Genomic DNA, 144,179 nt, shown 5'->3' with positions numbered 1-144,179 from the left:
ACCAAAAACCCCTGGTATTCCCTGGTAACGCAAGCCAATTTATGGACGTGTTAAATCTAAGTTTTACGAAGCAATCTGCAACGGTAGCTTGACAAAACTTCGTTACCTGAATCACAAATGTCTAAAAGCTGGCATCTCTCATTCAGTGAGCACCCATCAATGTTCAGGCAGACTATTTATCGCTGCATCTGATTTTGGTACACCTGCTCATCTTCCTGTGTGTAGCCTATCGGCTAAATCACTCAAACCCAAATTTATGAAACGCACAAGTGCTTGGATTCCAAAATGGGGGATGTGAACAGAACAGCTCAGTACTCTTTTAATTGCCTCTGGCAACATATAAAAGCTACCTTTCATCTACAATTTCTTCCCATTACGTTTCCTCCACACATGTTGTAGATCCTGTTACATACTAAGGAGCTTTTTTTCCCTTTCCGTCACCTTCTCTGTTGTTTGAATGGTTATTTGCTAAGCTGTAAGAGAGTTGGGGGGAGCTATTCACGCAGACAAACATGCAGATGAGAAAAGTATTCTCAAAGCTTGGCTAGAGGGAAGCGACTTGACAGTATCAATTCTGCAACATGTGCTTTACCTGCAGGCATTCTGTTACTTTAAGCTTATTGTAGACCTTCCCAAAACCAGACAGCCTCCTAACAGGCTTGGCAGTGATCCATGTGAAAACACAAAATGGTGGGCAACTGCAGTTGTTGTCCGCAGCCCAATAAGTCCATTCAAACAGGCACATTGATCAATACGAAGAATATACCACTTATGCCAGAACACCTCTTCAAAGTGCTGTGAATGACATTGTCAAAGGACCCAACAGTATTGTGTGTTGACATACAGAAGTAGTTCTGTTCATGGCAGAAAATAATGTAACTGTAACTGTCTGTTACTGTGGAGAAATATTCTAAGAGAACTGTCTGATAAGCCAGAAGAAGTTGTTCTAAGAGAATAACAACAAAGGAGAGACCATGGGATCAGTCAACTCCCACCATGACTGAAATTGTTGTTGTTACTTTGTGGCATGTTCTTATTACCACATGGGTCGATTGAAAACAAAGGTTGATTGACTCTTGATTGAAATGTACTTCACACAAATGCATGACTAACAGCTGATGCCCACGCCTTAAGAAGACTTGGTTGATCTTCCCTTATCTTACTATGACTGCATCAGACTGAAGGATAGATTCAAATGAGCAAATACAACACCGGTCAGTAGTCTGTTTTGTTCTCGGCTTGTTCTTAACCACATAAAGCATGGTAGAGAAAAAAACTGTCCCTTTTGCTTTCTGCCACAGCCTTGTATAGCCTCAGACTCTTTGCTTAACACTACCTGACAACTCGGTTGACATCCCAAAGAGTTCCTTAATATATTCTTAAACCTTTCGGCATCTCTTTCCTGTCCCAAATCTCATGAATAAGGCATAGGGCCCAGTCAGCAAGTGAGCGGGAGGAGAGGTGGCGAGGTCCCATCCATCACTGTCACTGAGCTGCCTCTCTGGCGAGCTGTGCTCACTCAGCCAATGATCGCCACACACACACACACACACACACACACACACACACACACACACACACACACACACACACACACACACACACACACACACACACACACACACACACACACACACACACACACACACACACACACACACTCCTATCAGTAAACAGGTAGGAGAGTGGGTAGGGCTTGGGTTGCTCAAGCATTTAGTGGGCATAAATCTTGAGGAATCATTGAGGGATCCGAGGCAGCTGGGCCACCCCCTGTTATGCTCCAAGGCTGAGAGAGAGACAGACCTCACTGTGCATAGGGATATGGAGATAAAGACACTGCTTCTTCAGGTATCCTCCACTCCTCTCCTCTCTTCACCCTACTGATTAAATGGTAAATGGTGGATTGTAGTGAATAAGATGGTGTGTGTGTGTGTGTGTGTGTGTGTGTGTGTGTGTGTGTGTGTGTGTGTGTGTGTGTGTGTGTGTGTGTGTGTGTGTGTGTGTGTGTGTGTGTGTGTGTGTGTGTGTGTGTGTGTGTGTGTGTGTGTGTGTGTGTGTGTGTGTGTGTGGAAGACAGAGGGGGGAGGGTTTGATTGCTCAATTATGTTTTCTTTAAGGGCACATAAAATTAGATAGGAAAGGTAGGAAGAGAGAGAGGGAGGAATAAGGCACTCATTGTTTGGATGAGACGAGGTGGATATGAAGCTTTGTTTGTGTCTCAGTGTTGTGTAAGCAATCAAAATCAGGTTTCATCTTTGAAAACAAGCTAACAAGACACTGCCTTGGGAAGAAGTTCAAATGTTCCCTTCTTTCTTTTTTTCTGTGAGATGGCGAAGGCCTTGAATCGTGACTGCTGCAACACAGATAGCTACAGCAGTGACATGTCACACCTTTTACCCCTGCCTTCATTCTCTGTTCTCCCTCCACCGTTCTACCTCAACTCTCTATACGCCCTCATCTCCGCTGCCTGTCTCCTCTCCTCCTATGCCTCCAACTCCTCCCTTTCTCCTTGCCTGGCTCTCTCTCTCTCTCTCTCTCTCTCTCTCTCTCTCTCTCTCTCTCTCTCTCTCTCTCTCTCTCTCTCTCTCTCTCTCTCTCTCTCTCTCTCTCTCTCTCTCTCTCTCTCTCTCTCTCTCTCTCTCTCTCTCTCTCTCTCTCTCTCTCTCTCTCTCTCTCTCTCTCTCTCTCTCTCTCTCTCTCTCTCTCTCTGCCTGGTATTGCCCTGCCTCCCTGATCTCCCCTCTCTCCTGACCTCCTAAATCCTCCTAACACCTCCCTAGTCCTCCCTCCACCTCCCACTTCCCTCCCGTCAGGGTATCAGGCTGTTTTAAAGGTGCATTATGGGGGTGAGAGCTCTTGTTTCACAGAGGCTCTGCCTTAACAGCACCACCTCTCTTCATCAGGACTGAACCACCAGCCTCTGCTGCCCAGACAGGCCCACTGATGAGACAAGTACACAGACATTGCTGACAAATGAAAGAAAATGGCCAGGCGTGGTGTGTTCTATTAATTTTACACAGGTTCTGTTCTGTCCTTTTGCTTTCATTTACTCACGGTGTCTCTGAAATGCAGCAAAACACCACCTGGAGAAAGAACAATTAAACACAGTTTGGAGAAAGAACTACTGTTTTGGTTTTTCTTTAATTATTTGAATGTTTCTTCTGCAAAGAGAAAGATGATCACAAAAGTGATGTGTAGTCAAATATTGGTGGGAGATGGAGGGCTAACCATTGAGGGCTAACCATAACCACTAACCAAGAAACACAATGATGACAATCTACTTGTTGGTCTGTAAAGGCTTTCACTGTGACACCAGTGGTGTAGAGTACTTATGTACTGGGTATCTGTACTTTACTATATAGATTTTTACTTTACTACATTCCTAAAGAAAATAATGTACTTTTTACTCCATACAGTTTTCCTCCCACCCAAAAGTACTCGACTAATTGAACCATTTTCCTGGCAAGATGTAATGAGTACTTCTGGGTGGGAGGGAAAATGTATGGTGTAAAAAGAGAACATCCCTGGTCATCCATACTGCCTCTGATAGTGGATTCACTGAACATAAATGCTTTGTTTGTAAATTATGTCTAAGTGTTGGAGTGTGCCCCTGCTATCCATTATTTAAAAAAATGGTGCTATCTAGTTTGCTTAATATAAGGAATTTGACAAGATTTGTACTTTTGATACTTAGTATATTTTATCGATTACATAAAATGTTGATACTTAAGTAAACCAAATACTTTTACCAGACTTTTACTCAAGTAGTACTTTACTGGGTGACTTTCACTTTTACTTGAATCATTTTCTATTACGGTATCTTTACTTTTACTCAAGTATGGCAATTGAGTACTTTTTGCAAAACCGTGTGACACAATGGCAGGACATTCCATGGTGGATATGAGTTAACACTCAAGTAGCTTTGAATTGTATCCCTCATCCATTCCAAATTCTCACTCAAGTTCAGGCAACCCTTTCTATATTAATTCCATTAACAGGGAACTCATAGAGACACAATACAAAATCCAAGGCGAATCCATACTAATGATAATGTTCTCTTCTTTAATGTCTCCATTTGAGCCGTAATAAGTCCTCACTGCAGTGGTTTGGCTGTGAGTTGCTGGAGGTGATGCTGGAGGAGTCGTGGGGCTGTGAAAGCGAGCATGTTAACGGTGTGCTGCGCTCTGAGAGAACCACTGATGTCATTAGGGAGCGAGTGCTAGCGTCTGTGGGTGGCTAATGGATGGATGGATGGATGGATGAGAGGAGGCACAGCTCACAGCGTGTGCATCTAAATAGACAAAAGTGGCTTCCTCAACACCTTTTTTACTCCATCGGCTCAGATGTGATAGAACTGGAAAGTTGAAAGCAAATCCACAGTAGTTATCCACCATGCTGCTTTCACTTGTCCTGTGTTTTCACGTCATTGCAGTGGGGGGAGAGGAATACAGTTGAATAAGATGCCTATGACTGGTGTGATTTCACCTGTACTAGGTTGGCTGTAATGTTAGCGGTTGGCTGTAATGTTAGCATCATTGGTTGGAGGCGGGCAGGGATTTGTGTATTGAGAAGGACGAACAGAATGTAGCAGAAACCCTATAAAATTGTTACTACTATGCTACTGATAATGTTTTATTTATTTAACCTTTATTTAACCAGGCAAGTCAGTTAAGAACAAATTCTTATTTTCAATGACGGCCTAGGAACAGTGGGTTAACTGCCTGTTCAAGGGCAGAACGACAGATTTGTACCTTGTCAGCTCGGGGGTTTAAACTCACAACCTTCCGGTTACTAGTCACACGCTCTAACCACTAGGCTACCCTGCCGCCCCTAAAATGGGTTGCTTAATCACTTCCTCCACATAAAATAGGGGGTGAATGTAACTTGTTCTGTCATGAATAATAGTGAAGGGTATGTGAGTTTTGAGTTTTGCAAAGGGTGGCTACTTTGAAGAATCTCAAATAGAAATTATATTTTGATTTGTTTAACACTTTTTTGGTTAGTACATGATTCCATAAGTGTTATTTCATAGTTTTGGATGTCTTTCCTATTATTCTACAATGTAGAAAATAGTAAAAATAAAGAAAAAGCCTTGAATCAGTAGGCGTGTCCAAACTTTTGACTGGTACTCTATGTCAAACCAAAACCAATGACAGCAAAGTTAAACAGGACTATTTAAAAAACAAATCCACAGAACATTTTACAAAAACATATTTACTTGAAGAACAGTTCAAATGCAAAGTTTAGTACCAGAATGACGGTTTGTGCTCTTTGTGCCATCATTCTGTTACCAAACATTGCATAGCCAATGTGTTTTCGTAAAATCTTCTGTGTAAATTGTCAGTTGCATAACTTACGGGAGGACAGGGAATGGGGGATGGGGGACTGGGGTCATAACCACCCCACGTATTAGAAACAGGTCAATTTGACCCCACCAATAATATACCAACAATTATCACTGTAAAGCAACAGGCATACTGGCTTTATGTGGCTTTGCACCACAGTGACTCAGTTCCTAATTTTATGATTGGATTCCCCCCATCAAGAAAATACTCTTTTGGATGCACCCGGTTCCCAGAGGCAGCTGGCTTGTTCTGAGAAATTTCTCCGCTCTCTCTCTTTTCATTGGTCATATTGCTTTGGTCTGCAGTAACAGTTCAGCAACATGTACTACCCTGTCTCCCTTTCTATTTGTTGTTTTTTCTGAGGGGGAAGCATATCACGAATACAGGAATAAAGAACTCTCCAGGAAGAAGAAAGGCGGTGGTGTATGTTTCATGATTAACCACTCATGGTGTGATTGTCTTAACACACAGAAACTTAAGCCCTTTTGTTCACTCAATCTAGAATATCTCACAATCAAATGCCAACCATGTTACATCCCAAGAGAATTCTCTTCGGTTATACTCACAGCCGTGTATATTCCCCCTCAAGTCGTTACCACAACGGCCCTCAAAGAATTTCACTGGACTTTATGCAAACTGGAAACCACATATCCTGGGGCCTCATTTATTGTAGCTGGTGATTTTAACAACGCAAATTTGAGGAAAACGCTGACGAAGTTCTATCAACACACTTACTGTAGTACTCGCGCTGTTGAAACACTCGACCACTGCTATTCCAACTTCCGGGATGCCTACAAGGCCCTCACCCACCATCCCTTTGGCAAATCAGATCATGGCTCCATTTTGCTCCTCCCTTCCAATTGGCAGAAACTCAAACAGGAAGTACCCGTGCTAAGGACTATTCAATGCTGGTCTGACCAGTCGGAATCCATGCTTCAAGATTGTTTGATCATGCAGACTAGGATATGTTCACAGATACAGTGACTGAGTTTATTAGGAAGTGTATAGGAGATGTTGTACCCACAGTGACTATTAAAACCTACCCTAACCAGAACCAGAAACCGTGGCTCAATGGCAGCATTCGCTCAAAACTGATAGTGCGAACCACTGCATTTAATCATGGCAAGGTGACTGGGAATATGGCAGAGTACAAAAAGTGTAGTTATTAACTCCGTAAAGCAATCAACAGGCAAAACGTCAGTATAGAGACAAAGTGGAGTCACAATTCAACGGCTCAGATACGAGGCGTATGTGGCAGAGTCTACAGACAATCACGGACTACAAAAGGGGAAACCAGCAACATCTTGCTTCCAGACAAGCTAAACACCTGCTTCGCCCACTTTGAGGATAACACAGTGCCACGACATAGCATGTAACCAAGAAGCAAAAGTAACTGAACTAAATGACTATCGCCCCGCCCGTAGCACTCACTTCTGTCATCATGAAGTGCTTTGAGTGGCTAGTTAAGGATCACATCACCTCTACCTTACCTGACACCCTAGACCCACTTCAATTTAATTATCTCATCTGGACAAGAGGAATACCTATTTAAGAATGCTGTTCATTGACTATAGCTCAGCATTCAACACCATAGTACCCTCCAAGCTCACCATTAAGCTCGAGGCCCTGGGTCTGAATCTCGCCCTGTGCAACTGGGTCCCGGACTTCCTGACGGGTCGCCCCAAGTGGTGAAGGTAGGAAACAACATCTCCACTTCGCTGATCTTCAACACAGGGGCCCCACAAGGGTAAGTGCTCAGCCCCCTTCTGTAGTCCCTGTTCACCCATGACTGCGTGGCCAATCACGCCTCCAACTCAATCAACAAGTTTGCAGACAACACAACAGTAGTAGGCCTGGTAACCAACAATGACGAGACAGCCTACAGGGAGAATGTGAGGGGCCCGGGAGTGTGGTGCTAGAAAAATAGCCTCTGACTCAGTGTCGACATAACAACGGAGCTGACAGTGGAAACAGCAGAGAGAGCATGCCCCTATCCACAGACTGGACCGCAGTGGAGAAGGTGGAAAGCTTCAAGTTCCTCAGCATACACATCACAGACGATCTGAAATGGTCCACCCACACAGACAGTGTGGTAAAGAATGTGCAACAGCTTCTCTTCAACCTCAGGAGGCTGAAGAAATTTGGCTTGGCACCTAAAACCCTCACAAACGTTTACAGATGCACAATTGAGGGCATCCTGTCGGGCTGTATCACTGCCTGGTATGGCAACTGCAAAGCCCGTAACCGCAGGCCTCTTCAGAGGGTGGTGCTGTCTGCCCAATGCTTCACCAGGGGCAAACTATCTACTCTCCAGGACACATACAGCACCCGATATCACAGGAAGTCCAAACAGATCATCAAGGACAACAAGCACCCTAGCCACTGCCTGTTCACTCCGTTATCATCCATAAGGTGTGGTCAGTACAGGTGAATCAAAGCTGGGATTGAGAGACTGAAAAACAGCTTCTATCTCAAGGCTATCAGACTGTTAAATAGCCACCACTACCTGTTTATGACATACCATAAATACCAAAACTCTCTCTCCACTCTACAGAATTGACTTTTGGAAAGCCTTTGTTACCACAGAGAAATACTATACAGGATGGTAACATCAGAAAGTTGAACAATGAGACAATATTTCTGTAATGGAAGGGTCCGTTGGTACTTAAAGAATATGATGTCAGATCAGTCATTGTTTTGGTAGATTGTTATTGATGATAGGATGGAAGAATTGTATATTTGAAAGTCTACACATTCTAGTTATCATATTTACATCAAAATGTTGCAAAACTTAAGGTATTAAACATGAAACTATTTGTGAGAAGATGTGATTTTAGCTTCTAAATGAGAGAATTTGTTTCATAAGTAAACTTATGCTCAATCAGTAACCCCACCCACGGGAGCACAGACATTGATTAGAAGAATGAAATGCCCCTTCTCCTCCCTAGTATGAAAGCCCCTGTAACAATCATTAACTTTTAGTTCCAGAAATGTGAGGACTGCTGTCCGAACGTTTAGAAGGGCGCATTTCAACGTGGAGGTGACGATCACCAAGCAGGAATGGTGGATTTCGGCTTGACCAGCCAGAATAAAGCACACGCTGATTATGGCAATTTGGTATGAACTTTGAACTATTATTTACTAAAGCAGAAGTGATACATCCTAGACGTCAAGTTATCAGCTGCAACTGTAAACCTACGTAGCCTAGGAAAGGACAGACAATATCCAAAAAACGACAGGGTACAAGGGTCCGCTCTGCAAGATTACAACCAGAAAGATTCTTCAAAGGACAATGGCGATCTCTACTGGGCGAACCCGTCTTCCATCTTCGACCCGTCTATTGAAGCGCAGCTCAGAGTAATATATATCTTGTGTTTTCCTTTTCCGAATTGGCGGTTATTAGAATGCATAAGATTCTGTATTTACGGTAGCATGGCTTCTCAAGGTCCAATAGAGACCAAATTCCTTTGATGAAAGTTGTTCAGGTGAGTACCTTCTTCCATATGTTTGGGGAGTCTCCAGCATGCCTTTTGGTGAACACCAAACATGTTTGCTTATTTATTTCGTTAAGCAATGGCTTTTTGTTGGCAACTATTCCGTAAAGCGCAGCTCTGTGGAGTGTACGGCTTAAAGTGGCCCTATGCACAGATACTCCAATCTTCGCTGTGGAGCTTAGCAGCTCCTTCAGGGTTATCTTTGATCTCATTGTTGCCTCTCTGATGAATTCCCTCCTTGACTGGTCTGTGAGTTTTGGTGGGCGGCCCTCTCTTGGCAGGTTTGTTGTGGTGCCATATTCTTTCCCTTTTTTAAAAATGGATTTAATGGTGCTCTGTGGAATGTTCAAAGTTTTGGATATTGTTTTATAACCCAACCCTGATCTGTACTTCTCCACAACCTGTTTAGAGAGCTCCTTGGTCTTCATGGTGCCGCTTGCTTGGTGGTGCCCCTTGCTTAGTGGTGTTGCAGACTCTGGGTCCTTTTAGAACAGGTGTATATATACTGAGATCATGTGACAGATCATGTGACACTTCGATTGCACACTGGTGGATTTATTTAACTAATTATGTGACTTCTGAAGTTAATTGGTTGCACCAGATCTTATTTAGGAGCTTCATAGCAAAGGGGGTGAATACATATACATGCACCACTTTTCGTTTTATATTTTGAAGCATTTTTTGAAACAAGTATATATTTTTAATTTCACTTCACCATATTTGACTGACTATTTTGCGTTCAAGCCAGTGAATTCTATGCATTACAGCTGGATGAGTCAACAGACGAGGCGGGACTGGCACAGCTCCTGGTATATGTCCGTCACGTTTATGGGGGGGGGGGGGGTCAAATAAGGAAGACATCCTCTAATCCAAACCACTGGAAACAAGGACAACATGAGAGGATATTTTTTAAGTACTGGAAAGCTTTGTGGCATCAAATGGACTTTGGTGGTCAAGATGTGTTGGTATCTGTACTGATGGTGCAAAAGCCATGACAGTGAGTCATAATGGAGTGGTAACGCGCGTGCAAGCAGTTGCTCCCGACGCCACTTGGGTACACTGCAGCATCCACCGAGAGGCTCTTGCTGTCAAGGGAATGCCTGATAGCATGAAAGATGTTTTGGACACTACAGATTAAAGATGGTTAACATTGTTATAGCAAGGCCCCTGAATTCTCATGTATTTTCTGCATTATGCAATGATATGGGCAGTGACCATGTAACACTTTTACAAGATACAGAAGTGCGCTGGAAATCAAGGGGCAAAGTATTGACACATGTGTTTCTTAATTGAGAGACAAGCTTAAAGTTTTCTTTACTGATCATAATTTTCACTTGTCTGACCTCTTGCATGATGACAAGTTTCTCACACGACTGGCTTATCTGGATGATCTTTTTTCTCGCCTGAATGATCTGTATCTAGGATTACAGGGACTCTCCGCTACTATATTCAATGTGTGGGACAAAATTTAAGATATGATTAAGAAGTTGGAGCTCTTTTCTGTCTGCATTTACAAGGACAACACACCGGTCTTTCCATCAGTTTTTGTGTGCAAATGAACTCAAGCTTACAGCCAATGTCAAATGTGATATAGCGAAGCACCTGAGTGAGTTGGGTGCGCAATTACGCAGGTACTTTTCTGAAACCGATGGCAAACATCTAGATTCGTTATCCCTTTCATGCCCTGCTTCCAGTCCATTTACCGATGTCTGAACAAGAGAGCCTCATCGAAATTGCATGTGGTTCTGTGAAAATTGAATTTAGTCAGAAGCCACTGCCAGACTTCTGGATAGCGCTCAGAGTTTCTTGTCTTGACAAATCACACTGTTAAGACACTGATGCCCTTTGTAACCACATACCTATGTGAGAGTGAATTCTCGGCCCTCAATAGCATAAAAGCTAAATACAGGCACAGACTGTGTGACTCTCTCCAATACAACACAACATTGCTGAGTTATGTGCATCCGTTCAAGCACACCCTTCTCATTAGCCTGTGGCGAGTTATTCACCATTTTTGATGAACAAATAAGGTTTTATATGTAAGATGGCTAAATAAAGAGAAAAATGTATTATTATTATTTGTGCCCTGGTCCTATAAGAGCTCTTGTCACTTCCCATCAAATCAAATCAAATTTGATTTGTCACATACACATGGTTAGCAGATGTTAATGCGGGTGTAGCGAAATACTTGTGCTTCTAGTTCCGACAATGCAGTAATAACCAACAAGTAATCTAACAAACAATTCCAAAACAACTGTCTTATACACAATGTAAGGGGATAAAGAATATGTACATAAGATATATGAATGAGTGATGGTACAGAGCGGCATAGGCAAGATACAGTAGATGGTATCGAGTACAGTATATACATATGAGATGAGTATGTAAACAAAGTGGCATAGTTAAAGTGGCTAGTGATACATGTATTACATAAAGATGCAGCAGATGATATAGAGTACAGTATATACATATACATATGAGATGAATAATGTAGGGTATGTAAACATTATATTAGGTAGCATTGTTTAAAGTGGCTAGTGATATATTTTACATCATTTCCCATCAATTCCCATTATTAAAGTGGCTGGAGTTGAGTCAGTGTGTTGGCAGCAGCCACTCAATGTTTGTGGTGGCTGTTTAACAGTCTGATGGCCTTGAGATAGAAGCTGTTTTTCAGTCTCTCGGTCCCAGCTTTGATGCACCTGTACTGACCTTGCCTTCTGGATGATAGCGGGGTGAACAGGCAGTGGCTCGGGTGGTTGTTGTCCTTGATGATCTTTATGGCCTTCCTGTAACATCGGGTGGTGTAGGTGTCCTGGAGGGCAGGTAGTTTGCCCCCGGTGATGCGTTGTGCAGACCTCACTACCCTCTGGAGAGCCTTACGGTTGTGGGCGGAGCAGTTGCCGTACCAGGCGGTGATACAGCCCGCCAGGATGCTCTCGATTGTGCATCTGTAGAAGTTTGTGAGTGCTTTTGGTGACAAGCCGAATTTCTTCAGCCCCATGAGGTGAACAGGGAGTACAGAAGAGGGCTCAGAACGCACCCTTGTGGGGCCCCAGTGTTGAGGATCAGCGGGGTGGAGATGTTGGTGCCTACCCTCACCACCTGGGGGCGGCCTGTCAGGAAGTCCAGTACCCAGTTGCACAGGGCGGGGTCGAGACCCAGGGTCTCGAGCTTGATGACGAGCTTGGAGGGTACTATGATGTTAAATGCCGAGCTGTAGTCGATGAACAGCATTCTCACATAGGTATTCCTCTTGTCCAGATGGGTTAGGGCAGTGTGCATTGTGGTTGAGATTGCATCGTCTGTGGACCTATTTGGGCGGTAAGCAAATTGGAGTGGGTCTAGGGTGTCAGGTAGGGTGGAGGTGATATGGTCCTTGCCTAGTCTCTCAAAGCACTTCATGATGACGGAAGTGAGTGCTACGGGGCAGTAGTCATTTAGCTCAGTTACCTTAGCTTTCTTGGGAATAGGAACAATGGTGGCCCTCTTGAAGCATGTGGGAACAGCAGACTGGGATAGGGATTGATTGAATATGTCTGCGCATGCTCTGAGGGCGCGGCTGGGGATGCCGTCTGGGCCTGCAGCCTTGCGAGGGTTAACACGTTTAAATGTTTTACTCACCTCGGCTGCAGTGAAGGAGAGGCCGCATGTTTTGGTTGCAGGCCGTGTCAGTGGCACTGTATTGTCCTCAAAGCGGGCAAAAAGTTATTTAGTCTGCCTGGGAGCAAGACATCCTGGTCCGTGACGGGGCTGGTTTTCTTTTTGTAATCCGTGATTGACTGTAGACCCTGCCACATACCTCTTGTGTCTGAGCCGTTGAATTGAGATTCTACTTTGTCTCTATACTGACGCTTAGCTTGTTTGATTGCCTTGCGGAGGGAATAGCTGCACTGTTTGTATTCGGTCATGTTTCTGGTCACCTTGCCCTGATTAAAAGCAGTGGTTCGAGCTTTCAGTTTCACGCGAATGCTGCCATCAATCCACGGTTTCTGGTTTGGGAATGTTTTAATCGCTGCTATGGGAACGACATCTTCAACGCACGTTCTAATGAACTTGCACACCGAATCAGCGTATTCATCAATGTTGTTGTCTGACGCAATACGAAACATATCCCAGTCCACATGATGGAAGCAGTCTTGGAGTGTGGAATCAGATTGGTCGGACCAGCATTGGACAGACCTCAGCGTGGGAGCTTCTTGTTTTCGTTTCTGTCTGTAGGCAGGGATCAACAAAATGGAGTCGTGGTCAGCTTTTCCGAAAGGAGGGCGGGGCAGGGCCTTATATGCGTCAACGGAAGGTAGAATAGCAATGATCCAAGGTTTTGCCAGCCCTGGTTGCGCAATCGATGTGCTGATACAATTTAGGGAGTCTTATTTTCAGATTATCCTTGTTAAAATCCCCAGCTACAATGAATGCAGCCTCAGGATGTATGGATTCCAGTTTGCAAAGAGTCAAATAAAGTTCGTTCAGAGCCATCGATGTGTCTGCTTGGGGGGGAATATATACGGCTGTGATTATAATCAAAGAGAATTCCCTTGGTAGATAATGAGCCGGGTTGTGATAATAACTCACACTCATTCTTATGTTTCAGAAATAAAATATAAAACATGCCTTACCTTTGACGAGCTTCTTTTGTTGGCACTCAATTGGTCCTTTTGTTCGATTAATTCCATCCATATATCCAAAATGTATTGTATAGTGTGTGTGCAGGCTTACAATGGCAAAAAACATTTACAAGTGAACTGACTCTGGTGCTAGAGGGAGTACGCAGCTGGAGGTTGAATGTTGGAAGGGATACGGGACTATAAAAAGTTTACAGCTACCCTCTGGTTTTCCATTCAGGGTTTTAACCAAGCCCAGCTATGCTGTGTCGCATACTATTACAAATGTGCTTATTGTAAGAATGAATGTTCCCGAGATCTCCACTTAACTAAATAGATTCCCTGTTGCTATCGAAGTTATTCCAAAGGGTAGGTTTAACAGAGAAAATGAGAGCAAAGTCTTCAACAGCTTTTGTTTCAATTCATCACAGAATTCAACTAAAAATAAACAATGCAATTATCAGGGCCAAAGGCAAGACCCAAATGCAACACAGGAGGCAGATGGTTGAGCTCCGATATTTATTATAACAAAAGGGGTAGGCAAAAGGTGGGTCGGGGACAGGCGAGAGTTCATAAACCAGGTCAGAGACCAAACAGTACTAGGCGATAGGCAGGCTTTTGGTCAGGACAGGCAGGGGTTCAGTGAACAGGCATGAGTCCAAACAGTACAAGGGGATAGGCAGGCTCGAGGTCAGTACAGGCAGAGTGGTCAGACAGGCGGGTTCGGTGTCAGGACAGGCAAGGGTCAAAAGCAGGAGGGCTAGGAAAAACAGAGACTGGGAAAAATAGGAGTTATCAAAACCGCTGATTGACTTGGCAAAACAGGACGAACTGGCACAGAGAGAAAAGAAACACAGGGATAAATATACCTTGGATAATAAGCGACACCTGGAGGGGGGTGGAGACAAGAACAAGGTCAGGGTGTGACAACAATAGGCCTTGACAAATGTGGCATATGCAATCTATAGTCCTTTGAGATTTACTGCTGCTATATTCTGTAAGATTCTGTATCTCTGCATTTGTCCCTGGTGTATTCATTCGTTATTGTAAGGACCGACGTCAGGGATGAGAAGCAGGTACGGGGAGTCAAACATTTAATCAAGAACAGACATGAAACAAGACAGGAACAGCGTCAGCACACTGGTAAACAAGCAAGTACCCTTCCACAGATCTATGCCTTCACAAGCATTTCGCTACACTCGCATTAACATCTGCTACCCATCCGTATGTGACCGATTTGATTTGATAAGACGATCAATGCAGAAGCAGGGAACAGAGCGGGAACTAGACAGATATAGGGTAGGTATTGACAGAGTTGATTGAGTCCAGGCGAGTCCAATAATTGCTGATACGTGTGATGGGGGGAAGGCAAGTGTACGTAATGATGATGGCAGGAGTGCGCAATGCTGGGAATGCTGCCAGCACCATGCTTCACAGTAGGGATGGTGCCAGGTTTCCTCTAGATGTGATGCTTGGCATTGAAGCCAAAGAGTTCAAACTTGGTTTTGTTAGACAAGACAGTATTCAACATCCATCCATGTCTGAGGACGTTGGGAGATGATGTGGAAACTGGCTACTACGGCAACAGTGAGCACTGTTACCTTCAAGTAGGTTTCAGTTTTGTTAGGGCATTGTGGATAGGGATGGGGATGGGGATGGGGAATAGGGGATGGGGAATAGGGGATGGGGATGGGCATCTCCCTCTGATTCTAAAGGTTGCTAGTTTGAATCCAGCAATATTTTTTTGTTTTTGTTTTAAGCCTATCCCAAACCTTAATCCTTCCCTTAACCATTCGGAGTTAATGCCTATCCTTAAGATTTTGGAGTTAATGCCTGAACATAACTCTAACCTTAACAATTCGGAGTTAACACCTAAACTTAACCTTGAACACTTCAACATTTGATGTTTGCAAAACCTTTGAAATGTGATGTTTGAGAAACATGGATGAATGTCTAACTTTGACATGAGACTGTGAGAGCTAGTTGAGTGATGATCGAATGTTACAAAATGCAATTAGTGGGAACACACCATTCTAAAAACCCATTTTAGATGCAAGCCGTTTCATGTGACAGAGATGAAAATATCTGTTAGAAATTTAAAAGGGTAAATTTAAATATGCAACAACAAGCATAGGTTGCTAATATGACTAGGATTGTGTCTTTGGCTGCTGGACAATAAAGTTGATTTGAAAACCAATATAACGTGAGAGAAAGGGTTGGCTGGTTTCAATGGCATAAGGTAATGTTTATAAAAGAATTCCCTCAACATTTCTACTGAACTGTGCCTCGTGTATGTCAAGAGAATCAAGCCTTTAGACGTTAATTTGAATTATCTTACATTATATTTGCCAAACATTACTGGCGTTTGACCTATATTTATGTAATTAAAATTCTAATTAAAAGTTTAGCTCCATTTTCTGGGGCCTCCCTCATGTCAGCATCAGTGTGGCCATATCACCTAGGTTGCACTTTGAGATGCAGGCTAAATATTTTTTACCCAGGTAACTGCCAAAATAAAGTGTCTTAATAGGGCGATGAGCCAACACAAGCCACCTGAATGGCTTCAATGTGCCTTCTATAGATTGTGTATGGAACTCTACTGGAAGGATGTAACACCATTCTTCCATGAGAAATTCCATAATTTGGTGTTTTGTTGATGGTGGTGGAAAATGCTGTCTCAAGCGTCGCTCCAGGATCTCCCATAAGTGTTAAATTTGGTTGAGATCTATTGACTGAAAAACGCACGCACGCACACACTTTAAACCCCCAAAGTTCCTTTGAGCATCTGGGCATTTTTATACATGACCCAAAGCATGTCAATTAATGGCTTAATTAACTCAGGAACCACACCTGTGTGGAAGCAACTGCTTTCAATAAACTTTGTATCCATCATTTACTCAAGTGTTTCCATTATTTTGTCAGTTTGGTAGATACGTTGAGCAACGAGATTCCAACCTATTTTCATCCACTTAAAAAGACAGCCAAAGGTTTGTTGAATTCCCCATGTGATATCACTGTACTTTAAACCATTTAAAAGCACAACAATGTTAAAATGGGAATACAATGTCAGATATGTTATTTATTTAAACAATAAATTTATGTTTTTTTAACCTTTATTTAACTAGGCAAGTCAGTTAATAAATTCTTATTTACAATGATAGCCTACACCAGACGATGCTGGGCCGATCGTGCGATGCCCTGTGGGACTCCCAATCACCCCGGATGTGATGCAGCCTGGATTTGAACACATCAACCCTGTTCATGAGACCAAAAGGAAATGTATCCCATCAAAGGTTTCCTTCAAAGGTTTCATTCAGCACATGAATGTGATGCCTTTGTTTTGAAAAATCTCTCTGCTTCCTGAATTCAGATTGTCAGAGGCATAATAATACACAGTTTATTGTTTCCTAAACAGTAATGTTTTCATTCAAGGCACAATACATTACTCTGCCTCCCTCAGCTTCTCTTTTAAACCTGAAGGGTTGTGAAGCTGCTGACAACTCAGCTCAATTGCCCCATTTTAATTATAAAAAATGTAAGAGGACAACAAGGATTTGTGCTAAGGATGTGTGCGTGCACGCCTGTGTGCCTTTGCCTGCGTATCTGAGTGGGTTTGTGCCTGTGTTTGTGATTTGAAGGCCATGTGCACAAATCCATTTCCTCTACCAAATTAGCAGGTTATAACCCAGGCATTACAATAGCAACCAATTGCAGAAGGAAAGCAGACATACCTTCATGTAAATACGAGTCTGTTTATGGTACCTCCCATTCCTCTCATGACCCAGCAGAAATGACTGTAACACCTTGGGACAGCAGAGAGATGCTGATCCTCTTCGTTTCCAAGACAACAGAGTTGAAGGCATGGCAGATTGACACTTCCTCCTCTGTGTTCACTAATCTCCTCGGAGGAAATTTGTTTTTTGCGCTGCTTAATCAGACACCTTTAGAGATTAAGTCAAATACGTTATTTCAAATTCAGCCTGGTTGAATTATTTCTGCCAGGGATACGAGCCCTGGATATGAGCATTCAGAGCACATATGAAATGTTCTCAATAGCAGTCACAGAGAACAAATCACATTGTAGATTAGATTTACTGCTGAGTTCTCATGTCAACAGTACATTACAATAACCTATGCATCAGAGTATCCATGAACAGAGACAATAAAACACTGCAATGCCTCTCTGACCCCAATCAAACAGCATCAGAATCACCTTTATTCACCAAATACATTTTCATGTATAGGATATTTGACTTGGTGAAATGGTGCTGCCACATAAACAGAATATACAGAAACACGATAAACAGAATATACAGACACACGATACACAGGATATACAGGCAACATATGTAGATGCAAAGTTTACACAAATTAACATGTGGTATGTACACTATGTGCACTGCAAGCTAAGAACTATAAGCTTTACTATGAACACTAAGCTACATTATAAATGATGTATGTAGAGATGTATACATGAACAACTCTTTTACAGGATGATTTGCCATGGGGGAAATATATATAGTCAGGTCCATAATTATTTGCACCCTTGATAAAGATGAGCATAAAATAAATTATTAAAATACTGAGCTACATGTAAAAAAAGGGAAATTATATTATTTTATACTAATAGAATTGCTCAGATAATGACACAGAGCCTTTTTCTATAGTTTGACGAGATTGTTGAACACGTTGGGAGGGATCTTAGACCATTCCTCCATACAGAATCTTTACAGGTCCTTGATATCCTTCTTCTGCTCTCATGGACTGCCCTCTTTCATTCAAACCACAGGTTTTCAATGGGGTTCAAGTCCAAAGACTGAGATGGCCATTGCAACATTTTCATTTTGAGGTCAATTAACCATTTCTTTGTGGATTTTGATTTGTGGTTGGGGTTATTGTCTTGCTGGAAGATCCACTTGAGGCCAAGTGTCAGCCTCCAGGCAGAGGCAACCAGGTTTTTGGCTAAAATGTCCTGGTACTTGGTAAAGTTTATGATGCCCTTGACCTTAACACGGGCCCCAGGACCAGTGGAAGTTTTATCTCCATCTCTTCATTCAAAGACTCAATCATGGACACTTACTGACAGTTGTGACTGCTTCGTGTGATGTATTGTTGTCTCTACCTTCTTGCCCTTTGTGCTGTTGTCTGTGCTCAATAATGTTTGTACCATGTTTTGTGCTGCTACCATGTTGTGCTGCTGCCATGTTGTGTCACTACCATGCTGTGTTTTCATGTGTTGCTGCCATGCTATGTTGTTGTCTTTAGGTCTCTCTCTGTGTAGTGTTGTGGTGTCTCTCTTGTCGTGATGTGTGTTTGTCCTATATTTTTATTTTTAATCCCAACCCCTGTCCCAGCAGGAGGCCTTTTGGTAGGCCGTCATTGTAAATAAGAATTTGTTCTTCACTGACTTGCCGAAACAAATGCTAAATTGCCAAATAACATCAAAGATCCACCACAATATATTACTACAATATTTTAATAATGAGTTACTTTTCTGCATATGTTTCTGTTTTTCAACGCCAAACACACCACTGATGTGTGTGGCCAAAGAACTCTATCTTCATGTCATACGACCATAGCACTGGTTCCAATCCAAGTGGCAAAGCCATATATCAACCTCCAGGAGGGGGTGCTATGGTCAGATGACAGGCTCAGTGTCGTTGTCCTCGCAAGGAGTTGGTGCAAGAGTATTGAAAACAGGGTTGCAAATATTTTTTTATTTTTTCTTACTTGTTATTAAACATAATCTCTTTCTCAGTGCAATTGTATTAGTGGAAAATAATAGAATTTCCCCATGCTTTTCATCTACAAGTCCATGCTAGGTAAAGCTCCGCCTTATCTCAGTTCACTGGGCACGATGGCAACACCCATCCGTAGCACGCGCTCCAGCAGGTGTATCTCACTGATCATCCCTAAAGCCAACACCGCATTTGGCCGCCTTTCGTTCCAGTACTCTGCTGCCTGTGACTGGAACGAACTGCAAAAATCGCTGAAGTTGGAGACTTTTATCTCCCTCACCAACTTCAAACATCAGCTATCTGAGCAGCTAACCGATCGCTGCAGCTGTACATAGTCTATTGGTAAATAGCCCACCCATTTTCACCTACCTCATTCCCATACTGTTTTATACTGTTTTTATTTATTTACTTTTCTGCTATTTTGCACACCAATATCTCTACCTGTACATGACCATCTGATCAGTTATCACTCCAGTGCTAATCTGCAAAATTGTAATTATTCGCCTACCTCCTCATGCCTTTTGCACACATTGTATATAGACTCCCCCTTTTTTCTACTGTGTTATTGACTTGTTAATTGTTTACTCCATGTGTAACTCTGTGTTGTCTGTTCACACTGCTAAGCTTTATCTTGGCCAGGTCGCAGTTGCAAATGAGAACTTGTTCTCAACTAGCCTACCTGGTTAAATAAAAAATAAAATAAAAATGTTTTTGAGCATACAATATAGCTCAGAATTAATTAAGGTCTTTTTTTGCACATCTTTATCAAGGTTGCCAATAATTATGGACTTGACTCTCTATAAAAAAAGTCTCAGGTGCATATGAAAATGTGCAGAGAGTCACAGCCTGCTTGACCTTGCCCCAGTGAAACTGGTAGAGAGGGGGAATATGTGGCCTCTAACAGCATAACGCATAACCTTATAAGGCAGCTCATTGTGGAATTAAGTTAAGTTAAGTCAGTGGCTCATCTCTTTTTTTATCACAATGCCTATTCAAACATTCCGATATCTTCTCTAATTTGTCTTACATTTCAAAGAGCTATCCTCATTTAGCATGAAAGCTCCCCACTTTCCCTATGTGCTTTTGATAGTGACTGTACTTTTTACATGAAACACATCCTGAGAGCTGTTTAATGTGGAAATATTACAACGGATAGAAGTGTCTCTGTATTATTTAAAAGTCCATTTTAAAAACTAGATTGGCCTGAAGCATCCATGGATATTCTGGCACCCTTGAATATCTTTTCCATTTCATATTTTCAGACATAACTAGGTCACCTTTATTTAACACATCACCCCCCTTCCTTTCCAAAAAGGGTTAAAGAGCGACTGCCTTTAAAAAGCAACTTATCCCTTTAGAAATGGCCTATGTGGCATCGATATGAGTCAGAAACAGTTATTCTAGTGTCAAAATTGACTACAAGGAGTGTATAGGACAAATTTGGTCATAAAGTCAGTCTCGTCTAAAACAGAGTTTGGAACATCCGTGCAGCACAACGGGTAAATGAAGGTTGGGTTTTGATTTGAAAATCATGGCTCTCTCCGGATATACTGTCCCCGTCCATACAGCCAGCTGGGTTCTCAGTAAATCGTGCAGACAGAAATAAAGAACCCTCCTGGAAGAATTTAACTATTCATGGTGTGATTGTGATAACGTACAGAAACTCAAGTCCTTTTGTTCACCCAACTAGAATACCTCACAATCAAATGCCGACCGTATTACCTCGCAAGAGAATTCTCTTCGGTTATTGTCACTGCCGTGTATATTCCCCCTCAAGCCGATACTATGACGGCCCTCAAGGAACTACACTGGACTTTGTACAAACTGGAAATCAACTATATCCAGAGGCCACATTTATTGTAGCTGTGGATTTTAACAACACAAATTTGAGGAAAACGCTGCCGAAGTTCTATCAACACATTGACTGTAGTACTCATGCTGCTAAAACACTTTACCACTGCTACTCCAACTTCCGGGATGCCTACAAGGCCCTCCCCACGCCCTCCCTTCAGCAAATCAGATCATGACTCCCTTTTGCTCATCCCTTCCTATAGGCAGAAACTCAAACAGGAAGCACCCGTGCCGAGGTCTATTCAATGCTGGTCTGACCAATCTCAATCCATGCTTCAAGATTGTTTTGATCACGCAGACTGGGATATGTTCCGGGTAGCCTCTGAGAATAACATTGTCGTATACACTGACACAGTGACTGAGTTTCTCAGGAAGTGTATAGCAGATGTTGTTCCCACTGTGACTATTAAAACCTACCCAAATAAGAAACTGTGGATAGATTGCAGCATTTGCACAAAACTGAAAGTGCGAACAACCACATTTAACCATGGCAAGGTCTCTGGGAATATGTTTGAATACAAACAGTGTAGTTATTCCCTCTCTAAGGCAATCAAACAGGCAAAACTTCAGCACAGCACAGAGACAAAGTGGAGTCGCAATTCAACAGCTCGTAAGTGATGTAAGTGGCAGGGTCTACAGACAATCACAGATTACAAAGGGAAAACCAGCCACGTCGCGGACACCGATGTCTTGCTCCCGGACACGCTAAACACCTTCTTTGCCCGCTTTGAGGATAACACAGTGCCACCGACGTGGCCCGCTCCCAAGGACTGTGGGTTCTTGTTCTCCATGGCCGACATGAGTAAAACATTTAAACATGTTAACCCTCGCAATGCTGCCGGCCCACACAGCATCCCTAAACGCATCCTCAGAGCATGCGCAGACCAGCTGGCTGGAGTGTTTACGGACATATTCAATCTCTCCTGATCCCAGTCTGCTGTCCACCATTGTTCCTGTACCCCAAAAAGCATCTGCTAAATATGTGTATGTATAAAATTTTATTTGAAAAACAACTCCAAGACTGAAATATCATCAACCGATGTGTTCAGTGACTCTTTAAAAAAATAAAAAACACAAGGGGAAAAAGCTACATGCTTAGTAAGCCAAATGTGAGACATTCGTGCACGTCTATAGGGAAACAGATCAAATTAAATTGAAGAGTGCCGTCTGAATGTCTCTATAATCCCACCGCTCTTAACTTCAACCCTAACTGCTGGAAAGTTATTAACACCTTGTAATATAAATTGCCCGGCCTGCCATTCAGGGATTTTTTTTATTATTATATATCAACGTACACTACGGTGGAAACTGGAAAAAACCAGCAGCAATCACCACATTTCCTTATTCATACGTCCCACGGGTGTTTCCTACATTGAAAGCAGAACCAGGATATGATTTCTCCCCCATAATTTTTCCTAACCACATTACGCTTTCACACATTTCGATTCCTCGTCCCTCCAGACGCCCAGTTGTTGAATATTTTAGATGGTGAATGGTGGAGGTGTGGTGAAGCTGCAATCTCCCTGATTACTTTAGAGAAGAGGAAAAACCACACGGAACATTCTGTAATGTACTGTCTCCTTGTGAATGCCTGGAAAAAACACATTATGAGAAAGCTATTTCCTTCAACAGAATAGTATAGTCCCCACAGATGTTCTGGGGATCTTAATCTGGCCTGTCAGTTCCATTTAGTCAATTGTAACACGCAACATGCACAATTATAATCTGCTAATTGGCTGAGGATGTTGAATATAATTGTTGCATGTTGACAGAGTTGCCGTTGACACTACAGATCAATGTTACAGTTTGACAATAGTTTGAGCACTACAGATCATACTATGAAGGTTGAATATCTACAGTATCTAAATTCCCCTTAAAGGACCCCTCCAGAAGATGTTGCCACCCCTATTTCCATCTCATTCTAGTCCTAGAGAGGAAATGCGTGTTTAGTTCCACCCTCCAAACACCGACATATGACTCTTTATAAATATTGAGTAGTCAGGCGGCATCTCCACCTTCCTCCGTGTGCACAGCCCATATGGTAAACAAACCAAAGTCTGGACATGGGCACTTTGGGGACAGTCTCTCTGAAAGAGTAAAGGTAGCTAGCTGGCCCTAAACAGAAAAAGCTTTTTGTAGGGAGCCAAGAAAAGCAACTCTTTCCTGTATCAGTGATTGACACTATCTAGCTAGAATGTGCAACAATATACAGTATACTACTATTAGCAATATACCAATGCCAGTACAATAGGCCAACTTCATGCACATTGTTCTTGCACATTGTTCCCTTAGAATAAGGCTGTCACTTGGTGAAAGCATAATTAATATTCTGTACCAATAAACATCTTATGGTTGATGTGCATGGAGTACAAAATTACTATGGAGTAGAAAACACCAGCTTGCCAGAATGTGTATGTGCTGTAATATAGGTTATAGATAAGAGAGGAGGAAGTGGTGGCTTGTTAGAACACGAACATGGTTCTAATTTCAGTGGTGCGTATAAGGAACCCCATAACGCGTCTACTTTGAAAGCAAACTAGCTTATTTTAACATAACCCTCAAAAAGATTGCAACATTGAGAACTCAATATGTAATCAATATGTGATATAACCCTGAGCACAGGAGTAGACTATAATGAACATGTTGGCTTTCTATACATTTGTTATGATGTTGGCCTGTTGGGAATGTTTATGATCCCCATAAATACCATTCCCCCTTTCCCCTCTCTACTCTACAAATGTGACTCCTGGAAAGCCCTTTGTTAACAGAGTCTGTTAACATCAAAATGATATCAGATCAGTTTTCATCTGAGACATTATTACTGATGATAGGATGACATAAACTGTATCTTGGAAAGTCTACACATTATAGTTATCAGATTCACATGGAATTGTTGTGCAATTTAAATGTTTAAATATGAAACTATTTGTGAACATATGAAACGTAATTTTAGCCTCTAAATGAGAGAATTGGTATTCATAAGTGAACTGGGCTCAACTCAGTGGCCCCGCCCATGTGAACAGACATTGGTTGTGAACTATGAAACATGCCTTTCTCTCCCTACCTCATAAGCCCTTTACAAAAATGTAACATTTGTGTTCCCAAGGACGTGAGGACGACAGTCCATACATTAAAAGGGCTAATATCAAACTACAGAACTAAGACAACTTCTGAGTGAGCTTAAAACCTCTTGCGACGAGCAAACCCGTATCCGGGAGCGTAATCATAGCCTCAAATGCATTAGCATAACGCAACGGACATAAATACCCCTAGAAACTTTTCCTATTCATGAAAATCGCAAATGAAATTAAATAAATATATTCAAACTCAAGCTTAGCCGTTTGTTAACAACACTGTCATCTGAGATTTTCAAAATATGCATTACAGCCAACACTAGACAAGCATTTGTGTAAGTTTATCATGGCATAATGCTATGCTAGGCTCTGCTGGCAGCAGGCAACCTGGTCACGAAAATCAAAAAAGCAATCAAATTCAATCGTTTACCTTTGATGAGCTTCAGATGTTTTCACTCACAAGACTCCCAGTTAGATAGCAAATGTTCATTTTTTCCAAAAATATTATTTTTGTAGCCGAAATAACTCTGTTAGTTCTTCACGTTTGGCTGAGAATTCGACTGAAAATTGCGGTCACGAGAACACCGAAAAATATTCCAAATTAGCTCCATAATATCGACAGAAACATGCCAAACGTTGTTTATAATCAATCCTCAAGGTGTTTTTCAAATATCTATTCGATAATATATCAACCGGGACAGGTGACTTCTTAGTAGGAAAGAGAGAAACAATGGCCGCATTTGTCTTTTACGCACAAAACACTCTGAGAGACTCCAGCTGACCACTGACGCAATGTTGACGTTCAGGCTCATTTTTCAAAATAAAAGCCTGAAACTATGTATTGTGACACTAGACTCATTAGGGAAGCCATAGAAAACGGAATATGGTTGATATCTCATTCACTGCTCAATAGGGACGCATAGGAACGCAGAGCTTTCTAAATAAGAGTTCCTCCCTGATTGGATTTTTCTCAGGCTTTCACCTGCAATGTCAGTTATGTTATACTCACATACAATATTTTTTACAGTTTTGGAAACTTTAGAGTGTTTTCTATCCTAAGCTGTCAATTATATGCATATTCTAGCATCTTGTCCTGACAAAATAGCCCGTTTACTTTGGGAACGTTATCTTTCCAAAAATGAAAATAGTGCCCCCTAGATTCAACTAGTTAAAAACTTGGAAATCAATTCATCCACAATCATGATAATGACACAATAATCGAACTATTGAAATAGCATGGGCAAATGAGAAGAAAAAATAATTGGTACAATTTAAGGCAATGTGGCAAACAATAATGCAGGCGCTAGGGATGGGGGTCTGAGCATGCGGGTCAGGGCAGAGGACATGTAGTCATTGTTTGTGTGCATCTGTAAATTGTTTTTTTGTATGTGCATGTTTGTATTTGGTGTTGGGGGAAAAAGAAACAAATACACTTCCGTTCAAAAGTTTGGGCTCACTTAGAAATGTCCTTGCTTTTGAAAGAAAAGCACATTTTTTGTCCATTAAAATAACATCAAATTGATCAGAAATACAGTGTAGACATTGTTAATGTTGTAAATTACTATTGTAGCTCGAAATGGTAGATAAAAAAATGGAATATCTACATAGGCGTACAGAGGCCCATTATCAGCAACCATCACTCCTGTGTTCCAATGGCACGTTGTGTTAGCTAATCCAAGTTTATCTTTTTAAAAGGCTAATTAATTATTAGAAAACCCTTTTGCAGTTAGGTTAGCACAGCTGAAAACTGTTATCCTGATTAAAGAAGCAATAAAACTGGCCTTCTTTAGACTAGTTGAGTATCTGGAGCATCAGCATTTGTGGGTTCAATTACAGGCTAGAAATGGCCAGAAACAGATACCTTTCTCCTGAAACTCGTCAGTCTATTATTGTTCTGAGAAATTAAGGCTATTTCATGCGAGAAATTGCCAATAAACTGAAGATATCGTACAACGCTGTGTCCTACTCCCTTCATTGAACAGAGCAAACTGTCTCTGACCAGAATATAAAAAAAGAGTGGGAGGCCCCGGTGCACAACTGAGCAAGAGGACAAGTACATTGGTGTCTAGTTTGAGAAACAGACGCCTCACAAGTCCTCAACTGGTAGCTTCATTAAATAATACCCGCAAAACACCAGTCTCAACGTCAAAAGTGAAGAGGCGACTATGGGATACTGACCTTCTAGGCAGAGTTCCTCTGTCCAGTGTTTGTTATTTTGCCCATCTTCATCCTTTCTTTTTATTGGCCAGTCTGAGATACAGCTTTTTCTTTGCAACTCTGCCTAGAAGGCCAGCATCCCGGAGTCGCCTCCTCACAGTTGAAGTTGAGACTGGTGTTTTTCAGGTATTGTTTCATTATTTAAAAAAACAAAAACAGAGCCACTACAGCTTATGCATTTCACTTTGTACTTATTGTACTCAGATTGTTTTTATGCACTTGACAGATTTATTTAACTTGATTGTGATTTAGACTGAACTTTACTTCATGATGATCCTATTTAATTTCAGCTTTGACAGAATAAACAACAAATTAGTTTGTCCTGTGCTGGGTTTACTTTTGCCTGGCTACATATGGATACACTTGATCGCACAGTTAGGTATGCTATACAGTAGCTAGCCAAACCTGTATAGACAGCAAGCAAATGCTGCTTGCTAGCTAGCTACTCTCTTGCTGCTAATGTAGCACCATTATGCATAACATGTCTCCAGAAATGCTGAGGTGGCCCACTCCCAACTGTGTTGACATTTCACCTATTCATTTCACCCTCTCATCAGAATAATATAGCTTTTTTCTTTATTATTTATAGTTTCACCGTCTGCCCATCCAACATCTCCCAACAGGTCGAAGTGCATTGTAGATAGCAGTAAGCCACAGTAGCAAGAAGTTGTAAACAGGAAGCAAGAAGCTCACACGTGTTAGCTCTAACATTGTAGGTGGTTCCAAATCAACTAAAGCCTGCCCTAGTAACTAACATTTAGGACAGATATAACTTACACCAGAGGAGGCTGGTGGTACAGTCTAAAGGAGTATGGGCTCATTGTAATGGATGGAATGGAATCGATGGAACGGAGTCAAACATGTTGTTTCCATGTGTTTGATATGTTTGGAATGATTTCACTGATTCCTACCAGCCATTGCAATGAGTCTGTCCTCCTATAAATCATAACACCAGCCTCATCTGACTTAGATGTCATTTGATCTGGAAAAGACACAACAATGACACAAATTTCCATAATGTTCCCACTTCGGATTTCCCACTTCAAGCCCAAATACTGTATATCATACTTTTACTTAAACAATGACGTACAGTTAAATAAAGGTTAAATAAAAAATATATAGATATACAGTTGAAGTCAGAAGTTTACATACACTTAGGTTGGAGTCATTAAAACTCGTTTTTCAATCACTCCACAAATTTCTTGTTAGCAAACTATAATTTTGGCAAGTTGGTTAGGACATTCATTTTTCAAGTCATTTTTCTAACAATTGTTTACAGACAGATTATTTCACTTATAATTCACTGTATCACAATTCCAGTGAGTCAGAAGTTTACATACACTAAGTTGACTGTGCCTTTAAACAGCTTGGAAAATTCCAGAAAATTATGTCATGGCTTTAGAAGCTTCTGATAGGCTATTTGACATTATTTGAGTCAATTGGAGGTGTACCTGTGGATGTATTTCATGGCCTACCTTCAAACTCAGTCCCACTTTGCTTAATATCAAAATAAATCAGCCAAAAAAAAACAATTGTAGACCTCCACAAGTCTGGTTCATCCTTGGGAGCAATTTACAAATGACTGAAGGTTCCAGATTCATCTGTACAAACAATAGTACGCAAGTATAAACACATGGGACCATGCAGCCGTCATACGGCTCAGGAAGGAGACACGTTCTGTCTGCTAGAGATGAACATATTTTGGTGCAAAAAGTGCAAATCAATCCAAGAACAAGAGCACAGGACCTTGTGAAGATGCTGGAGGAAACAGCTACAAAAGTATCTATATCCACAGTAAAATGAGTCTTATATCGACATAACCTGAAAGGCCGCTCAGCAAGGAAGAAGCCACTGCTCCAAAACTGCCATAATAAGCCAGACTACAGTTTGCCACTGCACATGGGGACAAAGATCGTACTTTTTTGAGAAATGTCCTCTGGTCTGACGAAACAAAAATAGAACTGTTTGGCCATAATGACCATTGTTAAGTTTATAAGAAAATGGGGGGAGGCTTGCAAGAAAAAGAACACCATCCCAACCATGAAGCATGGGGGTGGCAGCATCATGTTGTGGGGGTGCTTTGCTGCAGGAGGGACTGGTGCAATAGATGGCATCATGAGGCTGGAAAATGATGTGGACCTATTGAAGCAACATTTCAAGTCAGGAAGTTAAAGCTTGGTCGCAAATGGGTCTTCCAAATAGACATTGACCCCAAGCAAACTTCCAAAGTTGTGGCAAAATGGCTTAATTAAGGACAACAAAGTCAAGGTATTGGAATGGCCATCGCAATGCCCTGGCCTCAATCCTAAAGAACATTTGTGGGCAGAACTGAAAAAGTGTGTGCGAGCAAGTAGGCCTACAAACCTGATTCAGGTACACAAGCTCTGTCAGGAGGAATGGGCCAATGGGAAGGGGAAGCTTGTGGAAGGTTACCTGAAATGTTTGACCCAAGTTAAACCATTTAAAGGTATTGCTACCAAATACTAATTGAGTGTATGTAAACTTATGAACCACTGGAAATGTGATGAAAGAAATAAAAGTTGAAATAAATCATTCTCTCTACTATTATTCAGACATTTCACTTTCTTAAAATAAAGTGGTGATCCTAACTAATCTATGACAGGGAATTCTTACTTGGATTAAATGTCAGGAATTGTGAAAAACCGAGTTTAAATGTATTTGGCTAAGGTGTATGTAAACTTCCAACTTCAACTGTATATACATATTTTTCTCACTTAAATGGTTGTGCGACTTCATGGTTAAGATATGGGCATCGTCTTTCAGCTGAACATTTTTTTATTTTCGCTGGTGTGGTACATTAAAGTAACACCAATGCATGTCCCCAATAACCAGTGTGGGTGCTAGACAAACAACTATAAGACATGATCCACCTGGCTGTTATCATATTTCCATCTTAATTTGAGATTGAAAACTCAAAAAATAAGAGAAGCCCCAAGCTGCAAATTGAAGCCTGACATGTACAGTGCATTTGGAAAGTATTCAGACCCCTTTACTTTTTCCACGTTTTGTTACGTTAGTCTTATTCAAAGATGTATTAAAACAAAAAATTTCCCCCCCTCATCAATCTACACACATTCCTCATAATGACAAAGAAAAAATGTGTTTGTCATTTTTGAAAATGTAAAATAAAACTGAAACGGAAATTCAAATCAAAAATCAAATCAAATTGTATTTGTCACATACACATGGTTAGCAGATGTTAGTGCGAGTGTAACGAAATGCTTGTGCTTCTAGTTCCGACAATGCAGTAATAACCAACAAGTAATCTAGCTAACAATTCCAAAACTACTACCTTATAGACACAAGTGTAAGGGGATAAAGAATATGTACATAAAGATATATGAATGAGTGATGGTACAGAGCGGCATAGGCAAGATACAGTAGATGGTATTGAGTGCAGTATATACATATGAGATGAGTATGTAAACAAAGTGGCATAGGTAAAGTGGCTAGTGATACATGCATTACATAAGGATGCAGTAGATGATATAGAGTACAGTATATACGTATGCATATGAGATGAATAATGTAGGGTATGTAAACATTATATTAGGTAGCATTGTTTAAAGTGGCTAGTGATATATTTTACATCATTTCCCATCAATTCCCATCATTAAAGTGACTGGAGTTGAGTCAGTGTGTTGGCAGCAGCCACTCAATGTTAGTGATGGCTGTTTAACAGTCTGATGGCCTTGAGATAGAAGCTGTTTTCAGTCTCTCGGTCCCAGCTTTGATGCACCTGTACTGACCTCGCCTTCTGGATGATAGCGGGGTGAACAGGCAGTGGCTCGGGTGGTTGTTGTCCTTGATGATCTTTATGGCCTTCCTGTGACATTCGGTGGTGTAGGTGTCCTGGAAGGCAGGTAGTTTGCCCCCGGTGATGCGTTGTGCAGACCTCACTACCCTCTGGAGAGCCTTACGGTTGTGGGCGGAGCAGTTGCCGTACCAGGCGGTGATACAGCCCGACAGGATGCTCTCAATTGTGCATCTGTAGAAGTTTGTGAGTGCTTTTGGTGACAAGCCAAATTTCTTCAGCCTCCTGAGGTTGAAGAGGCGCTGCTGCGCCTTCTTCACGATGCTGTCTGTGTGGGTGGACCAATAAAGTTTGTCTGTGATGTGTACGCAGAGGAACTTAAAACTTACTACCCTCTCCACTACTGTTCCATCGATGTGGATAGGGGGGGTGTTCCCTCTGCTGTTTCCTGAAGTCCACAATCATCTCCTTAGTTTTGTTGACGTTGAGTGTGAGGTTATTTTCCTGACACCACACTCCGAGGGCCCTCACCTCCTCCCTGTAGGCCGTCTCGTCGTTGTTGGTAATCAAGCCTACCACTGTTGTGTCGTCCGCAAACTTGATGATTGAGTTGGAGGCGTGCGTGGCCACGCAGTCGTGGGTGAACAGGGAGTACAGGAGAGGGCTCAGAACGCACCCTTGTGGGGCCCCAGTGTTGAGGATCAGCGGGGTGGAGATGTTGTTGCCTACCCTCACCACCTGGGGGTGGCCCGTCAGGAAGTCCAGTACCCAGTTGCACAGGGCGGGGTCGAGGCCCAGGGTCTCGAGCTTTCACATTTACATAAGTATTCAGACCCTTTACTCAGTACTTTGTTGAACCACCTTTGGCAGTGATTACAGCTTCAAGTCTTCTTGGGTATGACACCACAAGCTTGGCACACCTGTATTTGGGGACTTTGTCAGATTGCTCTGTTTGGCCGGGTGGGCAGCTATAGGAAGAGTCTTGGTGGTTCCAAACTTCTTTCATTTCACAATGATGTAGGCCACTTTGTTCTTGGGGACCTTCAATGCTGCAGAAATTGTTTGGTGCCCTTCTCCAGATCTGTTCAGCGACACAATCCTGTCTCGGAGCTCTATGGACAATTCCTTGGACAACCTCATGGCTTGGTTTTTGCTCAGGTATGTGCCTTTCCAAATCATGTTCAATCAATTTAATTTACCAAAGGTGGACTCTAATCAGGTTGTAAAAACATCTCAAGAGTGATCAATGGAAACAGGATGCACCGGAGCTCAATTTCAAGTCTCATAGCAGAGGGTCTGAATTGTTATGTAAATAAGGATTTTTGTTATTTTTTTATAAATGTGCAAAATGTGGAAAAGGTCAAGAGGTCTGAATACTTTCGGAATGCACTGTAGTTGTGTAGACATTAACATAAATATGTAATTGTGTTGATCAGAGCAGGGGGACCACATACTGTGCAGGAAATGGAATTATTGCATAAAATACATTTCTTGTGATGGATCTTCTTGTGTGGTGGAACATGAGTATTTTAATCGAGTGGTGTTCTGTATAAGTGAACTGAAAGAGGTGCTACTTATCATGAAGTGCAATAGGCCTTTATTTCCTCAAAGATGTGTAGAACTGGTGGGTGGTGAATTTAATCAAGAATAAGAGACTGTTACCATTTCTGAAACATTTTGTGGGATTAAAATGTGAATTATAATTAACATGCCTATGAACAAACTGTGATTAATTTCTCAAAGGAGCGGAGTTCCAAATTGGTAAACTTTGGAATTTTCCATTTAGATCAAGATCATTCCTTCAAACACTGAATACTTGCCTGACACCTTTGCACTTCATTAAGAGCCAAATTAAATGCTGAAAACATCCATCTCAATTGAACTGCTACACAGAGGGCAGCTACTGTACAGGGAGCACAAAGCACAATGCCAGGGGGAACAAATCTCCCATCAAATTGTTGTTTGAGTTTCTCTGCAAATTTCCTGTCGGCATACACTAAATGACCCGTGCAGAATACAATTTGTATCAGTACATGAAATTAAACCACTGAAGACAAAAGTGTTGTTAAAAGTTTTTTTTTTACCAGGTCCTAGTCTATTAAGAGCCACATACCAAGACCATATAAACTCTGGGATTACTTGGGTTTCACCTGGGTTTTGGGTTACTGTGTAGTTACAAGGTAAGATTTTGGTTTGAGTTATTAACATGGTAATTCACAGGTGACTTTCAAATGTGTAATTACAAAACATTAGTAACATAGTGGAACGTTTTTTTTAAATAACATTAATAATTACACATGCGGAACAGCCTTCAGCAAGTGTTTATGCAATTACAGACCCTGTTCTAATTGTGTAATAACTGATACCTCTAATCCCTATTACCATATAATAGCAAAACCTAACTACTGTGCTGTTATAAAAGAATTATCCCTATATTGTTACATAGTAATAGGGGAAACGTAATGTAAAGCGTTAGCCCTGAGGGTAGCTTCATGTCTCGTGGCTTCATATTCATGCAGAATTCATCTTTGTTTTCACCTCATTCCCTCTTACCTGGTTTTCTCATTCCGGAGGTGGTGGAAAAAATGTTCATGCACTTTGAGGGGAGATTCTGGAGATGACACAGCCGAAAATCTAGATTAATGACATGGATCAACCCGCGGTGTTGTCAGCGCCAGGCCACATCAATCACCACACGTTACCCAGGACTAATGATGGCACAGGAAAACATCTTGATAATGAACTTTATAGTGATGGATGGTGTCAAGGCGTGTAATGGAGACAACCTTGAGATCGTGTTTCTTTGCACAGACGTCCGTGTTGCAGGGCACACCAGAAGGAGATAAGGGTCTTCTGTAGAGGCCGTTTCTGCTTTTGTGAATAATCTTTTTCCTCATGTTTTTGTATGAAGTTTCATACTGGGTTGCTGTTGACTTTCCTCGTCATTGTGAATCATCATTTTCCTTGGCCTTTCTTTTCGCACAGTCAATAAAACTAATGTTCACTAGATCCTAAAAAAAATTGCAGATACCTCAGGCAATCTATTCTTCAGCCAATCATAAGCAACTGTCTACATTATCCTCAGCAGTTGTTTCTTATTATCCTCTCTTATGTACAGTTCATTTTGTTGGATGCACTGTGGAACCTGAAACACTTTGTCCTGAACAAAGATTTAGTCCAGACGGAGGTAGACACCATGGTGCATTACAGCCAACTCGCCCAAAATATCTCAGAGTTTCTAAAAAGTCTATGTTTTGATGCTTAGATTCACGTTGTGTATGTGGGAATGTGGGGCTTCCAGCTGACTGTAATTAATTGGTCAGAAATAATAGCCAGCTCTATGATCTGGTCAAGCTTGCTAGGTTGCTAAACTACAGGTTGAAATGTGCTTCCTGTTTTTGAGAACTGTCCGGATTCCCGCAAGACCGGGATCAATTATCGAAGAACTCGCGGGATCACAGTCAAAGGAAGAACCTAGCAAATGACCAATGCTAGATAAAACTTAGATATCTGCATTCAAGGATGGAGAAAAATACATGTACAGCTAGCTTGGGAGTTTGTAACCTATCATTTGCTAGCTATTGTTTTGCAATTTTGAGTTAGCTTTTTTGAACAATTGATGTGCTAGTATTAGTTTGTTTATTTTTCCATTCCTTCTCGGAATCAAGACTGCAAAGGTTTTTATGGATATGCAGAACAAATGCAGTGGGACATGGACTCAACTTTAGGACACTCTCAAGATATGAAAAGGTTGGACAAAGTTTGTTTCAAAGGAGGTTTGAATATACAACCTGTCAACCAGATAGTTAAAGGAAAACTCCACCCAAAAACGATATTTTGGTATTTGTTTCATTAGTCCATTGTTGATTTAGTCCCAAAATGCTTTGCAAGTCAGCAATCAAATTATATTACTTTCAAAATACAGAAATACAGCCGGTATGAAGTTATATATCGTGAAAACTTGATTTCTGACATACAAAACATTTTGGGACTATATCAACGATGGACTAATGAAACAAATACCAAAATACATTTTTGGGGTGGAATTTTCCTTGAATCCTAAGAAATCCTAAGAAGCTAAAAAAAAACTTCTAATTGTTTTAAAAGTTGCAAAGGAATCAGTGTATTGTTTACACTCTCCATTAATTAATTGATTAATTTCGGTCCCATTGTGGCTAAGAAAAAAACCTGTTTCTGTTTACGCTTAACTTCACTTGTCAAACTGTGTGCGTAACTGGTCAACTGGAGTCAGGTGCAGGAGAGCAGACATGAGTGAACAGACACACTTAAATTGGCATAATCAAAAGAGTCGGACGCAACAGCGTCACAATGCGCTGTCGACCCCGTAGTCTGAACACTACCTTTAACCCTCACAGTTCCACAGTGAGACTATTTCTTTTTTTGATTTTTCGTGCTGGTTTTGGGTCATCCCGTTGTCATAATCTTCTCAGCCTTGGGGACTACCCGGAGGGCGAGGTGCAGGGCGATCCGGAAGGAGACGGTGGAACTCCCGCAGCATTGAAGGGTCCAACACGTCCTCCACCGGACCCCAGCATCTCTCCTCCAGACCGTACCCCTCCCACTCCACGAGGTACTGAAGGCCCCTCGCCTGACGCCTCGAATCCAGTATAGAACGAACGGAGTACGCCAGGGGCCCCCCTCGATGTCCAGAGGGGGCGGAGGAACCTCCCGCACCTCAGACTCCTGAAGCGGGCCAGCCACCACCGGCCTGAGGAGAGACACATGGAACGAGGGGTTAATACAGTAATCGGGGGAAGTTGTAACCTGTAACTAACCTCGTTCAGTCTCCTCGGGACTTTAAATGGCCCCACAAACCATGGCCCCAGCTTCCGGCAGGGCAGGTGGAGGGACAGGTTTCAGGTCGAGAGCCAGACCCACATCGGGGCCTCACTGCGGTGACGGTCTGCGCTGGTTCTCTGGTGCAGCACAGCCTACTGAAGGTGAACATGAGTGGCGTCCTATGTCTCCTCCGCACGCCTGAACCAGTCGTCCACCACAGAATCCTCTGACTCTGATGCCAAGGCACCAGAACCGGCTGGCACCCCAGTACGCACTGGAAGGGGGGAGAGGTTAGTGGAGGAGTAGCGGAGCGAGCTCTGGGCCAGGGCACGAACGCTGCCCACTCCCCCGGCTGGTCCTGGCAGTAAGACCTCAGAATCCTACCCACATTCTGGTAAATTCTCTCCACCTGCCCGTTACTCTCGGGGTGGAAACCCGAGGTAAGGCTGATCGAGACCCCCAAACGTTCCATGAACGCCCTACAGACCCTCGACGTGAACTGGGGATCCCGATCAGACACTATGTCCTCAGGCACCCCGTAGTGCCGGAAGACGTGTGTAAACAAGGCCTCCGCAGTCTGTAGGGCTGTAGGGAGACCGGGCAGAGGAAGGAGGCGGCAGGACTTAGAGAAACAATTCACAACAACCAGGATCATGGTGTTTCCCTGTGATGGGGGGAGATCAGTCAGGAAATCGATCGACAGGTGCGACCATGGCCGTTGTGGAATGGATAAGGGGTGTAGCTTACCTCTGGGCAGGTGTCTAGGATCCTTACACTGGGCGCACACCGAGCAGGAGGAAACATAAACCCTCACGTCCTTTGCTAATGTGGGCCACATGTACTTCCCACTTTGGCTAAGGACGCATCGTCCAACCGATGCCTGGATGACCAGACGAGGGTGACGTGTGGGTCCAATAGATCAGCCGGTCACGGACAGCAGACAGAACGTACAGATGCCCAGCGGGACACTGGAGTGGAGCGGGCTCTGCATGCAACGCCTGTTCAATGTCCTCGTCCAGCTCCCACACTACCGTTAAATCAAATCAATGTTCGTTCAGGTGTTCAATCTCAGTCTAAAAACAGTTGATATTGAGAGACAAAGATACAGCAAATCAAATCAAATGTATTTATATAGCCCTTCGTACATCAGCTGATATCTCAAAGTGCTGCACAGAAACCCAGCCTAAAACCCAGCCTAAAACCCCAAAAAGTGAGCAGAGTGAGATCCAATCACTCATCGTTACTTATTGAACAAGGCCACAACCAAGGCTGTGCACTTTTGTTGATATACAGCATTTGTAGGGAGGACTGCACATAAAAAGAAATCCTTCAGATTGTATATGTTTTTTCTGATCATGTATAGGCTGTGCCATTCTGTAAAGTTTGTCTCTGCCATATGCACTATTTAAACAGTTTTACTGTTGTTCCAAAAGGCTTTCTACGAACACTAACCCCAGGAGCCCTCACAATTTATATTTCATTGCACTGTCAACACTTCACGACAGGAGCTGATACACTCTCGTTATACCCCTGAACAAATTGAACTCCTCAATACAGCAAATGCTGACAGCATTTCCCTTGTGAGAGTGAGTGCTAATGTAGCGTGGACCATACGCGTATGTAGAGTAGCATTATACAATGCTATTAGTGTTTCAAAAGTCATGCAAAGTTCAATCTATCAGGGAATACCCATAGGGAGTTTAAAACTAAATCAGCAGGTCATTCTTCGTCTCGCCTGTATCGGCAAGCAGCCCAAGTGATTTATTGTCTCATTCCATTGTGTTTTGACCAACCTTTTCCCAGAGTGGACTTGGGTCAAAATGTTCACACTAAATTCTGATTTTAATTTACAATCGGCAAGGAGACGAAATTGCTTTGTTGTTTTCCCCATATCTTATATAACTGGAGTTGTTATTTCCATTTACACTTCTGCTATTTCTGGTCAAGTGCAGACTTAGATGTTCGACAACTGACCCCAGTTTTTTTCTCTCTTTTTAGTCATCTATCCATCACTCATCAGTTTTTTGTTAGGGTAGCTACTTCAAACAGAACTTTCTTCTTCGAAAAACAGACGAGAGGCACTCAGTTTTAAACTAAGTTACCTCTCTGAAAGTCTGCTTTTATCTCTAAATAGGAGGTATTGACAAGCAAATGATACCAACTGCTATCCTAGTTCAGACTGTACGGTTATGCTGTACATTAGCAGCTGGTTTAACGGACCTCTAGGGTAATTGTAAATCATCCTCATATCTGTCTGGGAGAATGGCTATGGCCACCCACTAATGACCAGTTATCCTCCTAGGCTCTTCATCTTTATTGTCCTATTTCTAGCTACTGTGTTATTTTACCCTGTCAAGTGATATCCTGGATGATTACTCATGGTAACGGGGGGTGTGGGGGTTCAGGCACAGAGGTGTGGTATTATTACTATGATGATCATGTCTTTCCTGGCCTAAACAGAATACCATTAGCAGTATAAATAAATATTGTAATGCTGTGACTATTGATGCCTTATTTCATAGAGGGTTGTTATTACTGCCCACAACAATATGCCACCTCAATATTGGAAATAATTTCTAGTCATGTGTGAAGTAAAAACAGTTAATGACTAGCCAAGTTGTCTTCATTGTATGTTGCAGTTCATTTTCACATGATAAATTAAATATTTATTTGGTGTAATCAGGAAATAACTGCATTCATTGTGAAGGCCTGCCCCTGACCGCGAAGAGTGTGCTAATGCTTTCTGTCTGTCTCATCCCGACTCCGACACATTAATTACTATGCGACAGCTGGAGATCGAATTTGAGTATTGAAAAGATATTGCAAATGTCAGGGAGACAAAGGTTTATACAAATCTCCACTGTTGAAAACTAAATGATAGTCTGAAAGAAATTGAGATAATGTCGACACACTTTGTATAGTGGAGATCAAGTTTATAAATTGCCTTGCTGGGCTGATGAGACAGTGGATTGTGCAGTCAGATGGAACAGAGTGTAACGGTTTTCTTCCTGGGAAGGAGAGGAGGACCAAAATGCAGGTGGTTATTGTTAAGCATCTTTAATAAAGACGAAAACGTAAACGTAATCCGGCTCTGGCGGCTCCTGGCTGACTGGCGGATCCTGGCTGACTGGCGGCTCCTGGCTGATGGGAGACTCTAGCAGCTCTGGACAGGCGAAGCGCACTGTAGGCCTGATGCGTGGTGCCTGCACTGGTGGTACTGGGCCGAGGACATGCACAGGAAGCCTGGTGCGGGGAGCTGCCACCGGAGGGCTGGTGTGTGGAGGTGGCACTGGATGGACCGGACCGTGCAGGCGCACTGGAGCTCTTGAGCACCGAGCCTGCCCAACCTTACCTGGTTGAATGCTCCCGGTTGCCCTGCCAGTGCGGCGAGGTGGAATAGCCCGCACTGGGCTGTCCAGGTGAACCGGGGACACCATGCGCAAGGTTGGTGCCATGTACGCCAGCCCAAGGAGACCAGATGCGTAGAGCCGGCTTCATGGCACTAGGATCGATGCCCACTCTAGCCCGGCCGATACGAGGAGCTGGTATGTACCGCACCGAGCTATGCACCCACACTGGGGACACCGTGTGCTCCACAGCATAACACGGTGCCTGCCTGGTCTCTCTCGCCCTCCGGTAAGCACAGGAAGTTGGCGCAGGTCTCCTACCTGGCTTCGCCATACTCCCTGTGTGACCCCCCACCAAGAAAGTTTTGGGGCTGACTCTCGGGATTCCATCCATGCCGCCGTGCTGCCTCCTCATACCAGCGCCTCTCCGCCTTCTCTGCCTCCTGCTCTTCTTTGGTGCGGCGATATTCTCCTGGCTGTGCCCAGGGTCCTTTACCGTCCAATTCGTCCTCCCATGTCCATTCCTCTTTGTGCTGCTCCTGCTGCCGCTTCTCCTGCTGCACCTTGGGGCGGCTACACTCGTCGAGGATTTCCTCCCATGTCCAAGAGTCCTGTGTCTTTGGCCGCTGTTGCCTGTCACCATGCTGCTTGGTACTGTTTTGGTGGGTGATTCTGTAACGGTTTTCTTCCTGGGAAGGAGAGGAGGACCAAAATGCAGCGAAGCATCTTTAATAAAGACGAAAACGTAAACACTATACAAATACAAAATAAGAAAACGTGGCAAAACTGAAACAGTCCTAACTGGTGCAGAGAACACGGAGACTGGAAACAATCACCCACAAAATACCTAATAAAGAATATTGCTGCCTAAATATGGTTCCCAATCAGAGACAACGATAAACACCTGCCTCTGATTGAGAACCACTCCAGGCAACCATAGACTTACCTAGAACACTCAACTGAACACAACCCCATAGACTACAAAACCCCTAGACAAATAAAAGACACATAAAATCACCCATGTCACACCCTGGCCTAACAAACATAAAAAAGAAAACACAGAATACTAAGGCCAGGGCGTGACACAGAGTAAATAGGAATTTTAACGTCATAGATTTAGCCGGTGGCAAATTGTGGAATAGACACTTGCTGGAATGCTGTTTTAACCCATCAGCATTCTGAATTATACCCACTTGTATAAATAATATTAATTTCTTCTGCTTATTTGACAATGTTATGGTAAGTGTGTATGTTTGCACCACAGCCTAACACAGCAGGTAAACTGGGGAACTGACCATCTGCTCCAGGTCCTCAGCTTTAAACCACTACTGGATTAATAATGAATAGCTACTAAGAGTCCTGCTAGTTTGTTTTGCCCATTGATTGATCTGTTTTTTTCCTGTCCCCTTCTGCTGTGAGAGAGTTAAGTTGAGCTTGAATCCAGGTTAATTGCAGCGTCACTTTTCCTAAGGCGAGTCAATTAGTTGTCTATAGCCTACGGCAATCGTGGGCTATTGAGGTGCCAATAAACCCTGTTCTAGTGTGGAGGGAAATCTGATTTCTCTTGTCTATGAAGCTGCCAGGTGAGATGAATCATCCTGAAGTAAATATAATATGCATCATGCATATAAATACATCCTAATGGCACCCTTGGATAAGAGAAAGGTCTAGCGGTGAATATAATGCTCTGTTTTTCATTTTTAATGTGTTTTCTGTAGTCTCTCAGGGTGGATTTAATACAGCATATTCTACATACCCAGCTGCTTGTCCTGTGTTGATTAGCAATGGAGTTTCATGGGGGAAAGTGACTGATAGAGTGGAATATGAATCGCTCCATACAGACATCAACATGAAACAAACAAAGTAAAACAGAAGTGAAGCCAGGGCAGAGCCAGGCCAGGCAGAGGCCAGGCAGAGGCCAGGCCAGGCAGAGGCCATGCCAGATTGCATGAGGAAGTTAGCATGGCTAATGCTTCAACTTCCACAACCCAGCTAGCTCACCATCGCCAAGGTCCGGCTCATCGCGGTGAGCTTGTCATCACGGTGAGTCCACCTGCGGATTTGTCTGCAGTTGATGAACCACCCACACTACCAAAAATGCCAGTGTTTCCCATTACAGTGATTCGTGGAAAATGGTGGTGTTTGTCATGGAAGTGAATCGGACAGTTTTACTGTCTGGAATACAGTTGGACAAGGAATGCCCTTTTCTGTAAAATGTGTAGACATTTCCCCGAGGCCACTATGGAAGGCTCATTTCTTAGAGACAGATATAAGGTTTGTAAGCACGTTCACGAGCTAGCAAACTACACTCTTTTGCACTGGATACATTTAAAGGCTATGTGCAAGGCAAGGCAATCAAATCTGGGGTAATGTTTTAAATAAACTTCACCGTGACTCCATGGACTATTCATTTGTAGAGAGGAATCGTGATCAAGTGGTTCCGTGCATGCTGACTGCACGCATAGCCGTGGGAAGTTAGGGTGCTGCAGCAACCCTTGAATAATATGAATTTTAAAATGTTTAATCACAAAATAAATATATAAATATGTATGCAAGTATGAAACCATAGCATAAGTCTATCTTTTTCAGCACTACGAGAAGGTAATGCAGCTTGGCTGACAAAAGTGTTATGTTTAACAAAGGTACTAAGTGGAGTTAGATCCAGGACATTTAGGATCTTGAATACAAGACATTAATCGTTGTATTGCACAAGATTTTCCCAATTCAGGAGCTCATGCTTTCTGAGGATGTAACAGTGATGATGGTTATTGGGATTTCTATCAAGCACTTTGAGAGCCTGTTTGTAGACAGACTGAATGGGTTTTAATATTATACATCAAACTTGGGCCAAACTAGACAAACAGTATGTTAAGTGGGAGAGTATCATAGATTTTAAGTACAGTTTTGCTACCTCTGGAGTCAAACAATTTCGTATGAATCGGAAATTAGATAGGTTGAATTTGGTTATTTGAGTTACCCTTTCAACGGCTTTTTAAAAGAGAGGTTGGAATCAAGTATGATGCCAAGGTATTTAAAATCAGATACCGCCTGGAGCTTCTTCCCTGACACAGACATCTGGCTCAGTAGCATCAGTTGCCCTCTTTGTGAAGAACATACAGACTGTTTTTTACACATTGAGATGCAAACATGAGTCACTGAGCCACTTTGTAACCTGGACCGTTACAGTAGTGAGTTCTTGTGCAGCTTGTTTGCTCTTTGCATGCACATATAACACTGTATCATCTGCATACATTTGAACTTCAGACCCAGTACAGACAGAAGGCTGATCATTCATGTACAGGCTGAACAGGATGGGCCCCAGTATTGACCCTTGGTGCACACCCACATCATAGCTGAGAATGGGCGACAGCTCATTGCTCACTCTGACAAACTGGGTTCTGACTTCAAGGTATGATTTAATCCATCTCAAGGCATCTGGGGAAAAGTTGAACTTGGACAGTTTTGTGATGAGAACCTCATGGTTAACAGTATCAATCTTTTGCTCTGAAGCCAAACTGCACAAGGGGCAATGTGAAGGGGCTGTTGTTGAGGTGGGCTATCAGTTGCTCTGCTACACACTTTTCAGCAACCTTCGACACCACAAGTAGTATATTAATGGGCCTCTGTTCTCTGACTCTCTGACGGATTCACAACAAGAATTGTGCATTTATTCTCATGTCTCATGAGTTCTACGGTTTAGCCTATTTATTTTGCTTCTCAATAGAAGATCTTTAGGGACATGCTATGAGGTTTCAGCCAGGGCCCTGATTCGATCCGGTAGCGATCACCATTTCCCCTTTAGACGAAATAGCCTACGCCTACAGAAAGACTGCAGCCTAGAAAAGTTATACAATAATAGTAATATTAGGGTAGAAATATGTGGAAACCATGGTGTATGGAATTGAATGCAGCCTAGGCCATACATCTCCTCTAACAATACGCACAATACAGAGATGAATCAGCAGCTACTAGCATCCAAGCCTTCAGCTGCTGTCAAGTGTAGGAACGCCTCGAGTATCCCGTTCTTATGTAAAGCACCGCCACCCTTAGTCTAACATATCAGCCATAAGGGCTTGGCCTATTATTTAATTCTGGGTATCATTGGGGAATGCATTTCACATTGTCATGATTTTAGGTCATTCAGAGATACAGTACCTACATTTCTTTCTAATGTAATTTTTCACACAGGGCGCCTTTCATTCGCCAGGCAGGCTGTTTGGGAAATGTTTTGCCAAATTAGAGTATACCCGCTTACCCATGCAACACAACTACACCACTGATGTTTGGGTATTTTTGCTGGAAAATGTTGGCCCAGTCACGTTTACTCAGGCCCAGACATACGGCAATTTCTGCCCATGCCTCTGGATTAAAACCCAAAGGGAGGTAAGTGATTGGTCTCTAAATACTGTATGTCTGTTATCACTGACTCAATCTCTGGGACCTCCTCATTTGATGTTGGGAAGTGAGATGGCACATCAACTTCGTATGCCTTTCTGAGACAATGACTGACAACAATGCCATCTCCAATTCCTGCCTCACTGTTTAATGTCCTGCAGCGCATTGCCGTGACAGCAACGCCTGTGACATCAGTGTGACTGGCTCAGACACATTTCCTTGTTTCGATCCACTTTGCACCTCGGAACATTGCACACAGAATATGTAGGCACATAGCTACAGTATAGGAGTCCCCTCCTTGTTCTCTCTCCTTGTTCGTCTTTGTCAGATTGTAAAAGTAATATACTAGCTGGGGTATTACTCATTTATATGGTTTAAAATGTATATGAATATGGTATAATACTGAATGCAGAACTATAATAATAAGCAACATCTTAACCTATAATGACCATATCACATATATTGCTGAAGGGAATACTCTGGCGCCTTTTTAACCATCTGAATGGTTTCCTTCCAGAATAAAGTAGGTGGTGTTGTCGGTCTTGTACAGCTAATTGTTTGGGGACTTTGACTTGTTAACTGATGTTGAAAGTGACACTTCTTGTTTCTCCCTAGTGAGGTTAGTTAATTAGCTGCTGTTGTTCTACATGGCAGCACTCATTCAAAGTATCACTTAGCATCGGTGAGTAATTATTATTTATCATGTCGACCCCTTGAAGCCCACTGTCAAATGTCCATGTATTGGGGGACTGAAAATTATAGGACTCATATTCCATATAAGGGAAAAAACTCCCAAGAGTGACAGCCTAACTACCCTGAGTTGTTGATGTATAGAAGACTGCACTGGCCCCATGATGGGCGCCAAATTTTGGAAAATTACAGTTTGAGTGTTTCAACTGTATATAAAAAGTCTGAGCTTATCACAGCTTCAAGGAAAAGATAGATATGATTTTTATTCATTGAATAAAAAGATTCATAATAAGATAACAAGATTAATGTTAGCTAACGCACTTTTGTACATCGCGCTGTAATGTACAATTGACCTTGTTTTAGCGCCCAAAAAACGTAATACTTCAAGGTGAACTATAATATGAATACCATTGTAAAGCACAATTTCTCCTCTTTCCTGCAAAATCATTGATGAGACCGTTGTGCTGCCCGTCTCTGCATGACTGAAGAAGGCAATAAGCTCGGTCAGGTCTTTTTAAAAATGCCAGGTGGGGAAGTGAAACCTACTGCATGATGGGGAAAGGGGAGATAAGCCATATGGGGAACCTTTTTCTCACCTAATCTGTCCAATTTATCACCTCTAAAATGTAAATGAAAGACTTTAAAAGAGTGTATATAAAGTATATAAAGAGTCATTAAATACCTATTTGAAGGTTTGTGTGGAATTTGAATCGGGTTTTTAAGGCGGCACTAAAGTTTCCAGAAGTAAACAGCGGCTATCACGGCTTTTGAGAGTCATGAGGTCTTGCAGTTATGATGCAAAAAATTAATGCATTCAGTTGTACAATTGACTAGGTATCCCCTTTACCCTGTCCATGTCCATGTCCCTTTTTTTGTTTTTAATCGGCGAGAGAAGTGCTACCCCTGGAAGAGAGAGGCTGTACGACACAGAATGAGTTGCATTATGTGTGCTGTACTTTACGTCATGACATGTCACAATTTAACGTACAGCGTCAGAGGGGTGCGTTTTTTTCCAACTTTTCTCCAATACTACCGGGCCATTACCATGCCAATCAACGCTTGAATAAAAAAGTGGTTCACACCCCAGATTTTGATGCCAACACAGTAGCTACTGTCCCATTTAGTTTTCACTGCAGCCTCGTTTGAATGCCACGGTTGCACAAATTTGTACGGAATGTGGTTAGTGAATAGTACTCAAGGATATGAAAATGACTATCTTGATTATCTAATTATATTTGGTAAGATTTACCCAATCCTCCTCTCACATTAAATTGGCAAAGCCCAGCATTTTGACTTATTCCAAATGAACATGTTACTGAGTTTAATGATAACCCCCTTGTACAAAAGTACTTCAGCCACAGATATTGCTACTGATTATAAACCAGTACCAAGATTGTAAGGCTGACAAAATCATAATTTGTCAGGAACAAAGACGCATTCACACATTGTGACTTTTGAAGTTTGTTATTTCCAGATATTGGGAGGTTGTTGTTTTGAAAGTGATGACCCAAGCACAGGAGCATAGATACCTCTCAAAGACTCAGTAGGTGCATCACTGAGCAGGATAAAGCTGGTGATTAGAACACTATAAAAAGATAATAGCCAGCAAATGATCAGATGCAGCTATTGGAGCGTTAACAGCAGGGCATGGAGACCAGCAGAAGCATTGATATGAAGCCTATGCCAGTCTGAAATATTTCTATGTTGCTTAGAGAGGTTGAGTGTTGAGTGCAATGAGTCCACAAAGAAAACTGAAAGAGATTGTTTTGTTTTGATTGTGATCTTTTATGAGTCAGAGAAGGTGATGGGAGTGGACGTCTGCCTAAACAGTACAAAAATATATGCACTCACTACTGCTAAATTACTGAAATGTAGATGTAAAAATTAAAAGTTGAGGGGACTAGATAGTTTGGCTGGCTAGTGTAGGAGAAGCCAGTGGGAGTGGGGTTATGAATGAGTGAGTTGGTGCAGGGGATCCAGAGCAGTGTTTTGGCCAACTTGGGTAGGAGGTCTGCTAAAGGTATAGAGTGAAGCTCACCCAGCATGCACAGGCAATGACACAGTCATTATTAAGATGAATGCAATACTGCACCTCTGCCGTCAGATGCCTCAGGAAAAAAGAGGGGAATGGATGGAGGGAGGGAGGGCGAGAGAGAGAGAACAGAAAGAGTGAGAGTGTTTCGCTATCAGTTACACACAAAGTTAATTTTCAATGTAGAACAGAAGGCATTACGGAATTGCAATTTATGATAAACAGAAGTATGTGGACACCCCTTCAAATGAATAGATTTGGCTATTTCACCCATTGCTGGCAGATGTATAAAATCGAGCAATCTCCATAGACAAACATTGGTATGAGAATGGCCTTACTGAAGAGCTCAGTGACTTTCAACGTGGCACCGTCATAGGATGCCACCTTTCCAAATTTCTGCCCTGCTAGAGCTGCCCCTGTCAACTGTAAGTGCTGTTATTGTGAAGTGGAAACGTCTAGGAGCAACAACGGCTTAGCCGCGAATTGGTATACAAGCTTACAGAATGGGATCGCTGAGTGCTGAAGCGCAAAGCGTGTAAAAATAATCTGTCTTTGGTTGCAACACTCACTACAGAGTTTGAAACTGCCTCTGGAAGCAACGTAGCTTCATGAAATGGGTTTCCATGGCAGAGCAGCCTCACACAAGCCCCAGATCACCATGCGCAATGCCAGGCGTCGACTGCAGTGGTGTAAAGCTCGCCGCCATTGGACTCTGGAGCAGTGGAAATGCATTCTCTGGAGTGATGAATCACAACTGTAAAGTTTGCTGGGGGAAGAATAATGGTCTGGGGCTGTTTTTCATCGTTTGGGCTAGGCCCCTTAGTTCCAGTGAAGGGAAATCTTAACGCTGGCATACCAATTTGTGGTAACAGTTTGGGGAAGGCACTTTCCTGTTTCAGCATGAGAATGCCCACATGCACAAAGCGAGATCCATACAGAAATGGTTTGTCAAGACCTGTGTGGAAGAACTTGACTGGCCTGCACAGAGCCCTGGCCTCAACCCCATCGAACACCTTTGGGATGAATTGGAATGCCGACTGTGAGCAAAACCTAAATGCCCAACATCAGTGTCCGACCTCACTAATGCTCTTGTGGCTGAATGGAAGCAAGTCTCTGCAGCAATGTTCCATCATCTAGTGGAGAGCATTCCCAGAAGAGTGGAGTATGTTATAGCAGCAAAGGGGGGACCTACTCCATATTAATGCCCATGATTTTGAAATGTTCGACATGCAGGTGTCCACATACTTTTGGTCATGTAGTGTATAGCCATCCATCCATCCACAATATGTATTCAGTCTTCGCAAATGACAAGGTTTGTTGCCTATTTTATAGTCAACAGTTTGTGGTACTCCATTCATGGCAGACAACATTTCACAAATGTAATTAAAATTAATGAATTAATGCATATTTATTTCAGCTCTATTCCTGTTTTAATATTTTTAAATTCTGCTGTAGGTTTAATTAGTGGGCTTGGATGTTCTCACATGTTTATCCTCCACAACTCTGTGGGAGATAAGTTGTATATTGTGTGTTTTAAAGTGTATCTATAGGTACAGTGCGGCCATATTTGAATGCAGCTGTAACGGCGTTCGTCTGTTGAAATAGAGTTGGACCAAAATGCAGCGTGGTGGTTACTCATGTTCTTTAATGTAGAATAGCTATACATGAAATAACCATTAAATATAAAACAACAAACGGAACGTGAAAACCTATACAGCCTGTCTGGTGAACACTAACACGGAGACAGGAACAATCACCCACAAAATACACAGTGAAACCCCGGCTACCTAAATATGGTTCCCAATCAGAGACAACGAGAATCACCTGACTCTGATTGAGAACCACCTCAGGCAGCCAAACCTATGCTACACCCCTACTCAGCCGCAATCCCAATGCCTACAAAACCCCAATACGAAACACAACATTTAAACCCATGTCACACCATGGCCTGACCAAATGTATAACGAAAACACAAAATACTATGACCAAGGCGTGACAGCAGCAACAATTTGAAGTATGGTTAATGAGGAGAAGATGATTGCAGATGATTTTGAGCAATAGTGTTACATATGCAAAGAATGAGTTGATAACTTAAAAAACATAAACTATCAATACCAAATTTTGTATGGTTCATCGTAGGGACATCCTAATGATAACAATATTCAAGTTGATAGGCCACTGTGGAGTGGATGTACAGTGGTTTAAATGGACATGTCAAATTTTGATTTTGGATTTGTCAATAACTCAATCATATTTTGACCAATCCCTTTTCTCAAACTAAGTTAAGATAAGTACCATGGACCTACATAAACAATGGTGTCATTTGGTCCTATTGTTCATGAGAAGAAGTTAAGTATTTTTAGGGTAATTCTTCATGTTAAGTTTTCTTATTACAGTGTAGGGATAAACACACTAGTACACCTGAGTACATGTAATATTTGCAATGTAATTACGAGGTGTTACATAGGACTTAGCTAGTTAAATTGAAGTGTAACTCCTACTGTAGTCATTTAGTCCATCAGAAGATTTTTTGATGATTATTTTAACCATTAGCGTTACCTAGGACAAAATTGAATTGTTAATAGTTGACCTATTTTTAAGATATCTTTGCCAAACGTAACATGGTTCTTCATGGTAATGCATTTGATTACCCTAAAAAGTTTCAAGTTGATAAGCCTTTGTGAAGTGGATTTACAAAGGAATTAAATGGACACGTATGTTCTGATTTCCTGATGTATCAATAACTCAGCCATCTTTAAACCTTGGTGTCGTTTTGACTTATGGTTCATGAGAATACATTTTTCAAAGGTTTTCCAAAATTTCCAAGATGGAGTAAAATCTATCCTGATGGACCTTGAGTCCTTGAGGCAAATTTGTTCAGCATGAGGAAAGAGACCTACATACAAAGTTTTAAATCTCTGGGTCAAATGGGGTGGCAGACATGAGGGTTTAACTGAGACTGCTTATAACAGTCCAATCTATAGGCCAATTGGTGTCATTCTGTTGTTAACCGTAATTTTGCCTTATTCTGACTTATGGCTCATGATAAGAAGAATTTCAAAGTATTGTAAAGTAATGTGCATCTATAGGTACAGCGTGACCATATTTGAATGCAGAAAATATATATATATTTTCACAACCAATAAAGACTAATGTAATGACTCCAAATACAATATCTGGAGTGAATCTGACATATGGTTCATGGTTCGGAAGTCTGAGCTATTCGATTGGTCAGAGAAGTAGGCACACTTGAATGAGCCACAGATCTCCTGATCTGCTGGTATGAGTTAATAGAATATAAACTTTTAAAAGTGAGATTGTCACTGGACAGTTACTTTAATCCATGTATTAATCAAGAGATTCTCTTAATGATGCATTATGTAAATGAGTTTGAATTAAATGTGTCATCTCATAGCTTAGTGTTGTGCAACAGCTGGCCTACTAACAGTGAGAAACAGACTTTTAATATGTCACTTGTTAAGCCTCAGAGACTTCATTCACACTTGTCAATTAAATGGCATCAAATCTATTCACAGCTTGGGCCACAGAGTAAAACAGTCATTATGCAATTAAAGACCACCAGTGTATAGAACACCCTGGAGAATTGTTTTGCACATCCATTACATTACATACGTTTTGAGTTTATATTCAACACACAAAATGATGAGAAATTAAGAGAGTTGGCTGTCCGTAGTTCCTAGTCCAGCGGTCGCAACCCACTGGTTGAATCAACATAGAAACTATGTAATTTTAATGAAATTACGTTTGAGAAACATTGAATTGACGTCTGTGCCCAGTGGGAAATGATTCATTTACATTTACATTTAAGTCATTTAGCAGACGCTCTTATCCAGAGCGACTTACAAATTGGTGCATTCACCTTATGACATCCAGTGGGACAGTCACTTAACAATAGTGCATCTAAAACTTAGGGGGGGTGGGGTGAGATTCACAACTTTGGTAATATGCACTTTTGGTTGTCTAGCAAATGGAAACTTAAAGGTTTTCACTAATTACAGGTGCACTGAAACTTTTCCCTGTAAATACTGTAATTTTGCTTTACCACAGGGATGCTGTATAATGTTTTACAGTAAGATAAGTGCTGTATTATACAATAGACCATTACACTATACATAAATCAGCCTACTGTAATCATTACAGAAACACAGCTGTATTATATAAATACAGTAATTTGAAGGCAAATCTGCTGCCAGTATAATGTTGTAAATTTACAGTACAGCATGTTACCGTAATCATATGTTGCCAATACTTTTAATGTAATCTTATTACAGTAATTGTAATGAATGGATGAATGGATTAATTAAATTAATTTAGGGTATGGAGGATTTGTATTTTACTGTAATTACATGGGACTGGTGCAAGAAGGTTTGCTGCTAGGTAATGTGTTTTCATATTACAACATATCAAATATGAATATTTTGTCTTCCAGAGGCCATAACATAACTTCTAAAGTTGCGGTGAGGGCAAAACAGTTCAAGGACATGGCAAATATTCAACCAGTAAAGGTTTGAGGCTTGCTGACACTCCAATCTGTCCCCTATACACATGTAATTGTTGTGCTCAGGTGAACCCATATATGAAAGCTAACATATGGAATTGTTTTAAGATGGTCATGCCATGGATCATTTAGCTATTTGATATTGCATTTTAGGACGCTTGTAGGTTTAAAAAAATAAATAAACAAATACAATTATGAATTTGGGGTTTAGCCTACAGCTATAGCCCATAGAAAACACATTCATGAATGGAAAAAGCAGATAATAAAAACATGTAAATAAGGAATAAGGTTTTGAAGTGTTTGATTATAAAGTAAGCTCAGGAAACATGATTTTTTTAAACCCCTTTTTTGATGGCACAAAACTACCTCCATGCTTCCATATATGTTTTAACCTGTACCTGTTACACCCTGACCATAGAAACATACAAAGGAAACTATGTTTTGTTTGGTCAGGGTGTGATCCGAGTGGGCGTTCTATGTTACATGTTTAGTTTGTCTATTTCTATGTTTGGCCTGATATGGTACACAGAGGCAGGTGTTAGTCATGGTCTCTGATTGGGAACCGTATTTAGGTAGCCTGTTTGGTGTTGGGTTTTGTGGGTGATTGTTCCTGTCTCTGTGTTAGTTTGCACCAGAATAGGCTGTTTAGGTTCACGGTTCTTGTTTTGCAGTGTTTATCTTTTTATTAAACATGAATCAAAATAACCACGCTGTGCTTTGGTCCGCCTCTACCTTCAGATGAGTTCCTCGTCCTGTGTTCCCATCAAGTTTGTGAGAGTCTCCCCTTTCCATAGTAGAGTCATATTATTTTGAAGCCCAAACAGTTTGGACGCTTGAAAGAAGAACGATTTTTGGGATGTCTCCTGGTCTAACAGCAGTGTAGCATGGCCACTTTCCACCGCAGATGTGGAAGGCCGACAGTGGCCTGGATTGAGATGTGGCACATGCAAAAAAAACTCTCTAGCTTAAATTGAGAGATTTTGATGGGGATTGTTTTTTTTACTATGTTAAATCGATTGACACGTTATAATGAGGCAATAACATCCAATCAATGCATGATGCAAGCTCAATGCTAATGTTCAATATTTGCAGAGAAACTGTAGAATTTGGCTGTTTGTCTATCAGGCTAGAAGAAAATCGCTCCCATGCCCAGTAAAATAAAATAAATAAATACAAAAAACAAAAACATGTTGAATCACAAGTTCAATAGGGTCCTCAGCAACAGAATTTCCATAATGGATTTACACTAATCTCAAAATGCTGTGGTATTGTACTGTCCATCTGAAGCAAGTTAGGCATCCGAGGAGGGGGCATCTGATTGTAGGAGCAGAACATAATGGCGTTTGGAAATGTATCTCTCCTTTAATGTGTCCTTAGAGCAGGGATAAACAGCTTGTCTCAAAATGCACAATGTCTGCTAATTATCACTTTTTTGAGGGCAGGATTTAAGGCCAAGCACCACACGTGTCATGTTTTGTCATTTATTATCTTGTCTTGTCCCTGTGCTTCCCATTCTATTCGTTTCCCTCTGCTGGTCTTATTAGGTTCTTTCCCTCTTTTTATCCCTCTCTCTCCCCCTCCCTCTCTCACTCTCTCGCTCTCTCTTCTCTCTATCGTTCCGTTCCTGCTCCCAGCTGTTCCTATTCCCCTAATCATCATTTAGTCTTCCCACACCTGTTCCCGATCCTTTTCCCTGATTAGAGTCCCTATTTCTCTCCTTGTTATTCGTTTCTGCCCTGTCGGTTCCTTGTCTAGAATTCACCGTGCTGTGTTTGTGTATCGCCCTGTCGTGTCGTGTTTTCCTCAGATGCTGCGTGGTGAGCAGGTGTCTGAGTCTGTTTGGTTCAAGTGCCTTCCCGAGGCAACCTGCTGTTCACCTGCTGTTCAAGATCGAGTCTCCAGTTTGTCCTCGTCATTTCGAGTGAAAGTTGTGTTTTTTGATTGTATTTACTTTACTGGATTAAAGACTCTGTTTTCGCCAAGTCGCTTTTGGGTCCTCTTTCACCTGCATGACAGAAGGAACCGACCAAGGAATGGACCCAGCGACTTCAGACGCTCGTTACACTGCCGTCGAGATCCAAGGAGCCATGCTCGGCAGACACGAGCAGGAATTGTCTGCTGCTCGCCATGCCGTGGAGAACCTGGCCGCTCAGGTTTCCGACCTCTCTGGACAGTTCCAGAGTCTTCGTCTCGTGCCACCTGTTACTTCCTGGCCTGCCGAGCCTCCAGAACCTAGGGTTAATAACCCACCTTGCTACTCCGGGCAGCCCACTGAGTGCCGCTCCTTTCTCACGCAGTGTGAGATTGTGTTCTCTCTCCAACCCAACACATACTCTAGAGAGAGAGCTCGGGTTGCTTACGTCATTTCACTCCTTACTGGCCGGGCTCGAGAATGGGGCACAGCTATCTGGGAGGCAAGGGCTGATTGCTCTAACAAGTACCAGAACTTTAAAGAGGAGATGATTCGGGTTTTTGACCGTTCAGTTTTTGGTAGGGAGGCTTCTAGGGCCCTGGCTTCCCTATGCCAAGGTGAACGGTCCATAACGGATTATTCTATTGAGTTTCGCACTCTTGCTGCCTCTAGTGAGTGGAACGAGCCGGCGCTGCTCGCTCGTTTTCTGGAGGGACTCCACGCAGTGGTTAAGGATGAGATTCTCTCCCGGGAGGTTCCTTCAGATGTGGACTCTTTGATTGCTCTCGCCATCCGCATAGAACGACGGGTAGATCTTCGTCACCGGGCTCGTGGAAGAGAGCTCGCATCAACGGTGTTTCCCTGCTCCGCATCGCAACCATCTCCCTCCTCTGGCTCAGAGACTGAGCCCATGCAGCTGGGAGGGATTCGCATCTCGACTAAGGAGAGGGAACGGAGGATCACCAACCGCCTGTGCCTCTATTGCGGAGTTGCTGGACATTTTGTTAATTCATGTCCAGTAAAAGCCAGAGCTCATCTGTAAGCGGAGGGCTACAGGTGAGCGCAACTACTCAAGTCTCTCCATCAAAATCCTGTACTACTTTGTCGGTCCATCTACGCTGGACCGGTTCGGTGCTACATGTAGTGCCTTGATAGACTCTGGGGCTGAGGGTTGTTTCATGGACGAAGCATGGGTTCGGAAACATGACATTCCTTTCAGAGAGTTAGAGAAGCCTACGCCCATGTTCGCCTTAGATGGTAGTCATCTTCCCAGTATCAGATTTGAGACACTACCTTTAACCCTCACAGTATCTGGTAACCACAGTGAGACTATTTCTTTTTTGATTTTTCGTTCACCGTTTACACCTGTTGTTTTGGGTCATCCCTGGCTAGTATGTCATAATCCTTCTATTAATTGGTCTAGTAATTCTATCCTATCCTGGAACGTTTCTTGTCATGTGAAGTGTTTAATGTCTGCCATCCCTCCCGTTTCTTCTGTCCCTACTTCTCAGGAGGAACCTGGCGATTTGACAGGAGTGCCGGAGGAATATCATGATCTGCGCACGGTCTTCAGTCGGTCCCGAGCCAACTCCCTTCCTCCTCACCGGTCGTATGATTGTAGTATTGATCTCCTTCCGGGGACCACTCCTCCTCGGGGTAGACTATACTCTCTGTCGGCTCCCGGCTCCACGTAAGGCTCTCGAGGATTATTTGTCTGTGTCTCTTGACGCCGGTACCATAGTGCCTTCTTCCTCTCCGGCCGGGGCGGGGTTCTTTTTGTTAAGAAGAAGGACGGTACTCTGCGCCCCTGCGTGGATTATCGAGGGCTGAATGACATAACGGTTAAGAATCGTTATCCGCTTCCCCTTATGTCATCAGCCTTCGAGATTCTGCAGGGAGCCAGGTGCTTTACTAAGTTGGACCTTCGTAACGCTTACCATCTCGTGCGCATCAGAGAGGGGGACGAGTGGAAAACGGCGTTTAACACTCCGTTAGGGCATTTTGAGTACCGGGTTCTGCCGTTCGGTCTCGCCAATGCGCCAGCTGTTTTTCAGGCATTAGTTAATGATGTTCTGAGAGACATGCTGAACATCTTTGTTTTTGTCTATCTTGACGATATCCTGATTTTATCTCCGTCACTCGAGATTCATGTTCAGCACGTTCGACGTGTTCTACAGCGCCTTTTAGAGAATTGTCTCTACGTAAAGGCTGAGAAGTGCTCTTTTCATGTCTCCTCCGTTACTTTTCTCGGTTCCGTTATTTCCGCTGAAGGCATTCAGATGGATTCCGCTAAGGTCCAAGCTGTCAGTGATTGGCCCGTTCCAAGGTCACGTGTCGAGTTGCAGCGCTTTTTAGGTTTCGCTAATTTCTATCGGCGTTTCATTCGTAATTTCGGTCAAGTTGCTGCCCCTCTCACAGCTCTTACTTCTGTCAAGACGTGTTTTAAGTGGTCCGGTTCCGCCCAGGGAGCTTTTGATCTTCTAAAAGAACGTTTTACGTCCGCTCCTATCCTCGTTACTCCTGACGTCACTAGACAATTCATTGTCGAGGTTGACGCTTCAGAGGTAGGCGTGGGAGCCATTCTATCCCAGCGCTTCCAGTCTGACGATAAGGTTCATCCTTGCGCTTATTTTTCTCATCGCCTGTCGCCATCTGAGCGCAACTATGATGTGGGTAACCGTGAACTGCTCGCCATCCGCTTAGCCCTAGGCGAATGGCGACAGTGGTTGGAGGGGGCGACCGTTCCTTTTGTCGTTTGGACAGACCATAAGAACCTTGAGTACATCCGTTCTGCCAAACGACTTAATGCCCGTCAAGCTCGTTGGGCGTTGTTTTTCGCTCGTTTCGATCTTCCTTATGGGCGTGTTGTCGGGTTAACAGTCTGGGGAATTGAAAGACAGGTTAAGCAAGCACTCACGCACACTGCGTCGCCGCGCGCTTGTCCTAGTAACCTCCTTTTCGTTCCTGTTTCCACTCGTCTGGCTGTTCTTCAGTGGGCTCACTCTGCCAAGTTAGCTGGTCATCCCGGTGTTCGAGGCACTCTTGCGTCTATTCGCCAGCGCTTTTGGTGGCCGACTCAGGAGCGTGACACGCGCCGTTTCGTGGCTGCTTGTTCGGACTGCGCGCAGACTAAGTCGGGTAACTCTCCTCCTGCCGGTCGTCTCAGACCGCTCCCCATTCCTTCTCGACCATCATTTCGAGCTGAAAGTTGTTTCCCTCTTTTATCCCTCTCTCCCTCCTCTTCTCTACTCTCTCGTTTTTGGATTGTTCCTATTCCCCTAATCTTTAGTCCCCACACCTGGATCCTTTTCCTGATGCCAAGTCGTGTTTGCTTTTGACCTGTTTGGTTCATGCCAGGTCTCACATCGCCCTAGACTTCATTACCGGTCTGCCTTTGTCTGCGGGGAAGACTGTGATTCTTACGGTTGTCGATAGGTTCTCTAAGGCGGCACATTTCATTCCCCTCGCTAAACTTCCTTCCGCTAAGGAGACGGCACAAATCATTATCGAGAATGTATTCAGAATTCATGGCCTCCCGTTAGACGCCGTTTCAGACAGAGGCCCGCAATTCACGTCACAGTTTTGGAGGGAGTTCTGTCGTTTGATTGGTGCGTCCGTCAGTCTCTCTTCCGGGTTTCATCCCCAGTCTAACGGTCAAGCAGAGAGGGCCAATCAGACGATTGGTCGCATACTACGCAGCCTTTCTTTCAGAAACCCTGCGTCTTGGGCAGAACAGCTCCCCTGGGCAGAATACGCTCACAATTCGCTTCCTTCGTCTGCTACCGGGTTATCTCCGTTTCAGAGTAGTCTGGGTTACCAGCCTCCTCTGTTCTCATCCCAGCTTGCCGAGTCCAGCGTTCCCTCCGCTCAAGCGTTTGTCCAACGTTGTGAGCGCACCTGGAGGAGGGTGAGGTCTGCACTTTGCCGTTACAGGGCACAGACTGTGAGAGCCGCCAATAAACGCAGGATTAAGAGTCCAAGGTATTGTTGCGGCCAGAGAGTGTGGCTTTCCACTCGCAACCTTCCTCTTACGACAGCTTCTCGTAAGTTGACTCCGTTTCCACTCGTCTGGTTCATTGGTCCGTTCCGTGTCTCCCAGGTCGTCAATCCTGTCGCTGTGCGACTGCTTCTTCCGCGACATCTTCGTCGCGTCCATCCTGTCTTCCATGTCTCCTGTGTTAAGCCCTTTCTTCGCACCCCCGTTCGTCTTCCCTCCCCCCTCCCGTCCTTGTCGAGAGCGCACCTATTTACAAGGTACATAAGATCATGGACATGCGTTCTCGGGGACGGGGTCACCAATACTTAGTGGATTGGGAGGGTTACGGTCCTGAGGAGAGGAGTTGGGTTCCGTCTCGGGACGTGCTGGACCGTTCACTCATTGATGATTTCCTCCGTTGCCGCCAGGATTCCTCCTCGAGTGCGCTAGGAGGCGCTCGGTGAGTGGGGGGGTACTGTCATGTTTTGTCATTTATTATCTTGTCTTGTCCCTGTGCTTCCCATTCTATTCGTTTCCCTCTGCTGGTCTTATTAGGTTCTTTCCCTCTTTTTATCCCTCTCTCTCCCCCTCCCTCTCTCACTCTCTCGCTCTCTCTTCTCTCTATCGTTCCGTTCCTGCTCCCAGCTGTTCCTATTCCCCTAATCATCATTTAGTCTTCCCACACCTGTTCCCGATCCTTTTCCCTGATTAGAGTCCCTATTTCTCTCCTTGTTATTCGTTTCTGCCCTGTCGGTTCCTTGTCTAGAATTCACCGTGCTGTGTTTGTGTATCGCCCTGTCGTGTCGTGTTTTCCTCAGATGCTGCGTGGTGAGCAGGTGTCTGAGTCTGTTTGGTTCAAGTGCCTTCCCGAGGCAACCTGCTGTTCACCTGCTGTTCAAGATCGAGTCTCCAGTTTGTCCTCGTCATTTCGAGTGAAAGTTGTGTTTTTTGATTGTATTTACTTTACTGGATTAAAGACTCTGTTTTCGCCAAGTCGCTTTTGGGTCCTCTTTCACCTGCATGACAACACGCTCATAGGGTATTTTTTTCCCTTAATCATATCACAATCAACATTTTCCACTTGAATGTACAGTAGACAAATATAATACTTTTTTTGTATTGCAATTTCTTGAAATATTTTATTAAAATGTGCAAATGAGGCGATATCTCATTAAAAATGCAAATAATTGCATATTGCGCAAATCCATTTTTCTGGACACTGGATGAAGTCAACCTAAATATGTTGGTTTTCATTTTGTTTAGACACTCCAGGACAGGACTTGTCCAGAGCAGATTGAGGATAAATTCTTTTTTCATCCTTCTATCTGTAAAATATTAAAATACATTTATGGCAACAATTTGTTATCTAAAATAAAAGATGGAAAGCATATCAACAATTCCCACCGAGCCAGTCTGGAGAACATAACCACACAAAAGTTGGTGAATGCAGATGCTTCTGAAGCTGAGAAAAATGTGTTGACATGTGGGAAGAGTGATGTTCGGGAACTAGGAGTTTATTTATTATTTAGCCTTTATTTAACTAGGCAAGTCAGTTAAGAACAAATTCTTAATTACAATGGCCTACCCCAGCCAAAACCTAACCCAGATGACATTGAGCCAATTGTGCACAGCCTTATGGGACTCCCAACCACAGACAGTTGTGATACAGCCTGGAATTGAACCAGGGTCTGTAGTGACACCTCTAGCACTGAGATGAAGTGCCTTAGACTGCTGCGCCACTCAGGAGCCCAAGTTAAAGATAAGTACACTGAATTTAGACTGCCAAATGTCTATTTAGACCCAATCACAGTCTCTTCATATCCATTTTAAAGTGGTCAAAACTTGATGAATGTATGATAAACTAAAGAAAATATACATTTTAATCAGGTATTTGTCATTTTGATATTTACTTTTTGAAAACACTAATATTAATTGACCAAAATACCAATACATTTCAGCCTGTGGTGCCTGGACTTAAACTTAGAAGACTATATATCTACACCCACGAGGTTGAGTTGTGCTCTTCAGGGGCAATTAGGCAGTATTTTATGCCCATTAGGAATTGATACATCCCAGATACAAACTAACAACCTTATCAAGAGGGGAAAAGAGCTGTTTATCATAATACGTTGATGTTCATTGACGATGGGGTAATACTACAAAGCAGGGTCAAGGAGTTGTAAAGATGAGCTTGAAATGTGACAGTCAGTCTCGTATAAACTTGAACCCAGGCGCAGAAAAACCGACTCAGACAGAGGTGAGGATATGTCCCGGGTCGGAACCCAGGAACGTTCTTCAGGGCCGTAACCCTTCCATGAGTAACTGAGTCCCCCACCGGATCTAACGGCTGGAGAGGATGCGTTGCACCATGTAGGCTGGCTGTCCCGCTATCATGCGAGGTGAGGTAGAGGCCGAGGGGCCGGAACAAGAGGACTGAATACCACAGGCTTGAGTCTGGGGATGTCCAAGGACCCTCATGGACCAGGGAAGGCAAAAGGCCACAGAGTTGATGCGCCAAAGAACCTTGGAATGGCCCAACGTACCGGGGAGCTAACTTCCTAGAATCCACGTGTAGAGGCAGATCCCTAGTGGACGACCAGACAATCTGGCCTGGACGCAGGAGGAGACACGGGTGGCAATGACGGTTGGTCTGTCGTTGAACCTGAGCAGAGGACTGTTAGAGGAATTAAATTCCTATATGTTTATTAACCAATTCAATTAATACACTCAGCCCATTTTGAAGGATTTGTAAGATACTTATTTGCATAAAATGGGCAGAGACCAGTCTCAAAATCAAGCAATAGCGTTTATTCTCGAGAGTACTGGACATGATACAATTTACAACAGGTTATAAACTGAAAATGACATCATAGGTTTTAAACTGTCCCGTCCCTCCTCCACTCCGATACAATGGCAGTATAGTTCACAGCCAGAAGAGGACTGGCCACCCCACATATGCTCTCTAATTCTCTCTCTTTCTTTCTCTCTCTCGGAGGACCTGAGCCCTAGGACCGTGCCCCAGGACTACCTGACAAGCCTTCCTCTTGGTCATGTTCATCGTCCACCACAGAGATATCAGCTGATGTTTATTTGATAATTTACGACCAGGCCAAGGTCTCCCTGTGTAGATAAGCATTCTAGCCAGTCTGACGATAAGTTCATTCGTTTCTACCAAGGAACAGACCGTCTTTGTTCTAATTCTTGATTATAATTAAACACATTATATTCAGTACTAGGATTTTTTTTTAAATTCATACATCTATACAGTAACATAATAATATTCTGATTAGTCAGTCCTGATTGAAATGTATACATAAGTCATTATTGATGAAGAAAATCCCTTAACAAGGACCTCAGGAGCGCTGACCGAGCCCTCTTCCAGGTACGTCGGCAACGAGAGATGAGGCGTTGAGCAGAAGGAACCGTCACATCGATCTCCTAATCTGGAAAGAAGGGGGGGGGGGGCTGGTAATGGTACAACACCTGGAATGGTGATAGGCCAGTGGAAGAACACTGGAGAGTGTTGTGTGCATACGCCACCCAGGGTAGATGCTGACTCCAAGTGGAGGAGTTGGCGGACACATAGCACTGTAAAGCGGTCTCCAGATCTTGGTTCACCCGCTCAGTTTGACAGTTGGACTGAGGGTGAAAACCCGAAGACAGACTGGCTGATGACGCCAGAAGTGTACAGAATGCCCTCCAAAATCTGGAGGCAAACTGGGGGCCCCGGTTGGAGACTATGTCCAGAGGAAGTTCTTGAAGGTGGAAAATGTGCGGAATGACTAGCTGAGCAGTCTCACCCGCAGATGGCAGTTTGGGTAAGACATTTAAACGTGTTAACCCTCGCAAGGCTGCAGGCCCAGACGGCATCCCCAGCCGCGCCCTCAGAGCATGCGCAGACCAGCTGGCTGGTGTGTTTACGGACATATTCAATCAATCCCTATACCAGTCTGCTGTTCCCACATGCTTCAAGAGGGCCACCATTGTTCCTGTTCCCAAGAAAGCTAAGGTAATTGAGCTAAACGACTACCGCCCCGTAGCACTCACTTCCGTCATCATGAAGTGCTTTGAGAGACTAGTCAAGGACCATATCACCTCCACCCTACCTGACACCCTAGACCCACTCCAATTTGCTTACCGCCCAAATAGGTCCACAGACGAAGCAATCTCAACCACACTGCACACTGCCCTAACCCACCTGGACAAGAGGAATACCTATGTGAGAATGATGTTCATCGACTACAGCTCGGCATTCAACACCATAGTACCCTCCAAGCTCGTCATCAAGCTCGAGACCCTGGGTCTCGACCCCGCCCTGTGCAACTGGGTACTGGACTTCCTGACGGGCCGCCCCCTGGTGGTGAGGGTAGTCAACAACATCTCCTCCCCACTGATCCTCAACACGGGGGCCCCACAAGGGTGCGTTCTGAGCCCTCTCCTGTACTCCCTGTTCACCCACGACTGCGTGGCCACGCATGCCTCCAACTCAATCATCAAGTTTGCGGTCGACACAACAGTGGTAGGCTTGATTACCAACAACGACGAGACGGCCTACAGGGAGGAAGTGAGGGCCCTCGGAGTGTGGTGTCAGGAAAATAACCTCACACTCAACGTCAACAAAACTAAGGAGATGATTGTGGACTTCAGGAAACAGCAGAGGGAACACCCCCCTATCCACATCGATGGAACAGTAGTGGAGAGGGTAGCTAGTTTTAAGTTCCTCAGCATACACATCACAGACAAACTGAATTGGTCCACTCACACTGACAGCGTCGTGAAGAAGGCGCAGCAGCGCCTATTCAACCTCAGGAGGCTGAAGAAATTCGGCTTGTCACCAAAAGCACTCACAAACTTCTACAGATGCACAATCGAGAGCATCCTGGCGGGCTGTATCACCGCCTGGTACGGCAACTGCTCCGCCCTCAACCGTAAGGCTCTCCAGAGGGTAGTGAGGACTGCACAACGCATCACCGGGGGCAAACTACCTGCCCTCCAGGACACCTACACCACCCGTTGTTACAGGAAGGCCATAAAGATCATCAAGGACATCAACCACCCGAACCACTGCCTGTTCACCCCGCTATCATCCAGAAGGCGAGGTCAGTACAGGGCATCAAAGCTGGGACCGAGAGACTGAAAAACAGCTTCTATCTCAAGGCCATCAGACTGTTAAACAGCCACCACTAACATTGAGTGGCTGCTGCCAACACACTGTCATTGACACTGACCCACTCCAGCCATTTTAATAATGGGAATTGATGGGAAATGATGTAAATATATCACTAGCCACTTTAAACAATGCTACCTTATATAATGTTACTTACCCTACATTATTCATCTCATATGCATATGTATATACTGTACTCTACATCATCGACTGCATCCTTATGTAACACATGTTCACTAGCCACTTTAACTATGCCACTTTGTTTACTTTGTCTACACACTCATCTCATATGTATATACTGTACTCGATACCATCTACTGTATGCTGCTCTGTACCATCACTCATTCATATATCCTTATGTACATGTTCCTTATCCCCTTACACTGTGTATAAGACAGTAGTTTTGGAATTGTTAGTTAGATTACTTGTTGGTTATCATTGCATTGTCGGAACTGGAAGCACAAGCATTTCGCTACACTCGCATTAACATCTGCTAACCATGTGTATGTGACAAATAAAATTTGATTTGATTTGATTTGATTTGATTTTGATTTGGGTAGTGGAATGAAATGTGCCGCCTTGGAAAAGCAGTCCACAATGACCAGGATGACCGTGTGTCCCTCTGAGGATGGAAGGCCCATGATAAAATCCATAGAGAGATGGGACCAGGGTTGAGAAGGTGTAAGCAGAGGATGAAGAAGCCCCAGAGGCTGCAGACGAGGATTATTGTTCTGTGTGCAGGTCGGACATGCAGCCACGAAGGTTTGAGGGTCCGCCGAGGGCCACCAAAACCTTCTCAAAAACTCTTAATGTTCGCTGCCCTCCCGGATGAGAGGTGAGATGCGATGAGTGAGCCCACTGAAGTCCCTTGGACCGTGCCTCAAGAGGAACAAAAAGTATGTTAGGTGGACAGCTGTCTGGAACTCCATACCCCAGGACACCGGCGCGAGGATGGGGATGATGGCTTCAAGCGGCCAATCCTAACTGGAGCTGGGGAACAGGCGAGAAAGGGCACCCGGCTTCACGTTCTTAGGCCCCGGACGGTACCATAATGTGAATCTGAACAGAGTGAAGAAAAGAGCCCAACGAGATAGTCGGGGATTGAGGCGTTTAGCATCCTGGATGTGGCCAGGTTCTTGTGGTCTGGCCAAACCGTAAAGGGATGTTCCGAGCCCTCCAACCAGTGTCCTCACTCCTCCAAAGCCAGTTTGACCGCAAGAAGATCCCGATTTCCGACATCATAGTTATTCTCTGCTGGAGTGAGACACCTGGAGAAAAAGGCACAGGGATTAAGCTTTTGGTCTTTTGCCAAGCGCTGAGTCAGAACTGCGCCCAGGTCCACGTCAGAGGCATCCAACTCCACCACGAAGTGAAGAGAAGGATCTGCATGAACGAGAATGGGTGCAGAAGAAAACCATGGTTTCAGGTCCTGGAATGCCCTCTCCGCAGCAGGGGTCCAACATACATGTCCAACCGAGCCCTTGGTGAGTGTTGTCAAGCACTAAAGCCACAGCACTAAAGTCTCACAAATCTCCGATAGAAATGAGCAAAACCCAAAAACCATTGTACAGTTGACCACCACTCCTACCTTTTGGGAGTTCACCTGCACACAGCCCTGAGACAAGATGTACACTAGGAAGGAGATCTGAGGAACGTGAAACTCAAACTTTTCAGCCAAAAAGAATAAGTGATGAGCGAGAAGTTGACGAACCTGCCGGACGTGTTCAACCATGGACTTGGAGAAGTTGAGGATGTCATCCAGGTACACAAATACAAACTGTTGAAGGAAGCCGTGCAGCACATCATTAACCAGGGCCTGGATAATGGCTGGAGCATTAGAAATGCCAAATGGCATGACCCGGTACTCATAATGTCCATTGGAAGTTTTGAATGCTGTCTTCCACTCGTCTCACTGTCTGCTGCGTACCAGATTGTACGTGTTCTGTAAATCCAATTTAGAGAAAACCGCAGCTCCCTGAAGTCTTTCAAAAGCTGATGACATAAAAGGAAGGGGGTAACGGTTCTTGATGGTAATGTTATTTGGCCCCCGGGAATCAATACAAGGATGCAATCCCCCATCCTTCTTCCCAACAAAGAAAAAAAATCCTTCTCCCATCTACTGACGAGTCATCCCGTTTCCCGTCAGCTTGGGACGGGAGGCACGGAAATGTCGAGACTGTCCACAGTGACGACAGATGCTCGTTAATACTACGCCTCTCCAAAGCGGAAAGTCTGGTGCTTCCCAATTACAATCGGCTCCTCTAACGGATATGAAGGAGCACCATAACAGACTTGAGAACCCTGACGGGACATGGAACAAGCAGGCCCAGCATTCGGCAATGGCCCAATTGAAGAAGCGACTCCCTTAGAGGAGCCCAAAACACTGGACCCAACTTGGAATCCCTCCGTCCTCTCATGACGACGTTTCCTTGAAACAGGTTGTTAATCCGGATGGCCAGAACGATAAACTCCTCCAGAGTGTCAGGGTTGTCCCGGGAATCCAGTTCATCCTTGAGAACCTCAGAATCTGTTCTGAAAGACTGAGTGAAGTGCCTCTGTATTCCAACCTCTCTCAGCAGCGAGAGTCCAAAAATCAATGGCGTAATCTACTACGCTCCAGCTGTCCTGCCGAAGAGCAATGAGTCTTTTGAGCAGCATTCCTGCCACTGATGGAGTGATCAAACACCCTCATCTCCTAGATGAAGCTTTGCCAATTGAAACAAATGTCTGCTTGCTGCTCCCATATGGCCGTGGCCCAGGCCAGAGCCTGTCCTGAGAGCAATGACATGACATATGCCACTCTGGCACGATCGGTGGGAAACGTTGATACCTGCAGCTCGAAGACCAGCGAACATTGGAGCAGGAACCCACGACACCTGCCAGGATGCCCCTCATATCGATCCTGTGCAGGGAGATGCGGCTCCCGAGGGGGAGGAAGATGATGAGCTGGTAGAAAGTGGAGGGTTAGGAACCACCACAGGTGCAGCAACCATTACTCCAGTCTGTCCATTCTGCAGAGTGAACGCAAGAGTTCCTAAATCCTCCGATAAGGTCTTCAGCCGCTCCTCATGGCAGCCAATCACTGTTCCATGGTGAGTGAGAGCAGAACGTAACTGGTGGAGCTCGGGGTGTCCCTCGGACAATTTGAGAAATCTCTGCTGGGTCATTTTAGGCTCAGGTCTACTGTGACAGTCAGTCTCGTACAAACTTGAACCCAGGCGCAGAGAAAGACAGCAGGCAGAGGTGAGGATAAATCCAGAACATTTACTGAAGCCTACTGAAGCTTACAGAGCAAAACAACAAAGCACTAGGACATGAATCACTAAACAAAACAAGAGACCTGAGCAAACGGCCTAGTCCACAGAGGACCTAAATAGTCCATACCCCAGGTGAACTCAATAAGCCCAATCAGGCTCACCTGGACACTGGAAAACATAAGGGTGCCCTCCAGTGGCACCCTCAGGGAGTACACCCCAATATGACCTCTGACCTGTGACAGAAATGGGCATGGTCTAGTTGATTCAACATATAAAAACAAATATCTAAGTTTAGCATTTTTTTTATTATACCAGAAAATCTATAGTTATTTCTAGTTACCTTGCTGGCTAACTTATCGATCCTGCTGTCAGGGTCGTGTACTGTAAGAGAGGCACAGACACGCATCTCAATTGAGAATTTGGCCTACAAAGCAAAACCGTGGGTGTTTCTCAAGATGCATACTACCGTAATCCACACTATCATGTTCCTGGTGCATTTTTCGAGGGCGTTCTCTTGAGTATGTTGTCATGTCTTTGGCTAAGCCGGATTAAGTGATATGATATGCTATTCTATAAAAGCCTTTCTCTGTAATTAATATTACCTGATTGAGCTAATCATGTAAATGTAATTAACTAGAAAGTGAGGGCACCACAAAAGAGTGTTTATAGAGCTGGCTAACAAGTCGAATCAGCAATACAAAATGTGGTTTAATTATTTATTTACTAAATACCTAACTAATCACACAGAATTACATATGCACAAAATGCAAATTATGTCATACAGAAAACGTTCCTGGTGGACGGAGCCGACATAATTTCTGGTTACACAAAGGAAAGGGGATTGGATTTGAGTGAAAGAGCGGGAAGACTGAGGAACAAAGGGAGAAGCCACGTTATCGTAAATACAGTATCTTATGCATTCTAAATTACCGCCCATTTGGAAAAGGAAAATGCAATAAATATTTACTCTGAGCTGTGCTTCGGTAGGTTGGTCGTAGATGCTGGCCATGTTGGCCAACAGAGATCTTCCTGTCCTCGGGAGAATGTCACTGGTGGTAAATTGGATACATTGTAGTATCGTTGTTATGTGTTAGACTGGCTGAGGTTGGCTTAGATCTGGAGTTGACATGTTAGTCCTTTTCAACGTATGGACCGTTGTCCTATCATCCTCTGAACAGATAGTTACATTTTCGTCAAGGGCTTATATAGTGGAGGGACAGAAGGGTGTGTTTCATAGTTTATAACCCATGTCTCTTCACAGGGATGGGCCACTGATTGAGCAGAGCTCTAAATTTATGAAAACCCAAATCTCTCATTTGGAAGCTAAAATTACATTTAAACTTTTAACAAATAGTGTCATATTTAAACATTTAAATTGCACAAAAATTCCATGTGAATCTGATAACTAGAATGTGTAGACTTTCCCAGATACAGTTTATGTCGTCCTGTCATCAGTCATAATGTCTCAGATGACAACCAAACTGACATCATATTCATTAAGTACCAACACATATTTTCAACTGGTTCTATTACCAAAATATGGTTCCTTTCCCCCACTTGTTTGATGTTTCCAGACTCTATGTTTAACCTCTCTGGGATATTCGGGACGTTAGCGTCCCACCCCGCCAACAGCCAATGAAAGTGCAGGGCGCTAAATTCAAAACAAAACACAGCCATTTTTCCAGCCAAAGAGAGGAGTCACAAAAAGCAGAAATATAGATAAAATTAATCACTAACCTTTGATGATCTTCATCAGATGACACTCATAGGATTTCATGTTACGCAATACATGTATGTTTTGTTCATTAAAGTGCATATTTATATCAAGAAATCTCATTTTACATTGCCGTGTTATGTTCAGCAGTTCCAAAACATACAGTGATTTTGCAGAGAGCCACATCAATTTACAGAAATACTCATAATAAACATTGATAAAAGATACAACTATTCCACATGGAACTTTAGATGAACTTCTCCTTAATGCAACCGCTGTGTCAGATTTCAAAATAACTTTATGGAAAAAGCATACCATGCAATAATCTGAGTACGGCACTCAGAGACCAAACAAGCCAAAAAGATATCCGCCATATTGTGCAGTCAACAGAAGTCAGAAATAACATTATAAATATTCACTTACCTTTGACGATCTTCATCAGAATGCACTCCCAGGAATCCCAGTTCCACAATAAATGTTTGATTTGTTCGATAAAATTCATAATTCATGTCCAAATAGCTCATTTTGTTAGGGCGTTTGGTAAACAAATCCAAACGTGCATGCAAGTCCAGCCTAAAGGTCGGACGAAAAGTCCAAAAAGTTACATTACAGGTTGAAGAAACATGTCAAATTAAGTATAGAATCAATCTTTAGGATGTTTTTATCATAATGTTCCAATCGGAGAATTCCTTTGTCTGTAGAAAAGCAATGGAACGCAAGCTAACTTTCACATGACCGCGCAGCCACGAGCTCGTGGCAATCTGCCAGACACCTGGCTCAATTCCCTCTCATTCTGCCCCACTTCACAGTAGAAGCATCAAACAAGGTTCTAAAGACTGTCGACATCTAGTGGAAGCCTTAGGAAGTGCAACATGACCAATATCCCACTGTATCTTCGATAGGCTATGAGTTGAAAACCTACAAACCTCAGATTTCCCACTTCCTGGTTGGATTTTTCTCAAGTTTTCGACTGCCATATGAGTTTGGTTATAGACATTATTCAAACAGTTTTAGAAACTTCAGAGTGTATTCTATCCAAATATACTAATTATATGCATATTCTAGCTTTTATGGCTGAGTAGCAGGCAGTTTACTCTGGGCACCTTATTCATCCAAGCTACTCAATACTGCCCCCAGTTACCAAGAAGTTAACAAAGGCTATTCAAGAGTCCTTCAGTAGAGTCAGAGAGAGAGGGAAGGGAGAAAAGTGTTTATGTGGGGGTCAAAAACCTTACCCACAGGCCAACGTCATGACAGTGTTCTTATTAGGATGAGAGTGTGGAAAACACATACATTTTGCATTTGAGAAACATTGCACAGTCCCATGCTACTGCATTACCTTTGACCTTTTAGAGACCTTTTTTGGGCTATTAACATGTTGGCTGCTCATCTGGTTGCTTCATACATTTATGCATACTTTCCATTGAAACTTGCATCAATGCATGCTTCGAAATGTGTACAAGTGGATTGCACATCCGAGAAGTGCCCTCCATACTCCGACTGATGCGTGCTACAATTTGCGTGCTAGGAGCACGGATGTATGCTATTGAGAAACACCCACTGTGTCCTTCTCCCAGCCTTCCTCTCAGTAAAATTTCACATCTCCTGCTCCAGCTCTGCCAGACTGTCTGTCTGGGAGGCAAGCTGCATGTAGGAGTTGATGAGAAAGTTGGACCCGACCGGCCAGCCATGGCAAAAATAGATTACTCTGAGAATGAGACTGACAGACAAGGTGTGTGTGTGTTGTGCTTTCGCGTGTGTTACACGCATGTCTGTATACACTTGTGTGTGAAAAGAGGGGTAGAGCAACAGAAAGAGAAAGCAACAAGGGACATTTGAGAAGAGTAACTGACACCTTTAATCTCAGCTATTGTTTCAATTGGGCCATTTCCTCGATGGATACAGGTCACTTTTCTACATCAGCTTTAATATTGCAGATAGATTGTAGCTTCCATCAATGTAATTGTCTGCATCATTTCCATACCCATATACATTTTTTTCAAAACATATACAGAGCATTTGATAATTATTCTGAACCCTTCCCATTTTCCACATTTAGTTGCGTTAAACTTATTCTAAAGCACATTTTTTCCTAATCAATCTACACACAATTCCCCATAATGTCAAAGCGAAAACAGGTTTTTAGAAGTTTTAGCGAAGGTATTAAAAATAAAAACGGAAATAGCACACCGATACACACCTGCCTCTGTTTGAGAACCACTCCAGACAGCCATAGACTTTGCTAGATAACCCCACTAAGCCACACACACAACACCCCACATAAACCCCAAGACAAAACACACCACAATAAACCCATGTCACACCCTGGCCTGACCAAATAAATGAAGACAAACACAATATATTACGACCAGGGCGTGACACATAAGTATTCAGACCCTTTGCTATGAGAATCGAGCTCAGATGCATCCTGTTTCCATTCATCATCCTTGAGATGTTTCTACAACTTGATTGGAGTCCACCTGTGGTAAATTCTATTGATTGGACATGATTTGGAAAGGCACACACCTGTTTATATAAGGTAGTTGACAGTGCATGTCAGAGCAAAAACCAAGCCATGAGGTCGAAGGAATTGTTCGTAGAGCCCCAAAAAATGTCTGCAGCATTAAAGGTCCCCACGAACACTGTGGCCTCCATAATTCTCAAATGGAACAAGTTCGGAACCACCAAGACTCTTCCTAGAGATGGGCGCCCTGCCAAACTGAGCAATCGGGGGAGAAGATGGTCACTCTGACAGAGCTGCAGAGTTCCTCTGTGGAGATGGGAGAACCTTCCAGAAGGACAACCATCTCTGCAGCACTCCACCAATCAGGCCTTTATGGTAGAGTGGCCAGATGGAAATCACTCCTCAGTAAAAGGCACATGACAGCCCACTTGGATTTTTCAAAAGGCACCTAAAGAACTCTCACACCATGAGAAACAACATTCTCTGGTCTGATGAAACCAAATTTGAACTTTCGGCCTGAATACCAAGCGTCACGTCTGGAGGAAACCTGGCAACATCCCTACGGTGAAGCATGGTGGTGGCTTCATTATGCTGTGGGTATGTTTTTCAGCGGCATGGAGACTTGTCAGGATAGAGGGAAAGATGAGCAGAGCAAAGTACAGAGAGATCCTTGATGAAAACTGCTCCAGAGGTCTCAGGACCTCAGACTTGGGTGAAGGTTCACCAACCAACAGGACAATGACCCTAAGCCCACAGCCAAGACAACGCATCTCTGGGGAGACCTGAAAATAGCTGTGCAGCGATGCTCTTCATCCAACCTGACAGAGCTTGAGAGGATCTGCAGAGGGGAATGGGTGAAACTCCCCTAATACGGGTGTACCAAGCTTGTAGCGTCATACCCAAGAAGGTTTGAGGCTGTAATTGCTGCCAAAGGTGCTTCCACAAAGTACTGAGTAAAGAGCCTGAATTCTTATGTAAATGTTATTTTTCTATTTTTTTACTCTTAATAAATTTGTTAAAATTTCTAAACTGTTTTTGCTTTCTCATTATGGGGTATTGTTGTTAGGTTGATGAGAGGAAACAATGTTTAATTCATTTTAGAAGAAGGCTGTAATGCAACAAAATGTGGAAAAAGTCAAGGGGTCTGAATAATTTCCAATGCACTGCCAATGCACTAGTTGAGTATCTGGAGAATCAGCATTTGTGGGTTCGATTACAGGCTCAAAATGGACAGAAACAAAGAACTTTCTTCTGAAACTCATCTGTCTATTTCTTGTTCTGAGAAATGAAGGCTATTCCATGCAAGAAATTGCTAAGAAACGGAAGATCTCGTACAACGCTGTGTGCTACTCCCGCCACAGAACAGCAAAAACTGTCTCTAACAAGAATGGAAAGAGGAGGGGAGGCCCCGGTGCACGACTGAGCAAGAGGACATGTACATTAGAGTGTCTAGTTTGAGAAACAGACGCTTCACAAGTCCTCAACTGGCAGCTTCATTAAATAGTACCCACAAAACACCAGTCCTCTTGCTCAGTTGTGCACCGGGGTCTCCCACTCCTCTTTCTATTCTGGTTAGAGCCAGTTTACTGTAGTTGTTCTGTAGAGGGAATAGTACACAGCGTTATACGAGATCTTCAGTTTCTTGGCAATTTCTCACATGGAATTGCCATCAATGTTTACACTATATTTCTGATCAATTTTATGTTATTTTAATGGACAAAATTGTGCTTTTCTTTCAAAAACGAGGAAATTTCTAAGTCACTCCAAACATTTTAATGCTCGTGTACATTTTCCGGAGACAATTTATTTAATAATAGTTATCTTTTGTTTGTCCTTCAGCTAACCTTAACCCCTCTCTTCTATATATATCTTAACACCATCCAGTTTTGATTTCTATTTGCCATATATTTTTCAACTGTACTGTGATGTTTCACGAAAGTTCTGAACCGTTCTATTCTCATAGTTTCTACAGATTGTAAATTAAAGATGAACATTTTTGCTAAAATCATTATTATATTATTGGTCAATTGACCTTTACTTCAAATCACCCATCAGTGCTATTTACAGAGTTAGCTCCAGGTAAATGTTGCAATTCAGCCATTCCTGGACCTGGGACAAAAACTAGCTACATATGGACAGTATGAAAACAAATGATCTCATGACATAGTCTCTTAACAGCAAAATCTGCAGAGCTGGTGTGGTTGTATCCCCCATATATATAACATTCTATTGGTTGCAAGAATTTTGAATAATTTAAATTGAAAAATGCTAAGTTTTGAATTTGGTGTCGTTTTGCGTATCAGATCATAAACCATGAGCCATGGAATCGGTATATCGAAAATCTCTTCACAACTCTTGCAGTCTATATGGCACAGCTGTCCCTTCTTTGGTCCTTAAATGAAACTGGTATAATTTTTGTAATATGACAATTTCCTTTAACCAAATCTGATCTGTATTGCAGGGTTGACAGAGAAGTTCCCCCTTCCACTTGTCTTTTCCATTTTTGCGGTAATGCTGAAATTCGTTGGTTGTACTGTTGGGTAGTGCAGACATTTCCATATATTTTGTTAGCTGCATATGTGACGTAACTCCACCAGTCATATTTATGATATAATTTACAAAGATTATACTTGTTTTTTTTATTATTCCAAAAATTATGTTTTTTGTTGTTGCAATTAGTATATTGGAGTTTAACCATAATACTGGTGGATTAAACTGCAATTGCAACTAATTTTCTATGGCTTGTTTTTAAAATAGCGATATTTTGGAGATTATTTCATTTTAAAATAACTGAAAGTAGGAGCTTGAAATCTGAATAAAGGGAAAAAAGGCAATTCTTGAACACGGCGTAAGACATTCTTACTAATCTGCAAGATAAGCCCTTTTCTGTTTCAATTTAGACAAGGAATGGTTCTGTGAAAGATCCTGCCATAATATAAATTCATGCTACTTGGATCACTCTCTGTGTTACAGCGAAAACTGAATTCAGTGCACTAGTTGAACCAGTCCATTAGTTTACTTGCCGGAAAAGTCATTATCATTGTTTTGTTTTTGTGCCAGGTTGGAATGAAAACAATTTGGGGCGTAGGTGTATGTTGAAGCAAAAAATTACTATTGGTGAAACATCCATTTCCCCAGCATTTTGTCTCCTCTCTTTTTCCAGCACGATGACTGTTGGCTGTCTCCTTGGTCTCATTTGCATACATAAATGCATTATGTTTAGGTCCTTGGGTTGTAGGGGTAATTCATATCTCTAACACAGTTACTGTTCTGGCAGACCCCTCACAGCGAAATATGCAACCAAGAGGGAAAACATTGAGGGCCTACCTCTCAACAGGAGGCCTGAGGAAACCAAAATGCTATACTGAATATCAGGAGGCTATGCACGCGCATCACAGAGACCACATCCATGCTAAAACATCACCTAGTCGGAGCAAATTCCTCAGGTAACCATGGTGACAAATGCTCCGTCTCTGAAACAGCTTGTCCATTCCATCTAAATCTATAAAGCATGCGGCTAAATCTATAAAGTTAAGCTGCACCACTGGTCTCCCGAGTGGCGCAGAGGTCTAAGGCACTACATCACAGTGCTAGAGGCGTCATTACAGACCTTGGTTCAATCCCGGCTGTATCACAACTGGCCATGATCGGGAATCCCATAGGATGGCGCACAATTAGCCCAGCGTCGTCTGGGTTAGGGGAGGGTTTGGCCGGGGTAGGACGTCATTGTAAAATAAGAATTTGTTCTTAGCTGACTTGCCTAGTTAAGTAAAGGTTCAAAAAATAAAAACGTTACGGCTCCTGTGTCATTTTCTTATGAGGGTGGTATTTTGTTGTACCAAAGAAATCCTTACATCTGGCACTACTTCCAACCAAATAGAAACTTCAAAATGACAGAATTCAGATTTCTGTCTCTCTTCAGACCATCTGTTCGGCATTGTACCTCTCTTGAAGAATGTCCTCTGAACAAAGATTTATTCAAAACAGCCATTTATGCTGGGATAATAGATATGAAGGACTTTTTAATTCTACTCTTCATGGAGCCGCACTACAGTTTGAATCCCATTTAACTAGTGGACAAATCACTGCAGTCAAAGTTCTCAGAGCAAGTTCATATGCTGACATTATAGGTTCATCATTCATCTTTTAATTGACTGCTTCGAGGCATATAGTAATAGAGAAATATGATAATTTACACCTTTTGCTCAAGCCGAAATGTGGTCTAATTGCGTTTTCCCTCCATGCACACCGAGTCAGTGGAACTCCAGCACTCTCCTAAATACTGGTTAAATTCCACTATTCCGGATAAAAGTAAAAAATTATTGCTTAAACTAATGTGAATAAATTATGTGCCAGATTACCTTTCCGGTGGCTTTCCCTGGGTTGGCTCCCCCAAGGAAGCAAGATTGTTTTCTAAATCGCTGCTATTGAGCTAGCTATTGATCACTGCATATCAACACTGCTACTGGGGAAATATGCTGCTGCATGGCCTGTGAAGAACCAGGGTAACGTGTGGAGAGAAGTCAGTACCCTTGTTATATTTATACATTATGATAATGAGTATCTGTCATTTATAACTTGTATTCACCTAAAACCTAATATTTTACTTGCAAGTGGTACATTTTCCAGCAGGTAATTTTACAAATGTGTTCTCAGTCAGACTAAGACATGATTCTTCTCAGGTTCTTCTTAATTTAATGTGCCTATGTTGGGCAATTATGCGCCAATAGTTTTTCTGGCCTGGTGCTGTCCATGGTCCTGACACCTCAGAATCCCTGGGGGTTCTGAACGGATAGCAGGGCTTTCTCTGCTGCAGCTATAATGTAAAATCAGATCAAATCATATGTTATTTGTCACATGCACCGAATACAACCGGTGTAGATCTTACAGTGAAATGCTTACTTGCAAGCCCTTAACCAACAATGCAGTTTTAAGAAAAATAAGTGTTAAGTAAAAAATAGGTAAGTAGAAAATAGAAAATAAAAGTAACAAATAATTAAACAGCAGCAGTAAAATAACAATAGCGAGGCTGTATACAGGGGGTACCAGTACAGACTCCATGTGTAGGGGCACCAGTTAGTCGAGGCAATTGAGGTAATATGTACATGTAGGTAGAGTTAAAGTGACTAAGCATAGATAATAAACGGAGATTAGCAGCAGCATAAAAGAGGGGTCTGGGTAGCCCTTTGATTATCTTTTCAGGAGTCTTATGGCTTGGGGTTAGAAGCTGTTAAGAAGTCAGTTTAGTATTCAATACTTTGGGCCAGATTTACTTAGCAAGCATAGGTAACAGAGCATAGTTAAGGCCTTTAATTTTCAGTAGGGTATAAAACATGCAATGGACAAAGGCCATGTTGTATTCTTTCACATAGCACTCATAGCATGCTGATTATGTTCCTTCACAATCCATTTGTTCTGAAACACAACAGGAACAACATCAAAGCCACTGAAAGGAGGCAACTGCTGTTTCCATGACAATCCCACAGAATACAACCCATTATGGAACACGTTTCTGGCACTTTACGGAGAGTTCATGCAATGCACCTTACACCCAAACTGAATGAGGTATGACTTCATAAAGTGTAATATTTGTAAGAGCGAGAGAGTGACATGGATAGAGAGAAAGCTTGACAAGGACATATACAGGTAATAACAGCAAGGGAGTGTGTATGTGTGTGTGCCTGTGCGTATAAGTGCCCTGTGAGAGCCCCTTCCCTGCTTTTCCCTGAGCTCCCAGTGCTCTCCAATCCAATCAAGTCTACATGTCCACCTCCACATTAATTAGACCTGACTGTGCCTGAATCCTTCACCTGCCTGACCTGCAATTAATTGAGATAGGAAGTCCCCCTGACTGTATTTAAGATATACATACCATAGCCCCACAGGCAAGAATATATCTAAAAGGTGTTTTTTTTCTCAAAGAAAAGGAATTCCTGATGACTACTGTACTCGGTATCCCCTTCCAGCTGAGAAGTCTTACTTTGCATGAACACTCTCTTCATTGCTCAGCATCTTAATCGTTTGTATCTTCATGTATCTTCCAGCTATCGTTCATTGATGTATCATTCAATGGGTATTACATTTTTTTGTGCTGTATAACAACATCATTCATAGCTATTTTCTATTCCTTTATTGTTTGATGGCCTGGAGTTAGAGTGCCAGAGTGAATGTAATATCTTCAATAGATGAGTATATCTTCCAAATGGAACTGTATGTTGACATCTTCCATTTGCCTTATGTGTTTTCCCAGCATGGAGCAGAGGTGGAGCGAGACCGCCTTTATCTGTCTCACACGTGTGCCGTCACGGGAACAACAGAACACACTATGTCACTTCTCATTGTCTGTGCGTTTGTTTCAGTCATGCAGAGCCATCAATATGAGTTAAAACTTTAATTTCCCCATGTTATTTCTCCCCCGCATTATGTCTTATTCCATAGACCTACAAGACACTTTTAATTTGAGATTAACACTGCATGTATTGAGCTCAGTGGAAATCGATATATATTCAAGAGGGCTGTGCAGTATTGTTACTTAAGGAATCCTAGAGGACTGTGCATTGTCCGTGAAATGTATTCATTAATGCGCGTTATAGTTACTTTAATCTGTTGCGGCTTCTCTTGCCCCAGCAGTGCTAGAGGGATTTAAAACGGACCTTTTGGGATTACAAACGGTACAAGCGGAATTAGATTATTTCAGTTTGAGGCTAATGATAACAAAGTATGTTGTTTGATTAATTAATTTCTCCAGATCTGTGAGGCAGCAGGCATCATAAAAGAGTAATTTCCTCCTCTTTTTACAATCCCTCTATGAGGACATGTGGCGCCTGTCAGGCAAAGAGGGTTACGTCTCACTGTTAAACGCTCGTCCTGTAGAGGGAAGGCCTGAGGGACGATCTGGAGGTGCTGGGCCATAGGTAAGACTGCCAATGAAAGCAGCAGAGACTAGAGTGTTTCCCCTGTACAGTTGGCGAACCCGTGGTCACCTGTGACTGGCCCTTTAAATGGAGCGTGGGAAACTAAAGTACTGCGTCTCAATGGTCCAAAGTGCCTTCCTTTCTTCATCTCATTGCCTTTATCCAGACTAACCTTAAAGAATTGGACAGATGAAAGAAGGTTCCTTGAAATAACTTTTTTGGTCTTCTTTCCCATCACAAACCAGATGCTCATAGTGTTGCCTGTTTGTGAGTATAACTGCTTAAACTACGGCTAAGGGCTGTATCCAGGCACTCCACATTACATCGTGCAGAGAAAAGAACTGCCCTTAGCCGTGGGAAATTGGCCATATACCACACCCCCTCATCCCTTATTGCTTAGGTATACCACGCATGCGTCATTAAAGCCTAGACCTATTGGTATAAGCAGTTATACTCACAAACAGGCACCCCAATGTGTCTTATTGCTGTTATAAACTGGTTACCAACGTAATTAGAGCAGTCAAAATAAATGTTTTGTCAAACCCGTGGTATACAGTGTTGTGTCTTTGTCTATGTGTCACGCCTTGGTTATTGTATTTTGTGTTTTCGTTATATTTTGGTAAGGCCAGGGTGTGACATGGGGTTTTGTTGTTGTATTTCGTATTGGGGTTTTTGTATTATTGGGATTGTGAATGATTAGGGGTGTGTCTAGTTAGGCTTGGCTGCCTGAGGCGATTCTCAATCAGAGTCAGGTGATTCTCGTTGTCTCGGATTGGGAACCGTATTTAGGTAGCCTGAGTTTCACTTTGTATTTTGTGGGTGATTGTTCCTGTCTTTGTGTATTCACCAGATAGGCTGTAATTAGTTTCACGTTCCGTTTGTTGTTTTCGTCTTTCAGTTATTTCATGTACCGCGATTCTTTCATTAAAGTCATGAGTAACCAACACGCTGCATTTCGGTCCGACTCTCTTCTTTCAACAGACGAACGCCGTTACACTATGCCAGATTAAGTGATATGACATGCTATTCTATAAAATAATTTCTCCGTAATTAATATTACCTGATTGATCTAATCATGTAAATGTAATTAACTAGAGAGTCTGGCACCACGGAATAATATTTATAGAGCTGTTATCTTCCGAATAAACTCTTAAAGACCTAGTAATATTTTACATCAATAGCAGTCAATATTAATCGTCATCTTAATTCAGTCTCATCTGAAAGTTATAAATTCTTAGTTATCTGCACGAACCCTGGCTAACAAGTTAAATCAGCAATACAAAATTGGGTTTAATTATTTATTTACTAAATACCTTTAATTACAAATTACGTCATAAAGGAAAACGTCCCTGGCGGGCGGAACAGATATGACAGCTGGTTACACAAAAGAAAAGGGGCTGGGTTTGAGTGAAAGAGTGGGAAGACTGAGGAACAAAGGGTGAAGCTGTGCTATCGTAAATACAGTATCTTATGCATTCTAAATTACCGCCCATTTGGAAAAGGAAAATGCAATAAATATTTACTCTGAGCTGCGCTTCGGTAGGTTGGTGGTAGATGGAAGGCCGTGTTGACCAACCGAGTCCTTCATCCTTTGAAGAATGTCTCTGCTGGAAAATTGAATACGTTGTAGTAACGTTGTTGGGTGGTAGACGGGATACTCTGTCTGTTCCTTCCTAACCCTTGTTTGCAGCGGCTGTTGCTAACTCAACGGCTAGGAGGTATCGCTTCTGTAGTGAATAAGAGTTCAAAGTTCATGGCCCATGTCCCTTCACAGGGGCGGGCCACTGATAGGGCTCTGCTCAATCTTATGAAAACCCAAATCTCACATTTTAGAAGCTAAAATCACACTTCATCCCATCACGAATAATTTCATATTCAAACATATAAATTGAGCAACAATTCCATATGAATCCGATAACTCTGATGTGTAGACTTTCCCCTGTACAGTTTGTCATCTTATCATTGATGAGAATGTCTCAGATGACAACCGAACTGACATCATATTAATTAAGTACCACCGCATATGTTCAATTGGTCGGATTACTAGAATATAGTTAATCCCCCCCACCTTCTGATGTTCCCAGAATCTATATGTCAACCAAGGGTTTTGCAAATGTAACATCAGTAGGGTAGAGAGAGGAAAAAGGGGGAAAGAGGTATTTATGACTGTCATAAACCTACCCCCAGGCCAACGTCATGACAACAGCCTAATATACCACGGCTGTCAGCCAATCAGGATCCAGGGCTCGAACTATCCAGCTTATAATTGTCTTTGAAGCATAGGGTCTCTGTGGGGTTGCTTTGGCTCTTCCCACTAGATCTCTAAAATAGCACTGGTTGGAGGACATTTAAATATTTGATACTATTGAGAAATTAGGAGATTTATTTTTAAACCTGTATCAGTCTATGCATGCATCCTAAGAGGACTCACGTTACATTGCCACACTGAATTCTTTGTATGATTTTTACACTGATATGCTGTCTCTTTGGGTTTTATAGATAATTATACGGTGAAATATGATAAGAGCAAACTATGAATAGCATCGAGGTTACAGGTTTAGCTCTGAATACTTTCCCAAATACTGGAGGGAAACTTTGAACCAAAATGTTACATTTTAATAATCGTCTGGCAAGCTTGATATATAATTGTCAGACAAAAATAGTATCATGAGTGTACACAGGAGATAGTCATTGTCAGGTTCGAGTTATTTACTGAACATTCCCTGTTACTTTACATTCCAAGTACTGCCCAATCCGGGTTATCTCCAATGAATGGCATTCATGTGCCTCCATTTTAAAGGGAGTTCCATATTAAATGTATGAACAAAAAATGTACCTTAACTCAATATTATACTTTTTTTATACTTGTCAGGATGCTAAACTAAAATTGTGAGTCTATTTTCAGTTTAATAGCAGTAACATTCCGACATAAGTTTCAAAGTAAAGTTAAAGTCCCAACTTTTCCCGCAATTGTCTTTTTCACTGTCATTATTATTATTGTTATTATTTATTTTGTTTTGTTATTATCATTTATCATTTTTTTACTGGTATCTGACTGGTGGTAACGTTTGGTGACTCTGTAGACCTAGGGGTTGCTGGTGTGGTTGGAGGATTACCAGTGTGGACTGCTTCCAACTTAGGTTCTGGGATAGTGGTTGGTGGACGTTTCACTAGAACATCAGTCTTGCCTTGTGGGGTTTCCATTGTGTGGCGTTTGTCCTCTTAAGTGACTTGGAGGTGCCTACGGTTTGTCCTGAACTCCTCATGCTCCGTTCCTACAATGTATGATCTGGGCTGTTCAACTTGACCTTTCACTGTTGCTGTGGTCATCCAGCCTTTGCCTTGGTCGAGCTTCAAATGCACAGAGTCACCTGGCTGTAGTGGTGGGAGGGGTCTGGCTCTGTGACACCTGTTGTAGTAGGTCCTGTAGAATGATTTTGTCTCAGAGTTGTGCTTAGTAACCTTGTCCCAGTCTGGCCACCTATGATTTAGGTTCTTTGCCAAGGTTGGGAGCGTTGTGAATACTTGTGCTTGGCTACAACCTGTAGCCACAATCAGTGTCTCTCTGTAGGTAAGGAGATGCGAGAAAGGGGTCTTCTTACTATAAGATTTTCTTAGCCGTCTGGACAGCTCTCTCGGCTTCTTCATTAGCTTGTGGGAAGTGAGGGGTTGAGGTCACGTGATTGAAGCCATACTCTTCCTTGAAGGACTAGAACTCGGAAGACGTGAATGCTTTACGTTATCCAAGAGCTCTGCAATTCTAAAACGTGCAAACAGGCTCTTCAGCTTCCCTCTTTTGCTTGATGTGTCTGGCATGTGTATGACTTCTATGAATCTTGAGAATTATGAGAATTATTCAACAACAACCAGGTACTGCTGTCTGTCAACCTCTCGGGTGCAATGCATTCTCAAGGTCTGTCAGGCAACTCAGTTGTTATCAACGATTCTTTGCGTTGCATTGGCTTGGTAGCCTAACACTGCTTGCACTGGCTCACTTTGTCCTTTATGTCCATGCTGATCCCTGGCCACCTCACTGAGAGTTGAGCATGTTCTATGCACTTTGTGAGGCCCTGGTGACCCTCATTGATCTAGCTGAAGACTTCTCAGGACTTTTGGAATCACAATTCTCTCAGCGCAGCAGTAGTCCATTTGATTCACTTAGTAGCCCTTGTTCACTAAAATGGGTAACTGTCTCAGGCTCTGTTTTGAAGTGTTGCGTTCATCCATGCCTTGTGTACTTTAATACTGTCTGTATTTTGTTGTCTTCTCCACTTGCTTGTGTTATCTTGTGAAGCCTCTTTGATGAAACTGGTCTGTGCTCGTTCACTGCTGCAACAAAGGCCGCAGCTTCATCCTCCAGGTCTGAGCTCTCCTGGCGGGCCGATGGGTGTCTTGTCAGTGTGTCGGCAATGAGCAGCGTCTTGCCCAGGGTATATTCAGCTTTAGGGCTGAACCTCATAATTCTGATAAGCAGCCGCTTGCAGCACAGAGGGACTTCATTCAGGTTTTTGTAGTTAAACAATGGCACCAACAGTGTGTGGTCTATATGCAGTTTGAATGAATACAGGCCACACAGGTAACGTGAGAACTTCTCACAAGCCCAAACTGATGCCAAGCACTCCTCCATCTGGGTATATATTCTCTGCTGGGTTCATGAGCAGAAGGCTACGGGCAGCATTTCCCTTCATGCTCTTGCAACAGTACTACTCCAATGCCGTAACCGCTGGTGTTGTCACTCATGACTGTGGTTCTCATAACATTGTAGAATGCTAGTACTGGTGCTGATACAAGCATGCCCTTTACTTTTCGGAAGGCCTCGTCTTGGCTTCTCCCCCACGACCAGACGATATTTTGCATCAGAAGATTGTTGATGGGCTGCAGCTCTGAGGAACTATTTTGTAAGTATCTGCATAGATAGATAATTATGACAAGTATAAGTTGAAGTTGCTGGTCCATTATGATATATAACAAGGCAATTAGAAATGCCAGATGGGCTCATTTTTCTAACTTGATCACAAATAATCAGAATAAATTGAGAGTGCTCTTCTCGGCCATTGAGGGCCTGTTAAAAATCCTACCCCTGCTAACCTACTGTATGTGAACTTTCCTACACATTGGCAGCGTTATCAGAAAGCGTTATCAGAAAGCACAGCATTGATTTTCACTGCTACGCAGATGAACCACAACTTTACATTTCCTTGTCACCAGAGGATTTTAGCTCCACGGATAAATTATTAGACTGTATCAGTGTTTTCATATCTTTGGTGGCTCACAACATCCTCCAGCTAAATCAAAACAAGACCGAGGCACTTACTGTTGAAGCCAAAACACATTTTAATTAATGGGCAATAAAGGTAAAAAACGTAGGTGTTATTTTAGATTCTAAACTTAATTTCGAATCACACATCAGGAATGTGAAAAAATAGCTTTTACCACTTGAGGAACATTGCCAAGGTGTGGTCGTTTCTCTCTCAGGATGAAACTGAGAGACTCACCCATGCTTTTATTACAAGCAGGCTTGACTACTGTAATGCTCTCCTGTCTGGTCTACCCAAAAAAGCCATTGGTCAACTGCAAAACATACAGAATGCTGCAGCACGGGTCATGACCAAGATCAGACGGAAAGCACACATTACACCAGTTTTGAGGTCTCTGCACTGGCTGCCTGTGAGTTTTAGAATACATTTTAATATTATTCTATTGCTTTTTAAATCAATCCATGATTGTGCACCACAGTACATGTCAGACATGGTTTTAAATGATGTACCCAGGAGGTCTCTCAGGTCCTCGGGCACTGGCCTTTCAAATATCCCATAGCCTAGGACCAAGAGGCATGGAGAGGCACCCTTTAGTTACCATGCCCCCAGCCCCTAGAATAGCCTGCCAGATAACCTGAGGGCGACTGAAACTGTGGACATTGTTAAAAGATAATTCAGCCCTGCTTTTCCATAGGGTCCTTTTTAGTCATTCCGTTTTTATTATTATTTTGTTTTAATCCTCTTATGTTTGTTGTGTAGTAAATATTTCAGTTTTTATTTTCATTGTTTTTATTAGTTTTTTCCTGTGAAGCACATTGTGTTGCATTCCATGTCTGTGCTGTATAAATAAAGCTTGATTTGTTTAGATTTGAATATAAATTTACTCTATCACTTCAAGCGTTTCCATTCTATTACAACTCATTTTCAACCTTTCGGAGCAATGAAATGGGTACTCTCCAGGTCACTTTGACACTGTATTGTTCTGCTGTGTTGTTCAGTACTATATTAACTGGCTCGCATTTCAATAATTCCACTGAACCCAAACACACGCTCTCACTTCCCCAATCCTCTTGATCAGGCCCATTGATATCTCTGTGCCGCGACACATGAGGTTGTCTCCCATGGCCCCTCTGACCACGAAGATGTTCATGTTGAATCTTATTTTTCACTTGGAGTTTTCATCTGGCCTACACACTGTAGTACTCCACCTGTGCTTCTTAGAATTACGTTAGTTTTGCCTAGATCTGGCTTGTTTTCCAGGCTATTGTAGCTTGCCTCTGATATGACAGTAGCATCTGCCCCTGAATCTATCTTGAAATTCAACACTTTTCCAATCTCTAAATTAACTCTCCAAGGTGGTGTCGTCTGACTTTCACACTGAACTGATCAAAGAAAGACTGTTTCCATCTATGTGTCTACATGTGTTGTCACTTCATGCATCACTTTTGAATGGCAAACAGCATGGAAATGTCCCCTTCTCTTGCATTTCAAGAGACATTCAGCATTTCTATTTGGGCACTATTCCTTCTGACTGTGCTCTTCATCTAGGTCATCTACTCTTATCATCATTGTACCGTGCCTTTCTTTGTTAGAATGTTCCTTGTTTAAAACCTCTGTCTCTTTTACAGTGAGAGAACACCTCTTCCACCTGCTTGTCACATGACTGCTCTGTGTTCTGACTCTTAAAGAGCTAATGGTTTTGTGTTATTTCCATTGCTCTAGTTAGCTTTAAATGCACTGTGCATTTGCAATTTTTCGGGCAAAAATGTCTCTCGGTCCTATGACAATCCCGTCACAGGATCCTTAGTTCCCACAAAATCACAGTGTTCAGAAAGTTTGTAGAGTCCCCTTATAAAAGTTTAAATTGACTCACGCTCTCGTCAGTTTTTCTGGGGAAAATGTGAACGTTCATTTATTACATTCCTCCTTGGGATGAAGTCCTGTTCAAACTTCTCAATGACCATGTCGAAATCCTCTTTGTCATCATTGTCCCGGAATACAAAGGACTTGTAGATATTCTCCGCCTCTTTGCCCATGGCGGACGTCAACGAGCTGACCTGAATGTCACCATCTTCTTGTGTTAGCTTTGAAGCTTTCCGGTAGTGCATGAAACACTGTTTCCACTCGGGTCATTCACTTGGCTTCTCGATGTGAAAGCTCTCTAGGGGTGGGAACTTTTACATTTTTAACTCTCAAGGATATTCTCCCTACCAAACGAAGCTAACTTTCAAGTTTCCTTAGTCTGTACGCATGGTATATATTTTTCAACAAAAGACTTACTTGCAGGTTCCTTCTTGACAATGCAACAACAACAAGAAATAATACAAGACAAGAATACAAACATTAAGTAAATGGAAGAAGAATAGAATAATATATGTTAGCATAAGTATAATACAGGAAGGCACTATTTATATTCCAATATTTACACACATATTGGGGAAGGGGGGGATGGGAGGCAAGTGTATAAATTTAGCAGTATAATAAGAGTCTGGTGGCAGCAGGTGTGATGGTTGAGAGAATATCAAGAGTGTGCTTTGTTACGTTAGAGCCTTGTTCTCAAATTGATTTTTTTTAATCCCCAGCAATATACACACAATATTTGCAAATAAATTCATAAAAAATACTGCAATGTGATCTTCTGGATTTTTTTTCTCATTTTGCCTGTCATAGTTGAAGTGTACCTACGATGAAAATTACAGGCCTCTCTCATCTTTTTAAGTGGGAGAACTTGCACAATTGGTGGCTGACTAAATACTTTTTTGCCCCACTGTATATGGGGTCCCACAATTGACAGTGCATGTCAGAGCGAAAAGCAAGCCATGAGGTCAAAGGAATTGTCCGTAGAGCTTCAAGACAAGACTGTGTCAAGGCACAGATCTGGGGAAGGGTAGCAAAACAATTCTGCAGAATTGAAGGTCCCCAAAATTATCTGGTCTGATGAAACCAAGATTGAACTCTTTGGCCTAAATGCCAAGCGTCATGTCTGGAGATGTCACGTCCTGACCATAGAGAGTCCTTATTTTCTATGGTAGAGTAGGTCAGGGCATGACTGGGGGGTTAGTCTAGTTTATTACTTCTATGTGGGGTTCTAGGTTTGTTTTTCTATGTTGGTGATTGTGTATGATTCCCAATTAGAGGCAGCTGGTAATCGTTGTCTCTAATTGGCGATCATATATAAGTAGCTGTTTTTCTCACCTGTGTTTCTGGGATATTGTTTTGAGTTAGTGCACATAGCATCTCTGTTGTCACGGTTCGTTGTTAGTTTATTGTTTATTTGTTTTTGTCTTTGCTTAGTTTCACTTTATCATTAAAATAATATGGAACTCAACATCCGCTGCGCCTTGGTCCCACATTTATTCTTGCGAACCTGACAGGAGAAACCTAGCACCATCTCTACGGTGAAGCATGGGGGTGGCATTATCATGCTGTGCGGATGTTTTTCAGTGGCAGGGACTGGAAGACTAGTCAGGATCGAAGAGCAAAGTACAGAGAGATCCTTGATAAAAACCTGCTCCAGTGCGCTCAGGACCTCAGACTGGGGGAGAAGGTTCACATTCCAACAGGACAACGACCCAAAGCACACAGCTAAGACAATGCAGGAGTGGCTTCAAGACAAGTCTCTGAATGTCCTTGAGTGGCCTGAAAATAGCTGTGCAGCAACGCTCCCCTTCCAACCTGACAGAGCTTGAGAGGAACTGCAGAGAAGAATGGGAGAAACTCCCCAAATACAGGTGTGCCATGCTTGTAGCATCATACCCAAGGAGACTCGATGCTATAATCACTACCAAAAGTTCTTCAACAAAGTACTGAGTAAAGGGTCTGAATATGTAAATGTGATTATTACATTTTTTATTTTAAAATAATTTGCATTTCTAAAAACCTTTTTTTGCTTTGTCATTACGCGGCATTGTGTGTAGATTGATTAATTAAAAAAATAGATTTTAGAATAAGGCTGTAATGTAACAAAATGTGGGAAAAGTGAAGGGGTCTAAATCCTTTTCAAAGGCACTTTATGTGTGTGTGTATGCATGAGTGAGTTTCTATCTACAAACCATCAGGCTGCTGAACAGAACTGTTTATTATTTTTATTTTTTTATTTCACCTTTATTTAACCAGGCAGGCTAGTTGAGAACAAGTTCTCATTTACAACTGCGACCTGGCCAAGATAAAGCATAGCAGTGTGAACAGACACCAACACAGAGTTACACATGGAGTAAACAATAAACAAGTCAATAACACAGTAGAACATTTTTTTATATATATATTTTAAAAAGAGTCTATATACATTGTGTGCAAAAGGCATGAGGAGGTAGGCAAATAATTACAATTTAGCAGATTAACACTGGAGTGATACATGATCAGATGGTCATGTGCAGGTAGAGATACTGGTGTGCAAAAGAGCAGAAATGTAAATAAATAAAAACAGTATGGGGATGAGGTAGGTAAATTGGGTGGGCTATTTACCGATGGACTATGTACAGCTGCAGCGATAGCAGATGTTTAAAGTTGGTGAGGGAGATAAAACTCTCCAACTTCAACGATTCTTGAAATTCATTCCAGTCAGGGTAGCCTAGTGGTTAGTGTTGGACTAGTAACCGGAAGGTTGCAAGTTCAAATCCCCGAACTGACAAGGTACAAATCTTTCATTCTGCCCCTGAACAGGCAGTTAACCCACTGTTCCTAGGCCGTCATTGAAAATAAGAATTTGTTCTTAACTGACTTGCCTAGTAAAATAAAGGTAAAATAAATAAATACAAATCAGAGGCAGCAGAGAACTGGAAGGAAAGATGGCCAAATGAGGTGTTGGCTGGACTTGTTGATGACCTGGAGCCAGTGGGTCTGGCGACAAATATGTAGCGAGGGCCAGCTGACTAGAGCATACAGGTCGCAGTGGTGGGTGGTATAAGGTGCTTTAGTAACAAAACGGATGGCACTGTGATAAACTGCAAGTTTACTGGACTGACCACCTGCACTGATTCTCCACACCTTTGCATACAAACTGTCTCTGAGCCTGTTGTGATCAGGCTCCTATACCATCTGCCTGACGGTAAGGGAGAGAACATTTCGAGGCTGGGGTTTGTGGGGTTCTTGATGATGCTGCATGCCTTCCTCAGGTACCGTTTCGAGTATATGTCCTGGATGGGTGTGAGCATGGACCCAGCGATGTACTGGACCATTGTCACCTTGTGGTTGTGAGTGTAGCAATTTCTATAACAGGCCGAGATGCAACCGGTCAGGACGCCTTAGGAAATAGAGAAGATGTTGCACCCTCTTGACAAGCGTGGTAGTATTGCTGGTCCATGACAAGTCCTCGGTGTTGTGGACACCGAGGAACTTAATACTCATGACTCTCTCTACTGCTGTCCCATTGATATGGATTGGGTCATGTTAACCTACTCTGCTTCCTGAAGTCAACAATCAACGTCTTTGTTTTGCACCACAATGTCAGTTCACTTACTTCCTCCCTATAGGCTGACCTGTCATTCTTGGTTAGACCTACAACCGTGGTTTCGTCATCAAACCTGATGATGGAGTTGGTGTCGTATAAAGCCACGCAATCGTGGGTGAACAGGAAGTACAGCAGAGGACTGCCGACACAACCCTGGGGGGACCCTGTTTTAAGAGTCAGTGTGGAGGTGGTGTTGTTGCCAATCCTTACAGCCTGTGGTCTGCACGTCAGGAAGTACAGAATCCAGTTGCAGAGTGTAGTGTCCAGACCCAGAGCTCTGAGCTCTGAGCTTGGTGTCGAATTTGGAGGGAACAATAGTTTGAATGAACAGCGTTCTCACGTAGGTGTTCCTCTTGTCCAGTTTGCTACGGCCGTGTGAATGCGATGGAAATGGCATCTTCCGTGAATATGTTGGAGCGGTAAGCAATTTGGAGTGGATCCAGTGTGCCTAGCAACCGGAGCAGCGAGAGTCTTGCTGGATGGCTCGGTATTATCTGGCTCAAAGCGAGCATAGGATGTGTTAAGCTCGTCTGGGGGGGGGGGGGGGCGTCAGTGGGCACCGCACAGCTGGATTGGCCTTTGTTGTCTGTGACAGTCTATAGTCCTTGTCACATGTGACGCGAGTCTGAGCTGTCGAACATCAATTGAAGTTTGAGTTTGTATTGTCTTTTTGCATCCTTAATGGATTTACGGAACCTGAACCTGCATACCTTGTACACGTCATAAGTCATCAGGTTTTGTTCTGCTGAAAATGAATGCGGCAGTACTGGCTCTCAGCATTGTATGGATATCTTCTTTAATCCATGGTTTTGGTTTGGTGTATATCCGGATTGTTATTGTGGGTACAACATCATAAACACATTTCCTAATGAAGCCTGTGACCGAGGAAATATAAATTGTCAATGTTGATCTATGAGTCTTGGATGGATGAATCTTTGAACATATTCCAATCAGTATTCTCAAAACAATCCTGCAGCATTGTGTCTGCCTCCTTTGTCCAGCGCCTCACTGTTCTCTGTGTTAGTGGCACCCTCTTGAATTGCTGTTTGCAGGCGGTGAGTAGGAACAGAGAGACGTGATCTGATTGGCTGAAGTGAGGGTGGGGGGTGGCTTTGTAAGCATCACAGATGTTTGTGTATACATGGATGTTTGTGTATACATGTTTATATATACATCTTCTCGTGTGACAAGATACATGTTGATAATATTTTGAGAAAACGTGTTTTAGACGGGCTTGGTTAAAGTCACCAGCAATAATAAAGACTGCTTCTGGGTGAGAGGATTATTGCTAGCTAATAATCTTGTACAGTTCGCTGAGGGCCACCTTAGTGTTTGCTTGTACCGGTATGTGCACTGCTGTGATAACGATACACGTGAATTCCCTCGGCATATAGTGGGATCGGCCTTTAAGCATCAGAAACTCCAGGTCGGGTGAACAGGAGCTTGTGATGTTTTGAACTTCGGTACATCAGGAATTGTTTATGAGGAAACATAGCCCTCTCCCCCGACTCTTACCAGAAACCGCCTTTCGATCCATTCGGAATATGGAGACGCCTTCTGGTTGAATAGCAGAGTCGAGTGTATTGTTCATGAGCCACGTCTCAGTAAAAACAAAGCCACAACATTCCCGGATGTCTCTCTGCGATTAAATGTTTATTTTCCAGTGATTGGACAACAGCCATCAGGATACTAGGAAGAGGAGGCCGCGTAGCCTGTCTTTTCAGCCTAGTTTGGAATCCCACTTTCCCTCCTCTCCTTCGTCGTCGGCATTGCCTTAGGTCATCTCAGCCAGCAACAGCAGTTAAGCCCAACTGCACGGGGAACAAGGGAGCGAATGTATTATTCAAGATCTGGGAAGATGAGAGGTAAGTGTGTAGCTTCCAATTTATTATCCAGAAGTGTTTTCCGGTCTTAGGAAATTATTGCAGGATCATTCTGAGTAAACACAGTAATATTTATCCGAAAAATAGCCATAAAAAGCAAGCAGGAACCAGCAGGACGTGTGACCTCCTTAGCGCCGCCATCTTAGGCTAACTATTCACATTTTAGTCAGTGATTTCTATATTTACCTTGCCGTTTTGTTCTGACATCATGTCATGAATGCACATGGGCGACAGTCATTGTTAGGTTTGAGTTCTTTACGGACAATTCCTTTTGTTGCATTCCAAATACCGTGCACTGTGGGTTATATTCAATGAATGGCATTCATTTCAAATAGAATTACTGTGACAGGACTCTGGGTAAAATATATTGACACAAATTTGCAATGCTAAAATTTTGTTGGTTGGTGTGATTTAAGGTCCAAATGCAAAAAGGTGTAGAACGGCAAGCAGTCTCATGGTCAGGGCAGGCAGAGGTCAATAATCCAGTGTGGTGGGACAAGGTACAGGATGGCAGGCAGGCTGAGGGCAGGCAGAATGGTTAAAAAAGGGGAAACTAGAAAACAGGAACTTTAGAAAAGATAGGCGCAAGGGGAAAACCGCTGGTAAGCTTGGCGAACAAAACAAACTGGCAACAGACAAACAGAGAACACAGGTATAAGTACACAGGGGATAATGAGGGAAGATGGGAGACACTTGTTGGGGGGTGGAAACTAGCACAAAGACAGGTGAAACAGATCAGAGTATGACAACATGGGCATAATGCAAGTCTCAAATCATATCAAGGCTGTGGAAAACAGTTTTAGGTCTTACAGTTATTAAATTCCCTTACAAAGGTGAAAAAGCATGTTTGCTGGGGCAATATTATTCCATTCAACATGATAGATTAATGTCGATGACAACAGAAAATTGTTTATTGCAATCATGAGCTGCATATTTTGCTCCTTAAAGCAATGCATTTTTGATTATCTCTTTTTGGATTTGTTTTGTAGGACTGTTGCCATGAAATACTATGGATAATTTCATTTGTATTGCTTAATATTTTACTTTCACTTCAATTTGAATTTGAACAGGAAAGGTGATCAAACAATTTCTCATGATTCCCATTTGGAATGTTGTGAGAACAGGATATAGAAGGATAGAGGAAATGTATTAACTAACCTAACAGAAACATTGTGGGCCCCACAAATTGTTTGCTGAGTTTGACGAGTCAATGTCATTACTGCCCATGCATGTCATCTTAATCCCTGATATCACAGATCACGATAGATCCACTGATATTTTCTTTCTGCAAATAGCCAATGATTTGGCTCGAAAATATCAGTCATTTCAGTTTTTCATTAGGAACTTTTAATTAGGTATGGACTGTTTTACTCTCCATTTTTCATATCCTAGGGAAATGTGAACTAGTACAGTGACTGTGAGAAGAATGTGCTTGAGAAACTTCCATTCCCTGAAGGGGCTGACCTCTGAGGTTGAGGCTGTGTAAATGTTTAATTGAACAAGGAAGGAGGAAAATGGATGGAGGAACTTTACAGTGGTGCCAGTGATTGAAATTACTATGGTATCATTATACACACAAAAAAAATGGAAGTTAATTAAAAATAACATGATTTATTTTATACAGTTTTGCTGTATTGGTGATATTAGAAATCACATTTTATGTCATAGCTCCGGGGATACAAGATATCTCAGTCAGCTAGATTGACATTTCTTTCTTGCCCAGACTGTCATTTTTAGACAGCATGTTTTATCCTTAACGGTTACACTGTATATGCTGATAGTGTTCCTCAAGTCACATTCACAAGCTACTTCACTAAGCACTTTTCATGGTTTTCAGCATAATGCCAATCAATATGAGCATACATATTGAATGACTAAGGTTGATGTAAAATAACAATTTCATTTACAGAAAGGAGGAGAAGGAAAGCGAGAGAGAGAGAGGGAAGAAAAAAAGAGAGAGCGCAAGATCGTGACAGTGTGAGAGAGAAAGAGAGATCACTCCTGTTCCTGTTGGTTGAGCATTAGGTTTCATGGTACATTTCTCCCTGTCAGGTTTGTCTCTTAGAGATGGAGATGTTATTAAAACCAACTGTGGCCTGATTGATCTGATCAACAAATGAGACATTATTCAGACACCATCCATCATCTCCCAGGGGCAGCCCAGAAACATGAACAACATCTCCATTTACCACACATTGGCAGAAAGGCCCATGTTTTAGGTCGTAGAGAAGCAAGAAACACTTTACTTTGGGATCAGAAAGAGAACATTCAAGGCAGTTGTCAAGATGTGTATGAAGGCGAAGTCAGGTGCAGGAGAGCAGAGTATGATTAAATAAAGCACACTTTATTATAGTTCCAAACCGGGAGCACAACAAACGCGTTCAAAAAACTGAACAATAAAGTAAAAGCGCTTAACGAACATCACTAGACATGAAAACAATTACACACAAAACATGATGGGAAACAGAGAGTTAAATACAAGTAGATTGATTGGGGAAATGAAAACCAGGTGTGTATGAAAACAAGACAATACAAATGGATATATGAAAAATGGAGCGGAGATGACTAGAAAGCTGGTGACGTCGGTCGCCGAACTCCGCCCGAACAAGGAGAGGAGCCGACTTCGGCGGAAGTCGTGACAGCAGGGCACTTTTTTTAGTGGATATATGGAAGTGAGTAGGCTTTGACTGATTATGAATTCTCTGAAGGAGGACTTGTGAATCTGTAATGCCAACACTTCACACCTTTTCTTATCTGAAAGATATTGAGCAAGAAAACAAAAAACAAAAATACCTTTTCTGGCCCGAGATGTGTATGTGTGTGAGCGATGGTTGAAAGGAGAGAGTTGTTAAATTTAACTTGAAAAATAAAATGTACTTGTGATTATTGAGGCGGAAGGATGGTTGAACCTGTTATTTTATTTCTTAGAATGTGGGACGGTCCAAATGTATTTCCCCCTAATAGGCAACTTCAACCACTCACTTGTCACTTGAAATGACAAAGACCTTTCTGTATGAAAGGATAACAGCAGGGCAGATGGTGCTTTGATGTGGCAGAAAATAGATGTGTTGATGTAGGTAGGTGGAAACATAAAAGATCAAAATGTGGAAAATAAGAAAGATCGGGTTGTGTATAGGGCTCAACATTGCTACATGTCCGAGATGGTAATCATTGTTCATCTTAGGTTAAGAATTGTTTCTACATCCTGGATGTAAAGAAATGACCTCAATGTATGTGTACATTAAATCAGATTGCAAATCTACAAACCCAGGCTTAATAGGAATGTAAGCACTGATTTAAAAGAATAAAGATTCTCTGTCATGCAGAAAACACAGGCCAGACTGCAGGCCAATGTAAGTGGTATTGGTTATGAAGGACCAAGATTTATATCCTTAGGTTACCCTCCAGGGCAAAAGGAAAATGTTGCCAAGCTTTTATTTAACCTTTGACCCGTTTGTGCTTGAAAAACACATATAAAAAGGAAAGTCAAAGGACCGTGTTATCACAGGTGCTCAGAGTAACCACAAAGCAGACAGGCGAGTAAAGATGACTGCAGGCGCTATCAAAACAGGCTCACAGTCCTGTGATGAGACAACTGGGGACAGATTTAGGTCACGGTGTCACAGACGAGTTGTCGAGGAGTCACAGAGGAGGCACCGAGGTGTTGCCTCGCTCTCCCCTTGAGCGTGAGACAGCTGGACATGAGGGGATCAACAGCTGAACCCCTTTGTGTGTGTTTGTGTGTGTGCGTTTGTGCGTGCACATTCATAAAATGCCTTTGTTTGTTTGTGTGTCAATGTGACACGTGTGTATGAAAAACAGTGAATTCCTCCATCCCTCCCTTGTCCCCTTCAGCTATATGTTAGTCACTCTTCTTTCTCAAAATATTTTTCAAGTTGTCTGACATCTTGCAATCCTAACTTTTGAGGGGATGACAGGAGTGTTGGGTGAATACAGTACACCTTTTGAATCATTTATATGTTGGTTCTTTGATATTCCAGTCAAAATCACAAAAACCAACATGATGTGGCTTTAAAGTTCAAGTTTTTGGAAAACGTTCTCTGCGGGTTATGAATACCGGCAGCTACAAAGACCCAGGCCAAAAATGTAACATACGGCAGATTCCCAGGAGTTACATTCAAACATTGATAGACCCAAAACAACAACACATACAGTCGATCGTACGTAGTAGCGGTGGCAATACAGTGTGCATGCTTTTGTTTTAACCCAACACTTAAATAGATTGAGGACCAGGATTAGTTGGTTATTTGAATCAGTTGTGTCAGTGTGGGGTGTGGATAAAACTTGCTACCAAACTTTGCACACTGCAGCCCCTCCGGGACCTGGGTTTGCCATCGCTGATGTATAGTGTAAGTAAATGTCAAAAGAAATATCAGCATTTCACTTTACTCAACTGGATATGATTCCGTTGCAGGTCAAGGCATGAACATTTCCCTTTAAGTGATAAATGCTCATAAAGAGTTCATCACATGCCAACACAATGAGCGTACAACGACAGTATTATGTTTCATGTTTTTAATGTATGTTTCTATTATAAATCTTAGGTCATTCATTATACAGTGGTTATCTAAGTACAGTATTTATCATTTTGCAGCATTACCTAACCCTGAAAAAATTATGACGGAAATAAGAATATTTTATGTATGTGCAGAAAACTCCTCTGGGTTTGAGTTACATTGTTCCTGTGCTTTAAGATAAACGATATCTTATATGTGTCGATTTGTGCTCAACAAAACAGGATGATAATATATTTTTATTTAATTAAGAAATAAATATATATTTCACCTTTATTTAACCAGGTAGGCCAGTTGAGAACAAGTTTTCATTTACAACTGCGACCTGGCCAAGATAAAGCAAAGCAGTGCGACAAAAACAAAAACAACAACACAGAGTTAAACATGGAATAAACAAACATACAGTCAATAATACAATAGAAAAATCTATATACAGTGTGTGCAAATGGAGTAAGGAGGTAAGGCAATAAATAGGCCATAGTAGTGAAGTAATTCAAATTTAGCAAATTAACACTGGAGTGATACATGTGCAGATGATGATGTGCAAGTAGAAATACTGGTGTGCAAAGAGCAAAAAAAACAACAACAAAAAAACAATATGGGGATGAGGTAGGAAGTTGGATGTTTCTTTTTACAGATGGGCTGTGTACAGCTGCAGTCATCAGATGCTTAAAGTTAGTGAGGGAGGTATAAATCTCCAACTTCAGCAATTTTTGCAATTCATTCCAGTCATTGGCAGCAGAGAACTGGAAGGAAAGGTGGCCGAAGAGGTGTTGACTTTGGGGATGATCAGTGAGATATACATACGTGCTGGAGCGCATGCTTCGGGTGGGTTTTGTTAAGGTGACGATTGAGCTGAGATAAGGCGGAGCTTTACCTAGCAAATACTTATAGAGGACCTGGAGCCAGTGGGTCTGGCGATGAATATGTACAGAGGGCCAGCCAACGAGAGCATACAGGTCGCAGTGGTGGGTGGTATATGGGGCTTTGGTGATAAAACAGATGGCACTGTGATAGACTGCATCCAGTTTGCTGAGTAGAGTGTTGGAGGCTACTTTGTAAATGACATCGCCGAAGTTGAGGATCGGTAGGATAGTCAGTTTTACGAGGGTATGTTTGGCAGCGTGAGTGAAGGAGGCTTTGTTGCGAAATAGGAAGCCGATTCTATATTTAACTTTGGATTGGAGATGCTTAATATCAGTCTGGAAGGAGAGTTTGCAGTCTAGTCAGACACCTAGGTTTTGTAGTTGTCCACATATTCTAAGTCAGAACCGTTTAGTTTTACTAGCATTTAAGAGCAGTTGGAGGCCACGGAATGAGTGTTGTATGGCATAGAAGCTCGTTTGGAGGTTTGTTAACACAGTGTCCAAAGAAGGGCCAGATGTATACAGAATGGTGTCATCTGCATAGAGGTGGATCAAAGAATCACCCGCAGCAAGAGCAACATCATTGATATATACAGAGAAAAGAGTCGGCCAGAGAGAACCCTGTGGCACCCCCATAGAGACTGCCAGAGGTCCGGACAACAGGCCCTCCGCTTTGACACACTGAACTCTATCTGAGAAGTAGTTGGTGAACCAGGCAAGGCATTAATTTAAGAGACAGAGGCTGGTGAGTCTGCCGGTAAGAATACAGTGATAGACAGAGTCAAAATCCTTGGACAGGTCAATGAATACAGCTGCACAGTACTGTCCTTTATCGGTGGCGGTTATGATATCGTTTAATACCTTGAGCGTGGCTGAGGTACACCCGTGACCAGCTCGGAAACCAGATTGCGGCGGGTAATTTTAGAAAAAGGGGGTCGAGATTGTGTAGCCCATCTGATTTGTATGGATCCAGGTTTTGCAGCTCTTTCAGAACATCTGCTATCTGGATTTGGGTGAAGGAGAAGCTGGGGAGGCGGGGGGCAAGTAGATGCGGGGGGAGAAATGCTTATTGAAATTCTCGATTATCATGGATTTATCGGTGGTGACAGTGTTTCCTAGCCTCAGTGCAGTGGGCAGCTGGGAGGAGGTGCTCTTATTCTCCATGGACTTTACAGTGCCTCATCTGAGTGTTGTGATAATTAATTGAAAGGATCAATTCAGAGGATTGAGAACTGAATTGTGCTGCAGAATGTCACCATCGGATTAGGATGAGTAGACAGATGATTGTATTCAAAGTCTGTCATTTTCTGTCATGCCATTATAATCACCCATTACCATGACAAGATATCCTGTGTGATACATTTTCATTTTTTTGTCTCAAAACATGTTCTCCCATACAAATGTTTCCTCCACGAAAGTACTTTTGTATTTAAAGCCCTCTAATTGTCAGAAGTGCATGATGCTCTATGTTGACATAAGGCTTACTCAATTTATATCTACTCATCTCTGTATTTGATTGTTCCTTCATGCCAGGACGACATTGTTTGGTGATTTTCTAACAAAGCAGCAAATGTTATACAAACATATTATAAAGTGGTGACATTACTATTATTTCACCAGCTTTACACTAATCTGCTGAATTGCTTTGGTTTATTTTGGAGGTCTGGGAAATGTACTAATTTCCTGTCTGTAATTTCCTGGGAGATGTTTACAGGTGGTGTCAAAGTCTACGTCACTGTGGCTTACTGTGGCTTTGCTGCTTGAAGCAGAACAATTGCTGAATAATCCAAATTGATATTAGAAAGTTTAAAAAGACAATGGCATATTGCAGGTGAAATATGTGTTTAACAACTTCTTAGTCTCATTGAGGTGCATTCAACAAACGGCCTTCTATCCCGACTATTCCCGACTATTCTATCCCAACTATTTTGGAATGATGGAATACAGGTGATTATCCCCTTATTGTGTTGATGTTTTCCCTCTAGGTTTGATTTAGAGGTCATTGTTTTTCAGTAATGTATTATACTGTTGTTGTTTTGTCACTAACAATGTTGGCTGTCAGTATACTAAGATCCCAAGATGTATACTGTGGGCCTACATAGACTATTTTGATGCATAGTTTAAATTAATTTGTCCTTTCATTTCAAATTCCACCCCCAACTCCTCAGAATCAGTCTTGGTTAAAAATAACAGCATGGCAACCTACCTACTACCTACTTACCTACTTACACTACATGCCCATCTCATTCCAAAATCATGAGCATTAATATGGAGTTGGTCCCCCCCTTTGCTGCTATGACAGACTCCACTTCCGGGAAGGCTCTCCACTAGATGGTGGAACATTGTTGCGGGGATGTGCTTCCATTCAGTCACAAGAGCATTAGTGAGGTCGGCCATTGATGTCTGGCGATTAGGCCTGGCTCATAGTCAGCATTCCAATTCATCCCAAAGGTGTTCGATGGGGTTGAGGTCAGGGCTCTGTCCAAGCCAGTCAAGTTCTTTCACACCGATCTCGACAAACCATTTCTGTATGGACCTTGTTTTGTGCACGGGGGCATTGTCATAATGAAACAGGAAAGTGCCTTCCCCAAACTGTTGCCACAAAGTTGGAAGCAAAGAATCGTCTAGAATGTTATTGTATACTGTGGAGTTAAGATTTCCCTTCACTGGAACTAAGGGGCCTAGCCCGAACCATGAAAAACAGCACGCACTAGACCATTATTCATTCTCCACCAAACCTTACAGTTGACGCTATGCATTGGGGCAGTTAGAGTTTTCCTGGCAACCGCCAAACCCAGATTTGTCCATCAGACTGCCAGATGGTGAAATGTGATTCATCACTCCAGAGAACGCGTTTCCACTGCTCCAGAGTCGATGGCGGTGAGCTTTACACTACCCCAGCCAATGCTAGGCAAAGCACATGGTGATCTTAGGCTTGTGTGCGCCTGCTCGGGCCATGGAAACTGATTTCATGAAGCTCGGGATGAACAGTTATTGTCCTGAGATTGCTTCCAGCGGCAGTTTGGAACTCGGTAGTAAGTGTTGCAAACAAGGACAGATGTTTTTTCCACTCTTCAGCACTCAATGGTCCCGTTCTGTGAGATTACTGAACTGAATTGTTGGCAAGGTAGTATCCTATGAAGGTGCCTCGTTGAATGTCACTGAGCTCTTCAGTAAGGCCATTGTACTGCCAATGTTTGTCTTTTGAGATTGCATGGCTCGATTTTATACACCTGTCAGCAACGGGTGTGGCTACAATAGCCGTATACACTAATTTGAAGGGGTGTCCACATACTTTTGTATATACAGTACAGGGCAACATTTGGACACACCTACTCATTCAACATTTTTTCTTTATTTTTACTATTTAGAATAATATTGAAGACATCAAAACTAATGCACCTACTTACCTATATTTCCTGTATTTCTCTCCTCCGTAACATCCTTGCTTTCTCTACTTGGCACAGCAACCCAATCTCCACCTCTCCCTGAGCCCTAATTATGTCTGGCATGGCGATGGGAACAGGTGAGCTCTGATAATAAGGCTGATATAGCTGACAGTGTATGCCATGCTGAGAGCCAGGCAATAGGCAGAAACTTAAACACCAGGACACATCCGAAAAGACAATTTATGGTCGCTCTGTCCTCCATAATTTTGTGTATTTAAGTCCATGTGAGGGACAGGTACCATAAAGAGGAACGAGTTGGTTTCATGGTATAATGCTTTTTGGCTAGCCTGTGGCTTGATTATACATCAAACCACAGGACTGTGAATCAGCATTAGGGTAAACAAATAGCTCAGCTTCTGTAAAAAAATAAAAGAGACTTAAATAATTTGTCAACAGAGTGCTGAAACTACATAAGTCATTTCTACATTCTTTGGATAGAGATTTCTCGGCAGAGCTATAATTTAATCTAGGAGAAATTAGACTAATTAGAAGAGTTTGTTTTACTCTAATTAAGAGCTGAAATGCACCATTGACTATCCAGTGTTTTTCTGAAGTTCATCAGGGGCTTGCGGTGCAGTGCTCGCGTAGAAGGGCTCTCGGCTGGGCTCCAAAGACTGTTGTCCTGCAGCACTAAATGATATTATTCACAGTTGACTTGGCTGTGCTCACAGTGAAATCCTTATTCAAAGATGCCAAGGCTCTCTCTCTCTCTCTCTCTCTCTCTCTCTCTCTCTCTCTCTCTCTCTCTCTCTCTCTCTCTCTCTCTCTCTCTCTCTCTCTCTCTCTCTCTCAAGCCATCCAGTGAGATTTCAAATTGCAAGAGAGTTGCTCTTCAGAGTAAAGCGGTTGGGCACCCCTGGTTTTAAGCCAATCTAATCCTTGTAATCATGGATTGTACTCACCCCTTTTTCCCAGTGGTTTGAGGGAGACAGATGGGGAAAGAACAGAAACCTTGCTAGCTCTATGCCATGAACCGAACACCATGCAATGTAGTGAGTTATTTTTCTACTCTTTAACAGATATGTGTTCGGAGACGAAAAGTGACAGATAATGTTTTGTGGCCTTCTTGGAGATATGCATGCAACCTATATGGAATGACAGGTGCATTTCCTGGAGAGAAAGACCATCATGTTTTTCTATTTAGCAGTTGACAGTTTGCCTTCATCATAACATTAGCTTAAGGGATTCCGAACTACCATGATATTGCAGGCCCCCTCTCTTCCCGGGAATTGAAATCCTTAATGGGGAGGCAGAGAGGCTGTTAGGGCCTGGTGGAGAGGGTTCCAATAAATCAGCATACTAAGTACGTTCTCTATGTGCCGTCTCTCTGACCTCCATCTTTACATCCTAGTGAGAGAAAAATCCTTCTTCACCGCCAGCGACCTTAAAGACCTTTTTCTCCTGAATAGACCAAGTTTATGAATTGGTAAAATCTACTGTGCATAATGTTTACTAAAGTCATTGGTGCATTCCCTAAAGGATTAAACATTGAGGTGACCCTTAAGATGTTATTATCCCCCATACAGTGTCTGGTGTAATATCTATGTGCTCAATCAAATGTAAACCTCATTTGAAATGGAATTAATCATGCATTCAGAAGGTATTCTGTGAATACCACCACCCCATTCTATCATTACTATGTGTCACCTGCTTGAGTTGCTTAAGCTCCAGGTTTAATTTTGTTCCCCATTTGAGCAGTTTATGACCTGAAGAAATTGCTGCAAGCTGTTCTGTGTATTATTACAGGATATCCTATTGTACTCTAGTATTTACAGTCCAACTCTGCTTATTATTTAAAGACTAACTTGTCATGCACACGATGAACAAATATGTGTTTTTTTGCACGGATGTGACGTAAAAAATACAACATTTACAATTGTCCTTTTTTCGGGTGTTTTTCTACAATGTGCCTATTTAAGATAATTGCCTCTCTCCAAGCTGAAATTGACGGGCCAGCTCTCTCACAATTTGAGATTGAATGGAAATCAGGGTTTGTTGAAGTTGAAGACCATTAGGGGACTTCAGTATGATTGCCACTCCATAGTGATATGTGCAGACATTTCATTTCAAAGGTCCACAAGTTCTAAAATGTTTAAGAGCTTTCATGGAGAGCTGAATTAAAAGTATCTGCATGTAACAAAGCACTGTGAATCTAATCTAATTATTGTTACACTGCGACTATCTGTAAGAAGAAAATAAAAAGAGTAAACTGTTCAGTATAGCTAATTTTATCTAAATAGAGGCCTCTAAGTGATCAGCCTGTATGATGTGACAATTTGGTTAAAAGGCACACCTGCAAATGTCTGAGCTAAATCCTTAAAAATAATATTCTAAAATATATAATTATATTCTCATGGTGGAAATTAACCTAAGCTAATTGTCTCCATATGTACTTCAGTTCAGTGTGTTTACTTCAATAAACAACCTCTAGAGTCACATTAAGAACAATAATGAATTGCAACCTATATCGTACACCTCATGTTTCAACACTCATCTATGATATTACAGAGACAACTGTATGCGTAATAAAGACCGTGCCTGTTGTACATAAATGTAATGACCATGTTTGGTGGGCCAAATGTAATTTATCTTCAGGCAGCATAAGCCAAATGGATGTGTTCCATAATAGATTCTTCCCAATATTTCATTTGGTTTCTGCTTATTGCATGTAAAACCCTGTGGAGATAACAATAACCAATGATGTAGCCCTCTGTTTCAAATTGATTTTGTTTTTCAGATGATTTATTTGGAATGATAATGAGTATTCACTTCCTAAACCAATTGTATTTGGTTGTCTAGTTTTTTTTCCAATTTTGGGTAATTTCTCATCATTGTGTTTGTCAGCCAAGATATAGCAGAAAAAGCAATGAACCAGCCAACAATCTTTCCTTTCCTTAGAAGCTATCTTAAAGCCTGCATGCAGCATTTTTTTTATCTGCACTGAATTAGAATGAGTATTGCAAGAAAAAAATATTAATCCAAGAGATTTCCTGACTTTCTGAAAATTGTGCTTTAACATGTTACGGAGAGAGACCAGTGAAACAAAGAGCAGAGAGTGTCTTTGTTCTCTGAAAGCTATGTCAGAGGGGAAAACCAGGAGTTTACTTTTTCTGGCAACCAATTGTTATTTAGGAAATAATTAATCTACTGGTGGGTCTTGTGGTCCTGCCCCCCAGCGTCCTCTCTTTCCTTGACATGTTGGGGAGCATCTGTCATGGAGGTCTCTGGTCTTTAGCTTGTCTGTCAGCTCCAGACAGAGCCTCCGTTGTCACTTGTCATTTTTAGCACCATATTCAATATAGCAGTTTTCTTTGGAGACACTCCGTCTTTGTCATACATGCCAATATTGATTCTGACAACCAAGGCTCTTTGGTATCATGTGGCCTCCCGGCAGCGTTCAACATCTTTTCTTCTTTTCTTTGTGGGTGTCAGTGTATGTCTGATGGGCAGAGGGAGGGAGGAGGGAAAAGAGGGATAAAGAAAGAGCAGCAGAGCAAGTGTGTGGGAGATGTACTCTCCCTGACGTATTGATTTGGAGAGTGAAGCTAAAACTTTTAATTTGGCTCTATACGCCAACATTTTGGATTTGAGATCAAATGTTTTATGAGGAGACAGTACAGAATGTCACCTCTTATTTTGGGGTATTTTCATACATATCTGTTTTCAGTGGCCGTCGGTACTGTTTAAGATTAGGGAGGAGTTTTGTCTTTTATGAGCATGGCCTTATTTCTATTACAGCAAAATGGATGACTGTCATTCATATTCTATTCTCCCAGCTCAATGTAACATTGATAGGTTTAGGCTACTGCATAATACTCTAATTTGCTCCATACCCATCATGGGGTTGCTCCAAACTAACGTACAAATTAAAGTTGAGAGAAACATTTGGAGTAATCAAGATGACAGGATGTAAACATTAGTCCAAATAACAGTATCTATTGGACAGATTCACGTAGGTCCCTCCCCGTTTTGTTCTGTTTGCTTACATTTAACTTCGTAGGGCTAGGTCCCTTTTTTTCTCAATGAAAATTAGCTTCCAGGATGCAATTCTTATGGCTTCCACAGGGTGTCAGCAGTCTATGATAAAGGTTTCAGGCTTGTAACTTCCAGAAATATCAGTTTTAGTACAGGGACACAGTCTTGGAAATTAGTGTTTGCACGCTATGAAGACAAGACGCACCTGCTAAAATCGGTTTCCTATTGAACATACTTCTTTCCATAAGAAATATTATAGTTTGAATACATTTTAGGGTATCTGAGGAGTAGATTTTTGTGTTTGTGTGTATTTGTATTTTGAAAATTTAAGGTTAGATTTTCGGATTCATTTCTCTGCATCTTGAACGAGTCGATTACTCAAATCGATGGTGCCAACTAAGCTGACTTTTTGGGATCAAAATAATGATTTTATCTAACAAAACGACACTACATGTTATAGCTGGGACCCTTTGGATGACAAATCAGAGGAAGATTTTCAAAAAGTAAGTGAATATTTAATCGCTATTTGTGAATTTATGAAACCTGTGCAGGTGGAAAAATTATTTTGATGTGGGGTGCCGTCCTCAAATATTGCATGGCCTGTTTTCGCTGTAATAGCTAATGTAAATTGGACAGTGTAGTTAGATTAACAAGAATTTAAGCTTTCAAACGATATAAGACACTTATATGTACCTAAATGTTTAATATCCATCATTTTATGATCATTTATTTAAATTGCGCGCCCTCCAATCTCACCGGAAGTTGTCCCGCTAGCGGGACGCCTAGGCTTTTTGAAGAAACGTTTTGTAATATTTTGGAATTAATACACCCCTGATCACCTGCATACACTTTCATAACAGCCACATACAGTATCATCACTATGCTCATTGTATAAATTCCTTCTCGGATCTGAGTGCTCTCCACCTCTCACCTTTCCCTTTTGTTTGTGAACTTCAGTGCACAACACAACAGCTGTCCGTGACCAGGCGCAAAAAAACACTCCAAGCCAAAACTTCCCCTCCCCAGTCCCCCCAAAATTAATAAAATTAAAAATTAAATAAAAACGTCATACCATAACCTCTAACTCCTACACAGCATACATCATTTTCACCATAATAACGTTACATTCAATAAACTAGAACTAGCGCTTTAGTAAAGCCACAATCCAATCCATGTGTACAAACACGCAGTACAGTGTACAGTAAGTAGTTACACTGGCAGGCCCTGTGGCAATACATTAATACAGCTAGACATGGAGGAGTTGCAATGTTGGATAGACTTAGTCAACTAGCTAACATAAGTAGCATTCCTCTCTGTTTGACTCAGGTTGTTGAGTAGGCTGAATTAGGTAGGAAGTACCTATAAGGTAAGCTAAGAAGAAAACAATATAATGAAAAATAGCTAGCTCTCTCTCCTTTCTCTGCTGCTTTTACTTCATTCAAAACTGTTCAACTATTGTCCTCTATTTTTTTTGTCAACTACTTACAACACGTAATGCACTGCAGTGCTAGCTGTAGCTTATGCTTCTGGTACTATATTCATTATCTGATCCATATCAGTTTGTATTGCCAGAGCTGATAGATTGGAGGATGTCCTCCGGAAGACGTTATAATTATTGTGTCAGACTTTGGAAGGGGGTGAGAACCATGAGCCTCCTAGGTTTTCTATAGACCTGATCAGAATGCTTATAAACAAAGCCGTTCTGGTAGTGAACGTCTGAAAGCTGGACTCAAAAATGCACAGCAAACCATATGCAGACCACCACCATACTAGCTAGAATATCTAATTAATAATGAATATACTCAGTTTTATAACATTTCTATGAAATCATTAACACTACTCTCTTGTTATCAAGCTTCCATTTTTCTAGGTTGGTAGCTAGATAGCTAGTTTGCTTTGTACATGGAGGATATGCTAGCTAGCTACAAAGCTACTCTACCTTTTATTTATTATTTTATTTGTATTTAACCTTTATTTAACCAGGTAGGATAGTTGAGAACAAGTTCTCATTTACAACTGCGACCTGACCAAGATAAAGCAAAGCAGTGCAACACAAACAACAACACAGAGTTACACATGGAATAAACAAGTGTACAGTCAATAACACAATAGAAAAAAATTTAAGTCTATATACAGTGTGTGCAAATGGCATGAGGAGGTAAGGCAATAAATAGGCCATAGTAGCGAAGTAATTACAATTTAGCAGATTAACACTGGAGTGATAGATGAGCAGATGATGATGTGCAAGTAGAGATAATGGTGTGCAAAAGAGCAACAGTAAATAAAAACAATATGGGGATAAGGTAGGTAGATTGGGTGGACTATTTACAGATGGACTATGTGCAGCTGCTCAGATAGCTGATGTTTAAAGTTAGTGGGGGAAACATAAGTCTTTAGCTTCAGAGATTTTTGCAATTCGTTCCAGTCACTGGCAGCAGAGAACTGGAAGGAAAGGTGGCCAAAGGAGGTGTTGGCTTTGGGGATGACCAGTGAGATATACCTGCTGGAGCGCGTGCTATGGGTGGGTGTTGCTATCGTGACCAGTGAGCTTACATAAGGCGGAGCTTTACCTAGCATAGATGACCTGGAGTCAGTGGGTCTGGCGATGAATATGTAGCGAGGGCCAGCCGACTAGAGCATACAGGTCGCAGTGGTGGGTGGTATATGGGGCTTTGGTGACAAAACGGATGGCACTGTGATAGACTGCATCCAGTTTGCTGAGTAGAGTATTGGAAGCTATTTTGTAGATTGCCTTGATTGCCTGTATGCTAGCCAGAGGCCCATATTTGTATGTTTTTTTTCAACAAATATAGCCAGCTATCTCTAATTGCAATGTTTGATAAATAGCTAATCTGATTCATTTATTAAAATAGCGACAACTACACTCTCACTGTATTTTACCTTTTCCAATGTTCTACTAGCACTGTGCAGCATGCATGTATGCTAAAACAGGAGCTAGGTAACATTAGCAAGTTCCAGTTATTGTTCCAGTTATTGTCTCATTATTTTTCAACTGTCTTGTTTGAACACCAGATTACCAAATGACCACAAGCTGCCTGCCACTGTGTGCGCGAGCTGGCTAGATATCCCTGACTCAGTGATTGGCATTCCATTGGCTATCTTGCCAGCATGCATGGATGAATGCAGAGGTCAGTCATGTAACATTAGCAAGCAAGACAACCAGAGGACAGAGGTCCTCCCTTTCCTGCTCTGAGGAGCCTCTACTGTCTGTTTTACCATTTAGAAATGAATCCACTTTATGTGTATAGTCCCATCATTTGAAGGTGCCATAAGCATTTGGACAAATGTACTTATAGTGTATTACATTTAGTCCAAATGTTCAGCGCTTGAGGAGTCACCCGGTTTCGATCGCAGACTGTGTCACAACCGTCCGTGACCCAGAGTCCCATGGGGCAGCGCACAATTGTCCCAGCCTCGTGAGGGGAGGGTTTGGCCGGGGGTTTTACTTGGCTCATCACGCTCTAGCCAATCCTTGTGGCAGGCCGGGTGCCCGCAGGCTGACTTTGGTCGTCAGTTGAATCAGTGTTTCCCTCGACACATTGGTGTGGCTGGCTTATGGGTTAAGCGGGCGGGTGTAAGCGGCGCAGTTTGATTTACCTTGAGAGATTCACAGCTATAATCTCTGCCAAATGTGATTTTAACATGTATTGGGGGTTGAAGGGGGTTGAATACTTACTCAGGGGGTTGAATACTTACAGTATGTAATCAAGATATATCAGTGTTTTTTAAATTAATTTAAATTAATTTTATTATAAAAAAATAATAATAATGTTACAATTGTTCTTCCACTTTGACTTTACAGTGTATTTTGTGTAGATCGTTGACAAAAAAAAGACAATTAAATCCATTTGAATCCCGCTTTGCAAAATGTTGAAAAAGTCAAGGGATATGAATACTTTCTGAAGGCACTGTATGTGTCAGTCCATCTCTGAGCATGAACTATGTGAAATGGGTTTGATGCGTGTTCAAATTGTGTGCATAAGCTCTCACTTTAATAAAAAAATAATCTATCCCTGACAATTTTAAGGTGATTGCCAACACATGGCTTATGAGTGTATTTTAATGATGGGCTGTCAATTCCCATAAATCACAACAAGCGCTGTATGTTCAGGGAAATTAATGCAGAAATAATTGTGGTGCTTGCACTTTGCACACCTTTCTCCAGACATCTTATCATTATTCGCATTAGCAGTTGAGGGAAAGTCAATGCAGGACTGTAGGCGTGATAACAGAGTGTTGTGTTAATTACTTGGGCCTTAACCTCTGTGAGATGGGGTCCATTGGCTTAATTTGAATGGATTACCAGGCTAGTATGAGGCTGCAGACCCTTATTGAACTCCTAGCCTAATCAGCTTGAAGCCATGTTAATGCCAGGCAATTGTATCAAAGTGTTGAAATTGTTAGGTGTTTTAGTGAATGCTGTCTCACTTTTGGAAACTTTTCTGTACCTACAGCTTCCATTACAGTTAACACTCTCTCACACTGCAACATGGCTTGGATAAAAGTTGGCAAAAAGACCAACCATTTTCCACATGTATAAACCAGAGTGCATTTGTGAGCATTGGTCTCCTAGGAACAGGACTCTAGGACCAGGACTCTAGGACCATGCTGAGCCCCAGCCCAAGTGGGAAATGGACTGACTGTCAAATTAGCCACTCTCATACAAGGTAGCCATCACCCCCTTCCTCCCTCTCTCCTCTTGGCCGTTCAGCAAATGAAACCCCTTCCAGAGGCACTCATGTCCGACTCAAAGCACAAGTGCCCTCTGCAAAAAATACATCTTTCCATTAAATATAGCCAGGCTTAATCTACCAAAAGTACCTGTTCTGCTCTAACATCTTTTTGGGGTGTAATTTGTGGTGTTTCTAACACTCAACTGCCCACAGCCTAATAAAGGGTGTGACTGAAATGGCCTGGTATTGTTAGGAAGCAGATGGGAGCAGGTTGGCAACTTTCCCTCCCCCTTCTTATCCTCGCAGGGCATAATTCTGTAAAGAGTGCTAATGATGTGGAAGCCTAATGTGTTGGCTCCCCAGGTGAAAGCAGGCCCAATGTTGGATGGAAAGCGATGAGAGCAGTGTGAGAGTGTTTGAGCTGTCAGCGTGGGGTCCACATAAAGCTCTTCTCCAGAGCCAGAGGGACTGAATGTAGTCCATCACACCTGAGAGCACTTTTGCCAGAATTGAAATAGCCAGTTTCTCTAGACACAGGTACTATCACCCACCACCCCCTTCAGGGTTTCTCTCCAGCATGTGTTAGAATAATACGATTTTGTAACTATGTGGAGTTTTCTGTCAGTTTCTTGAGTGAGAATTTGTTCAACTCCTGGACACACACACACACAAATCTTTTGGAAAGGATGATTATGGCGAGTGTTGCCATGCCAACAACCTAAGGGGGCCTGAGCTTTGGTGGCGTTAATGGTAGTCTGTGAGAGCCTGAGTGAAGTCTGTGAAACGCAGTGGACTAAGAGATGCACAGTTTAATCTGAGCATGCCCTTAAAATGTTGTTCCTTGGTGACCCTACTGTCTTGCTTGTGTTATTCCTGTCCTGATCTTAGGTTAAATTCCCACAGTTAGAAGAATGGAACTCCATTCTATTCAATGACCCATAATTTTAAGTGGATGCTGATCAGGGAAGGAATGAAAATATGTTCTATTGTTACTGACTACTGATGGGTTCTGACTTATAAACTTGAACGTTTACATTCTGGCAGAACATGTTATTGTTAGACATCAGGTATCCTATGGAAAGGAGAAGGGCCACAGTCTGGTTGCTACAACAGAAGTTAATGGGGGTCTGTAGGAGGAATGGATGTGGTGGAGTCAATTAAGGTTGGATATGAGCCAGGGGCTTGGAATGTTACTGAGTAACGGAAAGGCAATCACAAGGTTACGGTCACTGAGAAGGGTGGAGATCTGTGGAGTAGTGAGGAATGGGGGCCGAGGTTGGATCAGGTCACATTAAGGGAGAAGGAACAGTTTATTACCAACATCACTTAACTTCCTGCCTAGCAATAAAGATGTAATGTATAGAAGGAAGGAGGAGACTTCACCTAAATTGGGGTATGTATACTTGTGCTGGTGGGAACACGTCTTTGTCTGTTCAGCATTTTGTACATTTTGTTTGAGCTTTGTATAGTTGTCCGTCAGTTTTTACCCTGTTATTTAGAAGCTAACTACCACACTATGTGTGTCCCTCCCACTCTCGCTACCTGTTGGTGATTTCACTGTCAGATTTCTCCTCAAGTGTGTGCAGATGGGAAGGGAATGGGGAAATTATGCTTCCATTAGACAGTGGGATATTAAACCCAGGCACGACTCAGAGGAAAGGGGTCATTATGTAGAGGATTCATGAGATACCATATAGCACATTACGACTGGAAAACCAATGCATGATTTTCCAGTGTAGTTTTGATTTAGAATGCTGGTTATCTGTTTCAATTTAAAACTTAATCGAGATTGTTTGGATCCTGAACCCCTCCAGGATGTGCTAATTCTGTAAGATTCAATATTATTCATTGGTTTGTAATGGTACAACTTTTAATATAATGCAATTAATACATTTAAAATTGAAGACATACAAAAATAAATATTTTACTTTACACTTCAAGTCCTTTTTATCCATCCTGACAGCTGTCTGGTAGGTTGAAAATTAAACCTATCCAACCTTGCCAAAAAAAAAAATACTCACCGATCACAGTGAGTGTATTTTTATGTAAATTAGTTTCTGTCCTGTGCTATTAGCATTACAAACCTAATAACAATTAAAGAGGATTGATATTCACAGTGACCCTGGATTAATAATACAAACAGGCTGTGTCAAATTGACATTATCACAGTACATTTGCCTCATACGAATATCTCATTATTTTAGGCAGTACAGCAATTTCAGGTAATCTGCTAACCAATGGGGTGCAAGTCTCTGCCATTGCATTCGTCCAATTATCATCAAGCAATCGACAAGTGTGTGGGTGTGTGTGTGTGTGCGCGCGCGCGTGCGTGTATGTGTGCGTGCATGCGTGTATGTGTGCATGTGTGTGTTCAGCAAAGCAATGCTAAAATGACTGAATTATTCATCCTAGGTACCTCTGCCTAGTAATTAAGGTATAGCTGTGGGAATCATTTTTCACACTGTTTACCAAACGCCATCTTCTTCTCATTAATAAACCCGGGCAAATGACACATACCATTCTTAAGCCATAATGCAGAGTAACAGCTAGGGAAAGTGCATATATTTATCCTTCAAGGAATTTAGATTAAATTAATTGCTACATTTTTCAGCAGTAGTTGTTTAGAATAAACATGATCATAATAACACTTGATTATGTGGTTGCAAGGCTCAAGATAACATAACATTGAATTTACAAAACAGTGGCAGATATCTACGTTGGTAAGGTCAATTGAGGTGATTTGCTCTATTTGCTCTATATGTATTCCATTTTAGAATTGCTAAACTATGAAAAGGAACACACACATATCACATGACCCATATGTTCTGTCCAAGATGCAGATGCTGAATGTGGGGGCGAGCTGTACTGTATGTCCATAGTGATAGAGATCACAGGCGATGCCTCTATGTCCATGTGATGTTGCAGGCGGTTTTCCTAACGAGTTCTGGCAGTGGAGATGAATGCAGATGCCAGGCCCCCATTAGGCTGAGCATCTTGCTTGCGGTCAAAGAGAACTCACACTCCATTTGTAGCTGGGGCAGATGGCCACACCATCATGGAATCACTGGTGGTGGTGGTGGATTTTTTCATTTTCTTTTTTGAGGGGGCTGGGAGGTGCAGCTTTGTGTGTTTGGGGTGTTGGCATGGTGATAGCGGTGGCTGTTTAAGTAGCCAAGGGGATAATTTTGCATCAATTCCTGGGAATCTATATATTGTGCTACAGCCTTAGATCAAGGTAAGTTTCATTGAATTTTAAACTTTTTCTTTTCAATGTTTCACTATAATACTGGCAATATAAATCATACATTATTGCACATTTTCAAGGTTGGGTAAATTTATGAAATGCCTCTGCAATGGAAACACACACACACTTCATTCACTAATTCATCTGTTTTCTTCATACCACGGGGGAAGCCATTAGCAATGTTATAAAAAATTACATTCTGATTGAAATCAGCATGCTTAGCCTCACCTGCAGTTAGCAGTTATTGTCAAATTGGCCTTACTGAACATTGCAGCTACTCTCCAGTCCCCATCACAGAAGTGACTGGAGTATTAATTTGCACCATCTAGCTAAATCATGCTCTTAATTTTCTAATTTAAAGATCAAATTCGGCCCCTAGGTATCTATCTATAATTAGCATTGATGATTCCTATGTGGATCTGTAATTAAGTTATGAAGATTGGATGACAAATTTGCTGCTAATCTCCACTCGATCGTGGGGATGATTCACTCATTTAGTTTCGGCCTTATGGTGCTGAAAGGGGGATCATTCTGTGAGTCCAGATGTGCCTCAAGCCACCGGTTGTGATTCTATAACTGTGTTAATCAACACTCTTTTCCTCCACGATGCCAGCCCTGCTCTCTGAAATCCCACTCAGAGCCAGGGTAAGGTCACTGGGCAATGAGGGGCCTAAGGGGACAGTAATATAGAGTTATCATATGGAAGACATGGAGACTAGACTATGATAATAGCTACATACCCTCCATTTGTCAATTTAACAATATCTTTATGGATTATATTTGGTGAGCTTGAGTGTAATTCATTCCATTCAAAATAAAACATTCCTGTGTCTTCCCATCAGTCTGTAGGAAACATACTGTAGCATTAAAACCTTTCTTTGTCTATTTACCCGAAAGTACCCTGATGAGAACTATGATACTGAAACAAAGTGTTTTTTAATAATGAAGAGACCACTTTAAATCAACCTATATTCTCTGTGTGGCTAGATATTCACAGTCAGGCTGCATCACATCCGGCTGTGATTGGAAGTCGCATAGGGTGGAGCACAGCGCCGTCCGGGTTTGGCCGGGGTAGGCCATCATTGTAAATAACAATATGTTCTTAACTGACTTGCTTAGTTAAATAAAGTTTCAATAAAGTGTGAGAAAAAGTCAATTTATGAAATAAAAAGGCTCTCTCTCCAAAAACAATTGAATGTGGAAGATGCAGATCACCCCCCCCCCCCCCCCCCACATGATCGGTTTTTAGGTGATATATCCATCTCTCCTCCCACAAGATGGTCCCACTCTCCTCCACCAGCAGTTACATAATGATCCGAGACGTGCATAGGATAACATGTGTGTGCCAGAGGGAGTTTCAGGAGATTTTGAACAACAGGAGATTGAGAGTGGAATCAGTGTTCAGATTCAAGTAATGTTCTCAGCGCTGGTTAATGTTCTCAGCGCTGGTTAATGTTCTCAGCGCTGGTTAATGTTCTCAGCGCTGGTTAATGTTCTCAGCGCTGGTTAATGTTCTCAGCGCTGGTTAATGTTCTCAGCGCTGGTTAATGTTCTCAGCGCTGGTTAATGTTCTCAGCGCTGGTTAATGTTCTCAGCGCTGGTTAATGTTCTCAGCCCCAGCTTGATAACGTGTTGTATGCTTTTTCTGCACTCATTTCACTCAGAGCAGTAGTAGTGTTATGATGGGACACAGTTTTTTAGAAATGTTAGCAAATTTATAAAAAATAAAAACAAATACCTTATTTCCCTAAGTTTTCAGACCCTTTGTTATGGGTCTACGTGGGGTAAATTCAATTGATTGGACATGATTTGAAAAGCACACACCTGTCTATCTAAAGTCCCACAGTTGACAGTGCATATCAGAGAAAAAAAACAAGCAATGAGGTTGAAGGAATTGTCCGTATAGCTCCAACACAGGATTGTGTCGAGGCGCAGATCTAGGGAAGGGTACCAACACAGCAGCATTCTTAAATGGGTAAAGTTTGGAACCACCAAGACTCTTCTGAGAGCAGGCAACTTGGCAAAACTGAGCAATCGGCAGAGAAGGGCCTTGGTCATGAAAGTGACCAAGAATTTGATGGCCACTCTGACAGAGCTCCAGAGTTCCTCTGTGAAGATGGGAGTACTTTCCAGAAGGACAACCATCTTTGCAGCACTCCACCAATCAGGCCTTTATGGTAGAGTGGCCAGACGGAAGCCACTCCTCAGGAAAAGACACATGACAGCCCACTTGGAGTTTGCCAAAAGGCACCTAAAGGTCTCTCAGAATATGAGAAACCAGATAATCTGGTCTGATGAAACCAAGATTGAACTCTTTGGCCTGTATGCCAAGCGTCACATCTGGAGGAAACCTGGCACCATCCCTACGGTGAAACATGGTGGTGGCAGCATCATGCTGTGGGTATGTTTTTCAGCGGCATTGAGACTTGTCAGGATCAAGGGAAAGATGAACGGAGCAAAGTACAGAGCGATCCTTGATGAAAACCTGTTCCAGAGGGCTCAGGACCTCAGACTGGGGCGAAGGTTCACCTTCCAACAGGACAACAACCCTAAGCACACAGCCAAGACAATGCAGGATTGGCTTCTGGACAAGTCTCTGAATGTCCTTGAGTGGCCCAGCCAGAGCCCGGACTTGAACATGATCATACATCTTCGGAGAGACCTGAAAATAGCTGTGCAGCGACGCTCCTCATCCAACCTAACAGAGCTTGAGAGAAGAATGGGAGAAACTCTCCACATCAGATGTACAAGCTTGTGGCGTCAAACCCAAGAAGACTCGAGGCTGTAATCATTACTTTGTTGAAGCACCTTTAGCACTGAGTAAAGGGTCTGAATACTTATGTAAATGTGATATTTCAGTTTTGTATTTGTAATACATTTTAAAAATATTTGAAAAACCTGTTTTTGCCTTGTCATTATGGGGTATTGTGTTTAGATTTAATTAATTTTAGAACCAGGCTGTACCGTAACAAAATGTGGAAAAAGTCAAGGGATCTGAAAACTTTCCGAATGCACTGTATGTCTTTCAGAATGGTAGAACTCCCAGAGATATACAGCAAATAAGGAATGTGATATTATTTCCTGAACCATGGGAAAGACATTCATCTCATGAAGCTATAAAAAATACTGCTTGCCTTTGTGTACATAGCATGACAATCTGTTCCTGAATTACATTACAGACTTTGAATAGAACATCACCAATTGACACACTTTAGTGATGACATCATTAAATCACTCCCCTGAGGACATGTTCACTGTCTTCAAATCTTTATTTGTCTGACTTTATTAAAGCTTACCTTTAGCTCTGTCCTGTACGGCAGAGTCCAGTACGCATACATGGCCTTTTGACTGTCACTAGCTCCATTAAATAGTATTATTGTTCACGATCTATAACCCATGTCAGCGTGTGCCCCAAAAGAAGTGTGAAAGGGAAACCCTTGGCTGTTATGTTTGATTACCTGGACATTAGTAGTAGAGCAAGTCTCCTGCTCAAAGAAACACTGGTGATGAGATGGAGTGGCATTTAGCATGCATCTTAATGAGCCCTTCCCTCTCCGCACAGAGCCCACTCTGCAGTGTGCATAGTTGATGAATAGCCCTGTTATTAAATGAAACCACTGCACCAGTTAGGCCTGAGTCAAATCAGCACAATCAGAAACGACTAGGATTTCTCTGCTGCGATCAGGAGTCAAGCGAAAGCGATCTTTTCCTGGGTGATCTCCACTGAGATTGCTATCGATCTCTCTTTATGGGACTTTGTTTCATTGTGCCATTTTAATCTGGTCCCTTAACCACGGAGGAACAGCTCATTCCCTATGTGTGTGTTTAATCTGGTCCCTTAACCATGGAGGAACAGCTCATTCCCTGTGTGTGTGTGTGTGTGTGTGTGTGTGTGTGTGTGTGTGTGTGTGTGTGTGTGTGTGTGTGTGTGTGTGTGTGTGTGTGTGTGTGTGTGTGTGTGTGTGTGTGTGTGTGTGTGTGTGTGTGTGTGTGTGTGTGTGTGTGTGTGTGTGTGTGTGTGTGTGTGTGTGCCCTTACAAAAAAAGGAGAGCTTTTGTAACATGTATGAACACACATTTGAACAAATCACGTGAAATATGTGACGTACATTCCTTTATAATAAAAAATGAGTCCGACGTGATTTTCGGACATGTGTGAAGCTGCACATGGATTGTAAAATTTGTGAACACAAAAAAAAGACACGGTTTCACATGACACGTGGTTTCCCAACATTCCCAACTAGTTTCACGTGTGCTTTTGTAACCTGCAGGAGTCTAACCTGATCTAAGCCAATATTTTGAACATTAAACCAAGAGGGACGACACTGGGTTTCTCTTCCAAGGTACTGTGTATGTATTATCAATTTCTCTCAAACTCAGAATATTAACTGTTCAATTCCAAACAGGGCTGTCAAACACAACATTTTTAACAAGTTAATCACAGGATGTCCTGTGATTAATCATGATTAATTGCAAATACTCAATTTTAATATTGACGTTTTGATTTTGTCCAAAGTAAGAGTTAGCAAATTTAGGTAAATTGATAAAGCACACTTTCTTTAACCTCAATGCCAGTTTGTTTTGACATCACATTGTTGTTTTTAGCTGTATAGATGATGTCTTTTGGATGTTTTCAGTGTAAAAGAAATTGGTGCAATAAAATTACAAAAAGCACTAATTAAAAATAATGTCTTTGTAGAAAAGTATATGTTTTCATTCATTCCAATATCAAACACATTCACACATTTTCAAATACATTAAAATCCCTTTTAGACATGTGTATTAAATGTAACAAAAACCAATGGACAGCTAACAATAACAGAAGTTAAAAATAGTTAGCCTTCCATTTCATGCTAACTAACTATTGCATTACACTAAGCTAGCTAGTCCTTAGCAATTAGCATGCTACCATTATTTACACATTTTATAAAAAGTAACCTTCCAAAATACATATTATTAGCATGGTTCATATGCACAGTACATTTTTCTTTCAACAGGACAATGACCCAACATACCTCCGGGCTGTGTAAGGGCTATTTTACCAAGAAGGCGCGATGGCGTGGTGTGCTGCATCAGGTGATCTGGCCTCCACAATCACCTGACCTCAACCCAATTGAGATGATTTGGGATGAGTTGGAACACAGAGTGAAGGAAAAGCAGCCAACAAGTGCTCAGCATGTGGGAACTCCTTCAAGACCATTGGAAAAGCATTCCAGGTGAAGCTGGTTGAGAGAATGCCAAGTGTGTAAAGCTGTCATCAAGGCAAAGGGTGGCTACTTTGAAGAATCTCAAACTTTTGACAGCTAAAATATTTTAGAATATACAGTAACAATCCCAATAATTAAGTTTTAAAGTCTGTTGCCTGATGTTTTATATTATACATTACTTTTGAATGGATTGGGTTGTTAACCGTCTTTCTCTGGAGAAGTGGTCAGTTGATAAACAACAACCGATTTTCATTAAAACACTGGACACATATTCCAAAAGCTTTCAAATCTCTGCAAGGTTGTTCATGAGAAATACATTGTTTTCGTGGGATGATGCTTCTAATGAAACTGAGCTTTCTTACTGTGGAAGCACTGGTATCTGCAGCCTAAAGGAAATGCTACCATTAAGAAAAACTCTTTCCACACTGATCACAGCAATAAGGCTTCTCTTCTGCATGTATGCGTTGGTGTATAGTCAAGTGTCCCGACTGACTGAAGCGCTTCCCTCACTGATCACAGCTATAAGGCTAGGTGATCAGGGACCGAGGCTATGATGGAGGCTTTAGTAGAACTACCTTCAAATCATCATGTGAGATCATTCACACACTACAGAGTCTCTCTTGGTCAGTAGCACAGTACTCCAAAAGGCACATGCTCCTAGAACCTTCTGTGTGTATGTGTGTGTGCAGGTATATGGGTGTGTGTGTGTGTGTGAGAGAGAGAGAGAGAGCGAAAAAGAGAGAGAGGTTCATTATCTCTAATGGGACATTAAATAAAAGTCAGGGGGAAATCTCCCAGGCCCCAGGGTCTTCAGCACCAGGAAGGGCAATTAAAACGAGCGATCATGCCATAAAAGCTGCACTAACGTGCATTGAATATTCACTCATATACAACCCCTAGCCACCATGCCCCACCAACCCACCCCCCTGAAGTCCATCACCTCAGGCACAGTGTGTCTGACTGAGCAGCAGGGGGGCTCCTTTTCATTTATTAAATAACGAATAAATCAGAGAGGCAACCAAAGCTGTCCCACACAACCCACCCAGGCAGGCAGCATCATTCAGGGTGGTTTGTATACTGTACACTTAGGGAATTTCATTTATGTGTTGTTGTTTTGTAATGCAAAGCAGGTAATCCCATTTGTACAGAGATAAGACTGTTGTTTATTTTAACACAAGCGTTTTATAACCTCAATTTGTATTATCAGGTCATCAGACACTATTAGGAGTATGCTACTTTCCAATCAACTGAATGAGTCTCCCAGTGGCTTCACTGTAGTTATTGTATTACAGGGGAGTCTGATTTTGTGGTGTTGTATATGATGATTGCAATCACTCATGTTATTGATTGATTGAAAGCTATTCTATAATACAGTGACAGAATAGATCAACAGCGTAATCTGGACATTCTTTCCTGCCCTCTTCAGTTTCGGAGACGTACAAAACATTTGAAAAAACGACTTTTTACATGACAGACTGACCAGGTGAATCCAGGTGAAAGCTATGATCCCTTATTGACGTCACTTGTTAAATCTACTTCAATCAGTGTAGATGAAGGGGAGGAGACAGGATATAGGAGGATTTTTAAGCCTTGAGACAGTTGAGACATTGATTGTGTGCATGTGCCAATCATAGGGTTAATGGGCAATACGAAGGATTTAAATGGTAGTAGGTGCCAGACGCACCAGATTGTGTCAAGAACTGCAACGCTGCTGGGGTTTTCACACTCAACAGTTTCCCGTGTGTATCAACAATGGTCCACCACCCAAAGGACTTACAGCCAACTTGACACAACTGTGGGAAACATTGGAGTCAACATGGGCCAGCATCCCTGTGGAACACTCTCAACATCTTGTACAGTCCATACCCCGATGAATTGAGGCTGTTCTGAGTGCAAAACGGGGGGTTCAATTCAATATTAGGAAGGTGTTCCTAATGTTTGGTATACATAGTGTACCTAGTATTAGTACATTGAAACCACCTCTTTGAGGTCGTTAATTTATTCCCTTTTAAATACTGTAACTGTTTTAGAACTTAAGTATCACGGTCATCTTTTGTTTTCCCAGCTCTTCCGTAAGTTTTCATGTCCTTGAGTGTATTTTCATCTCCTTTGTAGGAGATCAGCAAGGTCATTGTGTAAGAATGGAAAGAACATAACTTGTACTGTTCATATATGAATAATTATTTGTGGGTAAGTTCAGCTATGTGTAAGTTCTCATCAATCATTGAGAGCATTCTGTCGAGCCGCATGTCTCACCGCCTGGTACGGCAACTGCGCCGCCCGCAACTGCAGGGCTCTCCAAAGCATGGTGGGTGTTCACCCCACTACCATCTAGAAGGCAGAGACAGTACAGGTGCATCACAGCTGGGATTGAGAGACTGAAAAACACTTTAACAGTCATCACTTGTCGGCCTCCGCCCGGTACACTGCCCTGAACCTTAGAGACTGCTGCCCTATGTACATAGAGTCATTGAACACTGGTCACTTTAATCATGTTAACATACTGATTTATGTTTTAGGTGAGAAATAGGCACTTTTAAAAATCTGGTATGTGGTTCTTGGTAATGGCTTGACGGCTCGTGACGAGAGCCGTCATGTGTTGTGGACCTTCAATCAAGTTGATTTGCGAATTGATTCGCCCCCACAATAATACTGTATTCTAGTCATGGCTCATCCTACATAACTACTGCTGTACACACTTCTATTAATATACTGTCTATACACACCATGTATATATTCCAGACTCTGACATTGGTCATGTCTTTCTTTATTATTTTTACTTTTTGGTTATTGTGTTGCCAGATATTACTGCACTGTTGGAGCTAGAACCATATGCCTTTTGCTGCACCTGCGATAACATCTGCAAGTCTGTATACACGACCAATAAACTTTGATTTGATCAGCGCTGGCCCATCTTCTGCTAATGATGTCATTGGTGTCTCCACAGGTGTACCATAACAACCCATTCACCAGTGGGGTCTTCTCTTCCTATATCTGACTGCTGCTGAGAAGGGAAACTAATGTGTATTGTATTCACTTTTGTCGTGTTTATTTATGTAGTGGTGAGATGCTCATTAAAGTGATAGAGGCTGTAATTAAAGGAGCCAGAGTAAATCTATCTGTGAGGGGATGTTGATTAGGGGCCTCAATGATCATTCATGGATTTATCTTATCCTACAGTATTGTGATTGTGTGGCCATTTGCATATTTCGGTGCTAAGGAAGTGAAGTGACGACTCTGCAATTAGCCATAAACTGCTCTGGAACTCTTCTGGGATCGGCTTAGAATAAAGCCTCACCATGAACTTGAGAGAATTGAATTATCTAACTTTATTGAATGACATTGACTCATGTGAAGTCACGTGAAACTCTGTAATTGACGTTGTGGCAAAGTTGTGCCAATTTGTTTTATGCAGTACCAACCTCTTAAATTCCATCCAATAAGGAAAATGGGGAGGGGCATGTTTCATTTTGTGGTTGATTGTATATTTCCCAACTGAATGCACTGAAAGACAAGCCATTAGATGCATTGCATCCCTCTGATTTGTCATTTGATGGTGCAAGTCTTATACAACTGCAAAGTACCAAGATCATTCACTGACCCTCATCTCCAGAAAGTCCTTTTCTTCTCCTCAGCCCCTTGAACTCATCTGGCGTTTTTTATGTGGGAGCCTTTTGAGTTTGTATCCCTGGGCGAGCAGCCATAAATAACCCCACAGAGTGATACTTCACAAGATTACAAGCCTAAGAGATGTGAGTCTCAACAATCCTCTCATTCCCACATGCCAAATAAAAAAGACAGCTGTCCCTAATGATGGCTTTACCACCGTAATCAAGCACTAATAAACGTTGCCTGAAACAGCCACCCAGAGCATTCATATCACATTGGATGCATGTACTCTATCTATTCATTCATTCTCAAATACGTTTACTCATGTTGCCTTGTTTATCTCTCTAATTATTTGTTTTCAAGTTGACCAAATTGTGTGTCTATCGTGGGAAGCTGATGTTTCATAGGAGGATCCTCCACCTTGCAGACACCTATATCTGTGTTGTGGTTATCTCTTTCAAACACAAAAGAAAGAAAATAATAGTCGTTAGATGGTGCCATTTACTCCATGCCCCAGCTCCAAACATGGTTATTTACCTCTGTCCTTGTTGTCTTCTGCAGAGGTGAGTAAACATGGCTAGTTTCTGTCTAGGCCCAGTTCTGAGAGGTAGTACAGACTCAGCTCTTTCTGTCTCTGTTTTTTTTCTCCTTCTACAACCCTTCAGCCTTCACTATATAACGTCACTGTATAAACTAAATATTTTATTATACCAACAATGTGTGAAACTTGAAATCCTGTTTAGTGAATATTTTAATTGAATTAAAAATAGCTCTGTTTTATTTATTTCATTAACTTAGTCTGAGTACCAGTCTATTTAGCTCACTCCCCACCTTGCCACTCCTGTCATGCTAAACATATGACATGGAATAAGGAATGGAAATGTAGCTAAACAGACTGGTACACAGGCTATCATTAACTCCCTTTCAAGCATAAGAATGTCATTTTAAGTTGTTTTTGTCATATAGATAATATAATGTGATGGCCACTAAGGAGTAAATGTAGAATAGTGTTTGTTTTGTGTGGAGTGACAGCCTGTTTGCTTTGCTGCAGGTGTGTCCCTGTGACCACTGGCCCATGTCCAATCAGAAGTGTTTGTTGACTTAAAAAGCATTGAAACAAACACATTAGATGTTCTGGGCAAACAACTGAAGGGGATCTTAGCCTTAGCAGGCACCAGTGAAACAGGACAACAAATTAGATGTTGAAATACATCTCCAGTTAGGGTTATGAGATACACAATGTCCACATACTATACAACATACCACAATACACTTATCACATCCACAGGACAGGACTAGCTCTACCCATGTGGTACAACTACGACAAGGTGAGGGTATTCTCTACTGAAGTAGAATATGCATTATGTCTAGTTAGGAATAATATAGTGTTGTTTCGTCCAAGGAAACTCTGGTGTGACGTTTGCTAGTTGTCTCAAATTGTGGTTAGCCGTTCATAGAGAACAGAATTTAACATGTTTTTTTTTTTTATTGTTTTTTGCCCAATGAAATGTGTTAAATGGTTTCCTTTTCTCTGCACGTGGTTTTAATTTGACTCCTTTAGCTTACACATCAGTGCTCACAGAAGGTTGGAACTGAAAAAGGGATACTTACAGGTGATTATTCACTCATAAACATCTGGTAAATACAATTACATAAAAACATTTTTGGGGGAGACCCTCACGAATTAAAAAAATTAAAAGGTAAAGTACAAAACACAATTTCTCAACTGGATCTAATTTTAACCAGTGAATACATTATTCAGATGTACAATTTTCAGTAGTTTGCTTAGAAGGATGAAAATATATGAACCATAAAATCATTTGGCTTTTACTTTTCCATTTGAAGACCTTTAATGTGCCCTGCCCGTCACTTTACATACAAAGTACTATGACAGGTTCAGATTGCTCTTTCGAATTGCAACATTCTAGTGCCACAATGCAACCCTCTGAATGGTGAAGCTGTATGCCTAGATGTCATTCACAGCAGAAATGCATTAATAAGTGCTCTGATATTTTTCTGATTTAATCAACTATTACTTTTTTCACAGACAAACTCTCAAGTGCCAAAGCACTTGTGTGACCTACCTGGGCAGAGTTTACACATTTGAAAATCGTTTTTGAACATCCTATTATAGCACAATCCATTGTATTAGTACACATTGGGCTTGTCATACCATCGTACCAGATGAGATGTTGTGCCTGCGGATAGTGTTGTTTTTCTTAATCTTTAGCATCCTGTTACTCTGTATGTTTGCAGGTCTGTGTTCTCTGTAGACTTCACCTCAATAAGGCTTTACATGGAATCTCTCAGCTGCTCCTCACACTATGCTAGACAGATGTAGTGATGTTTGCAAGACCAGTGCCCCTTGACTCCACAGTTTGGACTAGACATGAATATCCTGTTTACTACTCTCTCTCAATGTCACCTCTTTTCCATCCTCTGGGGTGGAATCCTCAGTCCCAACGCATATCTCCTGTCCTACAGTCTAACCAGATGTTCCAATCAGCCTAATTAACCAAAGGAGGGATCTCAGGGGCACTGAGGGGGACAGGGCACCTTTACATCCCCCATATGTAATGGCTGCTGACTAGTGCAAAAGCTATTCACCACTCTGTCTGTCTTTACTCAATCCAAACTCCAGCCATCTGATCTGTCAGTGTACCTTCTACACCTTCCATGTGCACATACAAACTCCTCCCCTATGACCTACTCTACCTTTAATTTATGTAGCACCTTCTAACAACAAAAATAAAATGCTGATAGTGAAGTCATGCTTCAGACAACTGGTCTGGGTTGTCTTTTAGGTACGCTCACATTACTCATATTAAACTACTTGTAACGGATTTCCTACTCTTCGTCTGAGGAGGAGTAAGGATCGGACCAAAATGCAGCGTGGTAAGTGTCCATGTTGATTTATTCAACACCACAACTGAACACTGGAATAAAATAATAAACGTGAAATATGCAAAACTGAAACAGTATCATGTGGCCCAAACACTCACACGGAAACAAACACCCACAAACCAAAAGTGAAACCCATGCTACCTAAGTATGATTCTCAATCAGAGACAACGAACGACACCTGCCTCTGATTGAGAACCATACTAGGCCGAACACAAAAACCAACATAGAAAAACAAACATAGACTGCCCACCCCAACTTACGCCCTGACCATACTAAAACAAATAACAAAATAACAGAACTATGGTCAGAATGTGACACTACTTTGAAAAATAATACAGGACAAGGTTATGACAAGTAAATGAAAAGCGAAAAAAATAAAAATAAAAACTGTAAAAACAATTTAAACAATTGTCTTTGATTGCAAAACTAAAACAAATACCATAAATTCGGTTTAGTTTGAGTTTTTCTTCTAAACTTTGGGCAAAAATCAAATGGGGTTTTCAAGCTTTTATTCTAATGATTTCTGGAACTTCTGAATCTGGCAGGTATATGCTGCCAGTAGATAGGCCTAGCTTGTGCATCACTATCACTAGCTATCACTAGGTAACAGGAAATAAATCAGAGGGCGAGCACGGAGTGTGACTGGGCCAAGCTAGAACAGCTTGTGAAGTTGCTGGAGCTGATCGCAATCCACACCGACCAACTTCAAACTGACAGCCAGTAGCTGTCTGATGTGGTGCCTTGCCTTCTCAACCTTGAGGCACACTTGCAGTCAACTACTGTTGCAAAACAGTTGGTTCAGGTCCTCCAGAAGTCATTGTCTGAGAGCTTTGCATGCATACTGAATCATCTGGGAGCCAACTTTGATTCAACCCCTGCAGCAGCTTTTCTGATGGACCCAAGTGTGTCTCTGGCAATTTGCTCAATAGAGGTGGAGCCACTGTTCTTCAGCAAATCAGAGAGTACAGCCGTGGAATAGCAGGACCACAGGAAGATGCACGATGAATCCAGCAAGCATCTCGACCACAGTGCTTCAGAAATATAGCTTCCTCGCATCAAAGATTGTGTTTAAGGTCATTGTCCAGCAGCAGGGTCAACCTGGCAGGGCATTAAGTGCCCCGTGTGAGCTGTGGAAATACCTGGAAGTGGTAAAAAGGGGAGTCATCTCTCTAGTTCTGGGAGGCAAGGATGGCTGTTGATCCAAAGCTGTGCTTTATGGCACTGAATTTGTTTTCTACCGCTGCATCCCAAGCATTCATGGAGAAAATATTCTACGTCTGTGGACAACTGTCGTTGGGCTTGTTTTTGTGTCTTTTCTATTTCTATTTAACCTTTCTTTAACCTTTAATGTTTTTGTGTCTGTCACACTCTGACCATTATTTGTGTTGTTTGTTTCTATGTTCTGTTTGGTCAGGGTGTGATATGAATGGGCATTCTATGTTGCATGTCTAGTTAGTCATTCTATGTTGCATGTCTATGATTCTCAATCAGTGGCAGGTGTTTGTCGTTGTCTCTGATTGGGAACCATATTTAGGTAGCCTGTTTTGTATTGTGGTTGGCAGGTTATTGTCTATGTGATGTTGCATGTTAGCACTCAGTTTCTATAGCAGTCACATTCGTCTTGTTATTTTGTATAGTTTGTTTATTGTTCGTCTTCATTAATAAATAGAAGATGTATTCACACCACGTCTCTTTGGTCTCCTCAGTATGACGATCGTGACAGTGTCGAACTGAGTGAGAGAAGAACATGATTTACAATCAGTGAAAGTATATGCTAGCTAGCTGAGGTAAAAACAATTTACAATTCACAGAGACTGTTTACTGAGTAGTTTACTTGTACTGGATTATGTCTAGGAGATTTTATAAAGAATCCATTTGTAGGAATTTCTGAGTATGTTTCATGTTATTGGTTTTATGTAAAATTGTGCTCACGAGCTGGTAAACTGGCTGCGCACATTCAGTCTGGAGGGTTGACTTTTAGCACATACAGTGTGGGGTGCATTACATTTACATTTACATTTAAGTCATTTAGCAGACGCTATTATCCAGAGCGACTTACAAATTGGTGCATTCACCTTATGACATCCAGTGGAACAGTCACTTTACAATAGTGCATCTAAATCTTAAGGGGGGGTGAGAGGGATTACTTATCCTATCCTAGGTATTCCTTAAAGAGGTGGGGTTTCAGGTGTCTCCGGAAGGTGGTGATTGACTCCGCTGTCCTGGCGTCGTGAGGGAGTTTGTTCCACCATTGGGGGGCCAGGGCAGCGAACAGTTTTGACTGGGCTGAGCGGGAGCTGTACTTCCTCAGTGGTAGGGAGGCGAGCAGGCCAGAGGTGGATGAACGCAGTGCCCTTGTTTGGGTGTAGGGCCTGATCAGAGCCTGGAGGTACTGAGGTGCCGTTCCCCTCACAGCTCCGTAGGCAAGCACCATGGTCTTGTAGCGGATACGAGCTTCAACTGGAAGCCAGTGGAGAGAACGGAGGAGCGGGGTGACGTGAGAGAACTTGGGAAGGTTGAACACCAGACGGGCTGCGGCGTTCTGGATGAGTTGAAGGGGTTTAATGGCACAGGCAGGGAGCCCAGCCAACAGGGAGTTGCAGTAATCCAGACGGGAGATGACAAGTGCCTGGATTAGGACCTGCGCCGCTTCCTGTGTGAGGCAGGGTCGTACTCTGCGGATGTTGTAGAGCATGAACCTACAGGAACGGGCCACCGCCTTGATGTTAGTTGAGAACGACAGGGTGTTGTCCAGGATCACGCCAAGGTTCTTGGCGCTCTGGGAGGAGGACACAATGGAGTTGTCGACCGTGATGGCGAGATCATGGAACGGGCAGTCCTTCCCGGGAGGAAGAGCAGCTCCGTCTTGCCGAGGTTCAGCTTGAGGTGGTGATCCGTCATCCACACTGATATGTCTGCCAGACATGCAGAGATGCGATTCGCCACCTGGTCATCAGAAGGGGGAAAGGAGAAGATTAATTGTGTGTCGTCTGCATAGCAATGATAAGAGAGACCATGTGAGGTTATGACAGAGCCAAGTGACTTGGTGTATAGCGAGAATAGGAGAGGGCCAAGAACAGAGCCCTGGGGGACACCAGTGGTGAGAGCGCGTGGTGAGGAGACAGATTCTCGCCACGCCACCTGGTAGGAGCGACCTGTCAGGTAGGACGCAATCAAGCGTGGGCCGCGCCGGAGATGCCCAACTCGGAGAGGGTGGAGAGGAGGATCTGATGGTTCACAGTATCGAAGGCAGCCGATAGATCTAGAAGGATGAGAGCAGAGGAGAGAGAGTTAGCTTTAGCAGTGCGGAGCGCCTCCGTGATACAGAGGAGAGCAGTCTCAGTTGAATGACTAGTCTTGAAACCTGACTGATTTGGATCAAGAAGGTCATTCAGAGAGAGATAGCGGGAGAGCTGGCCAAGGACGGCACGTTCAAGAGTTTTGGAGAGAAAAGAAAGAAGGGATACTGGTCTGTAATTGTTGACATCGGAGGGATCGAGTGTAGGTTTTTTCAGAAGGGGTGCAACTCTCGCTCTCTTGAAGACGGAAGGGACGTAGCCAACGGTCAGGGATGAGTTGATGAGCGAGGTGAGGTAAGGGAGAAGGTCTCCGGAAATGGTCTGGAGAAGAGAGGAGGGGATAGGGTCAAGCGGGCAGGTTGTTGGGCGGCCGGCCGTCACAAGACGCGAGATTTCATCTGGAGAGAGAGGGGAGAAAGAGGTCAGAGCACAGGGTAGGGCAGTGTGAGCAGAACCAGCGGTGTCGTTTGACTTAGCAAACGAGGATCGGATGTCGTCGACCTTCTTTTCAAAATGGTTGACGAAGTCATCTGCAGAGAGGGAGGAGGGGGGAGGGGGCGGAGGATTCAGGAGGGAGGAGAAGGTGGCAAAGAGCTTCCTAGGGTTAGAGGCAGATGCTTGGAATTTAGCGTGGTAGAAAGTGGCTTTAGCAGCAGAGACAGAGGAGGAAAATGTAGAGAGGAGGGAGTGAAAGGATGCCAGGTCCGCAGGGAGGCGAGTTTTCCTCCATTTCCGCTCGGCTGCCCGGAGCCCTGTTCTGTGAGCTCGCAATGAGTCATCGAGCCACGGAGCGGGAGGGGAGGACCGAGCCGGCCTGGAGGATAGGGGACATAGAGAGTCAAGGGATGCAGAGAGGGAGGAGAGGAGGGTTGAGGAGGCAGAATCAGGAGATAGGTGGGAGAAGGTTTGAGCGGAGGGAAGAGATGATAGGATGGAAGAGGAGAGAGTAGCGGGGGAGAGAGAGCGAAGGTTGGGACGGCGCGATACCATCCGAGTAGGGGCAGTGTGGGAGGTGTTGGATGAGAGCGAGAGGGAAAAGGATACAAGGCAGTGGTCGGAGACTTGGAGGGGAGTTGCAGTGAGGTTAGTGGAAGAACAGCATCTAGTAAAGATGAGGTCGAGCGTATTGCCTGCCTTGTGAGTAGGGGGAAGGTGAGAGGGTGAGGTCAAAAGAGGAGAGGAGTGGAAAGAAGGAGGCAGAGAGGAAAGAGTCAAAGGTAGACGTGGGGAGGTTAAAGTCGCCCAGAACTGTGAGAGGTGAGCCGTCCTCAGGAAAGGAGCTTATCAAGGCATCAAGCTCATTGATGAACTCTCCGAGGAACCTGGAGGGCGATAAATGATAAGGATGTTAAGCTTGAAAGGGCTAGTAACTGTGACAGCATGGAATTCAAAGGAGGCGATAGACAGATGGGTAAGGGGAGAAAGAGAGAATGACCACTTGGGAGAGATGAGGATCCCGGTGCCACCACCCCGCTGACCAGATGCTCTCGGGGTGTGCGAGAACACGTGGGCGGACGAAGAGAGAGCAGTAGGAGTAGCAGTGTTGTCTGTGGTGATCCATGTTTCCGTCAGTGCCAAGAAGTCGAGGGACTGGAGGGAGGCATAGGCTGAGATGAACTCTGCCTTGTTGACCGCAGATTGGCAGTTCCAGAGGCTACCGGAGACCTGGAACTCCACGTGGGTCGTGCGCGCTGGGACCACCAGAGTAGGGTGGCCGCGGCCACGCGGTGAGGAGCGTTTGTATGGTCTGTGCAGAGAGGAGAGAACAGGGATAAACAGACACATAGTTGACAGGCTACAGAAGAGGCTACGCTAATGCAAAGGAGATTGGAATGACAAGTGGACTACACGTCTCGAATGTTCAGAAAGTTAAGCTACGTAGCAAGAATCTTATTGACTAAAATGATTAAAATGATACAGTACTGCTGAAGTAGGCCAGCTGGCAGTGGGTGCGTTGTTGACACTACACTAATCAAGTCATTCCGTTGAGTGTAATAGTTTCTGCAGTGTTGCTATTCGGGGCTAGCAGGCTAGCTAGCAGTGTTGTTTACGTTACGTTGCGTTAAAAGAACGACAATAGATGGCTAGCGAACCTAGAAAATCGCTCTAGACTACACAATTATCTTTGATACAAAGACGGCTATGTAGCTAGCTAAGTAGCTAGCTACGATCAAACAAATCAAACCGTTGTACTGTAATGAAATGAAGTGAAAATGTGATACAACCTGTGAATGCGACCGGGTAGTTGAGTTCTATACAGAAGACGTTGGCTAGCGTTGGCTAGCTGTTGGCTAGCTAGCAGAGTCACCTACGTTAAGGACGACAAATAGCTGGCTAGCTAACCTCGGTAAATTAAGATAATCACTCTAAGACTACACACTCTAAACCTAAACAACACAATTATCTTGGATACGATGATACGATGATACGAAGACAGCAAAGACAGCTATGTAGGTAGCTAACACTAAACTAATCAAGTCGTTCAGTTGAGTGTAAAAGTTTCTCAGTGCAGCTAATCAGTGGACGTTAGCTAGCTGGCTAGTGAAGACTACGTTAGGACGGCGAAATACGATAATTACGCAATTATCTTTGATACAAAGACGGCTATGTAGCTAGCTGAGAAGAAATTGCTAAGATAAGACAAATCAAACCGTTGTGATATAATGAAATATAATGAAAAAGTTATACTACCCGTTGGAGCGACGTGCAGATGCGACCACTCGCTCCAACCTCCAACCGCTCCAACCGCCAATCATTCAAAATATCTCTACCACTCCTGCTGGCTCCAGAGAGTTGAAAAAAGCAGGTCTGCGACAGGTAACACATTTGGTGAACAATACAAACATTGTCACAGCTGTAGTATGAATCTGCAGGTAGCTAAAGCTAAGAAACAGAAATGGCGCCGGAAGAAATGGCAGGAGTTTTATGGGTGCCGAAACACTTGTGCTATTATGTGTTATTCTTTGCATTATTTGTAACTTATTTTGTACTTAATGTTTCTGCAACTGTATCTTACGGTACAAAAGAGCTTCTGGATATCAGGACAGCGATCAATCACCTCGGATTAGACAAAGGTTTTCCTTCAACAAACAAGGCGCACAAGACATCCTTCAAACACCCGACAAGGCCGACAACCACGTTATTTGCAAGACGAAGCGACGCAGGTACAGAGGACAAAGAGCCGGATGCCTCGTTACCGTCAATACTACTCGCCAACGTGCAGTCATTGGACAATAAACTAGACGAGGTGCGATCACGAATATCCTACCAACGGGACATAAAAAACTGTAATATCTTGGCTGAATGACGACATGGATATTCAGCTAGCAGGATACACGCTGCATTGGCAGGATAGAACAGCACACTCCGGTAAGACAAGGGGGGGGGAAGTGGTCTGTGCATATTTGGAAACAACTGCTGATGCACGAAATCGAAGGAAGTATCTAGATTTTGCTTGCCTGAAGTAGACTATATTATGATACATTGCAGGCCACATTACTTGCCTTGAAAGATTTCAGCTATACTTTTCGTGGCTGTTTATTTACCACCACAGACAGATGCTGGCACTAAGACCGCACTCAGTCAGCTGTATAAGGAAAGAAGCAAACAGGAAACCACTCACCCAGAGGCGGCGCTCCGAGTGGCTGGAGACTTTAATGCAGGGAAGCTGCATTAAAGCTCTCCCTCGCCGTCCATTTGGTAAATCCGACCACAACTCTATCCTCCTGATTCCTGCTTACAAGCTAAAATTAAAGCAGGAAGCACCAGTGACTTGGTCAAGAAAAAAGTGGTCAGACGAAGCATATGCTAAACGACAGGACGACTTTGCTATCACAGACTGGAACATGTTCCGTGATTCTTCCGATGGCATTGAGGAGTACACCACACCAGTCACTGGCTTTATCAATAAGTGCATTGAGGACGTCGTGCACACAGTGCCTGTACGTACATACCCCAACGAGAAGCCATGGATTACAGGCAACATTCGCACTGAGCTAAAGGGTAGAGCTGCCGCTTTCAAGGTGCGGGACTCTAACCCGGGAGCTTACAAGAAATCCCGCTATGCCCTGCGACAAACCATCAAATAGACAAAGCGTCAATACAGGGCTAAGATTGAATCATACTACACTGACTCCGACGCTCATTTTATGCGGCAGGGTTTGCAAACTATTACAGACTACAAAGGGAAGCACAGCCGCAAGCAGCCCAGTGACACGAGCCTACCAGATGAGCTAAATCACTTCTATGCTCGCTTCGAGGCAAGCAACACTCAGGCATGCACGAGAGCATCAGCTGTTCCAGGCGACTATGTGATCACACTCTCCATAGCTGACGTGAGTAAGACCTTTAAACAGGTCAACATACACAAGGCTGCGGGGCCAGACAGATTAACAGGACGTGTGCTCCGGGCATGTGCTGACCAACTGGCAGCTGTCTTCACTGACATTTTCAACATGTCCCTGATTGAGTCTGTAATACCAACATGTGTCAAGCAGACCACCATAGTCCCTGTGCCCAAGAACGCAAAGGCAACCTGCCTAAATGACTACAGACCCGTAGCACTCACGTCTGTAGCCATGGAGTGCTTTAAAAGGTTGGTCATAGCTCACATCAACACCATGATCCCTGATACCCTAGACCCACACCAATTTGCATACCGCCCAAACAGTTCAATGATGATGCAATCTCTATTGCACTCCACACTGCCCTTTCCCACCTGGACAAAAGGAACATTTACGTGAGAATGCAATTCATTGACTACAGATCAGCGTTCAACACTATAGTTCCCTCAAAGCTCATCACTAAGCTCTTGGATCTTGGAACTAAACACTTCCCTCTGCAACTGGATCCTGGACTTCCTGACAGGCCGCCCCCAGGTGGTGAGGGTAGGTAGCAACACATCTGTCATGCTGATCCTCAACACTGGAGCTCCCCAGGGGTGCATGCTCAGTCCCCTCCTGTACTCCCAGTTCACACATGACTGCATGGCTAGGCACAACTCCAACACCATCATTAAGTTTGCAGATGACACAACAGTGGTAGGCCTGATCACCGACAACGATGAGACAGCCTATAGGGAGGAGGTCAGAGACCTGGCCGGGTGGTGCCAGAATAACAACCTATCCCTCAACGTAACCAAGACTAAGGAAATCATTGTGGACTACAGGAAAAGGAGGACCGAGCACACCCCCTTTCTCATCGACGGGGCTGTCGTGGAGCAGGTTGAGAGCTTCATGTTCCTTGGTGTCCACATCAACAACAAACTAGAATGGTCCAAACACACCAAGACAGTCATGAAGTGGGCACGACAAAGCCTATTCCCCCTCAGGAAACTAAAAAGATTTGGCATGGGTCCTGAGTTCCTCAAAAGGTTCTACAGCTGCAACGGCATCTGCTCAGCCTCCGACTGCAAGGCACTACAGAGGGTAGTGCGTACGGCCCAGTACATCACTGGGCCATCCAGGACCTCTACACCAGATGGTGTCAGAGGAAGGCCCAAAAAATTGTCAAAGACCACAGCCACCCCAGTCATAGACTGTTCTCTCTACTATCGCATGGCAAGCGGTACCAGAGTGCCAAGTCTAGGACAAAATGGCTTCTCGACAGTTTTTACCCCCAAGCCATAAGACACCTGAACAGGTAATCAAATGGCTACCTGGGCTATCTGCATTATGTCCCACCAACCCCTCTTTTACGCTACTGCTACTCTCTGTTCATCATATATGCATAGTCACTTTAACCATATCTCCATGTACATACTACCCCAATCAGCCTGATGAACCGGTGTCTGTGTGTGGCCTCGCTACTGTATATAGTCTTTTTACTGTTGTTACATTTCTTTACCTACCTATTGTTCACAAAATACAATGGTCAAAAATATAAAGGGAACACTAAAATAACACATCCTAGATCTGAATGAATGAAATATTCTTATTAAATACTTTTTTCTTTACAAAGTTGAATGTGGCTGACAACGAAATCACACAAAAATTATCAATGGAAATCAAATGTATCAACCCATTGAGGTCTGGATTTGGAGTCACACTTAAAATTAAAGTGGAAAACCACACTAAAGGCTGATCCAACTTTGATGTAATGCCCTTAAAATAAGTCAAAATGAGGCTTAGTAGTGTGTGTGGCCTCCACATGCCTGTATGACCTCCCTACAATGCCTAGGAATGCTCCTGATGAGGTGACTGATGGTCTCCTGAGGGATCTCCTCCCAGTCCTGGACTAAAGCATCCGCCAACTCCTGGACAGTCTGTGGTGCAACGTGGCGTTGGTGGATGGAGCGAGACATGATGTCCCAGATGTGCTCAATTGGATTCAGGTCTGGGGAACGGGCGGTCCATAGCATCAATGCCTTCCTCTTGCAGGAACTGCTGACACACTCCAGCCACAGGAGGTCTACCATTGTCTTGCATTAGGAGGAACACAGGGCCAACCGCACCAGCATATGGTCTCACAAGGTGTCTGAGGATCTCATCTCGGTACCTAATGGCAGTCAGGCTACCTTTGGCGAGCACATGCTGTGCGGCCCCCCAAAGCAATGCCACCCCACACCATGACTGACCCACCGCCAAACCGGTCATGCTGGAGGATGTTGCAGGCAGCAGAACATTCTCCACGGCGTCTCCAGACTCTGTCACATCTGTCACATGTGCTCAGTGTGAACCTGCTTTCATCTGTGAAGAGCACAGGGCGCCAGTGGCGAATTTGCCAATCTTGGTGTTCTCTGGCAAATGCCAAACGTCCTGCACGGTGTTGGGCTGTAAGCACAACCCCCACCTGTGGATGTCGGGCCCTCATACCACCCTCATGGAGTCTGTTTCTGACCGTTTGAGCAGACACATGCACATTTGTGGCCTGCTGGAGGTCATTTTGCAGCGCTCTGACAGTGCTCCTCCTGCACCTCCTTGCACAAAGGCAGAGGTAGCTGTCCTGCTGCTGAGTTGTTGCCCTCCTATGGCCTCCTCCACATCTCCTGATGTACTGGCCTGTCTTCTGGTAGCGCCTCCATGCCCTGGACACTACGCTGACAGACACAGCAACCATCTTGCCACAGCTCGCATTAATGTGCCATCCTGGATGAGCTGCACTACCTGAGCCACTTGTGTGGGTTGCAGACTCCGTCTCATGCTACCACTAGAGTGAAAGCACCGCCAGAATTCAAAAGTGACCAAAACATCAGCCAGGAAGCATAGGAACTGAGAAGTGGTCTGTGGTCACCACCTGCAGAACCACTCCTTTATTGGGGGTGTCTTGCTAATTGCCTGTAATTTCCACCTGTTGTCTATTCCATTTGCACTACAGCATGTGAAATTTATTGTCAATCAGTCTTGCTTCCTAAGTGGACAGTTTGATTTCACAGAAGTGTGATTGATTTGGAGTTACATTTTGTAACAAGTGTTATAAGTGTTCCCTTTATTTTTTTGGTTAGAGCCTGTGGTTAGAGCCTGTAAGTAAGCATTTCACTGTAAGGTGAAATGCTAAACCTGTTGTATTCAGTGCACGTGACAAATACACTTTGATTTGAAATGTTAACTAGCTAACATTAGGCTATAACTAGCAATGCAAAAGGATTTCTGATTCTAATAATATTACTACATAGATCATGCATGTAACGTTAGCTAGCGAGCTAGCGATTTGCTATCTAACTAACAGTATGCTTTAACTTACAATAAAAATGACTTTCTGACCAAATTAGAAAATTATATCTGAAAAATGTAGCTAGACTCTAACCCTTATATGTGGATGAACACTTCACTGCAGACTGGAACCATTTAACTCTGTTTTATTTTGTAGCTACATCTTGTTTGGCCAGCTTTGTGTTACGTCACTCCAGTTCACACTGACCATGGCGTGTGCAGAAAGTAGCCCATCACTTTTTCCTACTGATCTGTCGATAGTCCCTGCTAAATTCAGGGTAGTTGTGAAAAGTAGCAAAACTTCTGAAGCTAAGCAGGGTTGGTCCTGGTCAGACCCTGGATGGGAGACCAGATGCTGCTGGAAGTGGTGTTGGAGGGCCAGTAGGAGGCACTCTTTCCTCTGGTCTAAAAATATCACAGGGCAGCACTAACCCTGTGTAGGGTGCTGTCTTTTGGGTGGGATGTTAAGTGGGTGTCCTGACTCTCTGAGGTCATTAAAGATCCATGGCACTTATTGTTAGAGTAGGGGTGTTAATCCTGGTGGCCTGGCTGAATTCCCCAGCTGTTACCTAATCATCCCCAGCTTACAATTGGCTCATTCATCCCCCTCCTGTAACTATTCCCCAGGTTGTTGCTGTAAATGAGAACATCTTCTCAGTCAACTTACCTGGTAAAAAAGGTAGTGATGTTTGACATATGTCTTGGTTCTTGAAACAAGTTACATCTTTCTTGCACCAGTCTAGGAGCTCATCCTTTAAATCTAAGTCATAGGATTGATTTATAATTTAAACCTAACCGAACCTGGCCATGGAGTTTTATAGAGTCCTCTAGTGGCCGAAAGCCTTTCTTAGCATAGGCAACGGAGGACTTTCGCCATTTTGATATCGTCAACTGGGCGGAACTTCCAACTTCATTTGCTGATCCCTCCTGATGACCCGGTTGGAGTCATGACAGCCAGGTCTTCAGGAGTGATCAGCCAATGAATCTTACTTGTGAAGAAGAAAATGTACTATTTCAAGATGTAGAAGGCCTCAATGGTGTTGCCCATGCTCTCACAGATGCCATCATGACACAGATACGGAGATGCCTATGGTCCTCATCCATCACCGTATGTACTACTGCCTAATGGAATGAAGTGACATCCCCCAAAAAACTGTAGGCTTACAACACATAAATGGCTCCTCGCCTCCCACGTATAGGCTACTTTCTGTCCCCAACACTAAAACTAAAACTAAATAATCTACAAACCAAATAGAAATGTTTTTATCAAACTAAAACTAAATAAAAAACTAGTAAATCAAGTCTTAAAACTAACAAACTAACAAATAAAAATCTATAAACGAATAGAAAACCCCCACGAATATTAGAGATAGGTGCCCCAAGGCCCCAAATGCAGTAGTCCCGCCCTGTCTAAAATAGGGGTGTCAAACATATGGCTCTTTGAGCCTATTCAATGCATCCCACAGGTGGTTTGAGTAAAACAAATTCTTGATATAGACTGTTATTCTGCTAACAATATGCTTATCCAAATCAATGTGACATCACAGAAGCTACGGAAAAAAAACTATGTTAATGCTGTTTTCACTACCTCATTGACTCCAGCTCTCTCCAACCAAAATGCCACGATATTGACCTTGGAGGCCCACGTTGGGATCAGACGGGCTGCAATCGGCTGTAAAAAACGTTGGCCGTCATAGTAGTTCAATAGAGCCTCACATTTTAACCACATTTCAAATCTGTAACCTTTTGTTCAAGTGGCCACAGATTGGATCAGTTTCTGGAAGAGATTGCTTCCTGAATCGGAAATGTTGTGCCCGTGTCAAGGGCACATGGCTGCTACTCTCCACTCTTATCGAAACCTGACGGTCAACATTGTTAGCACAGCTCTCCATTCTGGACCCAGCACAACAGTTACTGGTTAAAATATGCAAAGTGTTTGTCACAAGTCCCCAAAAACCTCCAATATCTCAAGAGGGGTCATGCTGAGAACTCAGTCTCAAGTGACACTACTACTGTGTGTTTAATCACAGCAGTTTGGAATCATTATAAAGTGCCAAAAGCATAATTGCTTGAATGTGACATTTCATGTATCATGTTATAACAGCCTGAAACAGTAATCCATCTCCTTAAAAGTTCTCATTAGCACTCTTGTGATCTTACAGAGAGCAGAGGTCAAACACCTCTAACACTCATTGATTTCTATCACAAGACAAGTTTTTGAAAAATATATCTTTGTGCATCTGTGTCTCTTTCCTAAGTATGCTACAATCCAGTTGTTCCACACTTTGAACTGCGAGAGTGTCACATGCTCAAGTAGGGAAATACTTCATGATTGTGGCCATTATTTGATAACTTCCTGTGTGATATTGTCTTCGTAATCTTAGCACATTAAAGTAAATGTTGGCCATCAACACATGAACCAGAAGTAAGATGGGCCTGTATATTTGAACCATAAGAAATATGCATACTGTAAATGTGACCAAGCTGACAAACATCAGTTTCATGCATTTCTTTTGGTTGCCTTCAAAGTTTGTAGGCTATGTATATTCTAAAAATGTTTACTTTGAAGGTTAAAAGCACCTTAACAATTTGGTTGTAATTTCCCCCAAAATTGGGGGAAAAGATCAAAGTTTGCCTAACAACGATCCCTGTCCAATATGATACCATCTCCAGAATATTATTCATTTTTCAGTTAGTTTGGTTCAGTCCAAAAAGCACTTTGATTTGTAACTTTGGTTCCATCAGTGTCTCTAATGAATGCCATATATCTGTCTCTCAGTGCATAGTGGCTTTGATGATTTGAGGGCACCTTTTACTTTGAGCTGTGTTCATCCAGCATCAATGGAGTTTAAATCTACCGCTAGCATGCTGTATGTCTCACATGTTAGCTTGATCCAACAATCTATGTCATCTAGGGAAAGTTGTAGAGTGTGCTTTGATCTAACACTGTTCTAAGAAGATACATAATGGGGATGATGTAAGTGGATGCAGGGGAGCAGTCCATCAAATTAATACATTCTTTGCAACCATTTTGATATCCATCATGTGCAGGTCTACAGGGCTGACTGTTCATACTGGAGAACCCCAAAGATTTTGAACACACTATAGACTACATAAGACTACATAGGATTATAGAGGAAGCTGGCTGACCATTATTATGTGGTGGAGAATGAGGCAACACTGAATAATGAGGTATTCAGAATGGCCTCTCTTCTTTGTGAGGGGGGCAACTTCCCTCTGACCCTACAAACAGTGCTGATACAGTAATTAACAGCGGACAGACAGAGCCACTGAGACCCCTTTTCACAGAGAGAGTGGAGCAGCCAGAAAAATGTTCCCCTGACAAAGTGCAAGCACACTACGGTACAGAAGACAAGCCCTGTGCTTTGCAAATGTAATCGCAAAATGATGCCAACACGCCTCTGAATGAGCCAAAGAGAGGAGGAAGCTTCTAAAACGCTGGAAAGGTACTCAGGAGCTGATGACATCGTGCCTATTTTTTTCTCCTTTCTCCCTCTATCTATCCGTTGGTGCATGAGAGAAGTATTTGATGTATGAGGGAGAAGGGAGGAAGTGGTAGATGAAAGGGATGTATCACAAGTGTCAGGGGATGAACTGTGTTTATGCCAAAATCACTGAACTCCACCTGAAAGGATCAAACAAGTCAGGGTCTAACCTAACGTAGCAGGCGTAAAATAAATGCTGTCGGGGAGGGAGGGGTGTGGAGGTTCTCACCTGCACTGTTGAACCAATCCAATAAAGTTTAAAATGGAGTGTTGCATCAAAAGTTGCATTTAATGCTCTCTTTCCATTTTCCCTGAAAACCAGATGCATCTGGTTGTTTCCGCCCCACAGACGGTGGTCAGGGTCAGACCCTGAGAGGGAGGAAGGAATATAGAGAGAGAAGGGAGGAGAAAGATAGTGTAAGCTTATGCATGTGTACACACAAAAATGCAATCCTGTATTTTAAAAAGAACACACAAATAAAGCAAAAGAGAACTGTATTTCATGGGGTGGTTTGATGTCATAGTCCTAAAGGCTTGTTTTATCATGAAATATATTTTTATTTAATTATTAATGGAAATTCAATATTGTGTTTGTTTGCATATCACCTCTACAGTCACCTTTCGTGCTACATTTCATGCAAAAAAAAACAAGCTGGCAGCCTTCTCAGAGCTATTCTGGCCATCTGTATCTTCACATAAGCTCCAATAACTTTGAAAAGGTTTCAACTACAGGCACTTGAAGACAATCTCTGGATTTGTTGTGTAATATGTATTGTGTAACAATTTATTACACAATACATATTGAACAACAAATCTGCATTCTGCAAGATGTAGAAATAGATAACAGACTTAAGGTCATCCAGAAAAGGTTTTTGTTGTCATTGTGGATGTATTGTTGCATAAATCAACTATAAAGAAATTATTATTCTGGTGTGTGTGTGCGTGTGCATGTGTGTGGTTGCAGTATCTTGTAGCCAAGACCCTCATAGCTTTTTAATCTGTGCTGGGACGCTGAGGAGCCCCATGGCATGGGCAATAATACTCTCACAGGACCTAGACAGAGTGGGGCACTGATGGGATCGGCAGATAGCTTTATGTCCCCTTCCCTCCAGGACAGTAGCTGTTACGGATACAAGTATTCTGTGTGTGTGTTTCTTTTCTCTCCTTCTCCCCTCACAGCTGAAAATCATCACTCCCCAATCCAATCATCAATCAGAAGACACACCTCCTCCTGTTTCCTACCCTATCACAGTTCCTTTCCCTTGGTTTAAAAACCCCGTCAGTTGTTTGCTCTAGAGCTCAATCGCTCTGTAAATGCCATGTCTGTAGGTCACTCGCTTTGTGTATTAACCTCTCTTTTGTTTGAGCACCTCCATAGCACTTTGTCCTCACCTGTGAGTATTGTTTTTGGTTATGGTGTTTGTTTGCTTGTGGGAAAAGGGGAAACCAAAACAAGTCGCCCATGGGCATACACTACCCGTAGGTAGACTTTGTTATACACTAGTTAGAACTGGGCGGACCACCCACTGTATTTTTGGTTAGTTAGCTGTTGTTGAAGTAGGCTAGTCTAGCTTAGGGGTGTTTTTGAATACTTATTGTTTCTTTCCTTGGGTCCAGCTCAGCCCCTTTTCCTGCCCCCCCATTACCGTGTGTTTTCAAATAAACCTTGAGTTTGACGGTAGATTTCAGTTGTCCTGGTTATTTCGTTCACACTTTTACTTTGTCACTATTATAATTTGCCTGAGTTATGTTACAGGTCATTACCACCTCCCCCCCCTCTAGACTGTCGGGCCAAAAGGGATTCATAACAGCAGCATTGAGTTTAGGGAGGGAGAGCATTAGAGAGACAACAAGAGTGAGAGATGGAGGTAGCGAGGGAGGAAGAAAGTGTATCCTGTAACAAAAGTGAAAGGGGGAATTGTCACTATGAGAAATGTCCCTATAGAGAGCAATGCTGTATGAGCAATGTCACTATAGTTCGATTGCTTTTATTGCAGATGCACAGAACTATATTTATTGTAAGTATTTACAATCAAAGATATCAACAGCGTTTCAAAAGCGGCTCTACTGTGTAACCAAGATACACAATGAGAACTTAATAATTATTATTATTTGATCATCTTGTCCTGTTAAGTATTTTTAAAATTCTAGGCCCAGTCCCCTATAATCAACACAGGCTTGTATACAGTGCATGGACAGTCTCTTCTTTGTTATTGTGAAATTGAATACTGAGTAGCAAATGAGTAATAATAAAATTTGATTATGCACAGGTTCGCAGATGTAGTTTTATATTTTACCCTCATTTTACCAGGTAAGTTGACTGAACACATTCTCATTTACAGCAATGACCTGTGGAATAGTTACAGGGGAGAGGAAGGGGGGGTGGTACTCAACTTTTCGTTCCAAGTGGTACCTGAACCAAAGAAAATGTGTTGGCCCAAATTTCGCTCCACCATGATTACATTGTGCATGTTCATTTATAATTATTATGTCCTCACTCTTGGTTCCAATTGTCCTACTACACCTCCATGTCAGTGTCAATTATTAGTTAAATGGACTATTTTTTTAGTTTTTTCTCTATAATTGTCTAATGTTGGTGGGGCATATTACTTTGTTTTAATGTTATCCTTAATCACTATGATGAATCAAATGTTTTCAGAGCTGAGACTGCTGGTTATCAAAAGGTCATGACAGGGTAATTCTACACAACACAGCCCCCATTTTAGGTGTTTCTAAAATCACCTATGGGAAAAATGAATGGTGGAAAAAGAATTTGAACCATTTCCATTTCCTTGTTTGACCGCTAGGTTTTATAGGTATTATGACACCTCCACTGTGGGGCTTTATTAGTTTTTATGTCAATGTGTGTTTTTATGTCAATGTGTGTAAAATATGTTAGTTGAGCTATGTTTGGGCCAACACTTATTTGCTTTAGTTCAGGTAACACTTGGAATGATAAGTTGAGTTAACAGAAAATGTCTGTGGAACCAGTTACTTAATAATAATTACTTGAAACTTAATATTTTTTACTGTATATGCTCATGCACGAACACACACACACACGGCCTATTCACAGAGCTTTTAACTTTCTCAATTCAAACAGGCTCTTTGCATCACTAAGTATGCAGATATTCATATGAATGTAATAGCAACAGACGATAACATAAACACTGAAAAACAAACACAATAAACTGGACTACATGAACCATATCTTGCAATCATAGATCTCTTACTATAAACAATCAGTGTCCATTCTCTCTCCAATGTCTTCTCCTCGTCCTGATGAACCCATTAGCTGTTGTCCTTCAGTTTCTGTCCGTTAGACGCTGGGTCTACATCATAGACTGGCAACTGTGTGGAAACACATCGCTCTGTGGTGTCTAAGGTGTACCAACAGTGCCACCATTAGACAGGCAGATGTATTTATTCAAAGGGTTTTGAAATTGCAGATTAAGTTATCACAGTGAACATAAAGGCAGATTTGATGAGTCTGAATACTATGAGTCTGATTTTTTTTAAATAGCAAAGACATTTTTGTAAATCAAACATACCTCAACAAACTTTAGGCCTCTGAGCTGTCAGCCTGTGTCTCTTCTCACAGTAATGTGTGTAGCCTACCTCTGACAGATTAAAGGGACAATCTCCGATTGCACAAGGATGAATCGCTGTTATTCTGAGTGGAATTCATTGTCATCCATCTTTCCTCAATCTCCTTATCTTGTAAGTGGAGCATCAGTCAGATTTAATGATTTATTAAATCACTTACTAATTAAATAAATATTCAGTGTGCTAACAGACAGATAAGCTTTTGGTGGAGTGTGTTGTTTTTCTTTATTGATGATAGCAGAAAGACGTTGTTGGTTTATACACACCAGCCTCCTCCATTGTTTTGCTTTGAGGTGTTGGGATGTGATGGAATTGCTCCAGTGGTGTGCTGAAATGGAACCTCTTCCACCACCCAAGATGAGACGTGGTCACAAAGAAATAATGAATAAATATTGATTGTGCGTACAGTGCGAGGAAGAGATCTCGGACGCGAGAGATAGAGTTCAGCCTTCCAGCCCAAATTGGTTTCTGGGGCTGTGGCAGAGTGAATTACACTGTTAGACTGTGCCTAATGCCGTTCCCCTCAGTTCCACGACAGGGAGGGAGCAGGACCTTGTACAGAAGAGAAGGGGGGAGAGAGAGTACATAGTTGTTGTAGGGTGACCTCTGCATTACATTTGAGGGTATTTTGTGTGTGTGTGGTGAGGGGAGGTGGTATAATGTGGTTTATTATGACCATTGTGTATGACATGGCAGGACCCAAGACACTCACAGTGCATTCGGAACATCCTAGTCTTGCTACGGAACCAAATTATGTATTAGCTGCATAGAGAATTAGCTTACACTTTTGACTTGCAATCCTTGGGACTCCCTCAAATCAAAATCAAAAACAATTGTATTGGTCACATGTGTTTAGCAGATGTTATCGCAGGTGTAGCAAAATGCAGTAATATCTAACAATTTCACAAATCTCAATCTCACACAAATCATCAAAGAACCCACCAGGTACAACCCTAACTCTGTAAGCAAGGGCACCCTCATAGACGTCATCCTGACCAACTGGCCCTCCAAATACACCTCCGCTGTCTTCAACCAGGATCTCAGCGGCCACTGCCTCATTGCCTGTATCCGCTACGGTGCCGCAGTCAAACGACCACCCCTCATCACTGTCAAACGCTCCCTAAAACACTTCTGTGAGCAGGCCTTTCTAATCGACCTGGCCCGGGTATCCTGGAAGGACATTGACCTCATCCCGTCAGTTGAGGATGCCTGGTCATTCTTTAAGAGTAACTTCCTCACCATTTTAGATAAGCATGCTCCGTTCAAAAAATGCAGAACTAAGAACAGATACAGCCCTTGGTTCACTCCAGACCTGACTGCCCTCGACCAGCACAAAAACATCCTGTGGCGGACTGCAATAGCATCGAACAGTCCCCGCGATATGCAACTGTTCAGGGAAGTCAGGAACCAATACACGCAGTCAGTCAGGAAAGCTAAGGCCAGCTTCTTCAGGCAGAAGTTTGCATCCTGTAGCTCCAACTCAAAGTTCTGGGACACTGAAGTCCATGGAGAACAAGAGCACTTCCTCCCAGCTGCCCACTGCACTGAGGCTAGGGAACACGGTCACCACCGACAAATCCATGATTATCGAAAACTTCAACAAGCATTTCTCAACGGCTGGCCATGCCTTCCGCCTGGCTACTCCTACCTCGGCCAACAGGCCCGGCCCCCCCGCAGCTCCTCGCCCAAGCCTCTCCAGGTTCTCCTTTACCCAAATCCAGATAGCAGATGTTCTGAAAGAGCTGCAAAACCTGGACCCGTACAAATCAGCTGGGCTTGACAATCTGGACCCTCTATTTCTGAAACTATCCGCCGCCATTGTCGCAACCCCATCGTCTGAGATCCCCAAGGATTGGAAAGCTGCCGCAGTCATCCCCCTCTTCCAAGGGGGAGACACCCTGGACCCAAACTGTTACAGACCTATATCCATCCTGCCCTGCCTATCTAAGGTCTTCGAAAGCCAAGTCAACAAACAGGTGACTGACCATCTCGAATCCCACCGTACCTTCTCCGCTATGCAATCCGGTTTCCGAGCCGGTCACGGGTGCACCTCAGCCACACTCAAGGTACTAAACGACATCATAACCGTCATCGATAAAAGACAGTACTGTGCAGCCGTCTTCATCGACCTTGCCAAGGCTTTCGACTCTGTCAATCACCATATTCTTAATCGGCAGACTCAGTAGCCTCGGTTTTTCGGATGACTGCCTTGCCTGGTTCACCAATTACTTTGCAGACAGAGTTCAGTGTGTCAAATCGGAGGGCATGTTGTCCGGTCCTCTGGCAGTCTCTATGGGGGTGCCACAGGGTTCAATTCTCGGGCCGACTCTTTTCTCTGTATATATCAATGATGTTGCTCTTGCTGCGGGCGATTCCCTGATCCACCTCTACGCAGACGACACCATTGTATACACTTTCGCCCGTCATTGGACACTGTGCTATCTAACCTCCAATCGAGCTTCAATGCCATACAACACTCCTTCCGTGGCCTCCAACTGCTCTTAAACGCTAGTAAAACCAAATGCATGCTTTTCAACCGATCGCTGCCTGCACCCGCATGCCCGACTAGCATCACCACACTGGATGGCTCCAACCTTGAATATGTGGACACCTATAAGTACCTAGGTGTCTGGCTAGACTGCAAACTCTCCTTCCAGACCCATATCAAACATCTCCAATCAAATCAAATCAAGAATCGGCTTTCTATTCCGCAACAAAGCCTCCTTCACTCACGCTGCCAAGCTTACCCTAGTAAAACTGACTATCCTACCGATCCTCGACTTCGGCGACGTCATCTACAAAATTGCTTCCAACACTCTACTCAGCAAACTGGATGCAGTTTATCACAGTGCCATCCGTTTTGTCACTAAAGCACCTTATACTACCCACCACTGCGACTTGTATGCTCTAGTCGGCTGGCCCTCGCTACATATTCGTCGCCAGACCCACTGGCTTCAGGTCATCTACAAGGCCATGCTAGGCAAAGCTCCGCCTTATCTCAGCTCACTGGTCACGATGGCAACACCCATCCGTAGCACGCGCTCCAGCAGGTGTATCTCATTGATCATCCCTAAAGCCAACACCTCATTCGGCCGCCTTTCGTTCCAGTACTCTGCTGCCTGTGACTGGAACAAATTGCAAAAATCGCTGAAGTTGGAGACTATCTCCCTCACCAACTTCAAACATCAGCTAGCTGAGCAGCTAACCGATCGCTGCAGCTGTACATAATCTATTGGTAAATAGCACACCCATTTTCACCTACCTCATCCCCACAGTTTTTATTTATTTACTTTTCTGCTCTTTTGCACACCAAATATCTTTACCTGTACATGATCATTTATCACTCCAGTGTTAATCTGCAATATTGTAATTATTCGCCTACCTCCTCATGCCTTTTGCACACATTGTATATAGACTCCCCTTTTTTTCTCTGTGTTATTGACTTGTTAATTGTTTACTCCATGTGTAACTCTGTTGTCTGTTCACACTGCTATGCTTTATCTTGGCCAGGTCGCAGTTGCAAATGAGAACCTGTTCTCAACTAGCCTACCTGGTTAAATAAAGGTGAAATAAAAAATAAAAATAAATAAAAATGCACACAATATACACAAATCTAAAGTAAAGGAATGGAATTAAGAGTATATAAATATTTGAACAAGCAATGTCAGAGCAGCATAGATTAAGATACAGTAGAACAGAATACAGTCCATACATACAGTATGAGATGAGTAATGAAAAATATGTAAAATTATTAAAGTGACTAGTGTTCCATTATTAAAGTGGCCAGTGATTTCAAGTCTATGTAAATAGGGTAGCAGCCTCGAATGTGCTAATGATGGCTATTTAACGGTCTGATGGGTTTGAGATAGAAGCTGCTTTTCAGCCTCTCGGTCCAAGCTTTGATGCACCTATACTGACCTCACCTTCTGGATGATAGCGGAGTGAACAGGCAGTGGCTTGGGCGGTTGTTGTCCTTGATCATCTTGTTGGCCTTTCTGTGACAGCGGGTGTTGTAGGTGGTCCTGGAGGGCAGCTAGTTTGTCCACAATGATGCCCTAAGGCGGTGCAGTTGCCGTGCCAGGCGGTGATACAGCCCAACAGGATGCTCTCAATTGTGCATCTGTAAAAGTTTGTGAGGGATTTAGGTGCCCTTTGTCCATATTGCAGTCATGTCTAATGCTTGCAAATGTGTTCCACAAAGACTACCAATTCAATTGCTTTTTATGTTTATGAAATGTTTTCTGCTCAATTGTACACACAGACATCTGACAAAAGACAGACAGACAGACAGATTTACAGACAGACAGACAGACAGACAGACAGTCCATATTGCAGACAGACAGACAGACAGACAGACAGACAGCAAATGTGTTCCACAAAGACTACCAATTCAATTGCTTTTTATGTTTACAGACCTTAAATGTTTTCAGACAGACATTACAGACAGACAGACAGACAGACAGACAGACAGACAGACAGACAGACAGACAGACAGACAGACGCACGCACGTACAAAGCCGCAGCACTTTTCTATTGCTCAATGGTTTCATCTGGGTGAACGGCGGGATAGGAGTTGTCCTTCATCTGCAAGGTTTATTTAAAGCAGATTCTACATCTCAGTACCCATCTGTGTCTGAACAGAATCCCATTGTGATGAGTGAAAATATAAGTAACCTTATATTTCTCCCAAGATCATAGTCTGAAAACTTTATTAACCTGAAACACTGAGGCACAGTTGTTGTTTGTATCATATTGTCATTATCTATCTTCATGGATGTTGTCTGTCTGGCTTTATAAATAAATGTGCTTGCACCTGAAACATTTTGTGAATTTGAACACGCCATTGCAAGCTGTGCTCTCCAGAGGAGGACAATAAAAATGTATACATGCATTGATCCAGATGTAGCTCCAAGTGAAAGGACTCTCAGTAGCTAGAAACATGAAGAGGATACAAGTAGCTAAAAGAAAAACCAACAAAGTATAGATAAATGTCACACAGACATGCTATTGTCTCGCTCCCCAGACTGCCTCTCAGATGTAATGAAGGCTTTGCATTGCTTCTCTCAAACAAAGGCTTTAGGGTCATACTGCCCCACTGTAGCAGATTCTCTTGATATCATAGAAAGTGTAAGGGCAGAGAGACAGAGGACACTCAACTATCAACTATCTCTTATTACTTCTCTTTATTACTCTTAGTCGGTCTGTATCTCTGTCATTGTCCCAATGTCTATCGCTCTCTCTATTCAATTCAATTTCAATGTAAGGGCTTTATTGGCATGGGAAACATATGTTTACATTGTCAAAGCAAGTGAAATAGATAAACTAAAGTGAAATAAACAATACAAAAATGAACAGTAAACATTACTCACAAATTCCAAGTTAATAAAGATATTTCCCACATATTATGTGCAAATAGTTAAAGTACAAAAGGGAAAATAAATAAACATAAATATGGGTTGCATTTACAATGGTGTTTGTTCTTTACTGGTTGCCCTTCTCTTGTGGCAACAGGTCACAAATATTGCTGCTGTGATGGCACACCGAGGTATTTCACCCAACAGATATGGGAGTTTATCAAAATTGTGTTTGTTTTCAAACTCTTTGTGGGTCTGTGTAATCGGAGGGAAATATGTGTCAGACATTTGGCAGGCGGTTAGGAAATGCATCTGTTTCCACCTTATTTTGTGGGCAGTGTGCACAACCTGTCTTCTCTTGAGAGTCAGGTCTGCCTACAGGGGCCTTTCTCAATAGCAAGGCTATGC

Source organism: Oncorhynchus gorbuscha, linkage group LG18 (genome assembly GCF_021184085.1).
Source record: "Oncorhynchus gorbuscha isolate QuinsamMale2020 ecotype Even-year linkage group LG18, OgorEven_v1.0, whole genome shotgun sequence".
Taxonomy (NCBI): Eukaryota; Metazoa; Chordata; class Actinopteri; order Salmoniformes; family Salmonidae; genus Oncorhynchus; species Oncorhynchus gorbuscha.
This window is presented reverse-complemented; position numbering follows the sequence as displayed.